This window comes from Miscanthus floridulus, chromosome 18 (genome assembly GCF_019320115.1).
Source record: "Miscanthus floridulus cultivar M001 chromosome 18, ASM1932011v1, whole genome shotgun sequence".
NCBI lineage: Eukaryota > Viridiplantae > Streptophyta > Magnoliopsida > Poales > Poaceae > Miscanthus > Miscanthus floridulus.
In genome coordinates, this window is record NC_089597.1 from 59,451,741 (window position 1) to 59,595,919 (window position 144,179).

The 144,179-nt window shown below is 44.4% G+C and overlaps 2 protein-coding genes, 1 non-coding gene and 3 pseudogenes across 5 annotated transcripts; 3 read left to right on the plus strand and 3 right to left on the minus strand.

The window, feature by feature from the left end:
• The first annotated feature begins 8,689 nt into the window (after positions 1–8,689).
• Positions 8,690–13,303, plus strand: LOC136522734 (uncharacterized). 3 transcript variants are annotated; one of them, XM_066516543.1, is made up of 6 exons: positions 8,690–9,400; positions 12,259–12,318; positions 12,411–12,494; positions 12,572–12,682; positions 12,776–13,021; positions 13,107–13,303. In XM_066516543.1, the coding sequence occupies exons 1-6, from the start codon at positions 9,245–9,247 to the stop codon at positions 13,125–13,127; spliced, it is 678 nt and encodes a 225-aa protein (XP_066372640.1). In that variant the 5' UTR covers positions 8,690–9,244; the 3' UTR covers positions 13,128–13,303. The 3 variants fall into 3 exon arrangements, with proteins under 3 accessions (XP_066372640.1, XP_066372639.1, XP_066372641.1); XM_066516542.1 differs by having other exon boundaries at positions 12,263–12,318; XM_066516544.1 differs by lacking the exon at positions 12,776–13,021 and having other exon boundaries at positions 12,263–12,318.
• A 1,989-nt stretch (positions 13,304–15,292) lies between these two features.
• LOC136522732 (very-long-chain 3-oxoacyl-CoA reductase 1-like) lies at positions 15,293–45,231 on the minus strand (annotated as a pseudogene).
• Positions 16,819–18,869, plus strand: LOC136521112 (2-methylpropanoate--CoA ligase CCL4-like; annotated as a pseudogene).
• Positions 45,232–47,688: 2,457 nt separating the features above from the next.
• LOC136523916 (uncharacterized) lies at positions 47,689–49,778 on the plus strand (annotated as a pseudogene).
• A 14,844-nt stretch (positions 49,779–64,622) lies between these two features.
• On the minus strand, positions 64,623–68,023 carry LOC136520975 (very-long-chain 3-oxoacyl-CoA reductase 1-like). The gene is made up of 4 exons (XM_066514691.1): positions 67,593–68,023; positions 67,241–67,529; positions 65,922–65,991; positions 64,623–65,286 (listed from the first exon to the last, which is right to left on the minus strand). Exons 1-4 carry the CDS (start codon positions 67,921–67,923, stop codon positions 64,933–64,935), a joined length of 1,044 nt encoding a protein of 347 aa, XP_066370788.1. The 5' UTR covers positions 67,924–68,023; the 3' UTR covers positions 64,623–64,932.
• Positions 68,024–92,832: 24,809 nt separating this feature from the next.
• LOC136524918 (small nucleolar RNA R71) lies at positions 92,833–92,939 on the minus strand. The gene has a single exon (XR_010776265.1). It is a non-coding gene; the product is annotated as a small nucleolar RNA R71 (small nucleolar RNA).
• Between the last annotated feature and the right edge of the window lie 51,240 nt (positions 92,940–144,179).

The following is a 144,179-nucleotide window of genomic DNA, read 5'->3' on the forward strand; positions in this document are numbered from 1 at the left end:
GGGTCCGCGCCGGCGACCAAATTTTTCCCCAGTGGGATCGCTCGGTCTAGGGTTCAGATGCATGCGACATGAACTTGAATTTATTCGGATTAGATAGCATCATCAGATCAGGAGTTGATGAATGATGACGACGTACCTTCAAGCAGCGATCCACGAGGGAGTGGCGAAGTTAGTCGAGGGTTTCAGCTCGATCTCCACCAGTCCACCTTGCCAAGCGCCAAATTGCCCGCTTCGCCTTGTGAGGAGGAATAAAAACGACAGAAAAAAAGTGGGTCATCCGGCTCCGCTTATATCCCTTCTATTTCGCTAATGGGCGGTGGAAAATCTGTCTGCGAACAATTCCAGAAAGTGGAGGGAAACAGTCCCGCCAATAAAGAAATAGTAATTCGGTCACACTGTTTGATAGTTAATTTGAGTTAGATGGGTTTCTTGGAGGGAAGATTTGGTGGAAATACTTTCGGTCATATTTTAGGAGGGAAGCTAAGATTCTTGTTTTAGGTGGAAATACATAGCATTTTTTACAAGAATAATGTAGGGATCAAATTAACTTGGCCTGTGAGAAAACATTGCAAGATCAATTTAAGGATGTCCAAAACATATTCTAAAATAATTTTAAGAAAAACGAATTATTCCAATTTTCAGCATAATAAACTGACATATCCTAAACTGATTTTCATTATTTTTATCTATCTGATTTCAGATCTGAATTGAAAAGATAGAATGGATATCCTATACGATCTATGTCTCTAGATAGAAGGTAAACGTGACTAATTATATTAATTTTGTAACATTAATAATGTATAAAGAAAAAAAATTTAATTAATTTCTATATAACAAAGAAAGCAATTTGACATTTCTAATTAAGTTAATATAACCAATGATAAATAATATCATTTTTGTTTAATATGTTGAGAGAGTTTATAGTATACTTATATTTTCATATCTTATTAGATATATATGCTCTTGCATTGCATCAGGACCATTCCAAGTCCTTGTTTAGATGCAGTCCAAATTGCAAAAAAACTAACTTTTGGAATTTGGAATCTAAACGGCCGATGGAAAAAATTTTGGCCTGCACGGTGCAAATTTGGCCTGGCCCAATCATTGCCTCGGGCTGCGTGCATCCCTAGTATAACCCTGACCACGGCCCCGTTCGCGCGTCCGTCTCCACTCCCTCTCCCCCGAGAAACCCTAGGCCGCTCTCGCCCCGCCGCCGCTCTCGGTCTCCCCCGCCGCTGCTCAGTCCAGCACCTGATCCAGCCCACCCCGTCCCCGCGCCCCTCACCCCACACATTCCCTCTCCCCTCGAACCCTAGGCCGCTCTCCATTTCCGCCGCCGCCGCTCTCCATTTTCGTCGCCGCCGCTCTCGGTCTCCCGCGCCGCCGCTCAGTCCTCCACCAGATCCAGCCCGCCTACGTCCAGATCCACCATCCCTTTGTCCAGATCGGGTGTCCTTGACCTCCTCGTCGGCGATGGACGGGTACCACGGCGGCTCGAATCAAGACGGCGACTTCAACGACGGCTCCTTGGACAACGCTTCCGGCTACGGAGACGGCTCCGAAACCAGGGACTTCCTGTCCCAGGTGCCGCCGTACGCTGGATCCGGGGCCCACACCGGCTTCCGCAACAACTCCGGTGACGTCTTCGGCTACGGCTTCGGCAGCAACGCGCCCTCCCTTAGCCACCTGGGGTTCAGCGAGCTGGACCTCAACGCCAGCCATTCGTGGCCGGGCTTGGCTCGTTACCAGGAGATCCTCCAGTCCCCGGCTAAAGACGGCGGCAGCGGCAGCGCTCACGGCCCCCTCCTGTGCGCGTGCCATCCCGCGCCGGCAGGGGTTCCCTCGGCCTCCGACCTCCTCGCCGCCACGTGCCTCCCCTAGGGCCTCATGGTGATGAGGTAGGCGGCTCAGCTGGCGGTTCCAGGAGGCTCGGTGTGCGTCGCAGCCTAGTCCAGCCCGCCGCTGCCGACGAGGACGTCCCTCCGACTAATGTCCCGGTACATAAAGTTTCTTTCTCCATGGGATTGCTGTGCTATGCTGTGCTTGTGGTCTAGTACAAATAGATTGATGTGCTATGTGCTGCTCACATGGTAGATTGCTGTGCTATGTGCTGCTCACATGGTAGATTGCTGTGCTATGCAGTGCTTGTGCTAGTACAAGTAGATTGCTGTGCTGTGCTTGTGCATGTTGTTTATGCGAGCTGTTTATGCATGCTTTGCATGCATTGCTGTCCTTGTATAGGCATATTGTTTACCTACGCCATGTCCTTGTTTAGGCATATTGTTTACCTATGCCATGTGTTGTTTTTTCTTTATGCATCATTTCATAGTACCCTTAGCAGGGCCCAGTGGAGTCCTCAAAACACCTGGACTTTCTGTCAGCTCTACGTTGACGAGATTGACAAGGGGAACTGCCCTAGGGGTCAGATGTCAAAGTGGGGTTGGAAAAATCTAACAGAGGGTTACTTCAAAGCGACAGAATTAGTTCATGACAACATCATCTTTGGGACTAGGGTCCGCCAGCTGAAGAAGGAATGGAATGACCTACAGAAGCTCTATCACAAGGAGACAGGCTTGGGGCGCAATGCAGATGGCTCCATCAGTGCTTCAGCTGAATGGTGGAAAACCAACGACAAGGTACAACCTAATTCTGTTTTTGTAATCATGTTTTTCTTACCTAATTCTGTGTTGTAATCATGTGTTCTAAACAAGTTCTTTTGTAATTCTTGTTTTGCAGGACAACAAGCTTAAGGGTACACTACCTGACTACATGGACCTTTTGGAGCGCATGTTCCTTGGCGTAGCAGTGACAGGGGAAACCGCTTATGCTCCTAGCCGCAGGAATGCGCCACTATATGTGAGCAGTGACGATGACGAAGACGTCCATACCCCTTAGAGCACTGGGAGCAAGAGAAGCTACAGCAGCCTCAGCACCCACAGCACTGCTACTAGTCCCAGCAAGAGGGGCAGGAGTCCAGTAGTGAGGATGAACGAAGGCATAAGGAACTTGACCGTCAGTCTGGACAACAGGACTGAAGCGCTGAAGGAGATTTGGCATGAGAGGAATCAAGCTGTAGAGAAGAAGAATGACAAAATGGACACCATTGACCAAGTGATACAGCTGGCTAAAGAGGCAGGGGCAACAGAGGAAAATGAGAGGCAGTGGATTGGTGTCCTCATGATCACCCAAAACGAAGCTGCTATGAGAATGTTTATCAAGTCAGAAGCAAAAGGAAGGATGGCCATCATTAAGCACTATGCCGGGGTCGTTAACTAGACCCTCTTAATAATGCATTTGTCATGTGTTTGTGTCATGACCCTCGTGTACTAAGTCTGTGATGCATGTTGGTTGAACTACGTCTGTCATTTGTATGTTGTGTTGTCGAACTTGTCGGCAGCAACTAAGTGATTTGTGATGTTCGCTTGTGATGTCTGAATTTAGCCATACTGTTTGTTTCTGGAGTTAGTGCTGTTGGATTTGAGGTACTGCTGCCCTGTGTATGTTGTTCCCTAGGAATTAGAACTGATTTGTGTTCATTTGTTTGTTTCATGTGTGCAGGGGGCTGCTCAACCTGTTGCTCCGGTCATTGATGAGGATGACGATGACGATGATGATGAACAGTGGGAGGACTTCTTCAGCTTATTCTTTGATGACATCGAAGAAGAAACTGCAATCGTATATGGTATGTCCCAGTATGCCATGCACATGCAAAAGTACTACAATAGGGCATACTATATGGTGCCAAAGATGACTGGGCTGGACTGGGTAGAACATAAACTAGCAAATGAAACTGCCTGTTACAACATGTTTAGAATCACCCCAGATGTTCTATAGACTGCACAAGGTATTGACTGATGAGTATGACCTCAAAGACACAAAAAAGTCCACCTCAACTGAGGCTTTAGGTATGTTCCTTTGGATGGTTGGTGCTCCACAATCATATAGGCAAGCTGATGATAGATTTAAGAGGTCATTAGCCACAGTCCACAACATGTTCTATAGAGTGCTGCCCTGTGTTGTTGCACTTGGGAATGATATCATTAAACCTGTGGACCCAGAATTTAGTACAATGCATCCTAGGGTGAGGAACCGACGGTTCTATCCTAAATTCTAGAGGTGCATAGGAGCTATAGATGGCAGCCACTTCCCTGTTTTGGTGCCACAAGATAAGTTTGTGCAGCACTTGTGTCGCAAGGGCATCACAACTCAGAATGTGATGGCTACTTGCGACTTTGACATGATTTTTACTTTTCTCCTTGCGGGATGGCCGGGGTCTGCCCATGACACAAGAGTGTTCGAGGATGCCATGACAACATTCAAGGATGACTTCCCTCATCCACCTGAAGGTAGACAACTAGGTGGTAGTACATTTGACATTTCTAATTGAAACATTTAACAATTACAGGTACTTGGTGGTGTAGGGATGTTTTACTTGGTGGATGCCGGCTACCCAAACCGTCTCGGGTACCTTGCTCCTTACAAGGGAACGAAGTACCATATTCAAGACTTTCAAAACGCTGGAGAACCTCGAGGTAAATAGGAGATATTCAATTATGCACACTCATCTCTTAGGAATGTGATTGAAAGGGCCTTTGGCGTTTTGAAGATGAAGTGGCGCATATTGTTGAGTATCCCTGCCTATCCTCCTCAAACACAAACGCAGATTATAGTTGCTTGTGTTGCTTTGCATAACTTCATAAGGTTGAGTAGGCAATTTGATGTGGACTTCCAGCACCTACATCATCATGTTAACTTTGTGCCGGCTGAAGCCTATCTTGATCAGCCAGAAACAGAGCCTGCCCCTAATAGCGCAGATCGTGAACAGATGAATGCCTTTCGTGACAGCATTGCGAACAGGCTGTTTAATAGATATTGATACATGTGTATGTTTGAGAACTTGTGAGTTGTAATTGTTTGATTGCGGCTTGGACTTGTAATAATGTTGCTTGAGGACTGTAATATTTGAGGACTATAATATTTGGGTACATGCATTGTAATATTTGAGGACTGTAAAATGATTTTCGGACTGTAATAATATTTGAATGTTGTAATAATTTTGGGTTTCCCCTACTGCATTGTGCCTGGGACAATGGAGGCCTTTGTGGCTGCATGTATGGATTTGCATGCGAGAGCATACAAGGAAGAGCAGGCAGCATGCAGCATGCATGGATTTGCATGCATGCGCATGCAAGGATGAGCCTGGCAGCAAGCATCCCTCCAAATACATTTAATAGTGCCACTTGTGTCTTTTAGTCCATTAATGATTTGGCAGGGCAAACAGTGCTATGAAAAGTTTTTCACCCCTTTGGATGTCAGATTTTGAACCATTTTGGATGAAAAAATTTGGGTTCAAAAAACTTGCAATCTAAACAAGGCCCAAATTCACTAGTACAGCGCAGGAAAGCGGCAGAGAGCGGTTTTTTACTCCCAGCTCGTAGTGTAAATAGAGAAGTGATTCTCGTCAGCTCCTCACCAGAATCCAGTTGCATGCACTACTACACATATAATTTGTAGTGACGGTTCCTGATGATTTGTAGGGCGCGGTTTTACCAACCGCCTCTACCAAAGGGTGGCTACAAATAGCCGATTTGTAGGGGTGGTTGGCTAGCCGTCAGGCGGCTCACTATTTGTAGGGGTGGCTGGATATTGAGCCCCCCATAAATCCGTTTCACGAAATTCACAAATCCGGGCTAAAAAATAGGATTTTTTTAATCTGGGGAGACCCCCACCGGTCAGCCACAAGTCGCGTATTTTTTTCACGTGAACATCGCATGCTTCACGGTCGTCGGGTTCGTACCAGCGACCTCAGGCTCGCGCATTTTCTCCTCTAACCACTCCACCCATCACTCATACGTGTCAATAACTAATTTTCTTTCCCCACATATTATGCTAAACCGAATTTAAATTAATTGTTTGAGACCCTAAATGAATTCAAATAAAAAAGTTATCAACTACAAAGTTTCATAACTTTTGGAGATCTACAACTTTCATTTTATTAGTTCCTCCGTCCGAGCTCGTTTACAGTATTTGAATTTCAAATTTGAGAAATTCAAACGTAGTTTTCCTTGACAAGATGATTTAAAAAAAAAGGTGTCAACTATAAAGTTTCATAACTTTTCGAGATCTACAACTTTTGTTTTTGTTGTTTGTCCATCCGAGGTCGTTTAAAAATTTCAAATTTCAAATTTTTGGAAATTCAAGCATAGTTTTCCTTGACGAGATTATCTCAAATCCAAAAGTTGTGAACTACAAAGTTTCATAACTTTTTAGGATCTGCAGCTTTCATTTTGGTAGTTTCTTCATCCGAGGTCGTTTGAAAAAATTGAAATTCAAATTTGAGAAATTCAAACGTAGTTTTTCTTGACGGATGAAGAAATAATCAAAATAAAAGTTGTAGATCTTGATAAGTTTTACAACTTTTATGTTTATGACCTTTTCATTTGAAATCATTTAATGTTTCAAAATGACATTTGAAGTTGCCATTTTTGAAATTCAAAATTCAAATAGGTAAAACTCAGTCACATGAAAAGATGGATAAAATAATAGCCGTAAGAACACAATAAATTGATAGAGCATCATTTTAGAAAGTTTTACAAAAAAAAATTATCAAATTTGAAGTTAGTACGAGGGAGAAAGACTAGTTACAAGTTTTAGTTAGAGATTAAAAAGAGAAATCAATGTTCTTCGACAATTTCAAAATTGAATTTCAAACAACATTTTGAAGTAGTAAATTATTTCAAATGAAAAGGTTGTAAGCAGCAAAGTTTCATAACTTTTCGAGATCTATAACTTTTATTTTGGTCATTTCTTCATCCGAGGTCATTTAAAAAATTGAATTTTAGTGCTTAATTTTTACTATTCGACGTCTATTTGTCGAGGCGGCGGCTTGATATAGAGCTATCCTTACAAATCAAGCCATTTGTAGAGGCAGCTGATAACACCAGCAGCCCTTACAAATGGATTTGTAGGTGCGGCTCATTGGGGCACTATTTGTAGGGGCGGCTCAATATAGAGCCGTCTCTAAAAAAAAGGGGGGGCGTTGCTACAAATGTTTTTTTGTAGTAGTGATGTTAAATGTTTGGCAGGGCTCTGCGGAAGTGGATAGTGAAGCTGGGGTTGGGAGTTGTGCGAAAGTGGCCCTAAGTGTTTGGTAGGGCTCCGCGAAAGCTATGGGGCCATTTGGTAGGGTTCAAGATTCTTGTAGAAACGTTTCAGATGTAGATTCACTGAAGAAACGTTTTACGCGGTGAATGAGAAACACATCATGAAACAGTTTGGCTATTAGACTGGATTCTATTTCCTAAGTAAATGTTTTCTTTAAAAAATCATATAAAATAGAAATATGCTCCACAAAATCTTGATTTTTATGGGCAAATAACAACCTAAACGCAAGCCATTTAAAAATTGTTGCAATAAAAAAGAATAAGGAAAAACAATCTCTAGCATATGGGGGAGAGTATAATCAGAAACAGTGAAACCAGCCTACTCCCATTTCTCTCCCGTAGGCAAAAAAAAATCACGAAACCGGTGGAACATTTCACATCTGGAGCGTTTGGGTTCGATTCTTCCGTTTCTTGCGAGAAACTGAATTGGTTCGGCTAGCCAAAGAGTGAAGCTGGGGTTAGGACACTAGTAGAGAAATGGGTTGTAGTCCCGGTTGGAAACTGGCTTTAGTCCCGGTTTCCCAACCGGGACTATGAATCCGAGACTAAAGGTCCTGGACTTTAGTCCCGGGTTATATAATCGGGACTAAAGGTTCATCCTCAGGACCTCTTTCTTCATGCATAAACTCTTTACCAATTCAGCTGCACACCACATGTGACAGGGTCCTGGACACTCTCCTTTTGAATTGACCTGTGGGGTACTTTTAGTCCCGGGTGGGAGACCTTTAATCCGGGTTGGTGACACCAACCGAGACTAAAAGGTCACCCTTTAGTCCCGGGTGGTATTACCAACCGGGACTAAAGGTTGAAGGACCTTTAGTCCGGGTTGGTAACACCAACCGGGATAAAAAGATGGCCTGCTGCGAAAGTGTGCCAGGACAGGGGCCTTTAGTCCCTGTTGGTAGCTCCAACCGGGATTAATTCTTCCTTTACTCCCGGGCGTAAAAAATACCGAGACTAAAGCCCAAAATCAAAGCGGATGAAAGATCATTTCTCTACTAGTGGGAGCTGCGCCAAAAGGGCCCTAAAAGTGTCCGTTCTCCTCACCCGTCACTACTAGGTTCAAAGGTGATTAATACATAAATCTATCTTTCTTACCTATGTGAAAATCAAATTAAACTTTTGTTTCACATGTTCGTTTATAATAAATTAAATACAATAATTCTTTCACAATGATGTAACTTTTAATGAATACATTTCTACTTATTATTAAAAATGACCTCACAATTGATCTAAGTGTGATAAATAATACATTGAACTATAAACTAAATTCGAGGACCAAGCAATATATTCAAATAATATTTTATTAAATAAAATCATAAAAATCAAATTGACACCGGCTCCCATGCAGAATGCCGAAATTTTTCAAAGTACCTATAGCCGCTTGCTCCTCACAACACCACAAACTCCTCTCGTCTCGCAGATTGAAAGTATTATAGCTTAGGGCTGCTCGGAACCCTAATCTATTCATCTCTTTTCCTCGCACTCCTCAGCTCATCCCGCCGCCTCCCCCTCAGGCCTTCACTTGTTCCCACAGATCTAGAAGGAAGATGCCAGCAACTCATTCCTCTATCGTTCCAATCCTCCCACCCTCGACACAGCGTGCCACTGCCCCCAACTTTGTTTAAATGATCCACGCCGGCAGCCAGCATCCGAAGAATCGGCGAAGGGACGTGCGGATCCGTACAAGTCACACGCGGAGCGCCGGGGGCTGGTGCTGCACGTCATCGAGGCCCGCGGCCTCCGGGAGCGGACAAATCGGCGGTGAGCTCTCAGGTACACCGCACGCACCATCATCCACCGCCCGGCGCCCACCACACGTTGCCTACTTCGATACAGTTGTCTCTGCCGCCAAGGGGGCTCGACGTGACCTGGATCCGGCGTGCCGCGGCCGGGGTCTGTAGACCGCGGTGGGGATGTGAACTGGGCCAGAGCATCTCGGCCTCCGTCTCCGATCGAGATGGGGAGGCACGGGTGGGCGGCTCCGTGTTTACGGTGCGGATGCGGCGGCTAGCCAGCGGAGGGAAGTGGCGCTGGCTGCCTGGCTCGGGCCTGGGCGGAGCGGATGCGGCGAGCGGGCGATGCAAGCTCAGGCCGGGGAGGTGCGGATGCAGCAGCAATTTCTCCGGCCAGGGAGGAGCAGATGTGGTGGCGGGGTACCTCCGATTCCTCGTCGACAGCAAAGCACATCTTCCAGATGCTCGAAGCCATCGTTGGACGCGTCATCGTCCTATGGCGTGAGTGATCGCTCTCCGCTTTTTTAATTTCTCTTCTATTATTGTCTTGATTGGTGGAAAAAGGTGCGGCCCTTATGTGATGCTAGTAAGTGCATGGCGGTGTTTCGTGTGCCTCTATTGAATCGGTGAAATTTGATTGGTTCGCGGCAAGGAAAAATACGCCTTCTCTACTCTTGTACTGATTTTGCATCTCATAAATCTCTAGACATTAGCAATGTCGATTCAGTGTCATATGATCATACCATATTGTATTACTGTTTTTGGTCTAAATGAAGAAACTCAAACTTGAGAGTTCAAAACCATTGGTTCTTCTGAACTGTACTGCACTCCATTCTGAGCTGTGGTTCCACTGTTTATGTAGTTTTTTTTTAAAAAAAAACTTTAGCAGTAGTAGTATTGCACTCACAACTGCAGACGCCCTCTTTGCCGAGTACTGGGGGCACTCGGCAAAGCCAGCCAAGCACTCGGCAAAGGCTTTGCCGAGCGCCGCACTCGGCAAAGGTCTCTCGGCAAAGATTTTATCGGCAAAAATTTCTTTGCCGAGTGCTAAAAATCGACACTCGACAAAGTCTTTGCCGAGTGCCAAGCCCGCACTCGGCAAAAAAATAACTGCCGTCAACATTTGACGCCGGCTTTGCCGAGTGCCTAGGGACTGGCACTCGGCAAAATTTGAATTTTTGCCGAGAGCTAGGGCTCAGCACTCGGCAAAGAAACCATTTTTTTAAAAAAAAAATCTTTTTAAAAATAGTCTTTGCCGAGTGGTACCATCTAGCACTCGGCAAAATTGATCTCTTTGTCGAGTGCCAGGCTGTGGCACTCGGCAAAACTGGGGAAGTGGCTGTTTTTGCAGCATTTTTTTCCAGCTTTGCCGAGTGCCACACCCCTGGCACTCGGCAAGACTTCTTTGCCCAGTGTTGGCACTCGACAAAGCTGGGAAATTTGTAATTTTTTTTTGTTTGTTGCTTTCCTTTGAAAGCAAACACGCAAAACTCATATATAATACATGAGACAGCACACAGGCATTTAGCATCACACAAAACGCATACATAATCCATCACATACATCCATAATACATCACAAGCACATCCAACATCCATCACAAGCACATCCTCCTGCATAATCCATCACACGCACATCCAATGCGCAAATCCATGACAACATCTAAGAAGTCTTCATCCAACACAAGTCCTAGATCAAGAAAAGTCAATGAAACATGAAGGGGCACCACCTACTGCCACTGATCCCAATGGGAGCCTGAAGGGGCACCTCCGTGCGGTTGTGGACCTGTCCAGCCGGGGTGTGTGTGCTGAGGCGAAGGAGTCGGGTTCGAACCCGACGACTGTTGCACAAAAGAGAATTGAATTCATTAGTATCTACACAAGCTAAAGGACTTGATCAACCATATATATATACTCACCGGAGTGCCTAGAGCCAGAGGAGTAGGAGGCACAACTGGAGCGACAGCGACTGGGGCACCACCACACCCGGGAGAGTGGTGCCGAGGCTCGACATGAATGAGAACATGTCCTACATCCTCTGCGCCTCATCCACTTCTGCTATTTCATTAGAGTAGAGTGCCAAGTAACAGATTGTAGTGACTAAAAATACAAATAGAGATCGTTGGCACTTGCAGAAAATACAAACTCTGACAAATGCTAATGACAGAAAATACAAGAAGCTAACATATGCTAGTGACCAAAAAATTCAAGAAGCTAACAGATTCTAGTGACTGAAAATACTGATCGATAGCACTTGAAAATAGTAAAATACAAAGAAGCTAACTGATGCTAGTGATGGAAAATACAAGAAGCTAACAGATGCTTGTGACCGAAAATTCATGTGTGATTAGAAGTGTTGTGCAGGTAAGAGATGTGATTAGAAGAGATGTCCTTGGGTCTAGTGTAGTAGAGTTTAAATTGTAGGTCATAGGGGATTGACAACTTCGGTGAACTTTACTGTAAAATGGTATTTGTAACTGCATATGAAAGGAATATGTAAACAATATGGGTCAAATTAAATTTGTGCCTTTGTACTGTCCCTCTACTGAACAACATATGGCTGTATATACTAAAAAAAGGTTTATCTAGATTGTACTGCACTGTTCCAGTGGGAACTTTTTACTGAGTTCCATGTCCTCTTTGTTCAAATACATTCCATGTTTAGCATCATGTCTTAAGATATGGTATTATCTAGAGTCAGAATCCTGCATACAAGTTTGAATGTGTTCAGCATACAAGGTTTACCTAAATTCGCACGAACCTCGCAAAAACTTGAGCTATATTTTTTTTTAAATTACTTCAGTTTGAATGTGTTCTAATTTGAGATGAGAGTATTATAAAAGCACTTATTATATTGTTTTAGACGTGGGATTATATCTAGCATGAATGAAATGCCTTTCACTTACGCTTTTTGAGCGGAAAGGTATGTGACTTGTTTCCAGTTGCATCACTTCTCCTCTTTCCACTAGCTTGTGTGTTCTTAAGAATATTTTAGAGCGCTCTCTGCTCTTCTTCTTGCCTTTGCCAATGTGCATTGATATGAGCCTGAGAGACGAGAAAATGAGAGAATCTATTACTGTAACTTGGGTGTTCTTTTGGCGAAGTAGGTTACTGCCATTCTGTAACTTAGGTGTCTTATACTAAAAGTTCTCTTGTTAGATTCCATTGCTTTTTTAGAACGAAAATTAAGCAATAGAGCAAGGAAAATAACACAATAATCAAATTTATCAATTTTTGCAATCCCTTCTGTTTAGGAAAAAAATTACAGTAGGAGCACCATGATCTGCTTTATGTTAGATGCATCCCATATCTAGTATTTGCTCTATTTTCTATGTTTTCATCTAATTGCTTAATTTTTAGATAGTTCACTGTGTTGCACCCAACCAGAATGATGGATTCCTTGAACACAGGGATGAATTGGTAAAGTCACTTTTTTGTGAATTTAATACTATTTTATTCACAAAGGATTTTTTTATATTAACTCATGCTACTGTCTTTTTTCTCTTTACTAGAATAAAAAAACATGTGAGTCTGAATATAGTGATGATGACAGTCTACTTTTATCCACCACAAGTAAAACAACAAAGAAACAAAAGGTATCTCTGAACCACACTTTGTTGTATTTATACAGGAATTTTTGTCTTAATACTTCATACTTCATTTTATGTGTAAGGGTCATCATGGAGGGCCTGGAGAGACTATGACCATTGCACACGAGGAGGTGGCTCATGGCAAGGTTACATGCAACAAGCGTCAAGCACCTAAACAACTTCCTGTAATGAAGGTAGATGAACATAATACACTTGTTCTAATTGCATGATCTTGATGTACAACTAAAGGTTGTTGGTCACTAAGAGATTATGTCAAATTAATGTAGGTTGGGTCCATGGTGCTACTAATGACTTCAAAATATCCTAATAAGCCTAATGTGGCCTATGCAACTCTCTTGAGCACTGATCCAGAAGCCATTGTTGGTGGAGTTAAGACAGGAAGTCAATTCTACAAAGTGCATATCGATCATGCTATAGCAAAAGATGAGCCATTAGTGAGGCCTAGGCCTGGGTGCAACAATATTGGTGATGCTCAAGCCAAAGGAGTCTCAATTGCTTGGCCTTCGATGTTTGTATGTTCAAACTAGATTTCTTAACTTACATCATTGTACATATGTGGCCTAATTTGTAATCTTACAACTTACATTTTCTTTGTAGGTTCAAATGATTAATGGTTGAATTCCTACATCGATTTGTACGAAGAATAATGGAAGAAGAAGCAATGGACTTTATGAATCCTAGCTAGTTCTTGATTTTTTCTTTCTAGTATGGACTATGTGTGTTTGCTCTCTAGAGCCATATCGTTATGTACAAATACTATGATTTAATCTGAACAAGCACTATGTTTGAAATCATCCTACTATATGTGGATCTTGTTATGATTATTGAAATTTGTGGTTTATGTGATTTTGCAATGTGTCATGTTTGTGTGATTCTATAATAATCCGTGTGTCACATATATAGACGAAACAAATATTTGTTTTCTAATTTGAATATGTTACAATAGATATAAACAAGTGTTACAAAACAATGTGTTCCTTTATTCCATACTGTGCTCTACCATAACGTGGAAGTGTTACTAGAACTAAAAAAAATGTTATAGCAGACAATCACTATAACACTAGGCAAATGTTCCCATAGATAAATAAATATGTTACAAACTATGTATTCCACCATAATGTTAAGTGTTACTAGAGAAAAAAAAGTGTTACAGCAAAAATCATTGTAACACTAGACAAATGTTCCTATAGACAAGTAGATGTGTTACAATAAACCAGTCTATAGTAACATGGCCAATTGGAACATACAAAAAAATATGTTACTAAGAGAGCTAGTAACACTTTTTCCAACCTACAGTAACAAGTAGATGTTAAGTGTTACTAGAGAAAAAAAAAGTGTTACAGCAAAAATCATTGTAACACTAGACAAATGTTCCTATAGACAAGTAGATGTGTTACAATAAACCAGTCTATAGTAACATGGCCAATTGGAACATACAAAAAAAAGTGTTTGTCGAAATAAATTAACTTACTATGAGAGAAGGCTACTACAAATGTGGTTTATTATCATTGTTGCCAGTAACATTATTACTACAGCTTGTATCAAAACTACTAGAAGTGATAAGCTGTCGTTGCTTTGAAATCAACAGCGGTAATTCGTTATCCCTGTCAGCTGCTTTATTACATACTATCGCCACTTCGAGACCGCACGTAGATCCACGAGACCGCCGTTGGTACTGAGAGAGAAGGCACCGGCCGTCCATATCGCGCTCAAGTGGCGAGATCAGTAGTGAGCTACGGATAACGTTGCCCGACATGCTAAGTAGTGCCGCCTCGTGGTTTTCTCTCTCGTCCCCGTCACAATTTAGGTAAGTCTTGCATTGACTTCATCCAGAAATAACTCATTTAAAACCTGAAATTATTTAACTTTGCTTTCTTCCTTATTTACACTAGTAGTACTTGAAGGTTCAAAGTTTCAGGTGGTAAGTTTCAAACGTTATTTATTTCTTTATAAAAGAAATTAAGGTTCCAAGTATCTAACACAAAAACTCTATATCAGCTGCAAGACATTGAAATCATTTTTTCTTAAAAATATGTTTGGTCTTGTATTTTTTTTCATCTGAAAATTATACAAGAAATCAAGCTGATTGATTCGTTAAAAAAACACCCTGAATGCTAGGACTTTCTTATGTTAAAACCTGGAAGAATCTATCCGACCACTGAATTTCAATATTTCATTTTTTTTCAACCATCTACCCTATAAATATATTGGCCTGATTGTATCTATAAATTGTGCTAACAAAATCAGTCGCTATGGGAGGTTCCAACACCCTCATTGCACCACCTTTATTAAAACTTACACCTAGATACACTTTATAGGGTCCAAATCATAAGTTGTTTTAGTTCCATCTGAAGTCTAACTTTTCTGGATCCAAGTTTATAAGAAAATATGCAAATATTTAAAAGCCAATTATTAACCGGTTTTGCTAGCAATGTACACTGAAATGACTGCAGATCGTCGATCTAGATGACCATTATCATAGATTATCTTATATGAGGTAATAGCAAAGATATATATATATACTTATTTTTTCTCTCTTGAGAAATAGGAAAGATAAGAAAAATATTAGGCAAGGTATCTATTAGCTAGACCTAACATACATCGCATGGATATAATTTCCATTCTTGATCTTATTAGATTTAGCTTTTCTGCAACATTGAAAACCTAATATGTAGATGCATGATAAACTTGCTTGTAAAACTTTTATCGTTTTGTTCACCTGAAATAACATATTTGCATAGTACAGTTTTCAGTACAAAGAGCTATGCAATTTGAAACGAATGGTTCAAAGAACCAACCCAGAGCAATTTTATGGCTTTAATTTGCGTGCCAGATGGTCATATCGCACATAACTTTATAGCTACGACATATACTCCAGTCATTCTAAATTATAAGACCTTTTAGCTTTTCTATATACTCCATGAAAGGATAGAGGACCTTCCCCCCGCGAAGTACCAGGCGGAGCATATATCCTTAATTTATGAGAAAAAAGCGCTTGTGCTGTTATTCTAAAGTCTCTGAAGATCATTGCGTTTCTTTGTTTCCGTAGGGTCAGAACTGTCAACGTGTGTGCCATCTTCGTACCTTGACCCGTCATGTGGTAGAACCAATCTTCCATATCATTCTCAGTCGTCCAATGGGATGGAAATAAGTTTTGACCGTTGCTCCAGGTTGCTACAAGATCCCAAACTTTTTGCAAGAAGGGACGTTCAATGAATAGATGTGTGACTTTCTCTAGGTTCCTTTCACATAGCGCGCAGAAGTAGTTGTTTTTTCAGCCACGTAGTTGGAGGCAAGTCATTGTCCAGAGCCTATTTTGTAGGAGTAGCCAAACCAAAACTTTGCATCGTGGAGGTGCCAAGACTCTCCATCCAAGTTTTGGGAAGTTCGAGGGGATCTGACCGCAAATTGAATGTTGTAGGCAGAGCTGGCCAAGTATTGTCCTGATCCTTCAAAGGTCCAGACTATTACATCTTTATAGGTATCTTCCAAGTTGATCCGGGCTGACTGTAGTGCGTTCCAAAGGCTCAAGTATTCTCTCAGTGATTGTAGGCAATGTCCCTAATCCAGACTTGTCCCTTGATGGCCTCTTTCACCGTTCAGTTCTTTCTTTTGCCCGTGCTTGTATAGGCAAGTGAATAGCCATGATGGGGCTTGGCCATGAAGCCAATTGGAGTTCCAAAATGATGCCTTGCAACCGTTGTAAACTGTTTGAGAGTAAAGAAAACATGTCAGAAATAAAAACTGCAATATTAATATTGGTAGGTGTCAGTTTTGGATTTGAAAGTTGAAACTCGAAAGTTCCATCATCTGAATGCACATTCAGAACCACCGGGTAGTTGACCTGACTCACAAAATAAAGACAAATGGTCGCGGGGCCGGTGGTCTCAAAGTTTAAAGTAGGTTAATAGAGCTGGAATCTATTGACCCAATGGGTACGATGGATCGATACACATATCATATAATAATATTTTTCTTTAATTTGTTAATCTTTTTTTTTGAATAAGCACAGTTGGTGATAATTTGTGATCATATCTATGCTTAGAAGTACACCGAAGAATAATATATTTTAAAAGTAAAAGTAGATAAAACTAAAGGAAATATTTGGCATGTTTTGAACATATTTGTACGCAGGACTATATTTTGAACCAAATGTTGTGTACACGTATGGCATGTTTGGCCAATTCATGAGCAACTACATTTGGTCAGTCTTTATATCCGTATCACAGTGTATTACATGATCTACCAGTTAACTAGATAATGAAAAAGGTACGGCGGCAGTAACAAGTATATAATATACGGGCGCAGGGGCAATATGATGCATTTTATTGTACAGTCAGAACTGTCAGCAGAAACATGGCACAATAGGAACGCATTGTATGCCTTAGGGCCACGGGGCCAAGTCAAAAGCCAGGGCCGGGTCGGCCCATTCTCATCCTCTAATGTTATATCTTTGTGCCTTTGTAGTCTGAAGTTGACAGTGAAAGATACTAGAGGACGATACTATTGTAACTGTAAGCATGGAAAGGGGAACATGTTCACCGTGGCCAACCTTGGAAACAAACCTCCGGGTTCTAGACAGGTGAAGATATCACCGCTCACGCAACGCAAGGCCAAGCCAAGCCGCCTCCGGGCACCCCATGGCATGGGCAATCTCGGCGCGAATCCGGCGAACTCATGCCCGCTCACGCTGCTGGGCTTCCTGGAGCGTGCGGCCACCGTCTTCGGCGACTGCCCCTCCGTTGTGTACCACGACATGGTCTTCACCTGGTCCCAGAGACACCGACGATGCCTCCGGCTCGCCTCTGCGCTTGTCTCCCTCGGCATCTCCCGCCGTCGAGATTCTCCTTGTTTATGCATGTTTTTGCTTCGGTGGAACGTGGAATTAACAAGGCCATGAATCGGACTGCATATATAGGTGTCCTTGCTGTTGCCGAACGTCCCGGCCATGTACGAGATGCACTTTGGCATGCCCATGAGTGGCGCCGTGCTCAACAACATCAACACCCGCCTGGACGCGCGCACAGTCGCCTTCCTGCTTTGCCATTCCGGCTCCAAGCTCGTCTTCATCGACCCGGCGTCTCTAATGCTCATTAGAGACGCGCTCCGGCTACTCCCGCCGGGGCACCCGATCCCGTGCGTGATCGCCATCGAGGATCCTCATGAGGAGTTCCCGGGTGCCCCTGCTGACACGTTAATGTACGAGAGGCTTCTCAACAAAGGCGACCCGGAGTTCGCGTGGGTGCACCCGGTGAGCAAGTGGGACCCGATTGTTCTGAATTACACCTCCGGCACGACGTCGTAGCCCAAGGGCGTGGTGCACTGCCACCGCGGGACCTTCTTGTTCACACTTGACTCACTCATTGAATGGGCGGTTCTGCCGAGGCCGACGTACCTATGGACGCTCCCCATGTTCCATGCCAACAGCTGGAGTTTCCCGTGGGGGATGGCTATGGTCCAACGTCTGCCTCCGCCGCGTCAACGCTGCCACCGTGTACGCCGCCATCGCGAGCCGTGGGGTCACCCACCTCTGTGGCGCGCCCGTCGTGCTTAACATGCTGGCCAACGCCCCCGAGGGCGTGCGACGGCCGCTCCCAGGAAAGGTGCGCATCCGCACGGCCGGCGCGCCACCACCGGCAGCAGTGATACAACGCACAAAGGCCATTGGCTTCGAGATCAGCCATGGGTACACGCTAACCGAGACCGTGGGCCTGCCGGTGTCCTGCACTTGGAAGGGTGAGTGGGACAGGTTCCCAGCGTCAGAGCGTGCACGACTGAAGGTGAGGCAAGGCGTGCGCACGTCGAGCATGGGCAAAGTTGACATCATCGACAGGGAAACCGACAGCAGTGTGCCCCGTGACGGCTCCACGATGGGAGAGATCGTGTTCCGCGGCGGTTGTGTCATGCTCGGCTATCACAATGACGACGAGGTGATGTGAGGACGGGTGGTTCTACACGGGGGACATCGGCGTGATGCATCCAGACGGTTACCTGGAGATTCGAGACCGTTCCAAGGACGTGATCATCAATGCTGGCGAGAACATCAGCAGCGTGGAGGTCGAGTCGGTGCTTTACAGTCATCCGGCGGTGAACGAGGCAGCCGTGGTGGCGTGACCAGACGAGTTAAGAGGCGAGACACCGTGCGCGTTCGTGAGCCTCAAGGATGATGCGGCGGGCACGGTGACCGTGGCCGACATCACCGTGTGGTGCCGGGAGCGCATGCCACAGTACATGGTGCCCCGAACGGTTGTCTTCCGAGCTGAGCTGCCCAAGACCTCCACCGGCAAGATCCAAAAGTACGTGCTTCGGAACCTCGCCATGGAGATGGGGCCGGCCCTCAAGGGCGACGGCCGATGCTAGCGGCAGGCCGTAGCAAATAGCAATAAGGTGTACTCTTTTTTTTTGCGAGTAAGCAATAAGGTGTACTCCCTCCCTCCCTTCTCAAGGATCACCTACATTTTATATTTATAGAAAATATCAGTAACATTTGTATCTCCAAATAAGTGTATTACAAAATTATTTTCAATGAACAATCTAATGATACTTATTACTCCCTCCGTTTCAAATTATAAATCGTTTTAATTTTTTTGGTTCATCCATTTTGCTATATATCTAAACATATTATTATATCTAGATGGATAGCAAAATGAATATACCATAAAAGTAAAAGCGACTTATAATTTGAAACAAAAGAAATATATACTATAAATGTTAGCAAATAGATGTACCAAAAAAAGTCAAAGCGACTTATATTTGATCAATGTTGTGTAGGTTTGACTCTTCGATGTGTGAGAAAGGCACTTACAAGGGGGTGGAGGGAGTAGTGGTTGCCGATTGCTGTCATCCTTGGCATGGGCATGTGTGTCTATTTTCTTGGTTGGCGACAGCATACTGTCTCCCTCACAGAGTGGCTCATTTGGTAGAGCTACAATTTTAACTAAAATAGTTCTGCTTATTTAGTGGAGCAGTTTTTTATTGGGTCCACTTCATACATAAACCCACCTGTCATTGGGTTCACCATTTTATTCCTCTATATCTCTCATCTCTCCTCATCTCTCTCATGGATCTCTCACGCCCGCATCTCTCTCATAGATCTCTTTCGCCATCCCCAATCCCTGCGCAACCACACCGGCACCGGCCCTCCTCCATCGGCACTAGATTCCTCCACCGGCGTCGGCCCCTCACCATATGGCGCTGTGGCGGAGTGCAAATTATGTTGTCACTAGGTGCAGCGCACGAGGAAGCCGGAGCTATGGGTGGTTCCTCCTCGGCTCCTCCAGAGTGTGAGTAAGACAGGGTCCACGAGAGCGAGATGGAGCCGGTTGAAGCTCAAACTTTTCAGCTCCTCCATGGCGTTTTAGCTCCAGTCGACGGGTGAGACCTTTTTTGGTGGAGCTATTGGTTGTGTTGCCGTTTGGTTGGTCACATGGTGAAGTGGCTCCTGGAGCGGTCAGATGTCGTATTTTGAAGAGTTAATAGATCTTAACTTTAACTAAATAAATACTCTGTCTTGACATCCTTCAACACTGTCTACGCTCCATCGCATGTACACTTACATGCCGATGTCGCCAAGTGCTAGCCGTCCACGCGGTCCATTCTCTGGCCCTCAGTCCCTTAGTCCATGCCTCTATGCTCGGCCTTCACTGCTCTGAGTCCATCGTCAACTCGCTTGACCTTCTCCATTGTTGTCAACCATCTCAACGTTCAACACCTGCACATCACAAGACAAGAGACATGTTTGCACACGCACCACTACTCACGCCCTGGTTACTAATCTCAACACTAAATCAAAGCTTGGTCATCTCTTGGCAATCGCTCATCATTAACACGCATAAGCACATATCCACTATGTGTTCGCACTAAGCAATGCATATCCCCTATTTGATCGGCGGGAGATAGTAAATAAAGAGTAAATAATAGTACGCATATTACTTACAGCGAGGTTTGAGCAGAGCGTTTGCTCGGAATGAAGCGCAAATGCCGCGTTGTTGAAGTTGTCGTGCGTCCCAGAGCTGGTGGAGGGTGCCCCTCCGACGAGCGCCCGAACGGGTGCCTCCTCGCGGAGGTGTAGTACGCCGAGCCGGTCGGCGAAGAAGTCCAGGCTTCCAAAATGGAAGGTCTGGGACGGCTCAAAGATGGGTGGAACCCACATACCAATAGGTGGGAGTGCGAAAAACTCCAGTGAGCCGAAGCGAATCGTATCGCCTGAGCCCGCCATGGTGAAGGTGGTGGAAAAGTGGGCCATCTGATGACCAAAAAGTGTTGAACATACAACATCTTCCCCACGGACGGCGCCAACTGTCGGTGTAGAAAGTGACCAACAAGTAAATATTTGCAGTTTTGCCATACGTTGTGATCAGAGGTGGCCTAGCACTCAATGACACAGGGTTTATACTGGTTCAGGCAACGTGCCCTACGTCCAGTTTGAGTCAGTCGGTGACTTTATTCCTGAGCCCAGGCGAGAAGGAGAAAGATGGGGTGTACGAGAGGTCCGGTCGGATGGACCGAGAGCGACAGAAGCTCCGCTATGAGCTAAGTGTTCAAACGTGTGCTTGAGGTCCGAACCTGGCAGTTCTGTGGTTGTGAGCTAGTGAACTAGATCAATCTAATGAATCTGGAAGCACTTGAATCGACCTGTCTGAACTGGCTTCCATTGAATGTTGGGAGAGAGCACATCCCCTTTTATAGATGAAGGAGATGGCCTTACAAGTGAGAGGGAGAGAGTACGTATGCTTCTAAGTCTTGTTACCCACGCTGGCGGGTACAGGATGATGGTAGGCGCCCACACTACTATTGGATGTCAGATGCACGTGGGAGGTTACGTCGTCTTGTTTGGGCAGGGTAGATGTCGGTACCTGCATATACTATGGATGCCCAGAGGCATGTGAGGAGTTTCACCATGTTCACTCGGTACGGTAAATCCCGATGCCCTCAACACTGTCGATGCGCAGAGGCATGTGGGGGGGCTTACCGTATGGGAGTTAATGGCGCCCACAATACTGTAGGCCAAATCTCGGCGCCTACAACATTGTTCGTGTCAGGGCGGTTGCAGAGTACTGTTCCTACAGGTGTACAGGGTATGGTCCCTGATATCATGGTTTGACTTGTGCGCCTTGCCTTGCTTTTCTCTGTTCGTTCTCTGGTCCTTTCCGAGCGGGCGTCCCCGATCTATTGGTCCCAGTCGGCTCATGTTTCGCCAGTCAGAGAATAGCAGTGAGCAGGGTCCTTGCATACCCCGGTCGGAGACATAGGGTCAGAGTCGGAGGTAGTGCTTTGCCAGGCCTTCCGGTCGGAGAGACCGTCCGGAGGCGGCTAGAGACCGAAGTAAGCGCTCTGGTCGGAGAGGTGGGCCGGAGTCGACAAACGGGTGTTGCTCCTCCTTGGCCAGACCTTCCGGTCGGTGATTGGATCGTCCTTCTGGCCTGTTGTTTAGACTCTGGGGCCGACCCATGAGTTGCGCGCTGTATGCTTGGGCCGAGCCTTTGTCGGGAAGCCAGTCCGCGAAGGACCCCAGGTTTATGAACCCGACCCCAGGTTTATGAACCCGACAAGACATGTTGCACACGCATCACTACTCACACCTTGGTTACTAATCTCAACACTAAATCAAGCTTGGTCATCTCTTGGCAATCGCTCATCATTCACACGCATAAGCACATATCCACCATGTGTTCGCACTAAGCAATGCATATCCCCTGTTTGATATCTGTTAGCTCGATGCTCTTCCAAGGATCCCTTTCTGCCTCCAAATCTAAGGTAAAGTTAGATAAAAGCCCAAGTGCCCGAAATGTTTTTCCTTGAAATAAAAAGATAGGTCGTCATGGAATGGAGCTAATAACCTTATCAAACTGGCTGTTAGAATGACATGCATATATCATATCGCGATCCACCAAACACGCTACAATAATATCCTCCGGGAAAGCGAATGCAAAGCCAATAAAGATTACACGTTCCAACCACATAGCCCAACGCTAGTAGGACGCAGTTTACAAAGGACAGTGGCCACTGGCCACTGGCCACGCACATTGCTAACTCTTCTCTCGAAAAGTCGTCCCAATCATCGGGGTGCTCGGTGCAGCCCGTGCCGACCTGAGCCGCTGGAAGAGTGCCCGCTGCCGGAGGTGCTCACGGAGGCGGAGCTAGTCGTGAATGCAGTCTGGCACGACGGCAGCGAGGCACCGCTGGACCCAGTGCCCGGCGTTGGGTACGCAGAGCGCGCCGTGCCCGATCCAGCGCACGGCCGCGTGCGCGTACGCGTCGGACGTTGGCACAAATGGCGAGAAGCGCTTGGCCTTGGCGACGCTCGACGCCATCTTGGTGTCCACGAACAGCGGGGCCGCAGCGTCCGTTATCAGTAGTGTTTGTCGAAATAAATTAACTTATAGAGTTATTCTAATTTAAATAATCTACGTTCATTGTATACACCATAAAATATATTATCATTTGTATTTGATTGGGACCATAAATATAATACTCTTCTTATATAGTACAGAATACAAATATTACATAGCCGGTTGTATGTGATTAGACAATTGCTGATTATAGACAATAAAGTCTTAACTTTAAAATATGTGCAGGCCTTATATTTAAGGGTGAGGGGTGGGGGGTGGGGGTGGGGGTGGGGGGGGGGGGGGGGGTTAACATCTATAGGAAATATGATAGATCATGGAGTACCAATGATATAAGGCCAAAGTATACTTCAGCGTAAATGATGTTTTAAATCCCTCATGGGAACCAACGCACAAGCTTAAAGACCAAAATATATTTCAAGAAGTAGAGATAGAATTACAATGGGAAAATAGAAAGATGCATTGAGAAGTGAGAAGATCAAGTATTTTTGACAAAATTTGAATGCTATAAAGATTTATTTTGGGAGGAGGAGTAAATACAATCAAATAGCTATACTATTTGTCTTTTTTCCTGTGGGACACAAAAATTGTGATTCTGTCCACAACACATTATTGAAGTCATCAATAATGCCTCTGGCGCACTGACCGAAATCCTTGCATTTCAGTAAATTGAAGCCCGGAGGTGAGTTGTAAAAGCTAGCAATTAAAACACATGTACTTCAGGAGTAAATAGATCTAAACAGGTGGAGCAAAACTTTTAGCCCATGTTTTGGGCAAATAGAGCAAAAGGGGAGGGCTAAAGTTTTGCCATTTGCCACCCAAGAGGCCCAAAACTGGGCTAAAATGCTTGGGGGCGCGAGCCGGACGCCCACTACCCCCGCACCCACCCACCCGCACTCAGTACGCTATCCATTCCACTGCCCCCCGTCGCTCTTGCTCTCTCCCTCCGTGCGAACCCTAGCACCGCCCACCACTCTCGTCCTCTCTCCCTCCGCACCAACCCTAACTCTGCCCTGCGCCGCCGCCTAGATCTAGCTCCTCCTCCCCGGCACCCAGATCTAGCTCCTCCTCACCGCCGTCCAGCTCCAGCTTCTCCTCCCCCCGTCCAGATCCAGATCTACGCGGCGCAGATGGACGGCTACAACGGCGATGGCTACGGCGACGGTGACCGCACTAGGGACTTTCTGTCGCAGCCAGATCCATATTCCCACGCCGGCGGCTTCGACATGTTCTTCGCCGCGGCATATCCGTTTTCGGGCTCGAGCAGCCTCAATGCTCATCGGAAGAGCATGGCGGCACTCGACCTCAACTCCCATGGCAAAGGGTGGCCCGAAATGGCAGGCTATGAGGGCCTCCTTCGCTCTGGCGCGTAAGATGGAGGCATCGGCGGCGGCATGGGTCCCCCTCCCATTCACGTCCATAGCGGCAGTCGAACCCTCGACTTACGCACGGCTTGCAGTGGCGGTGGAGGAGGCACCATGGCCGGTCGTGCCATGTCATCATCCTCTGGTGGTGGCCATGGTCCTCCCTTGCCTCCTGTGAACGTTGGCGTTCATGGCATGCATGGCTCTACCTCCGCCATGCCTGCCGGCTTGAGGAGCTACAGTGGACGTCGAGGAGCCGCGACGAGTGCTATTGCAGTAGACAACTTCAACATCAACCCCGAAAATGCTACTGAAGACACCGACATCGAAGAGATATTTCCAAATGCTTAAGACCTGGTACATTCTCAAACCTTGCAAAATATGCTTGGTGTTAGATTTTGCCATGTTCGTAATGTATCTACGTATTCTGTTTATCCATGGTTTAGGCTAGAACTGACAAGGCAAATTGGTCAGAACCACATAACAAAATATTGTGTAATTTGTGGGTTGACCAAATTGACAAGGGTAACTACATCAAAGGAAACATGTCAAAGAGAGGGTACAGGGAGATTATACTTCGGTATAATGTTGCAACCAATTTGGTGAATGATCAGAAGCAGATCGCTAACAGGATTAGGCAACTGAAGGGACTATGGCAATTCATAAGAAGACTGTAGAATGACACTATCTTAGGCTGTAGAGAGGATGGCACTATTGATGCAACAGATTAATGGTGGAATGACAACACCAAGGTACTTGCAAAACAGCTCGTTTCCTATCTGACCACAAGTTAGTTGATCACATACTCACTATGGTAAGCACATGTTTTGCAGGGCCACTCAGAATGGAAGAAATGCAAGTGGGGGTGGCCACAATACTTGGATCAAATGGACCAAATGTTCCATGGTGTAGTTGTTGATGGCTCAACCTCATTTGTCGCTGGAACTATGGATGAGGAAGTGGAGGATGCAACTGACGACCTTGAACAAGTACATACTCCAGTTAACATCAGTAGCCACAAGAGAGCAAGCACCACAAACACCACTGGCTCTAGTTCTCACAAGAAGAGCCCAACACTTAGGGCCATGAACAAGTACATGAGCGACAACGCTAACAATATGCCAGATTTACACATCACTGCTGGCCTCATCACTGCCGGATTTGTAAGAACCGACAGTGATGTACCTTCACTGCCGGTTATGAGCTTGAAAATGACACAATGATTGGTGCTGAGCTAAAACTAGCAGTGAAGGACCACATCATTGCCGGTTTTTGGCTTGAACCGACAGTGTTTTGGCGGGCACTCATCATTGCCGGTTTAAGCCAAGAGCCGATAGTGATTGGGCACTATCACTGTCAGTTCTAGCCAAGAACTGACGGTGATAAGCCTACAACACAAAAAGGCTACAGCCGTCCTCTCCTTCCTCCTCTCTTCCATCCCGAGAACAGTGGCGCGCGTTTGGACCCTTCCCTCTATTGTTGCGGCTGCTCTTCACCATGAAGCTAGTGCTTGGATTTTGAAGAATGGCTTGATCTTTTTGCTTTAAGGTTAGTAACAAACATCCACTCCTTTGATTTTGTTGCTTAATTAGCTTTGTTTTGATGGCTACATTGCTTGATTCTCATTCTAGTTCTTTCTCCATTCTAGAGAGCACTTTTCCAATTGGACATTTGTGCTAGGCTCAAATTGTGGTGAATCCATCATCCAAAAGGTTGGTGTCTATGAACACATTTAAATTCCTAGCTAATTAATGATTCCATGGTGGTCAAGATCATCATTGTTAGTATGTGATGCTATAATTAGTTCTTAGAAGTATAGTAGAATATTTGTTCTTTAATATTGTGCAATAATTGTTTTTTACTACGATTTTCAATTTACAGGGCCAGGGCTACCAATTTCAATTTTTCAATAATTAATGTACAATAATGTTTTCTAAAAATGGTACTTTCGAGCTACAATTGTCGTTCATGAAGCTCGATTTCTTATTAATTCTTTGTAATTACTGTCTCAGTATTTTTTTGTGTAGAGTTGGATTGAGAGTGGATGCATCTGTCACGAACGGACAAGCGGTACATGCATGGCGTTAGCCAATTTATCACTGATGCCAAAGCCCATGCTGGGAATGGGAACCCTATCTTCTACCCATGCAAAGATTGCAAGAATCATAGGAACTTTCGTCAAATTGAGTCTATATAATCACACTTGATTACCAGGGGGGTTCATGCCAAACTATATGATATGGACTATGCATGGCGAGGTTGGTGTGAATGTTCTGCAGGGAAACGATGAAGATGTGGACATGCCTGACATAGCCATCCACAATGCTGACGAGGAACCCGATGTCAACACGGAACCTATGGCCACAATTAATAATGTGTTTAGGAACACGCTAGCTGACAACACTGAAGATAACGATGGCATTTCTCAGCTGCTACGTAATGTAGAGACCGGATGTCTTAGTGAAAGACAGCTGAGAAAGCTAGAGAAAATGAGACAAGATGGCAAAACACCATTGTATAGGAATTGTCCAATGAGCAAACTAGAAGCCGACATCATGATGTTAGAGTTCAAATCGACAAACAGATTGAGCAATAAAGGCTTTGATCAGTTGTTAGGTATATTAAGGAAAATGCTCCTAGAAAAAAATGAGTTGCTAGAAAAGACATACTTGGTCAAGCAAATGATCTGCCCCATCGGCCTCGAGGTTGAAAAAATCCACATGTGTTCCAATGATTGCATATTGTACCATAGAGAAAAATACAAAGACTTGGACAAGTGCCCCAAGTGTGAAGCTCCATGGTACAAGGAAGGGCCATCAGATGAGGGTACCAAGACCAGAGAAGGTCCCGTAAAGGTCGTTTGGTATTTCCCTATAGCTCCCCAGGTGCATAGGCTGTTTGCATGTGCAAAGTCAGCCAAGCTGTTGCGCTGGCATGGCGAAGAGCGTAAGAAAGATACAATGATGAGGCACCCCACCGATGGGCATGACTGGAGGACTGTCAATACTATGTTCTATAAGGACATCGGTGGAGAGGTAAGGCACCTTTGGTTTGCTTGGAGCATAGATGGGATGAATCCTTTCGACCAGGTTAGAAGCAATCATAGCACCTGGCCAGTGACGCTCTGTATATACAACCTTACACCTTGGGTCTGTATGAAGTAGTCGTACATCCAGATGCCACTACTGATCCAAGGGCCAAGACAACCTGGGCATGACATCGATGTGTTTTTGGAACTAGTGATCGATGAACTAGTGGAGATGTTTGAAAAGGGTGTGCTGGATATTTGGGACGAGTACAAAAAGGAACATGTCACGATCAAGGGAGTACTTATCGCTACAATCACCGACCTGCCAGGTAGAGGTTCGTTGTCTGGAGAGAAGACAAAAGGCTATACTGGATGTGTCGAGTGCTTGGACGACACCGATGCGGTAAATCTGCCAAACAACTCAAAGATAGTTTATATGGGACACCGTAGGTTCCTAACTAAGGATCACCCTTACCGCAGGAACAGAAAAGATTTCAACGTTACTATTGAGAAACGCTTAGCTCCAAAATATCGAGACGGGCCTACGATACTTCGAGAACTCAACAAACTGGATGTTGTCCTTGGGAAGGGGACAATGCAGTAGCAGCGCCTGATGGGAGCGTTTGAAAGAAAAAATTAGTTTTCTAGAAACTACCTTACTAGCCATTTCTGAATGTACACCACTGTCTTGATCCCATACACATCACTAAAAACGTATGCGCTAACACTCTTAACACCTTGATGGACACCGGGGGGACATCGAAGGATTCACTAGCCACACGCCTGGACATGCAACACTTGGGAATCAGGAAGGAGCTGCATCCCGTGGAGCTAGAGAATGGCCAGTTCGAACTTCCGGTTGCATCATGGACATTGAAGAAGGAAGAAAAGCGTGCGCTTATTTCTTTCTTCAATGAACTCAAAGTCTCAACGGGCTACTGTGCGAACCCAAAGAGGCTAGTGAACATGAGAACTCAAGTTCAACTATGGCCCTATGAAGGCCCATGACTATCATGTCATTATGACTCAGCTTCTCCCTATTGCCCTGCATGGTATCCTCCCCCCAAAGGTCCGTGCCCCAATCATAAAGCTTTGCTCGTTCTTCAACGAGATCTCAAAAAAGGTCATTGATGTGTCCATGCTAGAGCAGCTGCAGCGGGACATAGCTGAAACTCTCGTTAGGCTTGAGATGCATTTCTCGCCGACTTCCTTTAATATCTCATTGCATCTGCTCATTCATCTTGTTGACCAAATTAGAGCCCTTGGCCCAATGTACCTACATCAGATGTTCTCTTTCGAAAGATTGATGAAAGTTTTCAGGAGGTATGTTAGGAACATATTCAGGCCAGAAGGGGGCATGGTTGAAGGATGGTCAACGGAGGAGGCCATTGAGTTCTGCACATATTATCTGGACATCAAAAGGGTCAGAGTTCTAGAATCTCGTCACGAGGGAAGACTACATGGCAAAGGAACGATCGGGGAGAAATCTGTTACAGTAGACGACACTGTTTCTTTCAGACAGGCATAGTTCGCTGTTCTCCAGCAAGCCGAGGGTGTGATGCTATACATTGATGAGCACATGTAATCGCTGCAAACTCTATATCCGAGTAGGTCACAGGCTTGGCTGGATAAAAAACATAAGGAGGAATTTGTCAGCTGGTTACGACAAATTGTCTTAGCCAAGGGAATTTGTCAGCTGGTTGCGACAAATTGTCTTAGCCGATGGTGTGATGCCATACATTGACGTCGCTTGCTTGGAATAAAGTTGGGTAATCAACTGGATGCTTTAGCCAAGGGACCTTTGAGTACATATCTTAAGTACCAAGGGTATGAGATCAATGGATTCACATTTTACACAAAAAACAAGATGGAAAGAGCACATACCAAAATTATGGTGTTCGTTTTGATGCTCACGATGAAAACGACAACGTGCAGGCGACATACTATGGTTTCATAGAGGAGATATGGGAGCTAGCCTACGGTCCATTGAAGGCAGCTCTTTTTCGCTGCCAGTGGGTACGGCTCGAGGAAATCAACACTGACAACGAAGGGTTCACTACCGTTGATCTCACTAAGACCGCATATAGAGACGACCCCTTCGTCCTTGCAAGAGATGTTATGTAGGTCTTCTATGCAAGGGACAACAAGACAAAAGGAAGGCTAAAAGTAGTCCTAGAAGAGAAAAGGAAAATTGTTGGCGTTGATGGAAGAGATGTTATGCAAGTCTTCTATGCAAGAGACAACAAGACAAAAGGAAGGCTAAAAGTAGTCCTAGAAGGGAAAAGAAAGATTATCGGTGTCGATGGAGTGACGGACGAAGAAGACTACAGGGGCTATCAGGAAATGCCTCCATTCAGAGCGAACGTACCCCTACCTATTCTTCAAGGGGGTGACAAACCTGCTTACGTACGAATTGATCACAATGAGGCCCTCACTGTTGATGCACCTAAAGATAGTTAGATTATTGTTAACTATATAATCATTATGCGGACGTTGTATCAGTAATTCACACTAAATATTTAATTTATATTTTGTGTGCATCTCTACAATTTAATTATTGACTATGTAATCAAATATTAAGATGATGTTCACAAACACTATTATTTGATAATTATAGATCATTAATTAATTATCATAGAATTAAATAATAAAGACAATTTTTTGTGTTATTTTAGAATATAAACTAACTGCAATATTTCTATTAATAAATAAATAAAGGAAAGCAAACTAAGCGAACTCCCTATCCTAGCTCAGCGGTTAAAGCCACGCACTCTGTACTCTGAGACCCGCGCTTGAATCCTAGATGGGCCAAACTTTTTTGATTTTGCATTTATTATTTAGTAGTGCATTACGACAGGATAAAAGAAAAAGAACAACTAATTCTAACGTAATCCCTATTCTAGAGTAGTGGTTAAGGCTCCAAACTAAGAAACCCGAGACCTGGGATCGAATCCTAAGCTCGGGATTTTTTTATATTTTTTATAAAAAGGCTACGAGACTGTGATTTTTTTATATTTTTTTACTAAAAGGTTGCAATGGTGGCAGGGCCCTTCACTGCCGGTTTTGGTTTTAAAACCGGCAGTGATAGCGCTGCGATGGCAGGCTCCAAACCTTTTTACTAAAAGGCTATGATGGCGGTAGGCACTTTACTTCCGGTTTTGGTTTTAAAACCGGCAGTGATAGCTTCTATCACAGTCGATTGCTCAAACCGACACAAAAGGCCTAATTCACTGTCATTTTTAAACTAAAACCGATAGTGATGTGTAGATGTTTCTCACATGCCAACAATACTCCTATGACCACAACAGTTGGAACACTGCTTTCACCTACCCGACAACTTTAGTTCAGAAATAAAAATGTACCACGACTGCTGGCCCCTAAAAAATGGCCCTCGGCCAGGAGCTAGCCTCTCATACATGTTTGTTTCAACCAGGCCTTATTAGCCATGATATAATGTTTTTCTCTCACAACAAACCACAGATATCGTTATGCATCGTAGTCCACCAAAATGGTGCACACATGAGGCCACCTTCATTGTCGGTTCTATTTAAAAACTGGCAGTGATGTCCATGCCCCCTATATAAAACAAACTGTTGGCCACATACATCCATCTCACCCACCCACGAACTCTCTCAGTCTTATTTCTCATGTTTCACTCTCACTTCTCAAGACATCCGCTCTCTGTCTATGTGATTTGGTCATAGCTACTGCATTTTTTCAATGGTATTGATATGTTGTCTTCTCCAATATTCTATCTATATTCATTTGATCTATATTTATATTCATTTTTCTTTGCATTCTACATTTATATATATTCTTATTCCTTGCATTTGATCTATATTTAATTATGTTGCCACATTTTACTTGAAAGAATTTTTTTGTGCATATATTTTATGTTCATTTTTTTTGCATTTTATCGATCAGGTGGTATGAACAACGGACCTCCCCCACCACAAGAACCAGGTTTCCACCCTGGCGATGAGTCATTCGCTCCTAATGTGGCCATTCCACGGTTCCCTGTTCCAGCTATTGTATGAAATATTTTCCAATATCTTTTGTTTTTTTATGATAACAAATAAGTGTAATTAGTTTAATATCATTGTTGCATGCATATATGTCGCAGACTATATCCCCAATAGATTGGCTGCGAACAACACTTAGCTGGTTCTTTATCTCCGACATCGTTGAGAACACGACATCTAATGCAAGTGGTCGGCTATGGACTTGCCAACTCAGTTTTTTCATCCCTATGAGAGGTTCAAATCATTGGAACCATATCCATGGGACGGGAATACAGAATTCGGACATGATAAGCGCCCAATTAAATGCCGTGCGCATCTGTTTAGAGGCACTTCGACGTATTTGCTATGATGTGCCTGATTTCTCGCACTTCAAGGCACTTGCTTTGAATGCTAGTGATATCCTCGTCCCGCAAGCAAGCGAATGGTTTGCGAGCTACAACCATGCGGATGTGGTAAAATGGTCACTTATACCTGAGTCGTGGTTATTTGTTGTTTATTATTATAATAACATTCTCTATTTTTTTCTTTTTCTCCGCATGCAGATTGCGCTACAGGACCTTACCTATGCTGCATGTGACTTATGGGCCGTTCTAGACCAAGCTACGGAGCAACTCGGGTACGATTGGGACTTCTGCAATGAAAACCTCGGCCAGCTCACTATAGAAGGACACCAGTACTGCATAAGGATTACTAACAGGGACAGTGGTCGTTCAGTAGGTTACATCTATGGCCGACCATTCTTTTGGTATTGTGAGGCACGAGAGAGTGCACTCATACGGGCATTGGACTTCATTGATACAAGCGGATACATAATCCGTGACATCAATGACCATATATGGCTACGGAGACATGTTAGTGTGCGTGGCCCGATCGATCCCGGCAGTGATTTCGATAGCAATATAATAAATAAAAAATTGATCAGAAAAACCTAAGATCCTGTGTGGGGTCTTAATTTGGGTGTACATGCTTGCCAAAAAAATTTCAAGCCATTTTGACATAGGCGGAGTATACATGCTTCACAGAGGTACATTTGCTTTTTCATCGAACCATGACTATACGCATAGGTTATCAAGGTTTCTGTGGTTCATAGGCATTCTGGTGTTGTATTAGTCTCAAAATTATTCTCAGGCTTGCACGTGCCACGTGTGAAGGAATCACCAAGTTTGGGATTTTTCGATGATGGTTTGCTACATTCTAAGGTTTAATTGAATTTCCGCACGACGACACCTATTAATTATAGGTTGAACTGAGTCTACCCACGAAAAGATCCGAAATGGTGCCAAACTTTTACATAGGCTCTAATGTGCCCTAGGGATAAGAATTTTGTGGAGGTGGATGAAAAAATCTATTGGGTCCAAGATGAAATTCACCCTCTTTTGTCTCATTTGGCACAGAGAAAAATATAATCAATAAAAAAATAATCAGAAAAACCTAAGATCCTGTGTGGGGTCTTAATTTGGGTGTACATGCTTGGCAAAAAATTTCAAGCCATTTTGACATAGGCGGAGTATACATGCTTCACAGAGGTACATTTGCCTTTTCATCGAACCATGACTATATATATAGGTTATCAAGGTTTCAGTGGTTCAAACGCATTCCGGTGTCGTATTGGTCTCAAACTTTTTTTAGGCTTACACGTGCCACGTGCGAAGGAAACACCTAGTTTGGGATTTTTCGGAGATGGTTTGCTACTTTATGAGGTTTAATTGAATTTTCGCACGACGACACCGATTAATTATAGGTTGAACTGAGTCTACCCACGAAAAGATCCGGAATGACGCCAAACTTTTACATAGGTTCTAATGTGCCCTAGGGATTAGAATTTTGTGGAGGTGGATGAAAAAAATTTATAGGGACCAAGATGAAATTCACCCTCTTTTGTCTCATTCAACACACAGAAAAATATAATAAATAAAAAAATGATTAGAAAAACCTAAAATCCTTTGTGAGATCTTAATTTAGGTGTACAAGCTTGCCAAAAAAAATTCAAGCCATTTCCACATAAGAATACATATGCTTCTATTTATTCAGTATATAATTTTTTTTTAATATATATAAACATCACTGTTGGTTTAAAAAAACCGGCAGTGATGAGAAGAAACCAGCAGTTATCCTGGTTATCACTGTCAGTTTATTTTGAAAACCGACAGTGATATATAAAAAATGAAAAAAAATTGTGCCAGCCCTTAGGTTTGAGCTCGGGTCACGGGCTGCAGAGTTCAGAGACTTAACCGCTGCGCTAGTATAGGATGTGTGCCAAGTTTTATTTATTTTTTCTTTTTGACCTTTAGACCGCTTAATAAATTATAAAATTAAACCAACAAATTTGAGCCGCCCAAGATTCGAACATGGGTATCGTGGACTAAGTTGTGGGGTCTTAACCGTTGAGCCAGTAGGAGGTATTCGAAAGAAGTAGAAAAGATAACTTACTTATGCTGTAACCGCTACACGGCAATCATTGCCGGTTTAAAGAATGGCCCGACAGTGATATTTATACATCACTGTCGATTTAGACTTATAACCGGCAGTGATGTACCCCCATCACTATTGGTTTATAATTAGGACCGGCAGTGATGAGGTCTGGTATAAAAGCCCGACGCGGGTTGAAATTATCCAAATTTCAACCTCGTGCCAGCCGTTCCCAGCCCTGCGCGCTGCCGTTCCAAGACCCACGCTCCTCTTCTTCGACGCCGACGCTCGTGCACCACCCCACGCCGGAGCACTCCCCACGCCGTCCACCGTCCCACGCTGGAGCACTGCCGAGGCCTTTAGGAGCGCGCAGACAGCTGCTTTCCCACCCCCATGGTGAGTGCGTGGCTCACTGCTAGCTAAGTATTTGATGAAATGCCCCACGGTTGTTGTCTTCCCAATAGCAGTCGATTCCTATTCGATTGAGTTACATGCTGTTACTCCTTGGTTTAGCTATCCTTGAATGTACATGCTATTACATAAACCAATTAGTTTTTCCCTGAAGAGATTATGCTACCTACTGATTTGTTGAGGACCTAGTAATCATGGCCCTAAACTGTTTAAGAACCATTGGTGTTATTTGCATGTTGTCACAACAAATTATTCCCTCGAGTCACAGCTAAGTGACCTTTTGCGCTGTGTGCAGTCTAAGTATTTAAACATTGATCATCAACACCTCTTGACATAGTTAGATTGAATATGTGACAATGATATGAGCATATCTGTCTCGAATAGTAGTTGCATAATGTTATAATATCTCTGTACTTTGTAATTATTGCAAGCAATGGAAACTAGCAGTCAAAGGTACACGTTAATGACTATGGACATCTTATTTGTGACAGTAGGGAGTGTTCTATTTGTGTAAGAGTTAGATAAGAATTTCTGCTCTTGCTTAAGAAATGATGGATTCTTGTCAAATCTCAAATGTGTACATGTATAATCGCTATAGGTAGAGTGTCAATCGATTTCGATGGAATGTATAGCATGCTTAAAAAAGGCATCTATAGATGTTTGTTCTAGGAAAAAAAGTTAAAAACAACTTTTAAAATTGGCTTGGCAGCAGCAGCAAGTATGATTACTAAACCACATTGATCTTTGAATAATAAATAATCCAATTATTGAGATAATTTTTTATCATGTCAAGGATAAAGAACATTATTAAATAGATTTAGTTTGCCCATATAACTTAAATAATAACTCTTGTTCAATGAGTTACCATTACCACTTACCACATGCCTAATTTACTTAAATGTATAGGCAACCATGACATGTTATGTAGTGCATGTTGGTCACATGCCTAGGATTTATCGAACCTGGGAAGATTGCTATGCTCAAATCAATCGCTACCCTAGTAATTTGCACAAAAAATACAACACAGAAGCTGAAGCTTTGAGGGCCTACTATAGTCATTCGGCCTACCTTTCAAACCATAGGCAACTGGCCTACTATGGTCCAATGAATGCAAACCATGACCATTCGCTGGCACTGGAGATCGAAGAGAAGCCACCCACCGGAGATGTGAAGATTAGGAGAATTGTTCATTGGTCTTGGAAATATGTCATGCTTTTATTTATGGCTATGGTCATCGCTTTTCTTATTTGGAAGTTGATGTAGGCTTAGTTTCGTAGAACAGTAGGTGGACTTTGTTGTATGTGGTCAATCAAACAATGAATTTGTTCTAGGTGAACATATGCTATTATTTGACTTTGTTGTATGTGGAATTTTTATTAGACTTTGCATTAAACATATTATATATATGTGAACATATGCTATTAGTAGTTGTCTGCGGCCAAAACTAACCACGATCATGTCACAGCCATGACTCATCGTCGCCTATTACCCCATAACCGAAGAACAGATCGGCAACAAGAAGCGGCTAATATCGCTGGGATGGGAGAGCCGCATGATCCGACAAACGGTGATGGTGTCAATCAGGTCGGTGAGAACGAGCAGCCATGGACTCCATCCGGCCTGCTCGATCTAGGCCAAAATGACCAAGATGGCCAGGTAACTTTGGTATTATGTGACTATGTAGCCACACATGCTAATCAATTGAGAGGATCATAGCTTACTTGGTGTCTCTAGCAGGAGCCTCCACCGTCCGAGGAGCCAGAGGGTTCGGGTAGCAGGAAGGCCAGATCCAAGCGAGGCATGTCAAAGATTCCTATTGGTAGGAATGCACACTGGTATATTACTGAGTTCGATGAATTCGGGGATCCACTCTCACTGCCTATAGCTTTGACCAAATACAAGACTATCCTCGGGTTACTTGTTAGGGACTTTGTCTCGATTAAGTACAGGAAGTGGATTGGGAAAGATGATGACTGGTGGAGGGTTCCCGAAAGCGAGAAGGATTACATATGGGATGTCAAGATCCTAGAGTATTTCACTTTCTCAGCAGAGTATGATAGGGAGTTAGTCAAGAAAAAACCAAAAGAAATCATGGGGACATGCTTCGAGAATTTCAAGGAGACATTGTATAAGAATTTTGTCCTCCAAAATAAAGAACCAGATTTCGATGGTGGACAGTTTAGCAAGCAGAAGGACTTCTGGTAGGATTTCAAGGAATATAGGTTATCCGATGAGTACTTAGAACTAAGCAGGAAGAATAAAGAGAATTCACAGAAAGCGATGAATCCTCATCATCTCGGCTCTCGTGGCTACGCCAAAAAGATGCCAGAATTTGAAGCAGAACTTCAAAAGATGGATCGCCTTGCTAAGGAAGGCGTTGAGGTTACGACCGCCGATTGGGAGCCCAGATCAGTATTATAATATATGGGGAGAAATGTACGGCACGCCGAGGATGGGAGTTTTAGCTCCTCAAATCAACCCATGAGTGAACTCATCCAAAGGATCTCCCAGGTAACTGAGGAGGTGAGGCAAGGGACTCGCACTTCTAATATGGAGAAAGACGTGCTCACCCAAGCACTCAGAACCAAGGAGCACCCTAGTCGCACTAGAGGAACCGGTGTTGTTCCTTGGAAACTAGCATTCCCCCAAGAATCTAACACTTACCGGAGCCGCTCGAGGGGTAGAGCGAAACAGGAGGCAGCGTATTTGAGGAGACTAAAAGAGATGAAAGACAGAATGGAAGCACGGATTGAGGCGACCGTTGAAGCATGAGTCGAGCAAATTTTGCTATCCAAGGGCTTAGTAGTACCACAAAACCCTACTCCTACTACCTTTAGCCCACAGTTTAGGGGTTGCAGTAGCTGCGGATTGACCCCGCTCTATGAAGAAGAGGCGAATGTGCCTCATCCGGTGGATGACATCACTGAACCCGTCAATGTTAGGTTGTACATCCATTAGGAATTGACAAAGGACAAGGTGGCACTCGGCCAGGCCTAGCTTGCGAGAGACGGGACAATTAATGGCCGCCCAATTCTACTAGGGTACGCTCGCGTCACCATTGATAGAAAACTTGATAAAAAATTTAACAAGATACCCATTGAGTACCCCGTAGCGGAAGACAGGCCAAAACTTGGTCAAAACAAGGGCTCTCAAGTGGCCTGGTGCAAGCGCTTCATTAAGCTTTACCATCAATTGTCCTCTGATGATGAGGACGACTGTGAGTCTTCGCCCACCCGTGATGATCACTCACCATCTCCTAGCAGAGATCACTCCCCTCCTCATCTAGAGCCATCACCCCCAAGAAGACAGAGGCCTCCTTCTATTCCTCCTTGTTCGACTCCATCTTCATCAGCCCTAAGAAAAGAGACTCCTCCTCCCCCTCCCCCTCCCCCTCCCCCTCCTCCATCTTCATCAGCGCCGGGAAAACAGAATTCTCGTCATCATCCTCCTCCTCCACCTCAGCCCAAAACAAGATCAAGGACATCCTCGCAGTCGTAGAAAAGGTCCTTGGATTCGGTTGCTAATACTCCCAAAGTGGACCAACAGAAAAGAAAAAGGTCATTCAGTAGCAGCGTTACCACCTTGATGAAAGAAAAATTTACAGCACACATCTCGATGGAAGATTATGTTAGTTTCTTCAATCTCTGTGCCTCACTGCCTTCGTATTTGTTGAAGTCCGAATTCGAAATGCAAACACAGAATAAATATGCTACAACAAGAGACGAAGAAATACACAATAAAGATTTAAGGAACATACAGAAGTACGTCGAAGACAACCCAGGATTAACCATGGAAGAGGTCGCGACCATCTATTATAATGTACAAGGGACGACAACACCGGCAATGAAGTATGAAAGGGGCAATCTTTTGGTTCCCGATGAGGAGTATAAAAATCTGACAACATATATGCGCCAGTTGCATGAATATTATATGGCTCAAACAACAGAGATGGACGACTTTGGTTTTGAGGTTATTATCCGTTCGCCACATGTTTTCCATTGTCCTGAAGAAGAGAAGTTCGATGACGAGTGGGAGTGCTTGTTTTAGCTATACCAGAAATGCTCTCTCGATGTTCAAATGTTGACGCTGTGGACTATGTAAGTACCCTACATGTACGATATTACAATTAACTACTCTCTCGAGACAAATTGTTAACTTTTGAGCACTTCCCATGATTTTATGTAGGTGTATAGCAAAATTTTGCATTCTAAAGAACAAATGGGATTACATAGGCTTCTTTGACCCCTTGCGAGTCAATGAGAGGACATGTCTAGGCCTCTATGGATGTGACGTGGAAGACCTAAAATAGAGATTGATTGTTGTTTTCGACAAATTCACGATGAAGAAGAAAACCCACATACTTCTAGCCTACAACTGCGAGTATGTGTTCTCAGCTTTTAATTTTATGCTTCTTTTTTCATTAAGATTATTCGATAATTAGGATTCTATGATTGTAGCAACTATTTCATCTTCATTTGTGTCAATCTTGTCAAAAATCTGATCGAGATGTGGGACTCGAAGAAAAAACCATTTTTATCATCTAGATGCACTGGTGGCAGTGCTGAATTAGTAAGCGATCCTAATAACATATTATTTTCTAATCACACATACCGCTTTCTAATGTTTCTCTCATTAATGTTTCTCAGGGTTCGAAGAAGACATATCGGTGGGACGCCGGTCCCATTCAAGGTTGTCGATATGGAGGGGAAGTACCTATCACAGCCGGCGGGAAACAATGAATGCGAGTTTTATGTAATGTGGGCAATGCTTCACTACATCGGCGGGAAATCGGAAGAAGCCGATAAGTTGGTGTGTATAATCCCCATTTCATTTATGTCTGTTAATAATTCAATAAAATGATTTAATGTTCCTCTTTGGATATCATCTTTTTTGAATGACAGCGCAAGAAATATAACCACCAAAGGCTGTTAGACATGGAGATCATCGCACTGCAATCGGAGCTCGCAAAATTCATCTTAGCCGAGGTATTGAAAAAAGATGGAGTATTTTCCATTGCACAATCCGTGAGGTACAAGGACCAGTATGGCCTAAAGCGGCTCGCCAGATTATTATAAGAAGTCTGAGAAGCATGTGTGAAGTCCAAGAACATTTCTTTTTTATTTGGAGGGATCGAGATGTGGATAAGAACATTTGAATGGTAATCATAACATTTGTAATGTTTAATATTGATGGACCTATCGTCTACGTAGCGTATATAAAGCGAAACCTGATTCCACAAAAAATATAAATTAAAATCAATTATAAAACAATAAAATGCGAATGGGCCATCACTGCAGGTTAGCAATGAACCGACAGTGTTGTCTTGCAAAACACTACCAGTTATCAACAAACCGACAGTGTTGTCTTACAAAACACTACCGGCTTAAGCCATGAACCGACAGTGTTGTCTTGTTCAACACTGCCGGCTTGAGCCATCAACCGATAGTGTTGTCTAGATCAACACTGCCGGCTTGAGCCATAAACCGACAGTGTAGGCTTGCTCAACACTATTGGCTTGAGCCAAGAACCGACACTCTTGAAGCAACCATCACTGTCGGTTGAGACTATAAACCGACAATGTTGTTCAACTAGACACTGTCGGGTGGAGCTAGAAACCGATACTATTTCCTACAGATTAGTGTTGGTTTAAAAAAACCGACAGTGATGTCAACCCCTCATCACTGTCGGTATGCCACTGTCGGTTGAAAATCCGACAGTGAAGGGGTTTTTTGAACCAACAGTGATGTCCAGATCTGGGGTAGTGTAAGATTCAAGCTGAGAGGAATGACATGTTCAAGCAACATTTGAGTGTGAAGCAATAGAGGGAGAATGCCAATAGTGAAAAGATTAGGCTAGTGCAGCAGTTGGCTAGAGAGTGCGGGGTATCTAAGACTGTCCCTGAGTGGTTTGCTGTACACAAGATCTACAATGAAGAAAATAGTATGGAGTTCTTCATTGAAATGTCTACAATAGAAGGAAGGTTAGCCTTCTTGAAGCACTATGCCAGGGTCAACAACCGGATCTAGATTCTATTATCTTAATTTCAGTCTATCAATTGAACTAAGTGTGTCATTTGAACTAAGTGTATCATTTGAACTATGTCTGTCATTGCACTAAGTGTGTCATTTGAACTATGTTTGTCATTTGAACTATGTCTGTTATGAATGTGCACTATGTTTGTTATGAATGTGATGACTTTGAATTATGATTGTGATGTGAACCTGTTTGCCATTTCAATTGTAATATTTTAACATGTAACTGAATTTGTGATGCATTTATGTGACAGGATGGTAATTCAGCAAGGGATGGGGACAATCCAGTTGAGTCAAGTGATGAGGAACTCTTCAGACTTCTTGTTGATGATGATGACAAAGGTTTCTTGGACGGTATGTTTTTGTTTACTGATCACTATGACAAATACTACAATAAGGCTAAGAGAAGGAAACCAATGGTAACTAGGTTGCAATGGGTAGAGAGAACTCTAGGAGATAGAAACAGATCCTACAACATGTTTAGAATGAGCCCAACTATGTTTGATCGACTTCATGATCTTTTGGTTGAGTCATATGGCCTCAAATCAAGCACAAAGAGTACTACGGTGGAGGCTTTAGTCTTGTTTTCTGTGGATGCTGGGAGCACCACAGTCAGTTAGGCAAGCTGAGGATAGATTTGAGAGATCACTAGGCACAGTTCACAACAACTTCGAGAAAGTTTTGCAATGTGTGGTTAAGCTAGCTGCAGACATAATTAAGCTAGTTGACCTAGAATTCAGAACAATTCATCATAGATTGAGAAATCCTAGGTTCCATCCCTTCTTCAACATTTGTATAGGAGCACTAGATGGCACTCACATACCATGTGTGGTGCCAAGTGATAAGGTGGTTCAGCACATATGTCGCAAGGGCATGATAACATAGAATGTGCTGGCAGTTTGTGACTTCGACATAAGGTTCACATTTGTTCTTGCTGGATGCCCTGGTTCTGTACATAACATGAGAGTGTTCACGGATGCTATGACCAAGTACGGCGGCATGTTTCCACATCCATCGACAGGTAAACAACTTCCAATGTTGCAATCACTGCTTCTAGTCCAACTAGTTCAAACTTACAAAAATGTTCTATTGTGTAGGAAAATTTTACTTGGTGGACTCTCGGTACCCAAACCGTTCGGGTTATCTTGCACCCTACAAGGAAACGAAGTACCATCTTCTGGAGTATCAAGAAGGCCCGGAGCTATAAGGTAAAAAAAGAGATCTTCAACTTCGCACATTCATCTCTTAGAAATGTCATCGAGAGGTTATTTAGAGTTCTGAAGATGAACTGGAGGATTTTGTTGCATATGCCAAGTTATGCACCTCATAAGCAAAGCCAAATAATCGTAGCATGCATGGCACTCCATAACTTCATTCGATCGAGTGGAATAGTGGATAGGGACTTTAATCGTTGTGATTGTGATGAGAAGTATATTCCATCTAAGGCATCGACCTCTCAAACACGTACTGGTCAGCCGCCGCCAAGGGATGAATCTGTGTACATAAATGGTTTTCATGACCAAATAGTCATTGGTTTGTTAAATAGATCATGAATATTTGAATTGTGTACTTGAATTGTAACGTGTGTGATTGATTTGTATGGTTGAGCACAATTGAATTGTGTACTTCAACTATTGAATAATTGTGCAATAAAGTATAATTTTTGATTGTTTGAAAATGAACGTGCAACACCGGCGTGCAGTAGCCCGGCGATTAGCATCACCGGCGTGCAGCAGCAAGAAGCCCACCATGCAGCATGCATTACTGTGCATGGATCACAATTAATGAACCAAATCAGTCATTAAATGAGGACAAATCAGTCTTTCATGGAAACAGTGCCATTTGCCATGGATCTAAACACCTCAAGCTAAAGTTTGAATAGCCAAAGTTTAGCGGCAAAAGATTAAGAGCAAATCTTTTGCCATGGCTAATGTGCCTGTTCGCTTAGTCGTATTTGGCTTATAAGCCATGTCTTATCAGCCAATGAATAGTATTTTTCTCTCACACCAAATCAGCCAACAGTACTTTCAACCATGGCTTATCAGTCAAATAAGCCCAAACAAACGGGGCGAATGCATTTAAACAACCTCTACCTATTTGCAACAGAAGCATTAAATTATTGACGTACTGTAAAGGCAACGTAGGAAGATATAGACTCTGTGGCTTGGATGTGTAACATTAACTTGAGCTATTGCTTGCAAGCAACTGTATTTAGGCTCCGTTTGGCAGAGCTCCCAGAGCTGATTCTCTGCTGAATCCAGCAGGAGCTCTGCCAAACAGTTTTTGAGAGAAATGATTCTCTGTTGATTCTGTAAAGTGATTCTCTGAAATGAACTAAGAGGCTGAGAGCTGAAAAAGGTAGATTCTCCTGATTCCATGAAATGATTCTCCATCATGATTTCAAGAGTTTATTCTAAAAAATTAAAGAGAATCACTTTCGGCCACAGAATCACTTCTCTCAGAGAATCAGCTTTCTTAGAGAATCAGAATCAGATGAAGCTCTACTAAACAAGCCCTTAAGGTTATCCTAAAAGATAAGGAAGAAAATAATTTTCTTTGCACATGTATAACAGATCATATAATGTTATGTTATAAAAATATGTTTTAATCTTAAAATAAAAAATATAATAGTATCAAATGTGTAGTACTAAAACATGACACTATTCTACAGTTATTTGTGTTAAATATTACCACTCTTTGTCCGAAATTATAGATTATTTTTGTCTTTTCTAGATACATAGCTTTTGCTATATGGTCATCTTATAATAGAAGTTATATATTTAGAAAAAGCAAACCAACCTATAATTAAAACGAAAGGAGTATATACTAATGAATATATAAAAATGCTTACTGTTCCGAGTTACCTGGCATTGGATATGAATCCCTTTGCTTCTGTACTCAACGTAGAGGCTCCTCGAGAATTGAGAAACATACCTGCTTTACTCCAAAGATTAGACACTTATCGTAAAGCTTATTATGAATACTTTGCATTTTGGATAATATTGACACAGCTCTGGCCAGCTCAAACACTATTTTGGAGTATATGATTCCAAGCGTGTTTTTTGAGAAAGGTGTAAACGTAAATTATTACCGTTTGGTGGACTCGGGAGGGAAGAGAACATGAATTGCAACCAATAAATAGGACTAATAAAATTCACCAAAGAAAAAACAAATATGCCAGTTAAATACGTAGTAAATCATTACCGTTTGGTGGCGGCAAAGATCGTGTAGAGCGGGAAGGATGGGATGGCCTCCGTTGACCCGGATCCGATGTTCACGATGGCGCCCCTCCGGCGGGCCACCATCCCGGGCAGCACCGCCGCCGTGACCTCGGTCAGCGCCCACAGGTTCACCCGTATCATCTTCACCCACGCGTCCACGTCGAATTCGTGCAGGTACACGGCGCACGGCTTCGCCACGACGGCGTTGTTGACCAGGAGCCCCACGTCAAGCCTGTCCACGACCTCGCGGAGCCGCCGCATCGCCTCTTCACCTGCCAAATGTTTAGCACACCATCATCAGCACAGAGATGCCCAGTCTAGTTGTTTTGTTACAACAGATTCGATCATCATCCGTATCGCGGTTTTTTCTTTCACCTTGAACCGTGGAGACGAAGGCGAGGTCGAACAGGACCGTCTTGGTCTGCACGCCAGCGTGAGTCTTGGTGATGGTGTCTGAGACGTCCCGGAGCTTGCCGGGGTCGCGGCCGACGAGGACGACATTGAGGCCCCGGCGCGCGAGCTCAAAGGCCATGGATCTGCCGATGCCTGATGTCGGGCCCGTGACCACGGCCCACGCGCCGTAGCGGCGGCGAAGGCCCGTCGGGGTCGGCGAGCGCAGGAAGTTGGGGAGGCCGAGGTAGGCCAGCAGGCGAAGTGTGACGGCGCCGAAGGTAGAGGGCGCCGAGAGCCGCCAACGAGTGGAACCATGGAAGTCGCTGCAGCTGCTGGATGTCACTAGCGTGGTGAACAACCATCTATATGAGACTCTGACTCTCTCCCTGTTGCACCTGCTCTCGCTCCCTCTTGTTTTGTGCGGTGTATTTTCTACAAGGCGGCAACACTGTTAGCATGCGCCTCTTTCCATGAATGTGGACGCACCATGCTGCTGAATTTCTATGAGCCTTACGGAACTTACCATAAAAAAACAATGAAATACTGCAACTTACCAGTTACCAAAGCTCTTATTTCATCGAGGCAGAGGAATTACACCCCAAAAGGAGATCCTGTTTCTTGCTATTCCAAACCTTGAAGGTCACACTCACACAAGCCATGCATATTATACACCATAAAAAAGAGGAATCAGTTCGTGAGGCAGCAATGTTTGGGACACAGTACAGTTCCGAGAATAGAAAAGCAAAGTTGACCATCCCGTGAAAAAAAAACAGAGCAGGAGAAGGTGGAATCCATAAACCTGCCAGAGTAATAGCAGTGCTACGAAGTACAAATCATAGTGCTATCTAACTTCCAAACTACAATAGCAACTGCAGAACAAGGCAGTGCAAAATCGCCGTAAATTCATCTTTGGGGGTGGGGGACAGAGGCTAAAGAGAAGGTGGTATCTATGGGATATATAAACCTGCAAGAGCAATCAACCTGTTCGCTTGCTCGTAAACGATCGTAAATTTCCAACCGGGAACAGTATTTTTCTCTTACACCAAACCAGCCAGCAGTAAATAATCCACGATACGATACGGCCTCCCGAACAGGCTGAATAGCAGTGCTCTACTGAACCTCCAAACTGCAATAACAGAAGCGGAATAAGGCAGTGTAAAATCAACTTATAGAACACGAGGTAGCAGACAAGGAAGCAACGGCTGACGAGCAAAGTAGGGGTGGCCATCATTCCAGGATAACACAGTTGAAACTATTCTCGGAAGATACAGAAACGATGCAAGAGTGACGCCACTGGACGAACTCGCTGCTTCTGCCTAAGCTTCGTTCCAATCAGCCAATAAAGCAGAGAAGAAGCGGACAGGGTCACGAGAACCCTAGGCCGAAAGCGGTGAAAAGCAAAGGAAAAAAAAGGCACAGAAAAGAATCCATCTGAGATCAACCGGAGGATGAGGGCACACCTGCCGGGGAATCTCGAACGGCAGAGGGAAGCGACGAACTGAAGAGTGCGGGGGAGCAGCGGCCAGGATGAGGACACTTGCTGGTCTTCCGTTCATTATTATTTTTTTAACACGTAGCCATCAACAGGATGGGGACGCAACGGGACGAATAGAAACAGTAGATCTTACATCCAATGGTGTAAAACATTTTGGCGACGTGGCCCAATAACCATATCTTTCGGCACACCCGAGCAGGTATCGCGAACACGGATGGTGTTCTGGAGGCCTGATGTCCAACTTTCTGTTCGAGCAGAAGACTGGATTGGGAAACTCGGAAGCAACTTGGTAGATAGCGTGCGGTGTGTTGTTGTCTTGGAATCACCTGAAGACGCGGAGAGTTACGACAGAAACAGAAACTCCCGTGATTACTCCCTGAAACCAACAACGCTCTCAATCTCGTTAATACCTCCATCAAGCAGTCATCAATCAGCATGAGCAGCAAAACCAAGCCTAGCCGCACCACATCATGTCGTGGAGCAAAGCGGCCCAAGACCGAGCCCGTCACGCTCACGGCTCGGCGATTAGCCTCTCTCAATTTTTCAATAGGAGCACATATAATCTACCTATTTAAATTGAGTTAACATATAGCATTTTATAATAGAATAAAACTATACTGCACCATATCATGAAATATGGACCTAGAATTTATTTGATTTAATGAAATAAAATCCACGTTAAATCCAACAGCCACCGCATCGCCTCCTCACCTGCTAAATGTTTTGCACACCATCGGTGCGTGAGAGCAGATAAGCAGGTGTTTTTGTAACAACATGTTCGATCATGCATATCGCGTTTGTTTCACCTTGAGCAGTAGAGACGAAGGAGAGGTCGAAGACGACCCTCTTGCTCTGCACGGCGTGAGTCTTGGTGATGGTGTCCGCGACCGAGAGGACCTGGAGCTGGTTGGGGTCGCAGACCACGATGACGATGTTCAGGCCCCGGCGCGCGAGCTCAAAGTCCATGGAACGGTCCATGCCAGATGTCGGGCCGGTGACCCCGGCCCACGCGCTGCTGGATTTCACTAGCCTGGACATCAACCTCCCCGGTACTCTGACTTCCATGTCGCACCTGCTCTCGATCTGTCCTGTTTTGTGCGGTGTATTTTCTACTCCCTCCGTTTTAATATTTATATCTTTGCCTATTGATTTTAAAAAAAACTATATAAATTCATGTTATAAGATTTATGGTTTTAGATTTGTTGAAATAAAACTTAGATTAAATACGATCTTAATCTTAGCCTAAACATGATCACTAACTCAAACTTATGCATCACCATGTTCGCTTGATCGTATTAGCTATGCTTATCAGTTATGATACAATATTTTTCTCTCACAACAAAATAGCATCAGCCGGATTATAAGCCACAAAAACGATCAAGCGAACAGGGTGAATGGATCTTAGTGACTAACCAGAGTCTGTAGATGCCATCGGAGTGCCTCCGTAGATGTAGAAGAGTTGATGTAGATAAAATAGATCTTAATCTTCACCAGATTGAGGCTTGATGCTCCTAGTTAGTGAAGAATGCGGTAGATCTTGCAATATCTGGACGGACGTGGGTAGACAGTCTTCCAGACCCTTCAACACCTACTAGATCGGTTTGGATGTTCCTCGATGGGAACGATGGAAAAAAACGTCGAGGTAACGCTTGGGGCGTCACTCCCCTTATTTATATGCACTGCGGACCTAGGGGCCGAACCCTAGAAAATCTAAAAGTTGTTGCCGATCATTTGTTGGATATATATGGCAGGTGAACCAGAAACTTAATAATTAATCAATCTCGGAATTAATCGTGGGATTAGCCGAGATCACATTCCAACAAGATTCACTATAAGAAATACTTCAATAATATATAGTTCATATGCTGTGAAACTATGAAGATTTTTTAAAAGGGGATATTGTGTTCTTGCCCCTACTTTAATGTCCAATTGTGATTTTATCCTTATTTTTGTCATCATTGTGATTTTACACCTGCTTTGTAAGTACTAAGGCTCAATTTATTCCTACTTTTAACTTTGTTAGTTGTTTTCAGAATACAAAAAATTAAAAAACAATAAAACCATTCACAATAAGACCAAAGGACAATAATACCCCTTATCCAATCATACCTTCCCCAATTCCCCATTCTCTCTACCGTATCCTCTCTACCTCTCCCGTTCTTCTCTGAAACCCTAGCGGGTGCGGTTGGGCGATGAGGGCACGAAAGCTGTTGGGCAAGTCGTAGCGCCGCGTGAGGAGGGCACAGGAGCAGCCTCGAGCGGGGCGTGCGCGGGCGGCCAGGGCGGGCCGCGTCGCGGGCGACCAGGGCGGGCCACGTCGCGGGCAACCAGGGGCGCCGTGCGTCACGGAGGGCCAAGCACCCCGTGCGGCGCGGGCGGCCAGGCGGTGCGGGAGCGGACAGGGCCTAGCGTGGTCGGGCGGTAGGCGCCCCGAGCGGGCAGGCCTCCAGGCACTATGCCACGCGAGGACAGGAGCAGCGACCCCAACGAGATGGATTTATGCGACGTTGGTGAAGAGACTAGGTAAGATTTGGAGCTCATGTGATTTGGTCTATAGGAAAATTAGTATCAATCTGTAGGAAGAATGAGTTTATGTTTGTAGAACGATTTAGCTAACTGTGTACTCGGTGATGTGATTTGTAGGCCAAATCACATGGATATGAGTTTTGTTGTTAGAGTTCTGTTATTTTTCAGTTTGCCTGATGGGGGACCAAAATCATGGCAACAGGATAGAACCTTGCCTACTTAAGTTGTTGACATGCATAGCTTTGACCTACTGCAGCTAGTTAATTTCATAGCTGAGCACTACATGTGGGGTTCGAAACAGTACATAAGTTTGTGGCGTGCATTGGATGAAATTTCTAGAGGACCTACTATTGTGATTAAAATTGATGAGCAGTTGCTTAAGTGGTTTTAACTCAATAAAGATAAGGGAAAGGTGTACATTAATGCCCAAATTAATGATTTTGTGGGTCCATTGCGATTTTCACCAACAAAACATAGGTGCCACCCTTCTGTAAGGAATAGAGTGCCCACCAATGAGACAAACACTGCTGAGAGAGCCACATCCACAAACAAAAAAGAGAGAGCCACCAAATCCAAAGCAAAAGGCGCACATCATGATGAGGGTGTAGGAGTTGATGAGGAGGGCATATATTCTAACACTGATTCACTTGTGGCAGCAAGTGATAGCAGCTATGATAGTGACTTGGCTGCATCCTCTGATTCTTGTGATGATTGCTCTGACCCTGAGTTTAATCCCGATGAACCAGTTGTTGTTGATGATGATGAATATGACCCTCCACCCTTCTCATATGATGTTGATAATCCATGTATTGATGTAAATGTGGTGTTCCCAGACGTGGATCAGTGCAAGTCTGCAGTTACACATCATGCCATCTTGAATGATCATGCTTTTGAGATTGTGAAAAAGGACAAGAGCCGATTTAGAGTCATATGCAAGAGAGCAAATCAGGGTTGCAAGTGGAAGTTTTTTTGCATCTACAAGTAAAAAGTACATTGGCTGCAAGGCCATTTCAAATTTTTTGTAACATTCAACATCAAGTAAGAAGTATTAGTGTGCAACAATTTACTAATAAAATGGTTCATTTCTTGCTGTTTTTTTTGCAGGTTAAGACTTGTGGTCCAAAGCATACTTGTGGTTCATTCAACAATTGTGGTGAAACAATGGCCTCCAATAAATGGGTAGCTGAAAGAGTTGTTGATTTACTATGGGAAGACCCTAAAATGAGACCAAAGGAGTTGCAAGATAGGCTCAAGAAGAAGTACTCGATAGAAGTTCCATACGATAGAGTTTTCGGAGGCAAGCTAAGGGCAATGGACATCATATATGGGAAGTGGAATGATAGTTATAACTTGCTACCAACTTATCAAGCTAAGCTTCTAAAAGTAGTACCTGGCAGCATCGTTGACATAGACACTGAAGAAGATGACAATGGTGATTTGTGTTTCAGTAGGTTCTTTGTTGCTCTTAAACCATGCATTGATGGGTTCTTGCAAGGATGTAGGCCTTACATTGCCATGGATGCCACACACTTGACTGGAAGGGGAAGGGGTTAGTTAGCAGCAGCTGTTGCAGTGGATGGTCAAAATTGCTTATTTCTAGTGGCTTATGGTGTGATTGAGACCGAGTCTAAGGAAAGTTGGACTTGGTTTGTGACAAACTTAAAGAAGGCTATTGGTACTCCTACAAGCTTGGTCATTAGTACAGATGCGGGCAAAGGACTTGAGGTGGCTGTACATGATGTGTACCCAGGAGTGGAACATAGAGAATGCATTAGGCACTTGTGGAAGAACATGAAGAAGAATGGGTATAGTGGTGAGCTTTATGGTAAGAATATGTGGGCAGCTGCCAAGAGCTTCACAAATGACAAGCTCAAGTACTTCATGCGAAACATAGAGGAGAAGGATCCTAGTGCACTATCCTGGTTGGATGACAACCATCCATTTGTGTGGAGTAGAAGCAAATTTGGGGAAGAATGCAAGGTAGATTACATCATCAACAACCTCTCTGAAAAGCTTTAATAGTTGGGTGTCCAAAACCAAGGATTTTCCAATTGTGGATATGCATGACAAGATAAGACAAATGACCATTGAGAAATTTGTTTTGAGAGCCAAGATTGCTAGTAAAATGTCAGGCACAATCATTCCAGTTGTGACCAATGCTCTAAATGCTAAATCCAAGAGTATCAAGGGCCATGAGGTATTGATATGTGGGGCTGGAATAGCTGAAGTAACTGTGAATAGATTCATGTACGTAATCAACTTAGGACAAAAACATATAGTTGTAGGGCTTGGCAAGTAACTGGACAGCCCTACACCCATGCTTTAGCTTTCATTTCTAAGATTAGTGGAGAGGTATGAATGGATGACTTTGTGCATGAATACTTCTCTGTTGATCGGTTAAAAAAGGCATATGCATGTTCTTTCAATCCAATGACATCCAAGGATAATTGGCCACATGTTGATTTGGGCTATAAAATCAAGAAGCCTAAATTGAGAAGGAAATTAGGAAGACCAAGAAATTCTAGGATCAAGTCCTATGATGAGGCAACCACCAGTAAGAAAAGGAGATCATGTTCTAAATGTAATGAACTAGGCCATATAGCAAAGCATTGCCATGGAGGTCCAACTGCTAGTCAAAAGAGGAATCGCTCATCTTCTCAAAATGAATCATCTTCACAAGAAATGTGAGTCATGCTCATTTGTATTTTTTTGCTTCTTTACTCATGCTTATTTAGTCAACTTGTTTACTGAACCATTTTTCTCCATTCATGTGAAGTGCAAGTGCAACTGCAAGTGCAAGGGGAAGGGGAAGGGGAAGGGTGAAAGGTCCTTGTGTGGTTTTGGTAATTGAGTGACAACCTAGGTGGACTAATTGTGTTTATATAAGATACACAGGTGATTAGTCCACAGATATATGTGTGTGAGCAACATATGCCATGAAGGCGAAAATGGCTTGGAGATGTTGTAAAGCTCACACATATGAGGATGAAAGAGCCCATTGCACATGAGACATGACATTGAGTCATGTGATCAAGGTGGCGAAGATCAAGACAAGACTTGGCTTGAAGGACTAGTTGCAAGCGTGAAGGGCAAGTTGGAGGCTTTGGAGCGATGGACCGCGTGGTGGTGAAGCTTAAGCAAGACTTGGCGCCGATGGATGAAGGCAACGGTGAAAAGCAAATGAAGTCAAGATCGATGAACCAATATGATCATGTGATGATATGAAGTGGATCATATCATTGTTGATTGTGTTGGTGCATGTGTTGCATCGACATTGGAGGAGATGGAATGGAATGCGCAAAGGCAAAGGTATAACCTAGGCCATTTCATTTCACCGGTCATAGGTGTGTAGAGAAGTTTATGACCGGGTTTAGGATAGATGGCCGTACTATCAAGAGGGGCAAACTTGTTTGCATATCGGTCATCTAGTGCCACTTGAGTGATCTAACTTTGTATCGTTGCTAGGATTGAGTGGCGTGGCAGGTTGAGTGGCTAATCCTTTGGAAAATGATTGTGAAAATGCTAACACACATACACATAGTGGTGTACACTTGGTGGTTTTGGCACATTTATAAAGGGGATGAAGTTGGAGTTGATGTCGATCAACTCGGTGATGGAACAGAGGTGGCAAGGGTTCGTAACTCCACTGGTGGAGTGTCCGTCCTTAGAGTGCAGACAGTCCAACAGTGCCATCGGTGCCCTATACAGAAAAGACAGGGTCTCATAGAGTGGACCGGACGCTGGTCACGTGGCGACCGGACACTGAGGTCCTGCATCAGGTCAGTGGCTGCAGAGAGCGTGCATGCATCAATCTTGGATCAGACGCTGGCGCTGGAAGTGACCAGACGCTGACAGGGTGCGTCTAGTCAGGCTAACGTATGGTGACGTAGGTAACACAGAAAAGTTGGAGAAGGACCGGACGCTGATGCTGTGTCCGATCGTGACCGACCGGACGCGTCCGGTTGCGACTGGTACCTTACTGGAAACGACCGGACGCTGGGGTTGCTGCGTCCGGTCATCACTTGACCGTTGAGATCAAGTGACTAAGGTTGAACGAAGGCGACATGTGGCGAGCATCCGTTGACCGAACACTGAGGTCCAGCGTCCGGTCGATATGATCGGCGTGCCCGGTCAACCCGAAAAACGTCCAGTGAAGGGGTAACGGCTAGTTTAGCCCGTGGAGCTATAAATAGAAGGTGGTCTTGGCCATGGCTGGTGCTGAGCACCTTAGGGGACTTTGTGTCCATGCTTGAGAGTGCTTGGGAGCCCTCCATCTCACATATGCTTGATAGTGATCATTCGATTGTGTGAGAGAGCGATTCTAGTGCGATTGCATCATGAGGTTGCATCGAGTGACACTAGGTGATTGAGTTGCAAGCCGGTGATGCTTGCTACTCTTGGAGTTTGCCACCTCCTAGACGGCTTGGTGGTGGTCTCCGTCGAAGCCCGCAAGAAGCTTGTGCGGTGCTCTAGAGAAGAGTTTTGTGAGGGGCATTGTGCTCGCCCCGCGGGAGCCGCGAAGAGCAACTCTAGTTGAGCGTGTGATTGAGCTACCCTCACTTTCGGGGGTAGGTTCTTGCGGTGCCCGACGTGCGGGCTTGGCGGGTGATGCCAATTAGCCGCCGAACCACCAAGTGAGCGGTTGACACAATGGGGACTAGCGTGTTGGCAAGCACGTGAACCTCGAGAGAAAATCACCATGTCAACCTTGTTCTTCCCATTGGTTTGGAATCCCTTTACATAAGCTTGCAATTACTTTTATATACATTGTGCTTGTATAGTTGCTCTTGTAATTAGTTTGTTTGTATAGCTCACTAGTTACCTTCTTGCTTGTGTAGCATAGAAGTAGCTCCCTTGCGTGGCTAATTTGGTTTGTGTAACCTTATTAGTCACATTGTTTAGTTTGTGTAGCTAAGTAATTGTGCTCCCTAATTTGGTATTAGTTGCCTTGTTATTGAGCATTGCTAGTAAGCTTAGATAGCTTTGTGCGTTTGCTTACTAGTTTGTATATGAGCTCCCTTGTTGCTTAAAGTACTAGTGGCATAGGTTTGTGTGACCTTGCTTCTAGAATTGGTAAGGCGAGCTCTAGCTAGCCCGGCACCTTTGTTGCTTAATTAGTATCTTTGGAAGGTGCTAGAGAACATAGATAGAGGGGTGTAGTCTTGGCTAGACCGATAGTTATAATTCCGCACTTATTTCGGTTAGCCGACACAATTAATTTTAGAAAGGTCTATTCACCCCCCCTCTAGTCTGCCATCTCGACCCTTACAAGTGGTATCAGAGTAGGTCTCTCATTTGTGGTCTTCACCGACCCGAGAGGATGATGTCTAAATGGCTAGATGTTTGTGAGACATATTTTTTATGGCACAAACTTTGCACTTTGGAAAAATCACATGCTTGATCATTTTCATGCAAAGGGACCTAAGTTTTGGTGGATTGTCACTAGTGGTCTCACTCATGTCTTGGACCATAGAAATCTCACCAAAGCTCAAAGAGTTCTCTATAAACTTGATGCACATACTTGTTGTTTTCTAATGGATGCATTGAGTTTTGATTTGATGAAACAAGTAAACTACATGGGAACCGCTCATGAGATATGGGAGTCCATCAAGGATACCTTCGGTGATTCCTCCACATGGGATGATGGCAAATTCAAGAAGGTGGATGAGCCCAAGAAGGAGGCGCATGAGTGTGTCGAGCATGATCACAATTTGGTGATTGTGAAAGATTGCTCCACCTCATGGTCAAGTGATGATGATGATAATCGATTTACTACAAGTTCACTTGACAATGTTGATGATGATGCCACAAGTGTTGTAAATGATGATGCTACCCCATGCACACTTGATGGTTATGATGATGGGTCATGCCCGGATGACATTGCTACTACAAGCTCTCCTACTTCACCACATTGCTTCATGTCACAAGGTGACACCAAGGTATCAAATGATAATGTGGTTGATCATGTTGATTCATATGATGAGCTTGTTAGTAGACTTGCTAGCATGATCATGTCTTTAGAAAATGAGAAAGCTAAAACATTGAAATTGGAAAACAAAAACTCATTTCTAAAGAACTCTTGTGAAGAACATAAGAAATTACTTGATGCTTTCAAATCTTCACATGATGAGCTAAAATTGAATCATGAGACACTACTTGCATCTCATGATGAATTATTAGAATAACATGCTTCTCTCATTAAAGTGTTAACAAAGAAACTTAAAAATAGTGAGAGCTCATCACATGGATCAATTGATCAATCACAAATTGTTGCTAACCCTTGTGATGTAGGCAAGAAGCATGTATCCACCTCTTGTGATGATTTATTAGAAATGCCATGTTCTTCGCATATAGATGCTTGTTCTACTTCTATGTCTTGTGAGACTAACCTTTTGAAGGAGAACAATGAGCTCAATGAACAAGTGAAGAAATTGAGCAACAAGTTAGAGAGGTGCTACAACTCTTAAGTCACCTTTGAGCATATGTTGAAGACTCAAAGAAACTTTGGTGACAAGAGTGGAGTAGGCTTCAAGACTAACAAAGTCAATCATCAAGAAAGCCGAAATGACATAAGTGGCATTGGCTTCAACAAGAGCAAGATCAAGGGCAAAAGATGGGGCAAGAGAAGATATGAAAGAGAGATGAAGAAGCAAGAACAAGAGAAGCTCTCTCATTTCATGTGCTTCATGTGCCATGAAGTGGGACATCTTGCAAATAGTTGCCCCAGTGAAGAAAAGCTCAAGTTGAAGAAAGAAGAAGAGAGGCTAAGACATGTGAAGTGCTTCAAGTGCCGCACTTGGGGTCATCTTACCTCAATGTGCCCAACCAAGCAATTGGTGAAGCAACAAGTGAAGCCCCAACCAAAATGACAAGTTGAGCAAGAGAAGACACCCCAAGAGCAAATCAAGATCAACCATGAAGATGGTGGTGATTTGATGATAAAGAAGAATAAAACAAGAAGGGGTGAAAAGGCAAGGCATCCAATGCAAACTCAAGATGCTAAGATGATGAGCAAGAATGAAGATGAGAAGAAAGATTATGCTCACATTAAGTGCTTCAAGTGTGGAAGTATGGGACACTTTGCCTCTAAGTGTCCTACCAAGCTTGAGAAGAAGACTCAAGCAATCCATGAGAGGCAAGGCAATGAGAAGCACCATATGAGCAAGGAAGAGAAGGCTCAATCAAAGAGAAAATGCTACTCATGTCGGGAAATGGGACACATGGCACATTCATGTCCCCTAGGTAAAACTTCAAAGCCTATTTCAATTGATAATGATTCTATGCTTAGGAAGGATGATAATGGTACCTCTATGGTTGCTATTGCAAAACATCCCGCTATTCATATTAAGGCTATGTCTAAGTATGTTGCTCCTAACTTGAGAGGACCCAAACTTGTTTGGGTACCATCAAAAAGTGGATGATTGTTTATAGGTACCATTGGCATGGGAGACTTGATTCAATTGATTTCATATTGATCATCATATGTTGAGTCAAGTTATGAAGCCTAGTGCATATCCAAACCCAATGCCATGATAATTGAGTGAAGTCCAAATGTGTTACATCATACAAGTGCTATAATTCAAGTTGTTGGTGATTCATTGGATATATTTGATGGCTTACAAATAATTAAGTTGAACCTTTCTAGTTGGATGATCATGAGCTAACCAAGGTATATCTCTTGTTGATCATTTCATTTGGGTGCATATGAGTTGATTGAATTGGATAAATATGCAATGTTGCTTGCTATAAGATGTTTGAATGGATAATTGCATAGTAATCAAGTTTGGATTGATTTGTGTTGGATAAATTCATGAGATGACATTTAGTAAGTGGATTGAATGAATTTATGTCTTGTGAAAGTATTCAAACAAGTTGGTTTCAAGTTTGATTCATACTTGATGAAGTATAGCTCTAGTGATTGAAATCTGTCCTATATTGAAAATCTGAGCTAGCTGTGATCTTAGCCATGTTTGAGTGATCAAACCTTATTGGATTGGCATCAAAACTGGTTTACATGCTCTAGACTTATGTTATGAGATGCTATAGAAATTTCATGAGAATTGGATAAGAGATGCCTCAGTTTTGGAGTAAAACTTGTCAGCTATAGTGCAGCAGTTTTCAGCATGTAGCAGTGGTGCAATAATTGAAATCTGGTAGCAATCTAGAAGTCAAATGAAGCTCAAAATTTTACAGCTGCTAGATAATTAAGTGAAGCACATCTCTACTAAATTTCATGGTATTTAGATTTGTACTTTGGGAGATATGCTTATTTCTTTGAAGGGTACAGAATCTGCCAGAAAAGTGACAAATGTTGGATTGATCTAGAGTCACTTTGATTAAAAGGTCCTCAAATTAAAAACATGTTTAAGAGTAATTGAGGTACCTAAGTTGGTTTTGAGATGATCTAAAAGCATGACAAGATATGAGTACAATGCTATTTGATTGTGGAGTGTACTTTGCACACTTTTGGTACTCAAAATGAAAATCAAGATCAAACTCGAGTTGAAGATGAAGTTTAAGTTCAAGTGATGATTGGAGATCATTTGGTAGAAAGAAAAGGACTTAAACAAGTAGAAAGAAAAGGACTTAAAGAAGGAATCAAGGTTACTCATCAAATTAAGTCCATCACTTGGATCAATCAATCAAGTTATCTCAAGTGAGTGTTAAGAATGGTTCTTGAAAAGAGGTCACTTCTCCCTAGTGTAGGGGTTTGCCGCCTATGTGTAGGTGAACCAATTGTGGTACTTGGAAGGCTAACATGGAAGTGGTGATTCAAGGAACATTTGAGATGCTTAGTTGAAGCAATCAAAAGGGTTGATCAAGAAAAGCAAGCAACACCCAAAAGAGAGCTAGTCATGGTATTTCAAGTAGTATTCTCAAATTGATGCTCTCACGCAAGTAAAGATGAAAAAAGGCAAGCCAACCACAACAAGAAAGTGCACTTGATCATAAGTGGTATTCATTTCATATGGGTGAAGAGTGAAATTCAAAATAGTATCTATTGGTCTTCACCAAGCTTATAATTGGACTTCACATTGCTATTGGAGTAATGAATTGGAATCTATGTGACTATCCTCTACTCCAACATAGCAAAGGTATCATTGTAATGTGCATGATCATTTCATCCCTTACTAAGTATGCGGTTAGTGCATATAGTACATGCTTCATAGGATCATGCATAACAAATGAAATGTTTAAGTTCATAACCTACCACTATTGCTTGAATGATAAATTGATCTAGTGGTTAGTATATGAATTTGTTCATGAGCTAAGTAAACCCAAGTACTTGATTTAATTTGGATTGCCAACAAGTGACAAGTACAATATTGGCAAGATAACCCTTGCAAGAGGTGTGAAGAAGCTTGTCATTGGTTCAAACCGGACTTGGAAGCTTAGGCAAATCAATTTAGTTCAAGTCAACCATAGAAGCTCATGATAGTGATAAGAGTACAAGCACAAGACAACAATGCAAATGGATATCTAGTTTATTTGTTTCAAATGGTATCTAGACTCAAGTATTTCATCAAGAATTCACAAGTGATGTCTAGATCAACTCACAAGTGATATCCTATAAGTGGTACTCGTAAAGATAGCAAAGGTTCAAGAAATGGTTTTTATTGATAAATCCAACAAGTGGTTCCATACTAGAAGAGTTTTTCAAGTGATATCACATCTACACATAATATCAATCATGCAAGACGATGGTTGCACAAGTGATCCTCAACTTTAAGTGATCATCAAATAAAGAATGCATCCCTCACCTACAAGAGCTCAAGTGTATCAAATGGATGACCCATGCTATCACATAGGGGGAGATGTCACACAAATTGATATCAAGATCAAAGATTCTATGTGTGGTATCTCAAGAAGCCCTACACAAGATACAAGTAGTACAAGTTACAAGTGGTATCTACAAGTGGTGTCATTCCAACAATCAAGTGATGTCCATAAAAAATGCAAGATTCAAGCCTGAACCATCTACCCCAAAATGCATACCTTTGCATCAATGAGAAGCACACCTTTTATGGAAATTGATGACAAAGGGGGAGAGATTGTACAAGATATGAAAGCTTTGAGATTAATATTGTACAAGGGGGAGAGATAAGATATGAAAGCTCAAAGAAGTAGAGGTAGGACATGGACATGGAGAAAGAGGGAGCAACATTGAAGAAAAGAGATGGATCAAAATTCTTGGACAAGAGAAGCACACAAATAGGAGGAGCAAGCTCATGAACTTTGATTGATTGCATTTGTTATATGCATATTCATGTGCTTGCTTGCATTGCATAAGTTATTAAATTCAATATGTATGCTTGTGTGATGTATGCTAGTTGTAGAATTTGATTGATGAAATGAAAACTAGCATGTATGATTGCATTTGATATGTACGCTTCAAAGGTTTACTCTATACACCTTAGCATCATTTAGTAGTAATTACTCTCCCACAATTTCAATCTATGCATATGTGCGAGCTTCAAAACAAACACTCTAGCACATATGTAGGGGGAGCTAATACTACCATTTCGGGTTTGTGGTACTTGTCCAAAATCATTTACACATGGTAAAATTGCTTGGGCAAGCAACATGAATCCAAAAGAGCATAATTTCCATATCTTTGTAGAGTTGTCATCAATTACCAAAAAGGGGGAGATTGAAAGGTCCTTGTATGGTTTTGGTAATTGAGTGACAACCTAGGTGGACTAATTGTGTTTATGTGAGATACACAGGCGATTAGTCCATAGGTACATGTGTGTGAGCAACATATGCCATGAAGGCGAAAATGGTTTAGAGATGTTGTAAAGCTCACACATATGAGGATGAAGGAGCTCATTGCACATGAGACATGACATTGAGTCATGCGATCAAGGTGGCGAAGATCAAGACAAGACTTGGCTTGAAGGACCGGTTGCAAGCGTGAAGGGCAAGTTGGAGGCTTTGGATCGATGGACCGCGTGGCGGTGAAGCTTAAGCAAGACTTGGCGCTGATGGACGAAGGCAATGGTGAAAAACAAGTGAAGTCAAGATCGATGAACCAATATGATCACGTGATGATATAAAGTGGATCATATCATTGTTGATTGTGTTGGTGCATGTGTTGCATCGACATTGGAGGAGATGGAATGGAATGCGCAAGGCAAAGGTATAACCTAGGGTATTTCATTTCACCGGTCATAGGTGTGTAGAAATGTTTATGACCGGGTCTAGGATAGATGGCCGTACTATCAAGAGGGGCAAACTTGTTTGCATATCAGTCATCTAGTGCCACTTGAGTGATCTAACTTTGCATCGTTGCTAGGATTGAGTGGCGTGGCAGGTTGAGTGGCTAATCCTTTGGAAAATGATTGTGAAAATGCTAACACACATACACATAGTGGTGTACACTTGGTGGTGTTGGCACATTTATAAAGGGGGTGAAGTTGGAGTTGATGTGGATCAACTCGGCGATGGAACAGAGGTGGCAAGGGTTTGTAACTCCACCGATGGAGTGTCCGTCCGTAGAGTGCGGACAGTCCGACGGTGCCATCGGTGCCCTATACAGAAAAGATAGGGTCTCATAGAGTGGACCGGACGCTGGTCATGTGGTGATCGGACGCTGAGGTCCTGTGTCCGGTCAGTGGCTGCAGAGAGCGTGCATGCGTCGGTCTTTGATCGGACGCTGGCGCTGGAAGTGACCGGACACTGGTGCTGGAAGTGACCGGACACTGACAGGGTGCGTCCGGTCAGGCTGACATACGGTGACGTAGGTAACATAGAAAAGTTGGAGAAGGACCGGACGCTGATGCTGCGTCCAATCGTGACCGACCGGACGCGTCCGGTCGCGACTGGTACCTTACTGGACACGACCGGACGCTGGGGTTGCTGCGTCCGGTCATCACTTGACCGTTGAGATCAAGTGACTGAGGTTGAACGAAGGCGGCACATGGCAAGCATCCATTGACCGGACACTGAGGTCCAGCGTCCGGTCGATATGATCAGCGCGTTCGGTCAACCTGAAAAACGTCCAGTGAAGGGGTAACGGCTAGTTTAGCCCATGGGGCTATAAATAGAAGGTGGTCTCAGCCATGGCTGGTGTTGAGCACCTCAGGGGACTTTATGTCCATGCTTGAGAGTGCTTGGGAGCCCTCCATTTCACATCTGCTTGATAGTGATCATTCGATTGTGTGAGAGAGTGATTCTAGTGCGATTGCATTATTAGGTTGCATCGAGTGGCACTAGGTGATCGAGTTGTAAGCCGGTGGTGCTTGTTACTCTTGGAGGTTGCCACCTCCTAGACGGCTTGGTGGTGGTCTCCGTCGAAGCCCACAAGAAGCTTGTGCGGTGCTCCGGAGAAGAGCTTTGTGAGGGGCATTGTGCCCGCCCCGCGGGAGCCGTGAAGAGCAACTCTAGTTTAGCGTGTCATTGAGCTACCCTCATTTTCGGGGTAGGTTCTTGCGGTGCCTGACGCGCGGGCTTGACGGGTGATGCCAATTAGCCGCCGAACCACCAAGTGAGCGGTCGACACAATGGGGACTAGCGTGTTGGCAAGCACGTGAACCTCAGGAGAAAATCACCGTGTCAACCTTATTCTTCCTGTTGGTTTGGAATCCCTTTACACAAGCTTGCAATTACTTTCATATACATTGTGCTTGTATAGTTGCTCTTATAATTAGTTTGTTTGTATAGCTCACTAGTTACCTTCTTGCTTATGTAGCATAGAAGTAGCTTTCTTGCGTGGCTAATTTGGTTTGTGTAACCTTATTAGTCACATTGCTTAGTTTGTGTAGCTAAGTAATTGCGCTCCCTAATTTGGTATCAGTTCCCTTGTTATTGAGCATTGCTAGTAAGCTTAGATAGCTTTGTGTTTTTGCTTACTAGTTTGTATAGGAGCTCCCTTATTGCTTAAAGTACTAGTGGCATAGGTTTGTGTGACTTTGCTTCTAGAATTGATAAGGCGAGCTCTAGCTAGTCTGGCACCTTTGTTGCTTAATTAGTATCTTTGGAAGGTGCTAGAGAACATAGATAGAGGGGTGTAGTCTTGGCTAGACCGATAGTTATAATTCCGCACTTGTTTCGGTTAGCCGACACAATTAATTTTAGAAAGGACCATTCACCCCCCTCTAGTCCGCCATCTCGACCCTACGAAGGGGAAGGGAAAAAGGAAGAGGAAGTGCAAGTGTAGGACCAGGAACAGAATGAATAGAAGGGGCTGAAATAGAAGGAAGAGGAAGAGGAAGAGGAAGAGGAAGAGGAGGAAGGTTGGGTGCATTGTTAGGTATAGATGCATGAATCTGATGTATGGCACTGAACATGTAATATCTCACTATTAGCTACCGCTTTTATTGGACTTGTATGTTGGATGAGGCTTGGTACTGTATGGATACTTTTGCTACACTTTCATTTGATGTGATATTATCTATCTATATTTGCATGCTATGTGGAATCATATATAACAAGTTGTGTAATGATGCTGCCAATTTTTTTTAAAAACAGGGATAAAATCACAATGTATTCAGATAAGTAGGGGTAATTTCGCAAGGGCAAACTTGTCCTTACTGAGCCCATTTGACACCGTTACCTGCTGTTTCTGGAGTAGAAGTAAACTTAAGCTTCGTTTTCAAAAAATAGGAGTAAAATCACAACGATGACAGAAACAAAGGTAAAATTACAATTGGACGTTAAAATAAGAACAACAACGCAATAGCCCCTTTTTAAAATGGTTGGTCAAAGATAGCAATATTTGATTTAGGATAAAGCTAATATGACGTGTAAAAAGGAACGTGTCTGCAGGCTGCGGTTGATGTGTATGTCGCTGGGCCAATCGAACTGCTTGCCCACAATCTCCTACTATTATGTAGACAATTCAGTTATTTATCATGTATTCATCATAATTTCTTAATACATATGAAACAAATCGTTATTTACTCGAAGAGAAATGCTCAGAAAATGAATATGTGATAGTCTTAAGAAACTTTACTCGTGCTGGCCCCGCGCCCTGCCCGGTCGCGCGCCGTGCCTTCCCGTGGTCGTGGCTGCGTTTTTTTTTCACGAAGGAAAAAGCGTCGGGATTATTTTTGTTAGAACCCTATTTCTTTGTTGGCGGCTGGGGTGGCTACCGGTCGGTAGGTAGCAGGTTGGGGTGGCTGGAGGGTGGTTACCAGCTGATTGTGACCGGCTAGTCGGCTAGAGCATGGCTGAGGTGACGGGGGCAGCGGCCGGCGACATGACCATGAGTGGTAGGTGTGATCTACTCCCTCCGTCCACGAAAAAAATGCAATTTTTATTTTCCGAGAAATCAATCAATTTGAGTTTTGACCAAAATTATATAAAAAATGCTAACATTCTTGATGTAAAATTAGTATCATTAGATTAGTCATAAAATATATTTCCATAATAAATTTATTTGAATACATAAATATCAATACTATTTGCTATAAACTTGGTCAAACTTGAGCTACTTTGACCATCACGAATCCTATAATTGCATTATTTTGTGGACGGATGGAGTACATGCGAAGAAAACCAACCTATTGCCAAGAAACCTTCACATGGGACCAATTTGTTATTTTTTGGGGGAGTGAGGTAATGCAACCTATTAGAGGAGGTCACCAAATGTGCCCCTACTTTTTTTAGCAACATGTAAAACTGATTGATCTACCAATTTATTTTTGTTAGGAACTATTGAAATGCTAGGTGTTTCACTCTTCACTCTAAGCGGCCAGCCGATTTTGCCGCCACACTCCTCGCGTCAGAGACGTCGTCAAGGTGGTGCAGCCCAGGATGCCTGCTCCACAAGGAGATGATGCTCTGCCTGACCAACCATACAAGCGCCACATATAGGATGTTGCTTGTTCACCTTTGGTCACTATAAGGGTTTGTTCGATTAATTCCCAATCCAAAGGAATTGGAGGAGATTGAAGAGGACTGAAGGGAATTTTAACTTATAGGAGATCTCAAATCCTCTCCTATCACCTTGGATTGGTGATCTACTAACCGAACAAGCTCTAAGGACATCGCTCCTACTCGTCAATGGATGGGTAGGCCAATCTAGGTCCAAACGGAGAGTTAATTACTGGTGCTTATGAATTATGATTGGTGTATCTTTTACTTCCTCTATTTTTTTTACATATCTTGCACTAGTAGAGAAAATGGGTTGTAGTCCCGGTTGGGAACTGGCTTTAGTCCCGGTTTCCCAACCGGGATTACGAATCCAGGACTAAAGGTCCTGACCTTTAGTCCCGGGTCATATAACCGGGACTAAAGGTCAATCCCCAGGAGAAAAATAAACGAAATTATACGGAGACCTCTCTTGCGATGTGTGAGATTCGAACCCAGGATCTCTTTTCTCGCGCATAAACTCCTTACCAATTCAACTGTACACCACATATGACAGGGTCCTGGACACTTTCCTTTTGAATTGACCTGTGGGGTACCTTTAGTCCCGGGTTGGAGACCTTTAATCCGGGTTGGTGACACCAACCGGGACTAAAATGTCACCCTTTAGTCCCGGTTGGTGTTACCAACCGGGACTAAAGGTTGAAGGACCTTTAGTCCGGGTTGGTAACACCAACCGGGACTAAAGGTGGCTTGCTGCGAAAGCGTGCCAGGACAGTGGCCTTTAGTCCCTGTTGGTAGCTCCAACCGGGACTAATTCTTCCTTTACTCCCGAACGCAAAAAATACTGAGACTAAAGCCCAAAATCAAAGTGGATGAAAGGTCATTTCTCTACTAGTGTTATTAGGATTGTTCTAAGACAAATACTTCTAACTTTGATCATTTAATTAAAAAAATCATATTGTTTTACAGCATAGGGGCTAAGGAGCAAGATAAAAGAAAACACAAACATAGTTTCCAAATGTTTTATGAGTCGCCCCGGCTCAAAGTACAGTATATCTCGTCAGAGTCAGACTCAGAGCTAAAACTCCCGTCCTGCCGCTCTTCTGGCAGACACACAGGCGCATGCAGGGCCAGCAGACCCCATCGGCCATCACAGCTTGGCAGCTTGCTATTGCCGCCCATGAATTTCCACCGTAGGCAATCATAGTCACGATTTCACGAATGATGCGATGCAGCATGTGGCCATCACAGTGCCGGGCTGCTGCCACGCTGCTGCCGACGGCGGTCCGGGCTTCCGGCAACTTTGTTCAAATTGCTTGAGGACACATGACGAGGGGATGAATTCATGTCAAAATTGCGCAGTGGATTCATTCTAGTTTTTGCCCCAGGAAAGGCACAGTAAAAGTCCTCTATTTTTGTTCATTGCTTCGGACCGTTGTGTTAATCCAATGAACCGTCGTTAAAAAAAAGAGATGACTAAAAAAATCCGTCACTTAAACACCCTGTTCGCTTGATCGTTTCTGTGGCTTATAAGCCGGCTGGTGCTGTTTTGTTGTGATAGAAAAACACTGTATCATGACTGATAAGCATGACTGATACGATTAAGCGAACATGATGAAAAAAGTTGGAATTTGGTCGCAACTGTCCGTGACGTTGTAGTTGTTACCAAAAAAATGATGTCTCGGAATAAAAATTCTCTTAAAATGGCGAGGGAAAGAAGACAACCTATATATCCGAAAGGGAGAGCTTCAATAATCCTTTTTGTTTTGAAAAGACCGTGGAGCAGAGCTCTCCAATGTATTCAACTTTTGCCCTGTTCGGCTGGCTGGAAAAACGGCTGATACTGATACTGATTTGTTGTGAGAGAAAAATACTGTTATTTCGCTGAAACGATACGGCTGATAAGTCAAACGAATAGGGCCATTATTTTGGAGATTCGCTTCCACGAGGAGTTGGACATAGGACCTGATGACTGCAACTCAGCTAGAGGCCCATTCGCGGGAGCTTCAATCCTTGTGTTGCTCAGTGGCGAAATTGTTTGAAACCAGATTAGTCTCAACCCTTTATGGTTATTTATTTGCAAATCACTTGCCTTATACGTAACAACATAGTAGTAATATGTAATCACATAACTCGGTGCAGATTTGACAACTTACATCCGACGTCACAAAACAATTATACACACGTACTTCTAATAATAATTATAAGTATGACCATCATGATCATTTGCATGATATTACAATATATATACTGGTATATTACTATATGATGACTGTTTTTTCTTTTAGGGAAACTATAATATGACTGTTGAACTGACAGCTGCAGAGAGCATGCATGCAGATAGGGCTGGCCCAGCTAGCTAGCCACTGATGTTTGGCCCAAGTGCAACAGATGCATTGGCGTTGGGTGGTGTTCCGGCCTGCTCGCCGCGTGGATGGGCGTTGTTGGCGATCACGGCTCGACGACCGCCGCCGCGGAGGACGGCCCTGTGCTGCAGGTGCAGGCGGACCCGGTACCAGTCGTGGACCCAGTCCGGCACGAAGCCGGTGAGGCACCACTGGAGCTTCTGGGCGGCGCCCGGAACACACAGCGGGCCGTTCCCGATCCACCGCGCCGCCGTGCTAGTGTACTCGTCCGCCGTCGCCACGAACCACGGGCGGAGCTTGGCCTTCACGGCGCTCGACAGCATGCGCGTGTGCACGTAGAACGGCACCTGCAACAAATACAGCCATATACGTGCATGCATGAATTCAGGGGCGGACACAGCGCGCGGGGGGGGGGGGGGGGGGGGGGGGGGGGGGGGGGCGCTCAAGGCCTCCTATCCATATCGCAGCAGTAGAACCCCTGTGAAGTCTTTATGAATTTTTAGGCAAAGTTATATAGTGTAGTTGAGCCCTTGTTTAGTTTCACCCCAACTTTCAAAAAGTTGCTACAGTACCTGTCACATCGAATGTTTGCGGCCCATGCATGGATCATTAAATGTAGACGAAAAGAAAAACTAATTGCACAGTTTGGTGGGAAATTGCGAGACGAACGTTTTGAGCCTAATTAGTCCATGTTTGAATACTATTTGCCAAATAAAAACAAACATGCTACAGTAACCCTCAAAATCCAAATTCCTACCACTAAACAAGGGCTGACTCAGATTTAAGATCGGACGGCAGTATTGTTGAGCGCAGAATTAGCCAACTACTTTAGCATCGGAGGTCGATAGTGTGACTGTGCTAGTGGGTGGCTCGTGTGAGTGTGTGCTAGTGTGTAGTCACCGGTCTCGCCAGCTCATGCTAGCTAGCTCAGCTGGAGGTTGAGACCGGCCAGGGCCAGTACGTAGTGTGGATCATTACGGACCTGGTATTGGACGTCGATTCCTTTGCTCTTGTACTCGACGTAAAGGCTTCTGGAGAGCTGAGCGACGTACCTAGATAGGATGAACGTACAACACACATTAAATAAATATTTTAAATATATAAACTTTTACTAGTATCATTTATAATTATTAGTTGTAGTTGTACCATGATCATCAGCATCGCGCTATCAAGTAGTTATTTTTAAGGTTCCTATTCCAACTAGCCATTAATGGATATGTTTATTTAACGTTGACGTGCATGCGCACGCATTGAAGGCACGAAAGATACACAAACAAATTATATTATTTTATTTTGTTCTGCTTTATATTATGTATACGTACGTCTTCAATTTCGCAATGTTTGATTGGTTTATTTACATGCATGCCTAGACAGCATAATATTATTTTATTTACAGAACTGGCTCAAATTTGTACGCATTTATTGGATATAGATAGATCAGGAGCAGAACTCGGGCCAGGGGTGCTCATCGGCGGTGTTCAAATTTCGGCAAAATTTCGCTGAAATTTCATGAATTTCAGTAGTGGCTGAAAAAAATCCAAAATTTTGTACTATACTAATACACGTGCTAGGTAACTCTGGACTCATATTTTATATTATTTATGTTACATATTCTTCTACTCAATAGATGTGTAGTCATAAATTATGCTAATATGTGTTTAGATCTAATTTTTTTTAGAAAAAAACATAATTCATGCATAAGTCTCTAAAACATTTTAGCAAAAATTTCAGCTGAATTTCACGAATTTCAGGGGTGGCCAAGTTTTTTATAGAAAAATTGAAAACTCTGCTCATCGGGTCATCTGACCCGATAAAGTTGTTATATTAGAATCAGTGAACACTCTTCCTATAGTTTTGACCTAGCCTTGGATAGATCCAAGTACTCTAAAGTTGTTAAAACAGAATATATCCGTCTAATAAGGTCATCTGATGTAAAAAAAATTCTTCACTTATATGTCGTTTTCTAGGTATCGGACCAAACAAGTATTATAAAAACCAATTAATAACGTGGAATTTATCAAAGGTTTTAAAACTGTATTTTATAATTTATATCTGAGAAAAGTAATGCCTTTTGTGAAATCATTTCAAAATAGAAGTATATATACTAGTACAAGTCTTCCAAAAAAGCCTAGTCACTTATATTGCTGGTTTCGTACGTGTACCGCTTGTCATGTATAGCTGTAAACGTACAATTAGTTGTTCAAACTTTGATGAGAACTCCGACGCTGCACGCTAGCTTGTTTTAGTAGCATGTAAAATCGTTAGAACGAAAGGAAGCATATATAATGTCACATCTCGTACTTTTTGGTGGAGCTGTAGACGGTGTACAGAGGGAAGGACGGGACGGCCACCGTGGAGCCCGAGCCAACGTTAACGATGGCACCCCTCCGGCGCGCCAGCATCCTCGGCAGCACCGCGGCCGTGACCTCGGTGAGCCCCCACAGGTTCACCCGTATCATCCGCACAAACCGCTCGATGTCCGCCTCGTGCAGGTACACCGCGCCAGGCGTGTTCACCGCCGCGTTGTTCACCAGCATCCCCACGTCCAGCCCCTCGATCGCCTCCCGCAGCCGCCGGATCGCCGCGTCGCCTGCCAGGCATGCAATTCAGACGCCGACGGTGTTGTGTGGATCTCATGCATGCATCGTCTCACCTTCAGGGGCGGCGACGAGGGAGAGGTCTAGAACCACCGTCTTTATCTTCACGGGGTGGAGGGACTTGATGGCGTCGGAGGTCTCCCTGAGGTTGTCGGCGTTGAGGTCGAGGAGGACGAGGTTGAGGCCCCGTCGCGCGAGCTCCATGGCCATGGACCGGCCGAGCCCGGAAGTCGGGCCAGTGACGATGGCCCATGAGCCGTAGCGGTGGAGGTCCTTCGGACGGTGCAGGCACAACACCAGGTAGGCGAGGGGGCGGCCGCAGATGGCGGCGATGTACAGCGCGCCAAGGCACGCTAGTGAGACGAACCAGACAGGCACGTCCTCCATTATCTCTGTTTCTGCTTGTGCTTCTGCTTCTTGCTAGCTCCTGCACTGCAGGGGTACCCAGCAGATGCCACTATATATGACTGTGTAGTGGTGCACTGTCGGCAAGAGGAAGCCATCCATATATAGCACATGCAATATGTGGGTGGCATTTGCACTGTCCGTTTATGTGCCCATATGGTCGACTGTAGCTCGTAGCTACCAGCTCTCCAACTAACTGATAGGGCTAAGCTATTAATTAATTCCTCATTCATACGGGCGGAGAGTACTCTGTTTAACTTTAGAGTAAAATGCATGGTTAGCCCATCAACTTGTCTACTTATATCAATTAGGTCCTCTAACTTTGAATTTTCATTTCTAAGTCCAAAACATTTTTAAGTGGTGCACAAATAGTCTATACTGGTTCGTTTTTGTGTTTATAACAGTCAACTGTATAACCTGGCCGATAACTCGGAGAAGAGGTCATGTGTAGAAAATTAAGCGCGTGTGAGCAGTGGACTGGTCGGTCTTTTTAGCAAAAAAAAAACGACTTGTTTCTTCCTTCGTATTCCCTATAGGGGAGGCCCTCCCTCTCTCCGTCCCCCATGTTCTTCTCACCTATAGGCAACTTGGCGGTGGTGGTGGAGGCAGATCCTTGGCAAGCGACTTCATGTCGTCTGCAGCCAGTGGCGGAGCTCGTCAATTTTCACACCTAGGGCCGCTATCCAAGGACTTATGCATACATGTGAATATTTTAAAAGCCATTTGCATTACTAGCTAATTCTTCTACCAGTTTTGATTGTGCATATACAGAATGCTAGTTTAATGACAGTGGTTGTATAACTGGTTAAGCATATAAGAAAAAAAACATTTCATGTCCTAGTCCTCTTTATTGTGTAATTCTACAACTCTCCAAAAATCCAGAAAAACACAATCATTAATTCATTCGTGGAATTGGCAAATGACAAGTGTCTTGAGGATCCCTGGATCCGAAAATCCAAGTTCCAACTTAAAATGGAGCATGGATTTGGGGTTTGGGATGAAGAATTTACTTGCTACTGTTGGAGTGCTGCCGGCCTGCCTCTTTAGTCTATGGTCTCTATTGCTGTGTGTTGATGTGCTAATTGCACCCTTCTCCAACCAGGAGCGTGATGGCCGTCCACCAGCCCTACTTTGATATGGCGCACAGCTGGCTGCCGAGACCCAACTCCGAAGAGTCCTGCTCGTTATCGGCCCGTGCCTTGCTCCGATTTGATGCGCCCCTTGCTGGTCTAGCCATACGATGGCCTAGGGTTCAAAGCAGGAAATAAATGAAAAGAAAGGCTGCGTCTACTGCACGAGAGTCGACGACTCACGCAAGCGTGACGGCGTGAGCCAGGTGAATAGGCGCTACTACCTTGGGCCTTTTGCCTTGCTGGACTGGTCGGCTAGGAGTCAGACTATATCAAAGCAATGTTGGGCCACCTCAGGGGAGTAACGGGAGCTCTTGGGCCACGGCCCTAGTTGCCCTAGGCCCATATCCGCCCCCGTCTGCAGCAGATTCGGGCAGATCATGTTCCCTTCCCTTGATCATGTGCGCTAAGTGCCACCACCGGTTTAAACTGGTGAGAGGTGGAATTTCGAAGAAACCCTAGAGCACACGGCAAGTTTTCTACTGTTACCCGACGCACATGGTTAATTTGATTTTGGTTTCGTCTTGTGGTTTTTGAATTGCTCAGCTTTGAATTTGGCTTTGATGTGTTCAAACCTGAATTTGGCTGAGCAATGGTGAAGGTTGCCCGTTCTTCTATTAGGAGGAGGCATACATGAAGCACTTAAAAAAGAAAAACATCATACATTTTGAAGGGAGTGGGTAGCTTTCATAGGGTGGGGTTTCGTTTTAGCTGTAACAAGAGAACCATACACTCTTACAATGATAACGAGGAGTATTGGTTGCCTTTTGTCTAATAACCCGCACATCAGAATAATTAAAATCACCCACTGAAGCATTCAAAGGTACTATGAGCGGGACATGAATTGGGTATCTAATTCAAACATAAATCCTAAGCCTCAAATAAAATTACCACTAGGAAAACCATAAACTAGCTAGTCTATGATGTGCACTTCAATTTTTTCTAGTGTGCTCTAACTTACCTTCATCCCAAAGTACTTTTACAACCAAGAGCCAATCCTATCGACTAGCCTATAGCTAATCTAAGAAAATAAAGGTCACACAATCAAATTATAAGCGGATGCAACGAACGCGGTAAGTAAAATGCTACGGATAGAAAGGTCAAACTCCTCGAGATGTGACGATATATGATGTTGCATTGGTTGCTAGCCCCAAGTGCATCTTGGAGCTCCATCGAGGTACACCCCTAGTCAGCATGTCTCTCCTAGTCACGTTGTTCAACCATCCGAAAGGCTAGTGCATAAGTCACGAATTCTCACCACCGACACCCAGCTCTTCCGGTCACCTTGACACCATATACACTATGGAGCTTCTCCACAAGAGGGAAGGGTCTCCTCGTCCCTTATACACTGATAGGACACCGCTCCACATGAAGAATAGAGGGGTCTCCACCTAGGTCACCATGCCTTCAACGTAAGGTCATGGAGACCCCACTCTGGTTGTCCAAGTTACAAGGGCACAATAGCTCAATCTCTGATAAACAAGGCCTAAACAAAGCACTAATTGTGCTTACTATTCCTTTGATTTGATGACTAATCTCACATACGAGGTTCTAGTGTATCTTCTAGTGTGGGAAATTCCTCTAGCTTCTATGGTCACCAACAACCTTGGAAACACAGGTTGGAGGGGAATTCATAGCCCAAGCATGCCTAGTAGTCATTGCTCCAACAGCCATATTTTTTGTGTGCACTAGATGATCCGCCAGAGTATGAAAAATAACACAGGTTCAATGGGTGGTAGTTTCTGAGCTCTGTAACCAAGTTACTAGACATCACCGGATGATATGTTGACCCATGAATTCTATGACCATGTTGCTAGACATCACTTGATGATCCTCCAGGTCACACATCTCATAGTCATAGCTTCGAAGTCCGTTTTCGATGATCTAGCAGTTGTTGAAAATATTGAGAAGTATTCTACAAGATTATCAAAAAATCCCTTCAAAATACTGCATCATATGATCACAAAACATGCCAGATCTTATGCTTGATCATCCACCAGTTCATCCTATGATAATCATACGATGAACTGATGAATTATCCTGTGAACATTAGTAAGGTGGCAGCTTGGTATTTTGGTCGTATCTTTGACTTGTTGGAAAGCTTGTGAAAATATCTACAACTTCAACCTAATATTGTTCTAGTTTGACCAATTATCACTACAAGAAAAAGGGGTATTAACGACAGGATATGTGGTTGTTAAAAGTCTAAAATGTGGCCATTAATAAGTATTAATGACCACTAAAGTGTGGCCATCCATATTTGTTAAAAGCTCTATTGTTAATATAATTGATGACCCCATAATATTTCCCGTCGTTAACTTTTCGATGACTAAATAATATGTCCACTTTGTCACTGTTGATTGGGAATTACATAAAAGAGTGATTGTTCTTAGGCTAATTGAGGTTTCTCATTCCAGTGTTAATATTGTTGAATGTATTATTGTTGTAGTTGAAGAGTATGGTCTAGTTAAAACCATTTTCTTTGTCACTCTAGACAATGCTTCTTCAAATACATCTGCCATGAACATTTTGACATCTATTTTTGCTGGTTACTTGGGTCCTGATCATGATCCTTTTGATCCTCAGACTCATAAATATAGTCTTGTGCATCAATGTTTTGCTTGCCATATCATTAATCTAATTGTGAAATCTGGCTTGAAGAGGTTGAAACATTTCATAGATGATTTTAGAACTATAATTAACTTCTTAAATTCCTCTAATCAATGCACTGCTTTGTTCAAGAACTATAGCATTGCTAAGGCTGTGCGCCCTTGTAAATTTTGTTTGGATATAGATGTTAGATGAAATGCAACATACCTTATGCTAAAGCACCTAATTCCATATAGGAGCATTTTCTCTGTGTTCATTAATTCTCATTATGTCTCACAACTGTTGTCAGAAAATCATTGGTATGTTGTTCAAAAGGTATTGTAGTCCCTAGAACTCTTCTATGACTCCACTGTTGTTCTATCTGGTGTTTATTATCCCACAAGTCCACTAATTCTGCACCACATTCTAGAGATTTCTTTCCATTTGCATTTTTGTGAAAATGATCAAAATCTAAGAAATGTTGTTGTTTCTAAGAAATCTAGATATTGTTTTCCATTTGCATGTTTGTTACTAGCATGATATACCTCTGTTATATTCATATGCATTCATTCTTAAACCTAGGGCTAAGATGAGAGGTTTTCTAATGTTTTGCAATTGCTTGGTGACTGTACTGGTTCTGATTACAAATGATACTTTGCTCTGGTGAAAACTGAATTGTATAAGTTGTTTAACAAATATGAAAAGAAGTTTGGTGCAGCTAGGTCTTAGAGGACTTCACAACCATTGTGGGGGTATTAACCCCTATACCCTTACGGCTAAGCTTGGGTTGGCCCGGATCGATGGGTCCGGTCCACCAAAAGACGACGTGCGGCCCAGCCAACCTGATCGGAGTCCCGCACAAGGAGTCAAGGCGGATTTGGCGATCAAGCAAGATCCTGGTCGGTTAGAATAGGAATCCTTATCCGGCCACATATGGCAATTGTAACTGGCTAGGATTAGTTTCCAGATCTGTAACCCTACCCCCCGGACTATATAAGGCGGGCAGGGGATCCCTCTAAAAAACATCTCTCATTGACATACAGCAATACAAATCAGACGCAGGACGTAGGTATTACGCCTTCTGGGCGGCCGAACCTGGATAAAACCTCGTGTCTGTCTTGCGTCACCGTCTTGTTTGTGGCTTGCTCATCTATCTGCCAACAATCTACTACCTTGGGCATACCCCTAGGTAGACTGCCGACCATATTTCGTCGATAGTGGCACGCCAGGTAGGGGGTGTGCGTACTGCTCTCCAAGCAAACAAGATGGTCATCGTCTCCGGCTCCATGGCTACGCCGAACGGCCTCACATTCACCGTCGGCCAGATCACCTGGACCACCGGCTCCGATGACTTCATCGCCATGACCATGGAGGAGGCGTGGATTCAGTCTGCGCTGACCACTGCTTCACCTGCATCGGCTACGGCTCCGACCATGACGGGTACGGCTCCGACCACGATGGATCTGGCTCCGACCACGCCTACATCATCTTCAGCCACGCCGACAACTCATCGTCCGCTTCCCCGCTACAAAGGGAAGCAGATCGACAACACCAACCTGCTCGACTCCATCGATCGGGTCGGCACCAAACTCGCTAAAACCCTAGCTCTAGTAAGTACGATTCAAAGTCAACCTAACAAGCAGGTAACCGCTCCCCACAACAGATCTACCCAACCAGCTCAGACCAATCATCCTACACGACTTGGTACAGATCTCGTGGTCATATCTACTCCTGAAGGGCGCTCTGCTCGTTGCTAGCCAGCCTCCGCGATGGGTCTCTGGCTCTCCTAGTACGAAGCCTCGACGGAGAACCACCAGGTCCAGCCCTACGGCCTGCGAAATGCTGCCTCCAGCTATGCGTATAACCTACAACACCGCTTGGATTTGTGTTTTATGCACCAACCTCGGCCAAAGCCGCGCAACTTCATCAACATGATCCGCACTAAAGATTATCAAGAAGGATCCGTCCACACAGTCCAAGAGGGCAACTCTAGCTCCTCGTCTGGCATCGCATCTAATGCATCTGTCCACACCGAGCTTCAGCATCACGAAGACGATGGCGCCAAGTACGATCTGGATCTACCAGACCACGCCCTGGGGTTCTCACAATTCCCGTCTTTCCCGCCAAGATGAGGGGATTTGATCCATGTTGTCAGTAATGACGAACCGCCAGTAGTTGGCGAAATAGAGCAAGAAAGGACTGCGCGCGAAGCATGCAATATTGACTGGTTTAATCATCGACAAATCAAAGCCGAAGTAGACCAGGAGGTGCGACGCATAAGGGTCCAGCCACGTGACCTCAACGATGCTTTCGACAAGGTGGGGGACAAACAGGTCTTCAGGACTCCAAGTGCCAATGTAGCCGTCGCCATGGCGACAATGCAACAGCTACCCAACACCCTAGAAACCCAAGCGGTTCGCGATGAAATACAAGCCTATCTGACGGCTGCCATGGCCCAGACCACAGAGATTGTAAATCAAGTCTGAGCTCCATCCGTTTTAGTTGAGTCAAGCCATAGCCGCCAGCTCCCAAGTCGCTCACAGCCACTCAACCCACATGGCTCGCGCAACAACGACCCATCAGACAACCATCAAGGTGGAAATGGTGGCCACGATGGTGGTCAGGATGACAACCACCGCCAGGAGGACAACCGTCGCGACGTCCGGGGCGATAATCGCCGAGACAACCGTGACAATCGCCGCAATAACCACGATCACAGGGCTAATCCAGATGGCAATCGAGATCGCCACGATGGCAATAATGATCTCCACCATTACCTCGGTGGACGCGATCTGCGCGCTCGCATCAACCAGAGAGCCGATGATCAAGCATCCTATGAAAGCTATCGCCGTATGGAGTATGACACTGCCCACGGTCCACTGGGTTTAAAGCAGTTTACTCCACACATTCACCAAGTCATATGGCCCAAGAATTTCAAGCTCGAGAAACTTCAGAAGTACGACGGCAAGGAAAACCCCGAATTATGGGTCATGCTCTACGAAACTACGTGCAGATCAGCCATGGCTGATGAGCATGTCATGTCTAACTACTTCCCAGTCGCTGTTGGCCATGCAGGTCACCAATGGCTAGTCAGCTTGCCGGCGAACTACTTTGATTCTTGGCAGGAGCTTAAACAAGCCTTCATCGACAATTTCATCGCTACTTGTGAACAACCGGGCAACAAGTACGATCTGCAACGGATCCGAGATCAGAAAGATGAGCCACTGCGTGAGTACGTCTGGCGTTTCTTGGAGATGCGTATCAAGGTCCCATCAATCTCCGACAACGAGGCGATCGAGGCTTTCATCACTGGCCTCCGCTTCCACGATGCCCTAAGAGACAAGCTCCTCCGAAAGAGACATAAATCGGTCACAGCGCTCCTAGCCACCGCTAAGAAATATGCAGATGCCGACGACGCTAAGAAGATAATTATTGAAGAAGCAGCAAGGGTTCCACGCTCCGACCACCCCCCACACCGCGACAACTACCGCGGCAACTGTGGTCGGAACGACAATTTTGACCGCTGTAACCAGCGCAACGACTCCCGCGACCACCGCGACCAACGTAATCAGCGGCATAGCCGCCGTGACGATTATAGGAGCAAGCGTGCTCGGGAAGACGACGGCAAGGTCAATACCATTAAAAAGGGTGGCGGACGTCGTAATTATGAAGACGACTACGCCAAAGCATTGAAAGCCCCCTGCCAGCTCCATCCTAAGTCAAACCATACCATGGAGAATTGCCGCGTTCTCAAGTCTATCTATACGCGTCAACAGGCTCCGGAAACATCCAACAAGCCTAACGACGCAGGGGAACAGCGCAACGAGGATAACAACGACGACGATGTAGACCCTCATCACAAGTACGTCAAGCCAACCGATCGCGTGCACACCATCATCGGAGGCAAAGTGTCCATCGAGACCAAGCGGGAACGCAAGCTGCTCGCCCATGCTTGCTTGAACGTGGCCAACGCCGACAACCTCCTTGCTGATCCGCGACTCCCTCTGTGGTCTCACCGCGAAATCTCTTTCAGCAGAAAGGACCAATGGGCTGCAATACCTAAGCCTGGATGTTTCCCCCTGGTCCTCGATCCTTGTATCAACAAGGTCCAGTTTGATAGAGTACTGATTGATGGCGGCAGCTCCATCGATATACTGTTCAAGAATAGTCTGCCCGCCCTGAAGATAGCTCAGGCGGATCTCAAGCCATACGAGGCATAGTTCTAGGGTGTTCTCCCCAGACAGAGCTCTACACCTCTCGGGCAGATCACGCTACCTATGCAGTTTGGGACCCCAGACCACTTCCGCACCGACTACGTCAACTTTGTGGTGGCTGACATCGACGGCACCTACCATGCTATTCTTGGTCGACCGTCGCTCACCAAGTTCATGGCCATACCTCATTACAGGTATCTGGTGCTCAAGATGCCTACCGAGAAAGGAGTTCTAACCCTCCAAGGCAACGTGTACGCAGCTTATACCTATGAGGACGATAGTTTCAAAATAGCAGAGGCTCATGACCTCTCTATTCGCATGGCTGAAACCATGCTCGACGCCAAGAAGACCTCGGTCGACCACCTAGAGATCCCAGAGCTCAAGGCTCTATGCAAGAACATCAAGTCCAAGGAGCACAAGGTGACCCAGCTGGTCGATGATGATCCCAGTAGAACGGCCCTTATCGGGGCCAACTTGGATCCCAAATAGGAAGACACGCTCGTCAGGTTCCTGAGGAGCAACATGGATGTGTTCGCATGGAAACCTGCTGACATGCCCGGTGTACCTCAGAATTTGATCGAGCACTCCTTGAATGTCAACGGCAAGGCCAAACCTATCAAGCAGAAGCTACGACGGTTCGCTCACGACAAAAAGGAGGCGACTAGGGTAGAAGTTACATGGCTTTTGGCAGCCGGATTTATCAAAGAAGTGTATCATCCGGAGTGGTTAGCCAACCCGGTTCTTGTACGCAAAAAGAATAATGAATGGAGAATGTGCGTTGATTACACTGATCTCAACAAACACTGCCCTAAGGACCCCTTCGGCTTACCTCGCATAGACAAGGTCGTAGATTCAACTGCTGGTTGCGAGCTCCTTTTCTTTCTCGATTGCTACTCTGGTTATCACCAGATCGCTCTCAAAAAGGATGACCAGATCAAGACGTCTTTTATCACGCCTTTCGGCGCCTACTGCTACATGACCATGTCATTCGGGCTTAAGAACGCCGGAGCTACGTACCAACGCGCTATACAAGCCTACCTCAAAGACAAGATAAAAGACGACCTCGTTGAGGCTTATGTTGATGATATAGTCGTCAAAACCAAGGAAGCACATACCCGTGTTGACAACCTAGAACGCACCTTTGCCGCCCTTAACACATTTTAGTGGAAATTAAACCCAAAGAAGTGCATCTTTGGTGTTCCCTCTGGCATACTACTTGGCAACATTGTCAGTCACGATGGCATATGCCATAACCCGGAGAAAGTCAAAGCTATCTTGGACATGAAGCTGCCCAAGAAGGTGAAGGATGTTCAGAAGCTCACCGGGTGCATGGCCGCCCTCAGCCGTTTCATATCAAGATTAGGCAAAAAAGGATTACCGTTCTTCAAACTACTCAAAGCATCCGAAAAATTTGAGTGGTCGGAGGAAGCAGACGCTGCCTTTACACAGCTGAAACAATACCTTACGTCACCTCTGGTCCTCACTACTCCAAGAGAAGATGAAACACTGCTGCTTTACATTGCGGCTACTAATTGAGTAGTCTCCATGGCCATGGTGGTCGAGCGAGATGAGCCTAGCCACATCTACAAGGTACAATGACCAATCTATTTCATTAGTGAGGTACTCAATGAGTCCAAGACTAGGTACCCGCAGATTCAGAAGTTGATCTACGCCATACTGATAACATCCCGAAAGTTGAAACACTACTTCGACGGATATCGTGTGGTGGTCATGACTGAGTACCCTCTGCGAGACATCATTAGCAACAAGGATGCGAACAGGCGCATCATCAAATGGGCAATGGAGCTATGCCCCTTTTCCTTAGAGTTTGCAAGCCGCACTACAATCAAGTCTCAGGCACTTGTTGATTTCATCGTCGAGTGGACAGACTTAAGCATGCCTGCCTCTACCGACACCGACGAGTATTGGACAATGTACTTCGACGGCTCTCTCAACATCAACGGTGCGGGAGCAGGAGTCCTTTTCATGTCACCATCCAAGGAGCAGCTCCATTACGTCCTCAGGATTTATTTCCCAGCATCTAATAACGCAGCCGAGTACGAAGCATGCCTACATGGTTTGCGCATTGCGGTTGAGCTTGGCGTTAAACGTCTCTACATCTACGGAGACTCTACTCTGGTCATCAACCAACTCAACAAGGACTGGGACACAACCAGCGAGAAGATGGACGCATACTGCAAATTGATCAGAAAGTTGGAAGGCAGGTTCTATGGCATCGAGTACATACACATGGTCCGGGACAAGAATCAAGCAGCAGATGCACTGTCAAAGTTAGGATCATCCCGAGCCAAAATCCCACATGGCATATTCATCCAAGACCTACTCACGCCTTCCCTCAAAGAGGAAGATTCCACGGTAGACAAGCCTCCAAACCAGCAATTGGTGGCTACGGTTCCGGCGTCGAGCACCATCGAGCCACCTCCGACCACTCATGAGCCCAACTGGAGAATACCTTTCATCAAGTACTTAACAGATGTCAGCGGTTATACTGATCGGACAAAAAACGAGCGCCTAATACATCGTAGTAAACAATATCTGCTTGTCGATGGCAAGTTATGGCGCAAAAATGCAAAGGAGGAAATCTTGATGAAGTGTATAACCCAGGAAGAAGGCGAACATCTCCTGGACCAAATCCACTCTGGCTCCTGTGGCAACCACGCGGCCTCAAGAACACTGGTTGGCAAGGCTTTTCGAGCAGGTTTCTATTGGCTGTCAGCAGTAGCCGACGCAGAAAAGCTAGTCCACCATTGTGAGGGTTGTTAGTTCTTCGCAAAGAGAATCCACGTACCAGCACATGAGATCCAGACAATACCAGCCTCCTAGCCCTTCGCATGTTGGGGATTGGATATGATCGGGCCCTTCAAGCCGACTCCTAGGAAATTTACATGCATTTTTGTGCTGATCGACAAATTTTCTATGTGGATAGAATACATGCCTTTGGTACAGGCATCCTCAGAGAAGGCTGTCATGTTCCTAGACCAGGTCATCCACCGTTTCGGCATACCCAACAGCATTATCACTGATCTGGGTACTCAGTTCACCGGGAACGCTTTTTGGGACTTCTGCGATGAAAGGAGCATAGTAGTAAAATACGTCTCGGTGGCCCACCCTAGAGCTAATGGACAAGTCGAGCGGGCAAATGGCATGATCTTGGATGCATTGAAGAAGAGGATGTACAGAGAAAATGACAAAGCTCCTGGAAGATAGCTCAAATAGTTACCAGCCGTGGTCTAGGGCCTCAGAACTCAGCCCAGTCGTAACACCGGCGTCTCACCGTACTTTATGGTTTACGGCGTTGAGGCAGTCCTTCTAGCAGATATAGCTTTCAGATCAGCACGGGTAGAGAACTTCGACGAAGAAAGGGTCAATGAAGTACGTGAACTAGAAGTGAACAGCGCAGAAGAGAAACGGCTCGATTCTTGCATATGTATGGCCAAATACCTTGCTGTTTTGCGTAGGTATTACAACAAGAACGTTAAAGAGTAGTTCTTCGTGGTCGGGGACCTGGTCCTAAAGTTGAAGATGAACCAGGCTAGTGTCCATAAACTCGCAACCCCATGGGAGGGTCCTTTCATGATCAAGGAGGTCACACGACCAACGTCTTACAGATTAGCTCACCTAGACGGTACTGACGTACCAAACTCGTGGCACATCGACAAGCTTAGACATTTCTATGATTAACTATTGAGATATGTACCCCTCTTATACTTTCGATTTACTTCAATAAAGCTATTATGATTTCTCCGACCACTCTAATGCGTCACTTCGAATTTTATGGTTATTCTAACTTAGCCAGTAAAAGCCGACTACCACTCCTTCTATGGTTTTTGGAGCAGGCCCTGTCTCCGGTTCCTCCCAACACGTGCATGGGATCCGCTCTCTACATTATGGGTGATCGGCAGGTCCCCCTTGGTTTGACTTGTCCGCGTCTACGTGTGCACAGGTCACAAACCTCACACTCCGACCACATGGCAAACTAGGGCCGCACAAACTTTTCAGGAAAATGTGTCAAGCAAAATGGTACAACTAAACAGAACATTAACATGTTCTCACTTAGTTACACCAGCATAAGTTTCAAGCTTAAAAACATTTTATACAAAGCAAACAAGCTTATAATGATATACAGTTACGTTATTACAAGCTTACCTGAAGAGGCCCAAGTTTACAATAACACAACTATTCCCCCCTTCTATAGCTCTAAGCCTATTACATTGGCTGGTTGGGGCGCGCGACACCTACTGCTCGCTGCTTCTGATACCCTACTTGGGTCTTGAGGACTCTTGTGCTGGTTGAGCTGAAGGGGATGGCCCCGCCGATGCCTGGCTGGTCAAGACCGTAGGCTTCGTCGGTTGACTCGCAACTGCTGGCGTTTCCAGCTGACTTGTCGATGGCGTTCCCTGTACAGGTGCTGTCCCACCTCCACACAGGTTAATGTCGCCAATTATCTTTGATGACAGGTCTAGCTGGGCCATCTGAAGCTCCTCCACCTTGTCTGGGTCTACCTCCTTCGGGTATCCAGCTTCCAGGCATTTGAGATCGATCAGGGGGTAGTGGGCACGCACCATGCTTAGCACATGGGCACCCATGTACTCACCCGCCTCCTTCACGAACTCTTGGAACCATCCCCATGCTTGTCTGCATCTCTTGACCAGTCTGAGCTGGGGCGTCCTTGGCTCTTCCTCTGTGAGCGTCGGGTCGATAAGGTCGAGGACGGGCACAATGCCAGTGGCCACTTCCTAGCACTGGTTCTTCCATGCGTCCTGATCCTCGGTGGCCTCGAGGCATCTTGCTTTCCAGCCATCATGCTCTTTGATCATGGCTTCTAGATGCCTCTTGGCATTGACTTTTAAAACTGAACACCACACAAGACATCAAATATAATGGCACGACAAGACAAGGCGGGCAACAGAATGAGAAAGGTGGTCTGGAATACTTACTTTTCAGTTCCTCCTTCATTTTGGTGGTGTGGTCCTGGAGTTGAGACTGGTTGCGTGCTAGTTTCTTGTTGTCCTCCTTCAGATGACCACACTCTGTGGTCACACGGCTATTCCCCTCTTGGAGGCGGGTTACTTCAGCTTCTAAGCCTGCATTACAGCTATCACTACCAACAACGCAACAATACGTGTTACACACCTGCTGCGATAAAGTGACAACTTACTTATTTTTTCCCGCTCTTTGTTATTAAGCTGGCCGACCAGGTTCTGGTTCTGTGCCTCTAGCTCTGCCCTCTCCTGGTCGGTGGCTTCAAGTTGGCGGTGCAAGTGTTTCACTTTGGCCACCAGTTCTTTATTATTCGCCGTGATTCCCTCAATCTGGTCGAAGCACCTCTTTCAGTACTTCGCGGTCTTCATCAAGTCCTGCATATAAACAATCTAAGTCAGACAGATCGACTACATAACAGGGTCAAGTGGTCAAGCCAAACATACCTGGACTTCTACCACCAGACGCTTTGCCGCCCGTTCGACTCTTAGGGTCTCTTCGACCTCTGGGATTTCTTCGTGCATAACCCACTCGTCGTTCCGCCAGCGCGACACATATACATGTTGTCGTTTATCTTGGGGACAGCCTAGGATTTCTTCTACTTCATCCTCTTCGGCCTCTTGTTTAGGGGGTGGCGTCGGTCTAGAGTCTACAGTCACCGCGACCACCATGGCTTTCCCACGAGCTGTAGCATCGGCTAGCGTGCTCTGTGCCAACCCCGGTTGCTGCTCCTTGGCTCGGACTGGTTCCTTTGGTGCCAAGGTACCTGCTTCAGCAGGGTTTGTGCTCAGAGCACTTGTACTCTGCTCGGCTGTCTTTTCGACCAGCTACTCGAGGACTGACGTCTGGTCGCCCGCCTACTGAGGCTCCGGTGAAATTTCTTCTTCAAGTCCCTCCACAACTGGCCGCTGGGCAGCTCTTTTCGCTAGTACCAGCGAAGCCATGCCGCATCCGGCTAGCTGGTCAGGATTTTTGGTGGACGCTGACCTGATACACAAGGGAAAAGTTCAGAAGACCATAATATTCAATACAAATTATAAGCTTACATCAAAGTCAAAGATACTTATAGCTTTGAAGCATGGAATGACATGGCAAAGGAGCGTCTCTTCGATCGCGCCTGCTCCACGTGCTCGGTGGGTTCCACTGGGTCTTTTCCGATGATCGGTACTGGCGCTGGGGTTTGATGCTCGGCACTTCCCTCGCTAGTCCTCTGTGTTGCAGTGGTCGGTGATGCGATCACTGCTGGCACAGAGGAGCCACCCTGCTCCATCGGCCCCATTTGTCTCCTCCTCTTTCGAGGGACGAGCCGAAAGATGTCCGCATCCTCTGCTTCGTCGTCTGAAAGGGGGAAGATGGCTTGGCACCGTTTGTTGGCAGGCGGCCGCTTGCGAGCAGCTCTGGTCGATGCATCCTCCACAACCTCGAGTGCCGCCTAGTGGACATCTTCGGTCCTGGCGCTAGTCTGGGTGGCTGGGCCGGCAACTTGCGGCCAATCTATAGCAGGGGGCGGAGACACAAACACTGCTGCCCGGTCACGACCATTACTCTGAGAAACATAAAGGGGACAACAGTCAATTTCTTGTTAAAACATGATTCTACAAGTACAAGGAAGTATCATTTACCTTTGGGGGAGGTCGGGCCAGCTTGAAGGCGTGCTCGATGTCGTTTAACCTGACATAATTGGGATCGGCCAGGTTGAATAGCTCCCCAATCCTGGCCTTGATTTCTATCTTGTCGAGCGCCTCTTTCCTGGTCCTTGTTGGATCTATGCTTCCCTGGTACTCGAAGCTAGGATGTACCCTCTTCTAGCAGGGCTAGATCCTTCGGCTGATGAAGTTCCCGACCACGCTTGGGCCATCTAGCCTTCCCCATGGGATCATCCCGAGCAGTTCTGCGATCTGCTCCAAGTTCTTAGGCTTCTCCGACCAGCTGTTCTTCTTCTCCGGAATCAGCCCCACGTCGCACAGGGTGATTGTGTTCGGCTCTTCATGGATGTAGAACCACTTCTTGTACCACTCGTCCAGTGAGGTGTTCCAGGGGCAGTGCAAGTATTGGGCTTTCATACCGTCACGCAGATTGAGGTAGATGCCTCCGGCTATCTTCGAGCCACTGCTCCCTTTCTTCCACAGACAGAACAGGTGGCAAAAGAGGTCGAAATGGGGGTGGAAGCCACCATAGGCCTCACAGAGATGGATGAAGGTGGAGACAAGAAGAATCGAGTTGGGATGCAGATTGCAAATCTCAATCTCGTAATACAAGCAGAGACTCTAAAGGAAAGGGTGCACTGGAACCCCAAAACCCCGCTTGAAGAAATCCTTGAAAACCACAATCTCACCTAGTTGTGGATTGGGGAAGCTTTCTCCTTTCGGTGCACGCCATCCCGCGAGTGCCTTGTTATGGAGCACTCCCATGGCGATGAGGTCTTCGATGGTCTGCTCATTGCTCCTTGACTTCCACCACTCCTTCGCCATGACTCCGCCTTTCTTCTGGGCGTCTCTCTTCGCCATTAGTCTGTCCTTACTAAGGGGGTGGATGCGGTGGCGAGGGGATTGGTGATGATTTTCGGAGGAATAGGGTTTGGCAAGAGGAAGAAGAAGGTTGCGGCGGCGAATGACAATGGGGATCAGTAAAAGTAACTTACCAGATCTATATTATAAATAACAAAGAGCTCCATCGTTTCGTTCGCTCGAGATTCTTGGGAGACGTGCGCATGCGCCATAGACAGTTGTTCACACAACCTCGAGATCTACGCCAATAAACGCTCCGCTTCGTTACTAGTGTACGCGCCTCTTCATTGATAGTGTAAGAGGGCCCACACTGACGCACCTCCATATAGGTGCCAAGCGACTGTTTGCCAGAAAAGAGCAAGAAGACAGAGTGACATACTATACCCATCTGCTTTTTTTGACCAGACGTATCAGACTGGACTTGACAGAGAAAGGAGATAAATAAATACACCAAATAATATTACAAGCGGCGTTCGTATTTTCACTGCATGTCTTGTGCTCAAGGATAGATCAGACCACTGCAATGCTCGGGGACTGCCCAGACCACTGCAATGCTCGAGGACTGCCCAGACCACTGCCATGCTCGTGGACTGCCCAGACCACTACCGTGCTCAGGGATTGCTCCGACCACTGCCGTGCTCGGGGACTGCTCCGACAACTTATGTGCTCGGGGACTGTCCCGACCACTGCTCGGAGAATGGTTCTCCTCGGCTACATGTGATTTGTACTCACATACAGTTGAGAGACTTTTATTTAGACCTTGCTACAAGGCTCATACCTCGCCTTCCAGCAAGCTCGGGGACTACGTCGGTACGATGCACCTACCGGCGCATCCCGTTTTTGTTTGAATGACAATTGGGTTCTCAACTTAACTAGGAATTCTTTTTAGACCCTGGCACCACGTGCTTGCGTCACCTACTACCAGGCTCGGGGACTAAGTGGGCACACTTCACCTTGCGGTGAATGTGTTTGTTTTTCGACCCCTACACCTCTGACGTTCAAGGACGCTATGCTTTAAGACGCGCTTACATTTCTTTTCAGAAATACAAGTGGGCACACTTCCCGGGACGGAAATCTTTTTCTTTCTTCTTAAGAGCACCATACATTCTTTGGACAACCTACTTCTCCGGCGACAACGGTGGTCGGAGATGTCAAGAACTCAAGCCTCACTGTTTGGAGAAGGTTAAAATGGCGTGTCGCATCATAATACATGGTGCTCGGGGACTAGCTGTGGGGGTATTAACCCCTATACCCTTACGGCTAAGCTTGGGCCAGCCCGGATCGATGGGTCCGGTCCACCAAAAGACGACGTGTGGCCCAGCCAACCTGATCGGAGTCCCGCATAAGAAGTCAAGGCGGATTTGGCGATCAAGCAAGATCCTGGTTGGTTAGAATAGGAATCCTTATCCGGCCACATATGGCAATTGTAACTGGCTAGGATTAGTTTCCAGATCTGTAACCCTGCCCCCCGGACTATATAAGGAGGGCAGGGGATCCCTCTAAAAAACATCTCTCATTGACATACAGCAATACAAATCAGACGCAGGACGTAGGTATTACGCCTTCTGGGCGGCCGAACCTGGATAAAACCTCGTGTCTGTCTTGCGTCACCGTCTTGTTTGTGGCTTGCGCATCTGTCTGCCGACAATCTACTACCTTGGGCATACCCCTAGGTAGACTACCGACCATATTTCGTCGACAACCATCAAGTCTCACGGGTAAGAAAAAACCAGCATGGGGGGATTTTCGAAGGTCGTGGAACAGGTGTTGTTGTCCCTTCCCCTGTCTCTGCCACTTCATTGTCTACATCTTTTGTTTCTGAGCTCTCGGTTTATCTAGATAGTGACAATATCACTTCTTTTGAGGATGGTTTTGACATCCTTCTTTGGTGGCGTGAGCACAAACTAACCTATCTAATTCTATCTATAATGGCTCGAGATATATGCTAGTTTCTGTTTCTACTATCTCTTCAAAGTCTTATTTTAATTTGATTGGCAGGATAATTGAAGAGCGGTGATGGTGCTTGTTACCTGAAACAGTGGAGATGTTAACCTACATCAATAACTGTGAGTTAGGAGAAGGAAGGGCACAACATAATGTTGAGAACCATGAACTTGAAGAATCATACAAGAACCTTTAGCTTCATGGAGATGAAGATGCCGCTGATGGTACTTAGTGGGAGGCTGAGAGTCAAGGACGCTAGGACTAGGACTCTGGGAGTGTTGGTGAGTTGCTGAGTTACCATGTTCGACTGGTGTGGAGTCGACTATGACTGAGATTAAGTGTGAGTCTTTGATTGAGTGTGTATGAGTCTAAGTTGAACTCTGGTTTGTAAGACTTAATTATGAGCTGGCTACACTATTTTTTTTCTTTTTAGGGTTTCTCATGAGGTGTGAGTTTTACCTAGAAATGTTTTTAATGAGGCAGCATTGCACTAAATAGCTCAATTATCATCTTTTGTTTTGTATGATATGTTGCCTGTTGTTGCTGCTTGGTTGGTTGTTTGCTTCAAGTGCTTGGTTGGTTCAAGTGCCTGTTGTTGCTGCTTGGTTGGTTGCTTGCTTCAAGTGCTTGGTTGGTTCAAGTGCACTGATCTGTGGTATTTGAATTGTTGATATGTTCATTGAATGTTTCATTTCATCTGGTAATACTTGAATTGTTGATCTTTGAATTGAGTTATTGGGAGGAGCATTTTGGGATGTTACACTGATGATGGGCTTCGGGCTGGCCTAGCCCGAAACAGTCCATAGTGTCGTGCTTAGGCCGCTGGTCAGACCGGTGGCCTTTAGCGGCATGGCATGCCGTGCCTGGCCCAGTCACTACGGGCCATGCCTAGCCTGGGTTCGTACCATACAGTGCTGGCCAAACTCAGATGGCATGGCACAGCACTGCTGAGCTGCGAAGGTCTCTGCACCTGCGTCTGAAGTGGACAATGTTTACTTCTCGAGAAACGTATAGTACAGGAGTGTACTCCAAAAGCCTGTGTATATATATACAATTATATTTATAATAACCTGACAGGAGTCGGAGAAACTGAAACGCGACGATGTTTGTTCTAAGAATAGGCGCGTTACCTGACTTTCGGTTATTATTCACAGATCATGCATGCTGTGCCTTCATATATATACTTCTCGTCCACCAGCTTGTGCCTTTCATCGCCTATTGGACAGAACTTGGGTATACACGGCAGCCGTGTCATTTTCGGCAGCTGTCACTACCTGAAAAAGTCACACAATCTGTGACCGTATACAAAAGTGATGGACCCTTGTAGCACCGTTGCAAGTACTAGGTGTTCCTTGTGTGGAATTCCTAGCTAGGATATTATGGCTTAAGCCTTTGTGGTTGACTATGGAAGATATCCTCACTGTCTCAATTAAGTACTAATATAAGTTGACTTAGCTTAATTACATCGCTTTGACTAGTCTAGTAGGTCTAGAGGCAGATGTGCAACCAGGAGCGGCCAAGGAGAAGGTGAAAGTGTCTGCAGGCTTGACGGCATGGATGGAGGCTCATTCTAAGAGCAGCTTTAGTTCCACTTACTGGCACCACTACAAAACAGAGATGACATTCTAAGAAGATCATCTCTGATAATCAACTATTTATAGGCAGTTGTCTTAGGATGTCCAACTCTATTAAGTAATTAACAATGGCAAACTTCTTATCATGTCTGTCTCTGAAAATGGCCATTAACAGAGACGGATATTATTCTAAGAGCACGTCTGTGAAATCGATTAACAGAGACGACACTCTTAAGAAGCCCGCCTCTAAAATAGTTGCATCAAAAAATATTTACGTATGAAGTCAGATGAAATCAAACTTTGTACCTAAGCTGTAGATCTCAACGTGATCTACAACTTTATAGTTGATAAGTTTTTTTTTATTTGAAACTATTTAGAGTCCTAAAATTTTGTTTTAAGTTCACGGATTAAAAATTTAACATTTTTATTTTTCAAACAACCTTAGATGTTGACATAGCATACACCGAAGTGGTAATTTCTCAATACAGTCTACAACTTTGTAGTTGAAATATTTCCGATTTGAAGTTGTTTAATGTCCTAAACATGTCTTTTGGGTTTTTAGATAAGCATTTTACTTGAAGTTGTTTAGAGTCTTAAATATTTGTTTTAATTTTTCATATTTTGAGATTAGTTTTTTTAAATTTTCAAATAGTCTCGAATGGAGACACGTCCTATATACCAAAGTTGTAGTATTTGACGAGATTTAAAACTTTGTAGTTGTAACTATTTTATTGAGTTTATTTAATAGCTAAAATATGCAATGCAAGATTATAAAATATTGATAAAAAAGATACCATTGTATATACTCACAAATGAGTGTGCAGCGTAATGGCAGGGAGGTGTTGTATGAGATGAAGTTCACATGTTTGAGTCTTAAGAAACACCTAACGTGGCTCTATTAATCAATTTACGGAGACAGGCCAACTGACCGTCTCTATAAATAGTCATTCATAGAGACCCTTGGGCCTCTGTAAATACTAGATAGTTCCTATACTAGTGAAGCATATTAACCTTCACTAATACTGGAGTTTGATTAACAAAAGGCATCCATGTAATGGTACTGTTCATGCTTTTGGTCTTGCTGCAATAGGCGGGCCAACTTGGAAAGCAAGGAGCAGTATGCTTGTTTTGAGAAAAAATTCTTGTTAAGCATCACGTAGAAATATTATGTCATGCATGTGCTTATATGCTGGTGAGATGTAAGGGAAGGTGCTGGAAAGGCATCATGATTATGCTCCATGCTCCCAACACTGTTGGCTTCGCAAGCGAGCACATCTACTATACTTGCTGTCTGTTTTGTCGGTCAAGCAAGTGGAGGACAGACGGACATGAAAGTCGAGTGAAGATGGATAGCAGCCATATCAAATGTCATCGATCTACTCTACCATCTTTAAGCATCTATGTGGCCTTCAACGGCAACTTGTAGTTCGCTTATCACTAGTACACAAAACTTTGTGGGGACGGGCGTTTTGGTTTTTTGGAGGAGGGCAAAGCAACCGCCTCCAATCAAAGGTCACGGTTAATGCACAGACCAAGGAGGCGGACGCTTTGCCCACCTCGGTTAATCCATACGAAAAAACAAAAAAAGAAAATACCGTGGACAGGTCCGCCGAGCCCATCCACGGGCCGCCTCCGCCGCTAGCTGGATCCGTAGCTCCATTGCCGCATCCGCAGCTCCGCCAGCACCCATCGCCAGATCCACGCCGCCAGCACACACCCCGCGCCAGCCCCCAACGTCGGATCTGCGCCGCCAGCACCCCACGCCGGCCACCATCGCCGGATACGCGCCGCCAGCACCCCGAGCCGGTCCCCATCGCTGGATCCGTGTTGGATCCGCCGCTGCCGCCGTCACGTTGGAGGAGATGGGTGCCGTTGCCAGGCGCCACGGCCGCCGCCGTTGGGCGTGCGTGGCCTCAGCCGATGGAGTGCGCGGTCCCTGTCTGCCGGCGCGCGTGGAACCTCGCTTGGGTGCGCGGTGCCCGCCACCGGGCCCTCTGCCTGGGGGGCGTGACCACCGCCGCTGGGAGAGAGTGAAGGGAGTGCTGGAGGGAGAGAGTGGAGGGAGGGAGAGAACGAGGGAGAGAGATGGTGCATCTGAGGGAAGGAGAGTGTGAGGGAGCGGAGAGGGAGAGAGATGGCTGCATCTGAGTGGGAGGGAGAGGGAGGGCGTCTGGATAAGTGAAAGCCAAACCCTAACTCTTTGTATATATATGATAAGCGTGATATCGGGCCGAGATATGGGCTGTCTCGGCCACTATTTTTGGTGCCAGGCAATATAGTGTGCCTGCCTCCGAAAATGTATTTACGGAGGCGGTTGCCTTAAGATGACCGCCTCCGAAAATAGACTATTTTTGGAGGCGGTTGTCTTAAGACGCCCGTCTCCGTAAATTGATTTTTTGAGGTGGGCAAAAGTGCCCGCCTCAGTAAATAAAAATGCCCGCCTCCGTTAATCGCAGGCATTAACCGAGGTGGTTGGATTTTATGACCGCCTTGGTTAATAAAAGGGTACATTCTTGCAAAATTATTTGTGTAGTAGTGACTTGATGCAAGTTCTATGAGTTAAATTGTGCTTGCATCATGTTTTTTAACTAGGTTAGTCGTCACTTGGAAACAAGTAGTTTTTGTTCTAGCTAGTTTGATTGTCATGTGTGATGCATCGTTTTTCTTCCATCTATCTCTGGTTACACAACTTCGTGTATTTCCGTTATTACAGTAATGCTCTCTACTTCTAAATTATAAGATGTTTTATGTTTTCTAGATATATTGCTTTTACTATGTATCTAGACATAGTGTGTATCTAAGTACATAACAAAAGCTATATATGTATTAAAAAGCCAAAACATTGGGAGTAATCAACTGTCTTCTCGTTCCAAAGAAATATTCATTGGCCAGTATTTTCTTTGTTTCTTTATCAAAAACATTGGCTACAACAAAGAAATCTACTGACTCGAACATTTCCACCTCAAATCTTTCCAGCCTTAACGCCACTCAGACTTCCTCTTAGATTGCCATTTATGGGCAGCCATTCAAAAGATCTGTTAAGAACTATGTTTCTAAAACATTTCTCATCATACTTTTTCTTCATTCTCAGTTTCCTGAACATCTACATAGTCCATTTGGTGATCATAAATGATATCTTTCGAAATGAAGTGTCCAAAACCTTTTTTTGTGACCCCTCTACAATGCATATAAAACCTATCATGCACACACTTCTTTAACACAAGTATCGTCAGCGAGTGTTCTAAAAAAAAGTATCACTACTACACTCAGACCTTTCACAACCACGTCGTAACCCCCATCGCAGTCCAATTTCGGCCTTGACAGTAAGCTATCGGCAGTGATAGTCATAGCCATCACCGTCGATATCTGAGACCGACTGGGGTGTACACTACACTGTCATATTGGCTTATCATTCATCCATGATAAGGTCCTTACTTCCATCACATTGGAGCTCGACCCGCCTATGTGGGTATGCACTAATACCGCCGCATGGCTTATAATCCATCCATGATTAGATTTCTTATTCCGTCGCATTGGAGCACGGACCACCTGTGTCGAGGCAAACATCACCGTAGCTTCAGCGTATGAACCGTCTGGTCATAGGGCATGGTCACCGTCATGTTGTGGAATGATCCGCCCGTGATGATCCTTTAGTCGGTGTCGGGTTACTAAACGATTCGGTGGTGATACACTTGTTGGCGGTCCTTAACTACCATATTCGACCACCAATTAATATCCAAAAATAGGAGAAATAAACAAACTTTTGACACATATGCTTTTACTATTAACATAGTTCCACTTGTATTGGAAGGATCACGTTTTGTAGGACATACTCTGAATACAAGTGCAAACATGACAAAAGACGCAACTCGAAAGGCATAAAGCAGAAATGCGCAAAGGAAATAAATGCAAAGCCCACCTACACTACCAAATCTAGGCCAAGCACCAGCGTAGGAGTGCCCCAGGCTCACTTCGACCATGCGAAGGCGGTGGCGAAGCGGGCCGGTCCAGGTGCGGCCGGACCCATGGTGTGGGCGCACCGCCCCCAGCACCGCCTGGCCCCACCTCGCTTTGGCGGTTCATTAATGCCATGCAGAGGTGGTTCAACATGGTTTCCTAATTTATCTTCTGCCAAACTGACCTCAAGCATGTATAAGTAGGGGTAGTGCTCACCATTCATACACACCTCATTTGGAGCCTCTACCTCACTACCACATCTTGTACTCTTTTACTTTTTAGTAGTATTTTGTGAGCAAGGCAAAGCTATCAAGGAGAGTTTGGCTCCTTGGAAGAAAGGATCTTTGCTATGAATACTATGAAGAGTTCTTCCAAAGTCTTGCTCTCATTTTATCATAGTAGTGCATATGAACTAGAATATAGTTTCCATATTATGATCCTGGCATATGAACTAGCATATAGTTTGTGTGTTATGATCTTAACATGTGCAACTTTATGCTTAATCATTTATATAACTTGTATGATTAGAAGTAGAGCTAAGTTGAGGTGGCGGTTCGTCGTTCCTTCGGGTTTGCCCATGTCCTATGCTTGTCGATTTATAGGGTCAGAGTACCGGGGGGATATGGGTAGTTTCTTTGTACACGGGCGTGGTGCTCGGGTGCACAGGAACCTTTGGATATGACGGTACTCCCCGGTTGAGGGGTAGGCGGTAGGTGGTGATAGCCCTGTTCGTCCCTTGTAACCCCCCATGTTTAGGTATTGTGTAGGAGTCTTAAAATCTCTCATGCTTGCTGACAGACTAGTGCTCGGAGATCTCCCCGTCCTTCTTTTACTTAGGTCTAGCTCTAACCATGTAATTTGTATGATTATCAACTGTTCTTTGCACGTCTATATTAGAATTGCATGCTCCACTTAGGAACATTCTTTTATTCTTTGTTTTCCTTTTATCCTTGAGGTTGGCCCAGATATGTGTCCACTATCCTTGAATTACCGATTTTACCCCTGTTATAAACATTGGTTCACTATGCAAGTATGTAATCTTGTTCATATCCATGCTAGGCTCTTAAACCTTGCCTTCCTTTAGGAAAATATAAATAACAATACCCTGAATACTTCTGGGTGAAATGCTACAACGATAGATCCGTGCGCTTGCGAATATTCTCTATAATCGTTAAGAACTATTGTGTTGGTGTTCCTTGGCGGCGTCACTAAGATTTATCCATATCTTAGTGATGGTGCTAAGAAATACCAACTAGCATTTCTGGTGCCACTTCTAGGGATGGATTCTATGTCCAAACTTGGTAGTGACGCTAAGAAATACCAACAAGCATTTTTGGTACCGTTGCAGGGAATGCATAGGTGAAAAGAATCTAGTAGGACATGATCATGATCACATGCATGTAATGGTAGCCATAGTTTATGTAGGCTAACTCTGCTTTTTTCTTCCTGTTGTGGATGAAAATAGGATAGTGTATGACTGGTTTCGTCTTGCCAGAAAACTACACCGATAATCCAGAGGTGCTCCTGAGGAAGAACCTGACTCCTACCGCTCCTTGCTCTCCTACTCCACTAACAGTTGGACCAGTCACCCCCGCACCATCCGTTACTACTGCTATGGCCAAGTCACTCTGCGCCTACTACACCCCCGCTGTTGCCAATGTGCCCGTTGGGCCCGCTGTCAACATGGGCACCAGAAACTTTGAGCTCCAGACTGGCCTAATCACGATGGTGCAGGTAAACCAGTTCTATGGTTTGTTGAGCGAGGATGCGAATGCACACCTCCAACACTTCCTTGAGCTGTGCGACACCATCATCATTAAAGACATCACACCAGCAAGCATCAGGCTCTGTCAATTTCCCTTCTCCCTCGGGGAAGGCGAAGCAGTGGTTCTACAAAGAAAAATAAGTTGTCAACACGTGAGATAAATGTTCTACGGCGTTCCTTGTCAAAATTTTCCCCATGGGCAAAACCAATGCCCTAAGGAGGAAAATTTCCAATTTCTAGTAGAATTCCATGGAATCTATCCCCGAGGCATGGGAGAGGCTGCAAGATTACATCTAGGTATGCCCGCACCACAGGATAGAGAATTGGCTCATGCTCTAGAAATTTTATGATAGGCTGACACCCATGTCAAAGGGGCACATTGATGCCGCTACTGGAGGAGCCTTTCTTTCCCTCACCATCGATGAAGCTATGGCTCTCATCGAGAAGATGGTGTCCAAATAAAGCTGGGGGAAGAAAGAAAACAACAAAAAGGCATGCATACCGTGAAGGAGGCGGATATGCTTGCTGCAAAAATGGATTTGCTACTGAAGAGACTTGATGAGTGTGCCACCGACAAAGAAGCTATGAAAGGCACCGTCAAGGCCATGGACTCGCAAATGACTTGCAAAGTTTGTAGAAATGTCAAACACTCGGGGAACAACTGCCCTGAGACCCGTGAAGAAGCATCCTACATAAAGAATGGGTTCTGACAATGTAACAATAATTAGTCACGCTTCCAAGGAGGTAACAATAATTACAATTCAAATTTCAATTCAAATCAACCCTCCTTGAAGGACATAGTGCTAGATCAAGCTAAAATCAATGAAAATATCACTAAAAGTTAATGTTTAACGATAAAATGCTAGAAAATATTAATTCAAAAAATAGAATGTCTATCTTCCACTGTTAAAAATCAATTGAGCTTTAATAAAATGATTGAAACATAGTTAGCTCAAATTGCTGCTGCTTTACTTGTTAATAATGAAGGGAAAATCTTGGGGCAACCTGAGAATTCTTTTGAAAAAGTTAATGCGGTCACAACGAGGGGTGGTAAGTCCACTCGTGATCCATCAAACCCTAACAATAAAACAGGAAAAGCACAAGGGCAACAAGAGGAAGGATCTTCTTCATCAACAAAAACACAAAAAAATCATGAAGAGGAGGAAACGACACCGCAAGACCTCGTCGACACTAGCTACTTGCCATTTCCCACTAGAAATAGAAAATAAGCCATGGACGAGCAATTTGCTCATTTTGTTGAGATGATAGAGAAGATACATGTGAGTGTCCCATTAATGGACGTCTTACATGTACCTTCTTATGCAAAGTACATCAAAGATATCATCAACAACAAATGACCCTTGCCATCCATGAAGGTCATCAAGTTGACGGAAGAGTGTAGCGCTGCTATACTCTTCTGTCTGCCTGAGAAAAAGAAAGACCCCCGGGTGCCCGACAATCATGTGCTCAAGATCATGCCTTGTGCGACCTAGGGGCGAGTGTTAGTGTGATTCCCAAGGTCATTTTGACAAGCTAAACTTCATGCATTTAGCGCCAACGATGCTCCAACTGGTGGACTCAACGGTCCGCTATCTGGTAGGGATTGCCGAAGATATCCCGGTGAAAATCCAGGGTTACTTCGTCCTAGTTGATTTCATGGTGCTGGACATGGAAACCACGAAGGAATCGCCCCTCATCCTTGGGCGACCTTTCCTCGGTACTGTGGGAGCACAAATTGATGTTGGAGCTAGAGAAATCTGCTTCAACATCAATGGCAAAGAAGAGAAGTTTGACTTTTGGCCCAGACAGGAGCAATGCTCCATGATATGAATCAAGTACGGGCCAAACCCACAAGGCATCAAAGAGGTTGAAATTCAGCCTCTACTGGTGGATAGCATAGTTAATAGAAATAAAGAAAACAAAAAGAGGTCGGAGCCAAAGAAGAACAGCCTAAAGCAAAAAGAAGAAGCCCCAAAGGTTGTTCCCACACCACCAAAGAAGAAAACAATGTGGAAACAAAAGAAAATGCTCCAGAGTCCACCTCCACACCACCCAAATCAAACAAAATGGCGTGGAAACCAAAGAAAGTATAGTCATCCACGTCCAGTTCTCCGAGCACGGATGTACCTTCATCAAGCAAGAAATGAAGGGAGAAGAGTTCTGCTCATTAGACTTTAAACCGTGAGCTGTTGCCGAAGGTAAATCGGTAGTTATCCCTTACAACTATAATTTTCTTAGAGTCCCTATATAATAAAACTATAGACTACATTATTATGCTAAAATAATAAAAAGTTTAAGTTCATCTTTTCTCACCATAAGAATAAATTCTTGGTTACCTTTCCATACTCTATACAAGTATGGTTCTTACGCGATCATACTTTATAGGCTTTTTAATTTAAGCATGGTGTTTAGGTTAATTAGCCTACCTTGATTAAATGTTTAATTCGATCATTGTACCAAAACTACCGAGTATAGATATGGGTAGAATAAACAAAGGTATAAACCTATAAAATAAATAAAAAAAATGGTTTACCTCAGAGTCATCACCAAGCCACGCATATGGCCTAGAGCTAGCTTGGGGGAGGACCCTGGCAGAGGTAACTTGTATCTTTTTCTTTCTTTGTATTTTTAAATTTTTGCATTTATTTTCTGCATTTATTTATTTATTAGCATTTAAAATATCTAAAAATTGAAAACACCAAAAAATGAAATATGATAAAACAACAAAAAAATATGAATTCCACTTTCATATGTGTTTTAAGAATGTTTAGTTTCTTCTAAATTGAAATGATGAATAGTTACTCTATCTATAATTTATCTGTGCCTAGGGTGTAACTTAGTATTCCCCAAGATTTAAGTTTGTTGGCTAAAAATGTCTCATCATAAAAACTTGAAAACTTATGGGATGCAAATGCATGTTCCTTTTCTAAGTTGTTGTGAGTTATGATATGGTACAAATAGAATTTGCTATGATTTTGTTCTAAGAAAGACTAGACATCCAGAATTTTTAATTTTAAAAATGCTAAAATTCAAAGTTCCTCAATGATTATGAATACCTTCCAAGGCTATACGACATGATACTCATACAAAACCTTAGTCATATGCTACTTGTTATTGCATTGAGATTTGTCAAATTGTTGCGACCCTTGTTGAGATTCTCGTCATGCACCCATGATCAAGATGTACACCCACAAATAAACTACTAACTCTTACACTGAAAGTTACGCAAAAACATGCTTATTTCGCCCACCAAATAATTAGTCCATTCGTTTATCATGAGTCTCTCTTTCTAAAGTTTCATATGCCAAAAAAGAATAGTATGGGCAATGCCAAAAGACATGAGAGAAAAAAATGCATGCCAAAGAGCATGAAGAAAAGAAAAGAAAAGAAAGAAATAAAGATAGCCCATACATTCAAATAAAAGGCATTCATCCAAAAAGAGAGAGATTCATGATTCAAAGGAGTATCAAAAATATTTTAGAATTAGGAATTTATAAAAATCCCACACACTTGCATGTCTTGATCAAAGTGTATGACTTATATCTCCTTGAGGTCCAGTTTTTGACTTAGCAAAATATGCGATGCAAGTATGCCTCAATTTCATACCTATCCAAAACTCCACCAAAAAGCCTTTAGAGGTAGGATGAAAAGAAGGCAAATATCAAATGCCTTGGTGAGGTTTCATATACTTTGAGCGATCGAGAGAATCATTTGAGGAACTTACATTTTCTTTGCAAAAACTCATATATAAAACCTCTGGATAGATAGTTGATCAAAGAATGAATGATTGGTGATTCTATTATAACCATTCTATCTTGCAACCACCAAAGAACTTGGAAAAGCTATACGCCCCATAGGGATTAAGTAAAAAGAGTGAATAAAAATGGCAACTTATTTGAATTGCGGAAGAATACTTTGTTATAGGCATGGCACTTGTGAAATATATTTGGCATAGTAGCAACTTCTGATAATCAACAACCAAGTACTTAGCTATTTGCTCAGGATGAGCAAATGTTAAGCTTGGGGGATTTGTTGGTGGTCCTTAATGACCATATTCGACCGCCAATTTGTGTCCAAAAACAGGAGAAATAAATGAACTTTTGACACATATGTTTTTACTATTAACATAGTTCCACTTGTATTGGAAGGATCACATTTTGTAGGACATATATATGAATACAAGTAGAAAACATGACAAAAGGCGCAACTCAAAAGGCGTAAAGCAGAAATGCGCAAAGGAAATAAATGCAAAAGCCCACTACACTACCAAATCTAGGCCAAGCACCAGCGTAGGAGTGGCCCATGCCCACTCAGGAACCTAGATGTGGCCGCACCCATGGTGCAGGCGCACCGCCCCCAGCACCGCCTGGCCCCACCTCGCTCTGGCGGTTCATTAATGCCTTGCAGAGGTGGTTCAGCATGGTTTCCTAATTTATCTCTTGCCAAACCGACCTCAAGCATGTATAAGTAGGGTGTAGTGCTCACCATTCATACACACCACATTTGGAGCCTCTACCTCACTACCACATCTTGTACTCTTTTACTTTTTAGTAGTATTTTGTGAGTAGGGCAAAGCTATCAAGGAGAGCTTGGCTCCTTGGAAGAAAGGATCTTTGGTATGAATACTATGAAGAGTTCTTCCAAAGTCTTGCTCTCATTTTATCATAGTAGTGCATATGAACTAGAATATAGTTTCCATATTATGATCTTTGCATATGAACTAGCATATAGTTTGTATGTTATGATGTTAACATGTGCAACTTTATGCTTAATCATTCATATAACTTGTATGATTAGAAGTAGAGCTAAGTTGAGGTGGCAGTTCATCATTCATTTGGGTTTGGCCAGGTCCTATGCTTGTCGATCCATTGGGTCGGAGTCCTAAAGGGATATGGGTAGTTTCTTTGTACACTGGCATGGTGCTCGAATGCAGAGGAACCTTTGGATATGACGGTACTCCTCGATTGAGGGGTATGTGGCAGGTGGTGATAACCCTGTCCGTCCCTTGTAATCCCCCACGTTCGGGTATTGTGTTGGAGTCTTAAAGTCTCTCGCGCTTGCTGGTAGACCAGTGCTCGAAGATCTCCCCGTCCATCTTATACTTAGGTCTAGCTCTAACTATATAATTTTTATGATTATCAATTGTTCTTTGCACAGCTATATTAGAACATGCCTGCTCCACTTAGGAACATTCTTTTATTCTTTGTTTTCCTTTTATCCTTGAGGTTCGCCCATATGTGTGTCCACTATCCTTGAATTACCGATTTTACCCCTGTTATAAACATTGGTTCACTATGCAAGTATGTAGTCTTGTTCATATCCATGCTAGGCTCTTACACCTTGCCTTCCTTTGAAATAATATAAATAACAATACCCTGAATACTTCTAGGTGAAATGCTACAATGATAGATCCGTGCGCTTACGGATATTCTCTGTAATTTTTAAGAACTATCATGTTGGTGTTCCATGGCGACGTCGCTAAGATTTATCCAAATCTTAGTGATGGTGCTAAGAAATACCAACTGGCATTTTTGGTTCCACTACTAGGGATGGATTCTATCTCTAAACTTGGTAGTGACGCTAAGAAACACTAACAACACTGTTGACCCCTATCGCATTAGATGAATAGCGACGGTGATGGCCGTCTGCTTCACCAATGGCGAGTGGTACGACGATGATGACAAAACAACCAATGTCCCTTACATCCGACTATGACAGAATTGCATCCGATTTTCATAATGTATTTACTAATTCAGCTGGGCCTTAATAACTTACTGAACACACACCATACAAATATAATTATTACACATCATTCATCATGTCCACAAGGAAGAGTACTTGTTATAATAACAATGCTCGACACTAACATAACAACTATGTCAACTACTGAATTAACACAAGCGGTACATATATAGCATAATAGAGGTTCTGCTCCCTACATACTTACATAACTAAAATGTGGTAGATGTGCTCCGCTCCTTTAGATTGGCACTCCTTGATCAGCTTGGCAGCCATTGTAGGAAAATCGTTGAAAAGCACTGACACTCCAAAACCTACACAATGCAAAGCTTTACTACTCTGAACAAAATTGGACTATATATATGGACTCAAAACAACTCCCTACTAGAACAAAGACATGTACTAACAATAATATACAGCATATGCACCTTTACTACTCCGCTAATGACTCCATGAACAAGAGAACATAAGGCAGATAGTGAGGTCCATTCAAATAAATACTCTAGGTACTTCTAGGATAGCGGACAACCCGGGCAGGGAGGACATGAACTTTTCTGTGGCTTATGTCATATGCCATTAGTGTTCTATCCTCCTCAATAAGGAAAATCAAATTCCATTTTATGTGAACTGCAATCACTCTGTAGTCTGTATTGGCAGCCTTAGAACCGAGTTGAATATTGTTCAATGCAAATAGCTACAGTGTGTTCACCATATGTTTCAATGTCCATTTACTAGTACCATAGTCTTCAAGGATCTAGATTGAAAGGTCAGACTTATTGAAAATATCAGCAATATAATACATAGATATAACTGACCCTAATCTCCATGGATGGACATTACAGGACCTGGTGGACTAAGAATTTTCCTCCATGTCTTTCCCTCCATATCAACAACAACTATCTGGGACACCTCCAGTATGTGCATAAAAACCTTAAGAAACACAGTTCCTAAAAATTTGCATACTAGAATATCCTCTCCCCATTCAGATTCTTTACACATCCATGCTCCCATTTTGAATGAGTAGATGCTGATAACTAACACCCCAGATGATCTTACCCACAGTTCTACCACATGGAAGTGCGAGGAGATTGTGGGATCGAACCCCAAGCGAGCTAAACCATAACAAAGGTTGCTATGCGGCAGTACCACTAATTTGCTAGTCACCAGATTGCAGACAACATAGCGAAGCCCAACACACCAGCAGAGGAAGAGGCCTCTACAACAATCTGAGATGACTAAATCCTGAATGGGGAAGGGCAAGATGGAAAAAGAGGGGTATTCACTGGTGAAGTTGGCAAATCGGCGTTTGCCTTTCTAGTTTCCATGCATGAATCCAACGACAAACTGGGGTAGCTTCTTACAGTACTTGAATTCAGAGATGAGGCTATACTAGGAGCAACACACCCACTTGTAGCTGCACAAGGTGCGGGCGGTGAGGTGGCAGAGGATAATTACCAAGACTTTGTCTGTGAGGATGTCTACTTCGTTCCTCTTGTTGGTGGCCTCCTCCTCCATCTTGACTAGGATCTGGTGGAGTGGGGCCGGTGATGGAAGTGGCGGCGCTATCACCGGAATCAGAGTAGGAGTGCCTACGGGGATGTGCTTGTGAGTTCCTTAATGATTAGATGGAAGCTTGATTTGTACTCAGATGAGATCAGAGGGGAATAAAAAGCTAAGAAACATGGATAATGGAAGTGAGAGAAAGCATTACCCTTGCCTTTGGATCTTGCGGCAGTGAGCTCGAGTGGCCATGGTGGTGATGAGTACTAGCCTGGTCACCTGTGGATCTGTGTGGGAGTGCTGGTGAGGCATACCGGTGTAGAGCACTAGCTTGTCGGCGGTGAGTGGCGGCTTGCACGCCAATGAGTAGGTGAGGAATAGCAGCACTTGAGGAGGAGACGGACATGGTGGCTAGGTAGGTAGCAGTTTTTGTAAGCTAACTACAAAGTAGAACTTGGGGGAACAAAAATGTTTGCCAAAATTTCTAAAAACAGGCGGGAGTCTTGCGCTGGCTTGCAAATTTTGACGATATCACCGATGAACGCTACTGACGGTGGTGATTGGGTCTTAAAGAAGATGGGACGTAGCAGCTATTGATGCATGTTGGAAAGGAACATAATATTATGAATATTATTTTTGCAGGTTACAACAAGAAGATGTTAGCACCTAACGGCAAATAGCGGCGGTGATACAATTTTTTCAACGACGCTTATATCCAATGGTGACAGAATTGAACAGTGTTGATACTAATTCAGCTGGGCCTCAATAGCTTACTAAACACACAGCGTACATTTTACAATAACATTGGATGCTAACATGACAAAGTTTGTCAGCTGATGTTGCATAATAAAGGTACTGATTGTAACAACTCGAGTTCACTACAACCTAGGCTTTCAATTTTAATCACTGACGAAGCTCCTAGATGAGCCCTATAGGCCTTTTGGATACAATAGAAAACGTGAAGACATTGCTTTTCTACCCAACAAGGCAACTTGCAACCTAAAAGAGTGAGGCATCTGCAATAGTCAAACATAGTCCTCGAAAGATGCACCACTTTGGCTGAGACTGTTAGAGGTCAGGTTATTGACCTTTGGGATAAAAGTAATTAACCTCAATGCCAAATTCCAAGTGCTTGGATTCATCCTTCAACCAATAGAGAATACCGGACAATCCGACATAATACGGGGCCATCCGCTAGTACCAAAACTACATGTAGAAAGTGGGGAATGAGCTGTCCTCCACTCAACCCTTGGCCCCACATGTCATATGCACAAAATGGAAAATGGGATCATTAGCTGAAGCAATTTCCAACCCAACCCATTCTCCCATTTCTCATCTTCCTCTCTCTCTCTAAAAGAGCAAGAACAAGGAAGAACTAGAGAGAGAAAATGGAGATTAGGGATGAAGGTGGAAGATGGAGTGAGGACATGCAATCCAAGATCATCACCTCATCAAGCTCAACTATCCTCATCTCATGGTCATGGTTAGCTCATGAGCTCTCATCTCAATTAGTTGAAAGTTTCTCTCAAACCCTAATCTCAAGCTTTCATGCATGTATGGATCATGGAGGGTGGTGACATTTCATTCATCCCAAAGGATGTTGATATTTCTCTTCGAGGATGGAAATCAAGGTGTGCTCAATCTCTTATCAAGGATCCTAGCGTCTCCTAATTCTTAATCTTGGAGTTAAGTTCCTTTACTCAATCTCAAGCTGTAATCTCAAGTGGTTCATGGGAAGAGATAGACCCCAAATCACTAGATGCACTAGTTAGCCAAGACCCAAAACCTATCTAGCTCTAGCCTTGCATATCCCTAGGGTCATCCTAGAAGTTTGGAGCACATGCATAGATGTCTACTACCTCAAATTAGGAATCCAACCAACCCAAAACCTAGAACATAGGTTCTGTCGTCCAACTCGCGGAGTGTCCATCAAGTTCAGCGGAGTGTCTGATAAACCTTCCCAATTTAGTAAACTTCCCTATAGAAACACCTATACCGTTGCTGAGCGAGAATAGTGAAGTGTCCAACAAGTCTTAGGAGTGTCTGTTGAATACTAAGGAATAGTCACCCAATGGCCTGAGAGTACCCAGTTCATACCAGAGCATCCTCCAGCTGATTAGACCATCTGACGTTGCCAAAAAATCCTAGAAATGACTAAGTCCTGAGTCTACCGGAGTACTCGTGACCTCCACAGAGTGTCCATCAACCTGAACATGGCCAACCCAAAGATAACCCACCTCGGCACCCAACATAGTGGAGTGTCCATCATACAGAACGGAGTGTCCGGCAGCCTACAGAGAGTGTGAGATTGTTTAGCAAGCTTAGCCAAGAAGTCACCAATACCAGTTTGTATCCTTTAGCAAGTAGCATAACAGAGGAACCATAGTTAGATACCTTTTCCCAAGTTCCAGTTGGTAATCTGTTTCCAATCTATTCCTAACCCTCCTCGCCATTCTGAGTGTCGGCGTGTCTCTTAGTTAGATACCTTTTCCCAAGTTCCAGTTGGTAATATGTTTCCAATCTATTCCTAACCCTCCTCGTCATTCTGAGTGTCGGCGTGTCTCTCCAATCGGATCTCTTGTGATCTTTTTAGGAATTGACTCGAGTAAGGAACGCCTATGAATCGTCATCGGCGACTTCGATGAGTCAGTATGGAAGCATAACCAGGCAGGCACCCCACTACTATATACCCTATTTTGGATACTTATCATGTTTCATTATGAGTTATGCAGCTCATGTAGTTTGGTTAATCAACTTAATGATTGTTGATGGTCACTAAATGCCTATTCTAGCCATCAACAATGCAAACAATTCAAGGAAAAATCAACATAGAGCATAGGGATTTGATTTATAACTAATGGAATTCCACTTGTACATGAGTTTTATTTGTATGCAGTAAAAATGTTGAAAATATACAAGTGGGACACACCTAGAGGCAATCCGCCATGAGGGGGCCCATAGGGGCCCACAGGTGGGGTTGGCCGATGACCCACCACGTTGGTCGACGGCCACCTGGCTTGTCCATGTCACCTATTGTCGGGCCCCCAATTCTAGGGTCCACTATGCATGTGTATTAGTCCCTGGATCAGTAGCTGATACGCACAACTCAACAAGATTGATATAAAAAACCTATACTTTCATTGCTAATGGGCAAAACATGTTACATGGTTTGGGTTTACATAGTTTGGGCCTCTAGCCTTATATCGTGTACCAGAGTTCTAAGATAGCAGTCCTATAACGACGTGGCTCCACTTCCTACAGGCAACTTGGAATGCGAATGTAACCCTAGACTTATCCTATAAGCGTAATCCTATATCGCAATGTAGTATTCCTAGCACAGCTCTCTCGTATGGCTTTGTTATCGAGTATACTCCTAGTGTCCTACCCTGGCATAGCCCTAGTAGTTCCATATCTGGACATAACCTCTTGTAGCTTAACTCCTAAAAATGTAGATGGAGGAGGTTGAGTACATAAAGTACTCAGCAAGCCCTAAACTTTGGGTGGAGGAGTGGTGGATAGGGAAGGCTATATGGTGGAGGTGGGTTATGGTGGTTGAAGTAGTTGAGGTGGATTGGTAAGGGTAAAATGGTATGGTATAGTAATTATTACTATAGTTTGGGCCCTAGCAGAGTATTACCATTCTCACCAGTTCCCGTTGCTCATTATGGTTATCAATTTAGTAAAATACATCTTAGCAGATAGTTGTGGAAGTCTAATCATAGTATCCCATCCTGGCATTTCCCATTCCAAGGACATGGCTATTTGAATAGATTTAGTTAACTCTACAGAGGTGTACGAATTTCCCCACATGATAGACACAGTCTGACACCATCGTCATGGCTTAGACATGCCCAACAAGATCCCATACCCACTTGGAAACTAACCTAGATATCTATATAATCTCTACCATAGCTTCCTAGGGGTTGAAAACACAAAACCGACAAGATACCAAATCATCACAAAAGAAAGACATGGCTCGAACACGGCCAAGAAATAGTGGCTCCAACGTGGCCTAAAAACCCAATGCTTAACGTGGAAGATCACATAGCATCCGCGCCAACCGGACATGGAAGATAAACTATCCCCCGTGCTGGCTCCTAATATTCTGTTGCCTACACCGGCCTCCTAGTAGAAACTATACTTCTATGTAATGGAGTATGAGATCAAGTCTACCCATATATACATGTGGCTGTACATAAAGACTCACTAGGCGAGAGGGACTATGAACCGGTCCTTATGTGACTGAGATGAGTATCTCCCATAGGAATCCTCTCCAGGCATTCCTGCTGAGGTAATTTATCCCACATAAATTACCCCCAACTCACCCCATGTCGGGGTTTAGTCAAGTTTTACCAGTTTTAAGTTCCATAGTTATTATCATCAAGTTTATCAAGGTAATGTCAATGAAATACGTCCAGTAGTCTACCGAGGTGTATGCCCACGGTAGTAGATGAATCTGTGGAGATGCGCGTGAGGGAGCCGGATGGTGACACAGAACATAACAGACAACGATTAGACAGGTTTGGGCCGTCAGCTTGACGTAATACCCTATATCCTATGTCTTAGTGAATTGTATTGCATATGATCAGATGAAAATGAGGGGAGTCCCTACCCGGCTTATATAGCTTGAGGGGTAGGGTTACAGATTGGTTGTTTCTATCCTGATCAGTTTTACAAGATAGGAAGTTACAAATATTACGGGATCTGGCATATCCGAGCAGGTTTCCTAGATCACCGAAGATCTTCACTCAATCTTGCGAGGCATGCCAACCTGTGTCATGCCTCGCATGACACAGTCTTGTGGGCTGGGCCTCCACTAGTGGCGTGGCCCATCCACAGTCTTGTGGCTGGACCATCCCTAGCAACTCGACCCATGTACTGCCCTGCTGGTATTAGGGGTTATACCCCCACACCTAGTCCCCGAGCACCTTGCATCCATTGGGAAACACCATCTTGAGCTTGTCTAAGCTGTTGAGCGTGCTTCCGAGCTACTGAACATGCTGTTCGAGCAGTTTGAACATGCATCCGAGCTGCCTAAGCATGCGTCCGAGCTATCTGAGCATGCGTCCAAGCTGTTCCTCTGGTTGCTAGAGCTGAGCACACTCAAAACCAGGGTTTGTCAGAAGGATGGAAGGAGCTCAAGTAAAAAAAATTTCAAAGTCTCCACCTTGGGTGAAGTGTGCCCACTTAGGTTCTAGGCGATGAAGTTGGTCGCATGGCATCCTTGACTTAGTTAGTACAAAAGAACTTAGCCATTTTGTAGAAGATTAGGTCAAAAAATAAGCACATTTACCATGAGGTGAAGTGTGCCCACTTAGTTCCCGAGCTTGGCAATAGGTGAAGTAGTCACATGATGCCAGGATCCAAAGTAGTGGTCTTTAGGTGCTGGCCTAGTCCCCAATATCACTAGAAACTAGTGTAAAAATAAATACAATCATCGCAAGATTTCGTGTACACACGTAGTCCCCAAGCCTGCTGGAAGATTATGAAGAAATCTTGTAGTAGGGTCAGAGAAAAAAAATCATGTCATAGCAATGCTCAGTATTGAATATCAACCCGCGTTTGACACAGTTTTACACCACAGCCCACCAGGCCCACTCAACGGCCCAACGATGTGCGGAAACATTGGAAGAAAATGTGGCACCATGGGCGTGGTTTCCCAAAAACCCTAGAAGGCAGAGGGTCAGGGGTCGAACCATTATAAGGCACCATAGCCCCAGTGCACATTCCCCACTTTCTCTCGGCCACTTCATCTTCTTTCTCATGCCCACACCGCTTCACCTAGCAATTGCTCCGCCATTAGAGCAACCACAAGAGCAGCCTCCTCTAGACGATGGATCTGCTAAATGGCGCCCAAAAGAAACCGCGGTGGTTTAGGAAGAGCATTACGTAAGCTCAATCACACCAAGGAATGGGTGGGGTCCGTCAGCAACGAGGTGGTGCTCAATCAATTGGTGGAGGATGGCCTGCTACCCAATAGGGTGATGGTGGGATAGCGTCTGGCTCACGGTGAGAGCTTTCCGACTCCTTGCAGCAATGGATTAGTAGTTTGTGAAGATTATTTCTATCATGGATTTGGCATTCTAATCCATCCATTTCTCCGTGGATTGATTGACTATTACAAGATTAGCCTTTGTAATCTGGGCCCGAATTCCATCCTTCATGTCTCTGTCTTCATCCATTTCTACGAGGCTTATCTTGGCATTCTTCCACATTTTGATCTCTTCCGCCACTTTTTCTATTTGAAAGCCCAGGGGGATCTAGATCTAGGATCGTAGGCGGCACATACTTGTAGCTTTAGGATGGGATGGTTGGCCAATACATCGCCACCCCATTGAACACAAATGTGAAGTATTGGCCACAGTGATGGTACTACATGCCACAGGAGGAACACTATTTGGCATGCGACATTGATCAGATTCTCATGAGCAATGCCAAGTGGTCGGAGAGACCTGGTGCCAATGGGATGGAGCAAGTGATAGAGATGTTGGGACTGATCGACCAGAGAAGGGTGGATGGGGTCATAGTGGCGACAAACTTCACTTTTTGGGGATGCCAGCCCAACAAGGAGAGAGCATATCCTAGATGTGAATTCTAGGGAGATACTGATGGACCCATGAGGTGCCCGAGCTGATTAATCGGGATGAAGTCATGCGGCGAATTGGGGTGTTGTTTAACCTCGTGGGGTGTCGTAAGATCAACGATCAGTAGAGGGCCTTCAGTGTAGGGGACCTCCCACCATGGGTAAGGGCCTTCTTTTTAGTTTTTCTTGATCCCTTACCTATTGCAATTACAATATACTCATTAGTTTTCCTAAAGATTCGTGGGCAGGATCGGTCGGTATACTTCTCAGCGATGCCATTAGCTGACTGGCCGAGGGGTGTTGATGCCTGGCCGAGCCATCCTTAGCGTTGATTTAGCCTAGAGGCTGGTGGGGATAGCTTGATCGACCTTGACGATGAAGATGAAGATGAGCGGATGCCGTATGTCTAGGAGAAGCTCCGAGGGAAGGGGCCGGCTGGCGAGGGAACTATCCTCGAAAAGAAGAAAAACAGTTGCATTGTCTCACCATGAAGAGAGGCCGGTAACCATTGGCACATCAACCTAGCCTCGAAGATGGTAGGTGGTGATGTCGAGCTCATCAGACGATGATGAACAAGTGGTGCATCCTTCATTGAGGGCCGTGATGCCCTCACCGTCTATGCCGACTAGGGCGGAGATGGAGGAGAGGTAGTAGACAAGGTGGGTGTGGGATTATGGCCCTCGGTATCCACAAGACAAGACATGGGCCGCACCATCAGAGGTGGCCTAGCCCACGAGATCAAGGCGTGCCTAGCCACCGATAGACAAGGGGGTGTATAGTACCAAATAGGATACTTTCCTTGTAAGCCTGCCCTCTAGAGTATATAAGGAGAGGCAGGGGTCCCCTAGTGGACAAATCGCTATATCTCAATGCAATACATCAGAACACAAGATGTAGCTATTACGTCATACTGACAGCCGAACCTGTCTAAATCTTGTATCTTGGTGCTTGTATTACCATCTCGCTCCTGATCTCGCTCACCTCTATGACAAATCTACCATCATGGGATACCCCTCGGTGGACTACCGAACATCTTTTGTCGATAGTTGGTGCACCAGGTAGGGGAGTGCACTTGATCCCATGGCGAGCCAAATGGGCCTCAAATCAACAGCGCTTTCTCATCATCAATCTTGTGGAGATCCATGTCGGTCCACGACGATGATTCATCGCTGGCTACACCAGCCACCGTGATAGCAGATATGATCTCGGAACCACCTCCGAGGTCTTCTTCACCAACAACTCACCGCCCGCTAGGTGCTCGCCGTCAATGTCGACCAGATAACACCATACGTCGCCGACCAGACTTTCTATCTAAAGCTAAGTCACGCTTTAATATTCTTCTAAATATTCTCCAATCTCCGTATATCGCCATAATATTTCTCCGAGCTGTTTTCTCCATGTTTGCTCTCCAAATGTTTTTTCAAACCCCTGAACAGTCATGTTGATGCTCGGATGCCTCCAGAGATGGCCCTATCTCTGGCTCCTCCCTACACGTGCACGAGCGTCTGCCCTCTACGTTATGGGTGGTCGGCAGTGGCTCCTTAGCGATGCCTGTTCCTCCTACACATGCACGGACTCCGAGCTCAACGTTATGGACTATGGGCTAGCTAGGGCTGGAGACTCAGCTACACACTAACTGGCCGGGCGGTTTATATTAAATATAAATACATCTTCGCTCCAACTGATCGTCGAGCTACATATGCTATTTTTTTCTCCAGAGTTCATATATTTTTACATCATGTACACCCATTCTACATATTTGTATTGCAGGATCATCGTCTAGGTGATCGGATCACCTGGTGCTCGGACTTCTCCACCGATGAACTAGTCAGACTGCTAGGTTCATCGACTTCATCGCCGACCAGTTGATCGGACTGTTCACCAGTCGCTTCTACTCAATGCTCACTTCGTCACCGACCAGTTGACCAGACTGTTCGTCGCTCGTGATTCATCGCCAGCTATGCTGGTTACTCCTCGGCACTCGGATTCTTCGTGCTCAAGGACTAAGTGGGCACACTTCACTACATGAACATCACCAGCGACACTAAAGACTCCTTGCTCTTCGATGCTCGGACATCACCAGTGACGCCGGGGACTCCTCGCTCCTCGGTGCTTGGACATCGCTAATGACGCCAGGGACTCCTCGCTCTTTGGTGCTCAGACAATGCCAGCGATGCCGAGGACTCCTTGGTGCTCGCACATCGCCAGCGACACCGAGGACTCCTCGATGATCGAACATCGCCAGCGACGTCGAGGACTCCTCGTTCTTCGGTGATCGGACATCACCAGCAATGCCAGGGACTCCTCGCTCCTTAGTGCTCGGACATCGCTAGTGGCGCTGGGGACTCCTCGCTCCTCAGTGCTCGGACATCACCAGCAACACCAGGGACTCCTCACTCTTCGATGCTCGGACATTGCCAGCTATGCTAGGGACTCCCTTGCTTCTCGGATCTTGCTACATCTCATCGGTGTGCTATCAAGCTGCTCCATGCTATACGGATCAGGGTGCTGATCTTGGGCAGCACGTCTAGGGTCTTGATACGCGCATGTCAGACGACGTCAGCAAGCTTTTAGACTTCTTTTTCTTTGACCATGCTATAAGATTTATTCTTCATCTTCTAGCAGGCTCGGGGACTAAGTGGGCACACTTCACCTTGCGGTGAATGTGCGCATTTCTCATCTTGAGGCTACGCCCGGGGACTGGCTGCCTGCTCAGCTGGTCTTCTACTTTTTGACCCTAGCACCACGTGACTATGTAACCTACTGTTAGGCTCGGGGACTAGCTGTGGGGGTATGGCCCCCAGTATCCACAAGACAAGACATGGGCCGCACCATTAGAGGTGGCTCAGCCCACGAGATCAAGGCGTGCACGGCGCTGCTCGGCGTGCACCGCATGCTATTGTATAGTGCCAAATAGGATACTTTCCTTGTAACCCTACCCCTCTAGAGTATATGAGGAGAGGCAGGGGTCCCCTAGTGGACATATTGCTACATCTCAATGCAATACATCAGAACACAGGATGTAGGTATTACGTCATACTGATGGCCGAACATGTCTAAATCTTGTGTCTTGGTGCTTGTATTACCATCTCGCTCACCTCTATGACAAATCTACCATCATGGGATACCCCTCGGTGGACTATTGAGCATCTTTTGTTGATAGGGGGCTATAGCAACAATGCTCGATAGCACATCGGACGGCTACTGCAGTCCCTAAGACCTCACGGACGACTCTAGTGGCGGTAGCGCTGGCGACCATCGCGGTCCCCGAGACCACGCGAGCAACTCTGGTGGTAGGGGTGGTGGCACTGGGTAGTTTGGCTTCTAGGTAGACCATTTTTAGGCAGGGACGTAGGTTCTAAGTTGTGTAGCGGGAGTCCCAGTTGTAAATGCTTTATTTATTTGTCGTATTCCTTCAGCACGGTGGTATGCTTGTTGATGAATTTTTCTTTTTTGTTGTACTGCAGAGTCGATTGATGTCTTGCAACCATCAGCTATTGATGACGAAAGGCACCCGAAGGAGCCAACAGCTCCCCATGCCAAGCAAGCATAGGCAAGGGTGGATTCAATCGCCCCCACTATGGAGCAACCGATGGTTGCAGAACCGACCGCTCCTAGTATGGAGGAGCCCTCAACAACTGGACCAACCTCACCTAGCGGCGGATTGCATGACAAGGGCGATCCTGGTGTAGAGGAGGCATGGGATGCTGCGGCGACATCAAGTGGCCTTGCTAGAGTAGGTACCGAGCCTGTGGGGATGCACTGAGGAGTGCAGCACAAAGTCCACCCGCAATTATTGAGCAAGCACTGTCTAAAGCAGCGTTAATGGCGGGAGAGGCGCTCGGATGCTCTGTCTAAGCACAACAGTAGCCAAGGAGGGCACCTTTGCTAGTGGCCACCATGGAGATCTAAGAGATAGTGCGGGAGCCCACCCTACCACCCTAGCTCCTCTGCACGGTCATTCAGCGTGGCGAAGAGTTTGAGATGCTGGAGGAGGTGGAGGCGAGCACAGAGACAAAAAAGCTGAGGGCTGATATGACATCAATGATGGGCTGTATTGAGGTAAGCCTAAAGGGATCTTCTTTGTCCTTTAAATAGCATAGTCTGTTAATCTGTTTGCTTGCTATAGAATGTGATGATGGTGTCTGAGCAGCGCCGGCAGCAGTTGGAGGAGATGGCTCTAGTATTGGAGGAGAACAAGAGTCTGCAAGCGTTGGAGAAAGACCTCTAGGCACGCCTGCTCCAAGAGCGCCACTGCAAGGAAGGCCTAGAGATGAAGGTTTTGGCATTGGAGAAGGAGCGCCAGCAAACGGAGGTGGAGAGCCAGTCGATGGCCGAGCAGCTGAGCCGTAGCACTGATTGGCAGAAAGGTAGGTCTCAGAATTTTGCTTTGGTGGTATTCAACATTGTGAGACATTTGACTATTATACATAGCCTTGGAGATGGAGCTTGGCCTTTCCTAGGAGGCCTTTAGCCAAATTCAGGTGATAAAGGAGAAGGTGGAGGAGAAGGTCGAGAAAATCACAGAAGATCTTTGTCGTGAGTGTTTTTTAGGCTATTTTGACTTGTGCGGCATTAACCGCATGCTTAGCATAAGACTATTTTGTTTGCAGAGTATCAACATCTAGCCCAGGCATAGTTCTAGGTGCTCGTGGAATAAGTGAAAGCCCATGATGAAAAGCTAGAGGCGATGACCGTGGGAATCCAGCCTGTGCTAGACTACGTCGGTCTTTAGCAACCTGAGAGAGCACGGCTGCCTAGAACAAGCAGTACCGGTTGGTCATGGATCATTGTCGAACAACATAGGTAGACTTTAAGGAGTTCACATGTAGCACTACCCATGGAGCCGTCATCCACACACTAATGTAGTTATGGTCGCACTACCCTTTAGTGGATCTCCGACGGGTGGCGATCAGGTACGCGTAGGGCACAAATGCAGAGAAGATCGCCAGGCTAGAAGATGATGCGGAAGAGCCGGTGAAGAGGTTGGCTAAAGATGTCGAGCTATTCGGTGAAGGGGGGAGCAGTGCTCCTTAGAGTAGAAAACACTCATGTTGAATTATTGTACAAAAGTGCTTAGCAACTTTTGGTGAACACTTGGTGTTTTGGTATATTTGTGTTTATATTTGATATAAACCATCCGATCAGAAGTGTATAGCTGAGTTCCTAGCCCTAGCTAGCCTATTGACCATAATGCGAGGCATAGGGGCCATGTGCGTGTGGGAAGAACAGGGCATCACTTGGGAACCGTTGCTGACCACCCATGACGCAGAGGGCGGATGCTCATGCACATGCAGGGAGAAGTTAGAGACAGGGTCATCTCTGGAGGCGTCCAAGCATCAACGCATCTATTTGGGCATTTGCCTTAGGCGTAGTTGGCATGTCATCTTTAAGATGTTGTACACGTAAATAGAATCGCTTAGGAAAAATCACAAAGATAACAATATGGAGAAACATTAGAACAAAAACTTTATTGAATACTCAAATATGAGCGGTACATATCTTTGAAAGGAGACCCTTCAAGGGTAGAACCGCCTAAGAAGATTGATGTGCCAAGAATTTGGGACATCTCTTTCATCCATGTCGCATAGCCTGTAGGAACTTGGTCGGGTGACTGCCTTAATGATGAAGGGGCCTTCCCACGGTGAAGATAGCATGTGCATCCCATCGGTCTTCTACTTCTTACAGAGCACTAGGTCTTCGACCATGAAGAACTGATCGTTGATGTTGTGCTTGTAGTATCTTCGCATGCTATCAAGGTACTTCGCTATCTGAACACACAAAACTAGACGCTCCTCCTCTAGGCTATCCAACTCAACGAGCCGGGCTTGGTTAGAGTTTTCTTCATTGTAGTTCTCCACTCTGGGTGCTCAGAAAGAGACGTCAGCTGGTAAAACAGCCTTGGAGCCAAAAACCATGAAGTATGGGGAGACACTAGTGTTGCGATTGGGCTGGGTCCTTAGTCCCCAGACCACAGCTAGCAATTCCTTGAGCCACTTGCCAGGGTGCTTCTGCTCGTTCGTGTAGAGCATTTTCTTCAACACATCGAGAATCATGCCATTGGCGTGCTCAACTTGGCCATTAGCCCTAGGGTGCCCGATCAAGATGTACTTAACTGAGATGCATCTTTTGTCGTAGAAGTCCCAAAAATCGACACAAGTGAATGTGGACCCCAAGTCAGTGATGATGCTGTTCAGAAGGCCAAACCGATGAATGATGTCATCAAGCAGCTCGGCTACCTTCTTCGTTGTAGCTTGGACCAGGGGTTTGTATTCGATCCACTTGGAGAATTTGTCAATACAGACATAGACCCAGTGAAAATCTCATGGCGCGGGCTTGAAGGGTCCAATCATATCTAGTCCCCAGCTTGCAAAGGGCCAAGACATAGGAATCGTTTGCAAGGCCTAGGCTAGGACGTGGATTTGCGTAGCAAAAAATTGACAATCTTGTACCGACAAATGAATGCCTCGACATTGGCAATTGCTGAAGGCCAATAGAAGCCAGCTCAGAAGGCTTTACCGACCAGCGTTCTAGTGGCTATGTGATTCACAAGTGCCAGTGTGGATCTCCTTGAGTATCTTCTCGCCCTCTTCCACGGAGACACACTTCTAGAATAGCTCTCCTTTGGCATTCTTGCGATACAACTTTCCTTCAACTAGGACATAATGCTTGCTACGGTGGGTGAGGCATTCTCTCTGTGTGTTGTTAGCCGAGACATATGCAGTGGTGAGGTATTTGATGAAAGGTTCCCTCCAATCACTACTCGGGCCAGGGATCGCTGTGACTAACGGCTCGGCAGGTGGCTTTTCTCCAACGCCTTCTTGCCCCTGCTTGATGGATGGTGTCATGAGGTCCTGGATGAACACTCTGGCAAAAAACTTTGGCCTAGGTAGACCCTAACTTTGATAGCTCATCGGCTACTTGGTTGTCAGCCCAGACCACATGGTGGTACTCGATACCATAGAACTTGTCTTCTAACTTTTATCATGGTGCAGTAAGCATCCATCTTCTTGTTGGTGCAATTCCAATCCTTGTTGAGCTGATGGATCACAAGGGCAGAGTCATCGTACACCTGGAGGCTTTTAACACCAAGCTCGATAGCTATACAGAGACCATGGAGTGCCACCTTGTATTTAGCGGTATTATTGGATGCTCGGAAGTTTAGGTGGAGAACATAGCGAAGATTATCCCCCAATGGTGACATGAAAAATACGCTTGCCCCAACTTTGTTGAGGTTGAGAGACCTATCAAAGTACATGGTCCAATGCTTGGGGTGGTCGACCAGGACAGGAGTCTACATATCCGTCCACTCGGCGATGAAGTTGGCGAGCGCCTGCGACTTGATCATGTGGCAAGGCCTAAAGTCAATGGTATAGGTGCCAAGCTCAACCGCTCATTTAATGATGTGGCCGTTGGCTTCCTTATTGCGGAGGATGTTGCCGAGTGGGTACTCCATAACTACCGCTATGTGGTAGGCATCAAAGTAGTGATGAAGCTTCCAAAATGTGATCAGGATGATGTACAACAGCTTCTAGACCTAGGGGTAGTGAGTCTTAGACTCATTTAGGACCTCACTGATGAAGTAGACTGGGTGCTAGACTTTATATGTGTGTCCAGCCTCTTCTCATTCAATAATGATGGCGGTGCTGACTACTCGATTGGTCGTTGCGATGTAGATTAGCAGGGTCTCATCCTTTTGTGGGGCGGTCATGATCGGAGGTGTGTAGAGGAACCGCTTGAGCTTAGTGAATACCTTGTCAACATCCTCTGACCAGATAAATTTCTCTTCAGCCTTGAGTAGCTTCAAGAAGGGGAGTCCCTTTTCACCTAGATGGGATATGAAACAACTTAAAGACACCATGCACCCTGTTACTTCTGGACATCCTTGATGATGGGATCCGAGATGAGTGGAAAACAACGTAGGTATGGGATATCCGACCACTAGTCGGCCCTAGAGAATATGATCAGGTGCTCCAACTAGTCAAGGTATTTGGGATCAGAGATGGGGCCATCTATCGATAGAATATCATCAGCAGTCCTCCGAGGGGTATCCCATGAAGGTAGATTAATTGGCAGAGGAGCGTGGGATCAAGAACAAGAAGGTAATAGAGACGAATTGGACAGGTTCAGGCCGTTAGTATGACATAATACCCTACTCCTATGGTATGTTGGTTTGTATTATCTATCGTCTGATATTGCGTGTGTTTGGAGGGGGTCCCTGCCCGCCTTATATAGTTCGAGGAGCAGGGTTACAATTGGTTAGATGCAGGAGACAACCCGAAAGTAATAACTGATTACAAGAATCTAGGGATCATACATATCCTAACAGATCTTGCAGTATCTTCTGGATGTCCTCCAAATGTTGAGGCGCCGAGTAGAGCCGTGCCTCGCAAGGCTTTGTCTTGTGGGCTGGGCCACCCCTGGGGGCGTAGCCCATGTGGTCTGCCATGGGTATCTAGGGTCACCTCCCCTACAGCTAGTCCCCGAGCGCCTTGTACCCATTGTGCAACGCCGTCTTGAGTTTGTCTGATCAGGTGCATACAAAGCTGAGCAGCACGGACTCATGGTCAGACCACCATGATGTGTTGCCGAGCAGTCGTGAGCAGTTGCTGAACAACATACACTAACGCCGAGCAGTGCGACCCGTTACTGAGCAGCATAAGCCAAGCACGTCTTTCCATGAGGGTGTAAGGAGCTCGTAGTGGACGAAGTGTGCCCACTTAGAGTCCGACCACGAGTGAAGGAGATATTCTTCTTTAGCTTCAAGCGGTATGGAGTCTTCCAGATCAAACAAACACATTCACCATGAGGTGAAGTGTGCCCACTTAGTCTCCAAGCTTGATAGTTGATGATGTAGTCATGTGGTGCCAGGGTCAGAAAGTAGAAAACCAGCTGAGCAGGCAGCCAGTCCCCGAGCATAGCCTCGAAATGAGAAAAGCGCACATTCACCGCAAGGTTACCACTTAGTCCCCGAGCCTGATAGTAGGTGATGCAGTTATGTGGTGCTAGGGTCAGAAACAAGAAGAAAAGCAGAAGACTAGCCGAGCAGGCGACCAGTCCCAGAGCCATATGCGGAGATATCAAAAAAATCCAAACTTGTAGAAAAAACCGAAACATCAGCTGTACAGTAACTGTTCGGCGAAGAAGTCGGCGATTATTTGGTGAGCAACAACAAATTACAGAGATAAATCAGTAGCATGGGCTTGAGACTGCGTGAAGGCCCAAGTAATGACCCATTAAGCCATGTCAGAGACTTCATAGATGTGCAAATTGTGAGAACGGTTTCCCAAAAACCCTCAAATGCGAAAGGTTGGGGAAAGTGTTTTTATAACAGTGCCACCGCACCCCATGCTCCCACCTTTGCCACTTCTTCCTCCAAAGCTTTTGCATTTCTAGATTTGCATCCATAGTAGCCTCCGCCGCCAAACCCTAATCAAATCTGAGGGATGGTGCTGAAGAAGGGAACCACCAAATCAAAGAAGACAAGCCCGAAGAAAGTGGGAATCGAAGCCCAGTGTGATGAAGAGTGGGTGCCGTCGCATATGGGAGAAGTGGAGCTGAATAGATTGGTGGAAGCCAGTGTTCTTCCTGACCATGCCACCACCGAAAGGCGGCCGACCCTCGATGAGCCCTTCCCAACACCTCATACTGACGAAGTGGTGGTATTCAGAGATTACTTCTGGCGTGGGTTGTGATTTCCTGTTCACCCATTCCTTAGGGATTTGATGGAGCTTTGGGTGGTCAGTTTGTGCAATCTCCACCCAAATACCATTTTACACATCTCTATCTTCATCCATTTCTGTGAAGCATACCTTGGAATCCTCCCCCACTTCAACCTCTTTCGCTACCTGTTCTGGCTAAAGAAGAGAGGCGACGGTGGTTCCAAGGTGGTCGGTGGAGTGTACCTTTAGCTGCACGATGGCATGGCGGGGGAGTACCTTACTGTGCCGGTCAACACATCACTGAAAAACTAGAACACCTGGTGGTTTTACATGAGGCAGAGCTATCCAGCCATCTGCTGTGATACGAATCACATTCTGAAAAACTAGAGGAGCTGGTCAGAGATGCCAAGAAGCGCTGATATGGAACAAGTAAAAGAGCTCCTTAGCATAATTCAGGGTGTGAAGACCAACAGCGCACTGGTAGCATTGAGCTTCATAGCTCGCCGCGTTCAACCCTACAAGGAGAGAGCCCACCCCTCCTTTGAATTCAAGGGTGAAACCGACGGTCCCCGGGAGAGGCCGGAGATGCTGTCGAGAGATGTTGTGGAGGAGCAGGCTATAGAGCTATTCGCTCTGTTTGCCTCATTCAAGATGTCAGGGTATTCAAAACCCTTTAACTGCAAGAATCTACCACCTTAGATAAACATCTCAGGTTTACATTTGTACTGCTTTTTATCTTTTGTTGTTTCTGACCACCTAAACTAATTCACCTATGCGAAGATCCATTCGCAGGAGAGGGTGGTCTACTTCTCGAGCATGCCAAGTGAATGGCCAAAAGGGGTAGACACCCGGCCACCACCACAACCCACAGAAGAGGCGGTAAGCATCTCGTCAGAGAGTCCGTCCCTAGTTTCGGAGAAAATCCAAGGGAAGAGGGCAGCGGAAGACGAACCAGCTTGGAAGAAAAGAAATACGGCGGGTGCCGCATCCCTCAAACCAGGTGGCATCTCGCTTGGCGATGATCAAACCACTTGACTGCGGAGGACCGTGGTGTTCGACTGGTCTAATGATGACATAATTTTGGTTGCTGGTCTACCAAGCACAAAGGAGCCCCCGCACAGTGCTGGCATGGAAGATCGATCTAGGGGAGACAAAAAAATCACCCAGCAGTGAATGAGGGAGATCCCTGCATAGCAGGTGATGGAAGTTTCGGTAGTGCAAACGGCCAGAGTCCCCGAGCAACAAGGGGAGGTGAACCCGGAGCGGCGTGCGGAGAGGAACCTGAAGCATCAAATAGAATAGAGGTCTACTGCGGAGGAGCAGGAACCTTCCTCCTAGAACACTAGAGTTGAAAACACAGCTATGCCTAGGGGTTCGGGCAGGCACCATCGATTCAAGAAATTGAACCGACCGACCAAACCATAAGCATATTTGTCTTTGAGTACCACTATGGTTTCTTAAATTCCTTAGCTACTGACGAGCTGATCTGATGTAGTGCAACACCGAGACCTAAACCTATGGTGGGGGCAATGCCAGGTGCTACTGTCCTAGAGTCCCTAAGCACCCGGTAGCTGGAGAAAAGGTCAACCGCCACTGTCGGTGGTCTTGGCAGTGGCAAACCATTAGCGCAAACAACAGACACCTCAGCGATGATGCCTGAGGCGACGACAGGAATCGTTGGGCCTTCAGGAGTGGAAGCTACAGTTGCCAGCGATGCGCTAGAGCCCAAGGAAGCAAATCCGATGATGGTCGAGGAGCAAAATCTACCACCTGAAGCGTTGCCATGGATGGTCGGACCCGCTGTCCATCCTTAGAGCCCCCGATAGTGCCTCAAACCACGACAGAAGAGGACGAGGTGGAGGAGATCGAACGCACCGAACCTCAACTGTAGTTTGTCCAGATTATCCACAAACATGGCGACGAGGTGGTGGTTATCGAGGAGGAAAACACCACTAGGGAGATGAAGAGATTGAAAACCACCGTCGTCGGAGTAATGAAGCAAATCGAGGTGAGTATTGCAGCTGAAATGCTCGTACATGTTATTGGAGATCAAAGTTCATCATTAGCATTGTACATCTATAGGGGATAACCTGGACTACCGATCATTGGCACCAACTGATAAAGAGGATGGAGCCCCTCACCGAGGAGAACAAGAAACTTAGGGAGGCAATGAACCTCTTAGAGAAGAACATTTAGAGAGCCCGGCACAAGCAAGACCTTGCAGAGTCCAACTTGCGGGACCTGGAACATCAGAGGGGAGTCCTGTCCAAAAAGTTGGCAGCTACATTCAAGTAGTTGTAGAAAAAATCTGAGCAGCTGGCCACTATGTTCGAGCAACTGAAGAATGTCTCCGAGCAGTTGGACAAGAAATGTGAATAGCTCAAAAGTGTATCCGAGCAGAAATCCAGTATGCTATATTGGTGAATGTACTTTGTAATTGTTGAACAGCCATAATTTTGGTGATAACTGTTTTGCTTGCAGAGCAAGATGAGGAGCTCGGCCAGCTGCGCCAGACCATCGAGCAAATCCAACAGGAGAAGCGAAAGAGTCAGAGCGAGCAGACAAACTGGCCGAGGAGCTAAAAGGTGAATACCTCCTGGTCGGAGTTACTGTTGAAGTAGTTTTCTGGTATGACAGAACATTGTAACGTTTGTAGGCTATCGTCAAAAAGCCAAGGCGCAGTTCATCGTGCTAGTGTAGGAGGCCAAGACTCAAAAGGAGAACTTCGACGCTGTAGTTGCTGCAATTAAGCCAATGCTTGATTTCATCAACCTAGAGATGGCTACTCAGCCCGACGGTAGGCGGCAACATTCGGACTCCGTCATCTAGAGGTGCAAGGCAGCGTGGGAGAACTTCAAGAGCTTCAACCACGACGCCATCGTGACCATCTCTACTCATGTCCTTGTGGTGGATTGGTTTCATTACCCAACCCTTGACTTTCAGTCGATAGGGGGTGGTTTCATCGAAGAACTAAGCGATGTAGAGACCCAACAGCTAGAGGATGAGGTGGAGGATGCAGCGAAGAATCTAGCTGGTGATATAGACCCGTTTGGTGAGACTGACAGCAATGACGGAGCACAATGATCTACTTGGCGGACATCATCTGTAATTTCTGCATAGTGTAGTTAGAATGCGTGAAAGCATAAAAACACTTACAAATATGATAAATGTTTTTAGGTGCATGTGTATGCAGTTTGCATGTATTTTAGCAAAAAATCTTCGTAGTTTGAACCATAACGCAATTATACGTAGTAGCGTCCAAGTAGTTGTTTTGCTACTGACCCCATGGCATCGGCTAGCCCATAGTCCATAACATCGAGCGCGGAGCCCGTGCACATGTAGGAAGAACAAGCATAACCAAGGAACCACAGCCGACCACCCATAACGCAGAGCGTGGAGCCTGTGGCACGCGTAGGGAGAGATTGGAAACTGGGTCTTCTCCATGGAGAGGAGAGCAAAATGTGGGCTGCTTAGCGGTTCTTGATGTAACAGAACCAACCAATTATACAAGATTAAGTAAGGAAATCTTCCGCCAAAGCAGATAATTTAGCAAACTTAAGCCCATATAACCCGGTAGTCCATGAAACCATGAAGGATTTCAAACCAATTGACATACAAACCAAGATCATACAAGTTTAGCAATTACTGTCACATGTTACATAAAGTTCGCAATGATAGTTGGATACATCAGAGTTTAGAACATAAAGTTATTACAACCCAAGTTCAAACCGAAATAGCGGAAGCAAATAGTTTTAAAGCCACACACACAATTTTGGTTCAGATACAGTGCCAGTAGGTAGTCATCTCTAACAAAAGCATTAGATGAGAGATACGGAGTGACCATTGCCCTTGGTCCTAGTTGTTGCCCATCGCCGGGTACAGGCAGTTAATGTAATAGCCATAGTACATTTGACCATCTACAACAACAACGGGAACAACGCCCTGAGTACGAGAAGGTACTCAGCTAGACTTACCCGTCTTAAACCAAAATAAAGCGTCACCAAGGATTATGCAAGGCTTTCTTTAGTGGGCTAGCTGACTCATTTGTGAAAAGCATAAACTATCATGAAGAAACCATTTTAAGTACTTTGCATCATCTTTATTATGACCTATCCATCTAGGTAAGCAACTATACTATAGCAATCACTTGATTAACCAATAACATCCAGTTACCAACTTAGATTTAGCATATCCCATACCATCCAGATAACCATCAGTGTTCCATCATAATTACTATGATGCTGTAGCTCGAGTCAAGTGCTCACTATCCAGGAGCGATGACGATTCGAATCGATTCCTAACCAGCTGGTGATTTATTCCTCACACAAACCACACTCACCGATCAAGTGAGCTACAGATCACTAATGACACTTTCCAAGTAGCCGTGGGATAACAGTCATGGACCGCACTACCTAGAGACCACCCGATAGCCAGGACGCACCTTGGGCTCACTCTTTGCGTCCCCGTCATACCCCCTTCAGCACCAGTCTGCCAATCCGAGTTTATCCCAGCTCGAATAGTGTCACTAGCTTCATGGTCGAAAGGTACTTTATTCGGCCAGCTAAATGTGAGGCATACGTTCAACATGACAAGAGGGATGAGCAACGATTGGTCCTTAATCGACACAGACAAAAAACTAATAGCACCCCAGAACCCTGTCTGGTTGCCCCTAACTTTTCTGTCCGGTCTCCAATTATTCATCACACATGGTTAATTCCAGGATATCATTCTTTCCATAGCTAAATTCTTCCAGTAACCACCTATAAATGTAGGTGACCAGACATCACCGATCGCTACCGGTCTAAGCAAGGCTAAGCAGTTATTCGATCCCGACCTAACAGGGTAAAAGGTAATAAAGTAGGCAAGGATAGTAATAAATGCATCAATGGTTTCAATCAACTCCTACAACTTAATGCAACAATATATAAACTCATATATAGAAAGAATTGCTTTTATAAAGTAGGAGGCTTAGAATGCTCCAGGGATTGCCTCGTTCGAACGAACTAGGTTGATGATCCACGCACTCGGGCAAGTCCTCTCCTTGCTCCTCTTCCTATGGCACCTCCTGTGCCTGGATTTCTTGTGGATCTATTCCGATCTGCTCTTCCTAAACTGCTACTAGCAACTCCTCCTACGATCCTGTATGATGCAGATGTATAAGTGCCCATGACGTGTGTGGGGAGACATCGGAGACCAGGTTTTCTTTGAAGAAAACAGAAAAGGATGTATGCTGATCGCTGATCGACTAAATATCTTGAAGATTTGGAGCAAAAGGTTTAGCATTTTGGAGAAACATTTTGTGACGGTTCGGAGAGAACGTATTCGCCGAATGGGAGAAAACGTGTTTGGCGAATTGGAGAATGCATGTTTGGCGAATTGGAGAATACATTCGGCGAATTAGAGATTACATGTTCAGCAAATTGGAGAATACGTGTTCGATGAATTGGAGATTACATGTTCGGTGAATTAGAGAATACGTTCGGCGAATTGGAGAATACGTTCGGCGAATTGGAGATTATGTGTTCGGCGAATTAGAGATTACGTGTTCGGTGAATTGGAGATTACATGTTTGACGAATTGGAGAATACGTTCAGCGAATTGGAGATTTGGAGAAACATGGTCAGCGATAACTTTGGTGGAGCTTGTCATGAAGTGGCGTAAAAACCCGGTGATTGTAAGTGGAGATTTAAACCATAGTGGAGAAAAAATGGAGAAAAATTACGGAAATCAAAACTTTATTCATCATAAAGTGGAGATTACATATCTGAGGCGTTTCAAGGATAGAAACATATGAGGTGCTCGACATGCCAGGAGTTAGGAACATCGATTCCATCTAAGTCACATAGGCGATAAGACCCTAGTCGGGTAATGTCTTTGACGACGTAAGGTCCTTCCCAGGGGGAGGAGAGTTTGTGCAACCCTTCAGTTTTTTGCTTTCTACGAAGGACAACGTCGCCGAAGGCAAATGAATGACCTTTGATGTTGTGGTTGTAGTACCTTCGCAAGCCTTCTAGATACTTGGCTATGCGGACACAAGTGATTAGGCGTTCCTCCTCAGCCCTATTGACGTCCTCTGTCTGAACAACTGCGGCTTGTTCTTCATCAAAATTTTCCACCCTAGGTGCTTGGAAGCCAATATCTACTAGAAGTATGGCTTCTAAGCCGTAGACCAAGAAGTATGGAGATACGCCAGTGCTACGACTAGCTTGAGTATGCAATTCCCAGACTACAACTGGTAGCTCTTTGAGCCATCTGCCTGGATGTCTATTGTCTATCACAGAACCGACCAATTTATAAGAGCACAAGTACAAAAACAATCGCTAAAACAATCAAATTCTCGAACTTGAGCCCATATAAACCCGGTAGTCAAGTAAAATCTCGAAGGATTTCAAACCAACTTGCATACAACTAAGATCACAGTAATTCAACATAACATATCGTACGTTACAACATTTCACAGATGTTCGCAAATAGGTTACATTATCACAGAGTCATCGTTATTACAAAATAGGTCTTGTAATCATGCGGAAGCAAATAGTTTAACTCACACACCCGAGTTCAAATACACATACTGGTTTGCTGATCACAGACCGCAAAAGCATTCAGATAAGAGAACAGAGATCATGCCCATGATCTAGTCTTCATCACCTGCTGGGTGGAGACAATACTTACAGAATCCCTGATATAGAAGGTCATCTGCAATAAGAGGGAATAAACCCTGAGTACGGGAATGTACTCAGCTAGACTTACCCGTTGAAAACCAAATAAATGACACCAAGGATTATGCATAGCTTAATGTAGTGGAGCTGGCTGACACTTTCTTTTTGCAGAAAGGCATAAGTAGTATGATCAACTCTTATCCTGACTAGCAATGACTTTTTAGCCATTAACCTGTCATCTATATTAGCACCTATACTAAGCAATCATTTTATTAGGGTGCAAACATTAATAACCATATCAGGTATTCATTGTGGCAACCTTATCATCATCATCCATTTAACCATATCGTTAAATTAATTGACTCTACGTTGCCGCTGCTCAGTCAAGTTCTCACTATCCAGGAGAGATGGCGATTCGAATCGATTCCTATCCAGCTAGAGGGGTATTCCTAAACACAAACCCTGCTTCCCCCGTAAGGGTCGCAACAAGTCACCTTTGGTACGATTCAGGAGTCGCGAGTCCGAACAGATCGACATTCTTAGAGAGCCACTCTGCCAAGGTTGTTCGGGACTCTAACCCACCTTGGACTTATGCCAATGGCTCTCCGCACATCCTTACTACCTCCAGAATGCACGCCACTGCTCACGTCCCCGGCCTGAGTCGAGCTACTAGGCTTTGTGGTCGGAATGACTTATCCAGCCAGCTAAGTGTTAGGCTGCGTTCAACATGACATGAGGACGTACAATGTATCGGTCCTTAAACGACTCAGATGGAGTCACTATGTTCAAACCTACACAAGACCCCGTCCGGTCTTAATTCATTATTCACATGGTTCTTTTCCACGATAGCAAATATAGCCAACCGTGATCCACCTCATCCTAAAGCTCGCAGGTGACAGAAAATCACCTGACTTCTACCGCACTAAGCATGGCTAAGCATTTAACCCGTCCTGAACTTAAATAGGATTCCAGTGCGATATCTGGCTAAGGAAGAATATATAATGCAGCAATTGGTTCCAACCAATTCCTATACGTAATGCATCATCAACAATAAAAGATACTCAATGTATTTGTAAAAGCATGGGAGGCTTAATATGCTCCGGAGCTTGCCTTTCAGGAACGAGGAAGGCTGGTGGTCAGGGCACTCGGGCAACTCCTCCACGGCGGCTGCTTCGTCGGCTTCCTGCACCTCGGGTTCCTCCTCCTGGTTGGCTCCCTCGAACTCCAGCAACGTCACTCCCTCTGGCACACCTATTGCATGAATGCTCAAGATAAATATCATGGATGCACATGAACGAATGTCAGGGATGCTCGGGGAATGCGCATGTTCGCTGTAGTTCGCATATTCCAATTTAAGCCCTATTCAAATCACTTTACTTACCAAGTTTATACAACCTAATGTATAATTGCTCATCTTCAGTTAATGACCTAGCATCTACACCTAAGCATATTCTCAAGTTAGGTTAACCCCTAACAATCAACGGAAACATTGCATCAAGCATACACTCAAGCATTTGTATTTCAGCAAAATGAAGACTATGCAGTGGTGCAGTAAACTAGCCATAACTGGATATTTATAAATCCAAATGACTTGCAACAAGACAATCTGGAAAGCTTATGAAATTTTCTACAATTCATTTTCAGACCTCAAAGCATGATTCAACACTTTACCAAGTCGAATTCATAAATCAACAGAACTCTGTCCTCACAAGGCAGAGAGTAAGCAAAAACTGGAACCTAACTTTAAACAGCTGTAGTTTCTAAACTACTAGGCCAAATGCCCTCAAATTTTGACAGGACCTAGATACATAAAGTATCTACAACTCTTGTATTCATCTCATTCACAGAAAACCAAAATATCCTGGGGAACTTTCTAAAGTCCCCAGATCTGTCCAGAGGGACATAATACAAATGAATAATTAATAACTTAAGATATAAACATATAAATGGACAAAACTAAATCTACTCATATGTCACCCATATCACAAGGACACCAGAAAGTAGGGTGTTCATCACTAAAACATTTCCTCTAATACCTTTCTTAATTTATTTAATTAATTAGAGGAAATAGTAAACATATATGAAAACTACACCATTAAATCTACAAAAATTACAGTAGACACTACATGCCCTAAGTAGACTACCATAAAAATTTCACACCATTTTAGTAAGTATAACAGCCTACAAAAAATTGGTAAGGCAGAATGGCTTAAAATGGCATAATTAGGAAACCTTAGTGAAAAGTGTCAAGCAATAGAATTCATATTTTTCCTGGCATCCATAAGGTACCAAGATACTACCTACCAAGTTTCATGGCCATAGGATTCATAGATAATTTACAAAAATTCACACAAGTATCCACCAATGATAAAAGGAAAATCTATAACTCAAAAACTACATATGCAATGTCTCTCAAATTTTAACCAGAGCTTCTACTAAGCAATACTAGCTTACCCACAAAATTTCACAATTTTTGGATCACAGAAACTCAAGTTATGATTTAAACAAGTTTGCATGCATTCAAAAACACTTTTCAAGGTCCTATTTAATTCATCCAAAATTTCTACATAAAGTGCTCAATACATATTTTTCTTAAATACTAGACCTAACTGTGAGTCTAACAAAATTGGAAGTACTCAATTTGGATCTACCAATTTGGAGTTATAAAATTTACAAAACAGCACTAAAAACTAGAATTTTTGAACTATCTTCTCAAACTCAGTCACTGACGTGGGGGACCCGGTTGTCAGCCGGACCCACTGGTCAGCGAGACAAAACAGAGGAGGCAACATTTGATGGCGCGGCGGTGGTCTTGCTCGTCGACGGCGAGGACTCCTATGACACCACGGCTACCTACATGACCTACGTGAGGAGAGGAACCGATTGGTGCTACTAGCTAGAGCTACGACCTAGCGGAGGGAGCTTGTTGCCAGTGATGGCGGCACGACAAAGCTCCGGCGCGAGCTGCTAGTGATGGCAAGCCACGACTGGCTCAACTGAGCACGGCATGAGCTACAGGAGGTCACCACGGTGCTATCCCAGCAAAGAGACGAGGCGGGGAGGGTTCCTAGCTACCCCGACCATGGCGGCCTCAACTCCAACGAGGGCACGCTCATGGCGGCGGTGGCTGGAATGGTGAATGTGCTCTTACCAACGCTCAAACAGCTCGGCTAAGTGGTGGAGAAGGTCAAGAGGAACACTGCGGAGCTACGGTGAAGATGGAGTTTGTGTTTTTGCGGTGGTTTGCAAGCTAGGCGACGGCGAAGCAGGAGCGGCAATGGTGGAGCGGCTGCTTGCTGGCTGCGCTTGCTATGGCGAGCAGAGAAATGAAAAATGGGATGGCGAGCAGGTCAGGTAGGTGCGCGGGGGTGTGCACATCATGGCCGGCCGTGCCAGGACGCCCGCGGCGCGTGGCAGCGCGCTTAGGCGACCAGCGACGGGTGGCGCCACACGGCCGTTGTTCTCTGAAACCGATCGCCACTGTAGCACGTCTGAAACGGCAATTCAGTTATCCAATGGCGACTGACAGACGAAGTTTGACGATGATTAGCTTCTAATCCGTTGGTTATCAGCGAAATTAGTCAAGATACAAATTATAGCCCTAAGTACCAGCTACACTTTATGTTAAATGACCAAGACCTAATTCTCAATGGATCAAGAGTTGTATCAAGCCAAAGTTGGCTCGATGAAACTGGAATTGTATTAAGGACTTAGAAATAGCAGTGTAGGTCCCACCGGTCAGCGATAGCAGTGTTGAGGGCTAGTTCAAAAAAATTCCAGATTCAAGTGTGATTTGTGATTTTTGTATCTTCAGTTTGGTAGCTCCTAAATTTGTGAAATAAATTTTGTAGTGTTCCTTAGGAAGTGTAGTATTTAGGAAAAATATGTTTTTAACATTTACAGTAGAAAGTTTTGGAGATTTAAATAGGGATTTGAAATGTGCTTTTGAATGCATTCAAATTTGTTTATTTTATATCTAGAGTTGCTGTGCTTCAAAAATTATGAAATTTTTGTGGTAAGCTATTCTTGTCATACATGAGCTCTGGTAAAAATTTGAGGGCCAGTGCATTTGTAGATTTATAGTTATAGATTTTTCTTTTATGAATAGTTAATCCTAGCATGAATTTTTATAAATTATTTGTGAGTCCAAAATTCATGAAATTTGTTGGAGGTAATCCTAGTACCATATGGATGCTAATAAAAATAGGAAATCTGTTGCTTGACACTTTTCAATAAGGTTTTCCATTTATGCTATTTCAAGCCTTGCTGCCTTATCATTTTTGTATAGGATGTTCTACTTAGCAAAATGACATGAAAGTTTTATAGTAGTCCTTTGATAGCATTAGTAAGGCACTGTAAATTTTTGAGAGTTTATGAAGTATATCTGATATATGTTTATTATTTAACCTAGATATCTAAATAAAAAAATAAAGGCAATCAAATAAATAGTTTGGGCTTCATCATTATATTATCTTAAATGTATTTGGTATGCTTAAACTGTTGGTAGATTCTATGTTGTCAAATTTTGAATGATTACATGAAGTAGGAGTATTATTACTTTATGTTGCATATTAAATAGTTTCTGGACTGATTCTAGAGTTTGATGAGTTGCATGTTGAAAATGATGTGTACTGTAAAGATGGTTATAACAAAGTTGTAGAGAACTTGATAAGCTTTCCAGAAAGTCTAGGATCACTGTTTTTGGATTAGTAGAACTCCAGTTATGAGTGAAACAAGTAGCTACTGTTTGTGGCATAGGCGATGCATTGTAGAAGTAGTTAAGTAATAATCGAGAAGAGATATGCACCTACTCAATAAACATGATGCACTTGTTAACATATATGCATTCGTAATACTTATGCCATACTCATGCATCTAGGATCGGAGGAAGAGATCACGTTGCTGGAATTCGAAGAAGCAGAGGAAGGGAACCAATAGGAGGATCCGCAAGCCGCAGCTCCCGAAGGCATGGAGCAGAACCCTAAAGAGCTTCCGGAGTGTCCTGACCACCGCCCTTCTTCCTTTCTACAAGGCAAGCCCTGGAGCATTATAAGTCTCCCAGTAATTTACAAATGTTTACTTACGTATTTATGGTTGATGCATTAGGTTATAAGAGTTGAATGAAACCACTTGATGCATGTACATTCCTTGTCTAGATATTACACCTTTAACCGGTATAGGTCCAGGATCGAATAAAGGCTTAGCCATGCTTAGACCGGTAGAAGTCGGGTGATGACCTATCACCTACGAGATATAGGTGGATACCGGAGCACGGTTGGCTATATCTGCCATCATGGAACAGAACCATGAGGTAAAAGTAAATCAAGACCGGATGGGAGGTCATTAGAGAAGCAACAAGACATGGAGGTCTTGGGTGTGGATCTATCCCTGTCTTTGTCGATTAAGGACTGTACCATTGTTGGAACTTCTGACAAGATTGAACGCATGCCTCTCACTTAGCTGGCCGGATAACTCGTTCCGACCACGAAGCCGAGTAATTCAACTCAGGCTGAGAATCATTCTGTTGTGCGCTCCTTCCGAGGAATGATCAGACTGAGCCCAAGGGTAGGCTTGGCCTGAGCATCCTGGCATCTGGTGTTCCAGATTGTGTAGCACAGTATAGACCCATGAAATGTGTACCGGAGTTGTACCAAAGGTGACCTAAGGCTATCGTGGCTGGTAGACCTAGGTTTGTGTTAGGAATAAATTCCCAGCTGGTTGAAATCGATTCGAATCGCCGTCTCTCCCGGATAGTGAGAAACTTGACTAGCTCCAACATCGTAGTAACTGTGTTATAGAACATGATGGTTCGGATGAAAATGGAATTACAATACCTGCTATGGTTACTATTGTATGCTTCTAAATGATATACCACATGTTTGGCACAGGATAGTTGCTAATCTAGAAATAGATAGTTATAGTTAACTTGATAAAGAAATTGTAACTATACCATGACTCATTTGCTTTTACACAAAAATGTTGTCGAGTTACGTCCACTTATACAGCCTTGCATAATCCTTGGAGTCATTTTATTTCTGGTTCATGACGGGTAAGTCTAGCTGAGTACCTTCTCGTACTCAGGGTTTATTTTCCCATTGTTGCAGATGGCACTGTGTATCATGGGTATTGCAAGAGTTGCTTCTATCCCACCATGGATGAGGAGTAAGCCTTGGGTAGGCTTCTTTAGTAATTCCTATCTTTGCTTTTGTGGACCGTGATCTGGCTTGGCACTGTATCAAACTATGTTGGAAACTTTATCTTCGAACTTATTTGCTTTCGCTTTATTTATCAAACTCGGTTTGTAATAACTTTTATTCGTACTCTGATGATGAAAAGTATCTATGAACTTTATGTAATATGTGGCATGTATGTTGAATCCTGTACGATCTTGGTTGTTGTAAATCATTTATCGAGACCCGTCGCGGTACTCGACGGACTACCGGGTTTATATGGGTTCAAGTATGACAGTGCGACCGCTTGCGGATTGCCATTGTACTTGTATTCCTATAAATTGGTCGGTTCTGCGACAGCTGGCATCAGAGCAAGATTCAACGTTAATTGTCACAAGTGTATTTAAAACAAAAGTTTTTGTTTTCCAAAAACCCTTCTCTAGCAACTATTAGTTATATAATAGGTATTTGAAATCTAAAGTGTGCCAATGATCATTTTCCTTATGCCCAAATTAAGGACTATTAGGTGGCTATTTAAGTACTAACATGGGGGTTTTTACTTCGTCGTCCATACGGCGTGCTATAGTATGGATGCCATTCACTTGAGTGGTAATGTATGGATCAAATGCCTCTATGCCAAGGTAAGATGAGTGTATGACCGCAAGATGTGAGCGTGCGGTCGGGAAGAGTTAGCGTTGGTACGGCTATGTATGCATGCTTGCATGTGTATATGGTACGTATTTAATTATGGGTTTAAAATTATTGTCGGGTAGATTGATATGGAAGTATATGTATGGGTATACATATATGAAAGTATTTACAATTACATTCTGCATATTTCATTATGGGTTTAGGGCTGAAATGAAATTTTATGCAGGTACACTAACAACGAAACGTGTAGCTCGATTAGTTACGCTATTTATGAGAGAACGTATGTATGCCACCGTGTCTACCGTTAGAAACAAATTTTTCATAAGTTTGTGAGGACGTACGGCATGAGCATGCATCATGTTAAATTACCATTCCCATAATTACATTGTTCCTCCCCTTATAAAATTCTTACTCGGTTATGTAACTCTTATCCACTATGGCATTGTCTCACCAAAGGGTACATGTTAATGGTGCAGATGGCACGCACCAAGCAGACTACTCGCAAGTCCATCGGAGGCAGAGCTCCTAGCCGTCAGCTTGCTCCATGTACCCGTCAATGTCACACGTTCCTTGGAGAGTTTGGGATGCCTACACTCTTGTGGAGAGTGCTCAGCTTTGTAGGCTATCCTGATGGAATGGAACCCCGCTACTTCTGGGCGAATGAGCGGTTGGGAGAAGGTCTCTTAGTTACTGTGGAGGCCGTTGTTCGTCCCCGAGGTGACGATTCTGAGTGGACAGGCTGGTGTTATGAGTCAACTGGTAGGACTACTGAAGAAGCAGCTGCCAGGGCAGCCTTTGGGATCCTGAGAGATATCATGGATCGTTTTCCTTAGGAGCTGGCAACTGCTTTGGTTGGAGTTTTTCCGAGGGGCAACCCCTCCACTGACTCATGGCAGCAGGCAAGAGGAAGACCCTTGGAGATTGGTGCAGCAGAAGGGAAGAACAGTGATAACCCTGCCATGAGCGCCATGTTCACAATGATGAGAGTGTTAGATGGAGTTGAAGGTAGCCTTAGACGTGTGTCTGGTACTCTTGGTCATGCCCATGAGGATCGACGTCAGCTTCAGAGGGAGCACGACGCCAAGATTGAGGGGCTCACTGAAGAGATGACTCGGTTAACTCACCAGCGAAATGCAGCTTGGTCTAGGGAAGATGTCCTAAGAGCTCGATAGTTTGAGCTGGGATAGCAGCTGGCCAATGCGGAAGAATACAATGATAATCTGCATGAAGAGGTTCATCTACTGAACAATCAGCTCCACCCTTATGTCCCACCTAGAGCCACAGAAATGGATCTAGAAGGGTACGAGGAAGAAGAAGAAGTGGAGCCTGAAGAAGAAGTAGAACCTGAGGAAGGAGATGATCCTACGTCTGACCTCGATAGTGATCATGATGAGGATTAGATCGCTTAGCACTTAGTGGAAGGACTAATGTATCACCTTTATTCATGTAATGGACATGTAGTTTGAATTTTGCATTAGTAACCAGACTATCATGTAATGTTGATTAATCGCACGTTTGGATGAACATCAGTGCAATTCCAGTCCTTTGTCGGTAATCACGATTTAAATTTGCATACGTCATGAGCACAATAAGTGGTCGAATTGGTGATGTCATGTTGCGAGAATGAATTGTTATGCCTATGTTTTTATTGAGCTTTTGAGAATTTTCTCTAGTAATTTCAGTTTGGCATGAGTACCTAATTCATCTGCAATCTCTTGACATCAACCAATAATCGCTTATTGTTGCAAATTCGCAGATGTCGCGCACCCATGCTGGAGCTGGTGGCAGCCAGGATGGCAACCATGATGACTTGCCACCTCCACCGCCACCGTCTGCTTAGGAGTTCTTTACCCAGTTCCTAGGTAGCCAGAGGACAATGGAAGAAGCTTTGTGCCTTATCGCGCAAAACACTGCTCGTAGCCAACCACGTCAACCAGGGCCCGAGCCAAATCAGCACAGTACATTCAAGGAGTTTCTAGACACGAAGCCTCTGATCTTCAAGGTGGCTGAGGAACCACTACAGGTCGATGAGTGGCTGAATACCATTGAGCAAAAATTCCGTCTGTTGAGGGTCACGAAGCACCTAAAAGCTGAATATGCTTCTCATCAGCTACAAGGACCAGCAGGAATCTGGTGGACGCACTTCCTATCATCGCTGCCTGCTAATGCGCGAGTGACCTAGGAACAGTTTAAGCTGGCTTTTAGGGGACACCATATTCCCCCGGGCCTGATGCGCATGAAAGCAGCCAAATTTATGAGGCTCACTCAAGGAACAAAGTCACTCACAGAGTATATGCATGCATTCAACAACTTGTCAAGATATGCTCCAAGTTTTGTGGATATCGAGGAGAAAAAGATAGAGAGTTTCAAGCGAGGTTTGGGTACCAAACTGATGAAGACTATGGCAAATTCTCAATGTGCCACGTACATTGAGTTTATTAGTGATGCCTTGACCCAAGAAAACCACAACAACATGCATGTAGTTGCTAAGGGTCGCAAAAGGACATATGAGGCCGGTGCATCTGGGTCCTTCCAGTCGAAAGCACCTATCACAGCTAGGCCACAATTCTGTCCACCTACACCCAAGTTTAGGCCTCCACCACCGAAAGCTCAGAATAATAGGCCACAGAAACCATTCCGTAAGGCGTTCACTATTGCCTTACCAAAAGGAAATGGCAATCAGGACAGCTCCACCGGATTCAGAAGTAATCAACCATGTTTCAACTGCAACCAACTGGGTCATTGGTCCAAGGAATGCCCCCACCCCAAGAGGAATGGCAACCCAAATTAGAACAATCAGAGGTAGGCGAATGCCAGGGCATGTCAGAGACAAGTGCATTATACCGCTGTGGAGGAAGTGCTCGCCGAAGAAGTTGTCACGGCTGGTATGTTTCTCGTCAACAAGCATCCCGCTGTTGTTTTATTTGATTCGGGAGCTTCTCATTCATTTATGAGTCAAGCATTTGCATCTAGACATGATCAAGAAATAATTGAAGTAAGCAAAGGGGGTTTTAACATAAGTTCAGCAGGGGGAACTGTTGCTACCAAAAAGATAGTCAAAAATGTACTCATCTCGATACAAGGGAGGGAGTACACAATAGATTTGATAATATTGCCGGGGTTGTCGATAAGTGTAATCTTAGGCATGAATTGGATGAAGTATCATGGTGCTCTTATTGACACTAGCACTCACACTATTATGTTGAGAGAACCCACGGGAGGGAATGCTTTTCTAGTCCCACTCTCCCGTGATTTCGAACCCCAACATTTAGCCCGTGCTATCCAAACCACCACAATATGTGATATCCCTGTGGTTTGTGAGTTTCCAGATGTTTTCCCAGAAGAATTACCAGGTCTACCACCAGATAGGGACGTAGAATTTAAGATTGAGTTAGTGCTAGGTACCGCACCCATATCCAAAAGGCCATATAGAATGCCACCCAATGAGTTAGCGGAACTTAAGGTTCAATTACAAGATCTATTGGACAAAGGTCTTATCCAACCTAACTCATCTCTGTGGGGATGCCTAGCCTTGTTTGTGAAAAAGAAGGATAAGTCACTGAGAATGTGTGTAGATTACAGACCACTCAATGCGGTGACCATCAAGAACAAATACCCGTTGCCCCGCATAGACATCTTGTTCGATCAGCTAGCGAAGGCAAAGGTATTCTCCAAAATTGACTTGAGATCAAGTTACCATCAGATAAAGATCAGACCGAAGGATATACCTAAAACTGCTTTCTCTACTAGGTACAGCTTATACAAGTATTTGGTTATGTCTTTCAGACTAACAAATGCTACAGCCTATTTCATGTACCTAATGAACTCGGTATTCATGCCTGAACTTGATAAGTTTGTGGTCATGTTTATCGATGACATATTGATTTATTCAGAAAATGAGTTAGATCATGAAGAGCATTTGAGGATTGTCCTATCCAGACTGAGGGAGCATATGCTATATGCCAAGTTTAGTAAATGTGAATTTTGGATGAGCAAAGTACCTTTCTTAGGTCACATTTTATCAAGAGATGGAATCTCAGTAGACCCATCCAAAGTATAAGAGGTCATGGATTGGAAAAGCCCCAACTTCGGTTCATGAAGTTCGGAGTTTTCTAGGGTTGGCAGGATACTATCATTGGTTTATTCCAGATTTCTCAAAGATAGCTAAGCCTATGACCAGACTACTTCAGAAAGATGAGAAGTACCAATGGACACCAGAATGTGAAGCAGCTTTTCACACCCTTAGAACTTTGCTGACTACAGCACCTGTGTTAGCACAACCAGACATTAAAAAGCCGTTTGATGTATTTTGTGATGCATCAGGAATAGGTTTGGGATGTGTACTTATGCAAGAAGGGAGAGTAATTGCATATGCCTCTCGGCAATTGAGAAAACATGAAGTCAACTACCCTACACATGATTTGGAACTTGCAGCCGTTGTTCATGCATTAAAGATATGGAGACATTACTTGTTGGGCAATGTATGTCATATCTATACTGACCACAAAAGTCTCAAGTATATCTTTACCTAGCCAGAACTGAACATGAGACAACGAAGATGGTTAGAATTGATTAAGGACTATAATTTAGAAGTGCATTACCATCCGGGTAAAGCAAATGTAGTAGCCGATGCACTTAGTCGGAAGTCCCATTGCAACACTATGGAAGCATTGTTGGAAGATGGATTCAACTTGTTACATCCTGCTATACTACACAATATCACAATCAGTTGTTCACTGGAGAGCAAAATCATAGAGCTACAGCAGACAGATGTAGGAATAAGTCACATCAAGAGAAAAATGCAAGAGCAAGAAACCAAACATTTTAGATTGGACGAAAGAGGTGTATTATGGTTTGAGGACCGACTAGTGGTACCAAAAGACCGTGAGCTAAGGAATCAAATTTTAGAAGAAGCTCACTCATCCAAATTGTCTATCCATCTGGGTAGTAGTAAAATGTATCAAGATTTAAGAAACCATTTTTGGTGGACTAAGATGAAGAAAGAGATCGCAGCCTATGTTGCTAGGTGTGATAACTACAGTAGAGTAAAAGCTGTCCATATGAAAACTGCTGGATTACTTCAGCCATTACCGATTCCAGGATGGAAATGGGAGGAAATCAGCATGGACTTTGTCATAGGCCTTCCAACGACGCCACAAGGTCATGATTCAATATGGGTTATTGTTGATCGTCTCACCAAGTCGGCACATTTTGTACCAGTTCACACAACATATCACGTGGGGAAATACTCTGAGTTATATGTTTCCCAGATCGTGAGACTATATGGAGTACCTAGGACTATAATCTCAGATCAAGGACCACAGTTCATAGCTCGTTTCTAGGAGCACTTACACCAGGCTTTGGGAACCAAGCTAATCAGAAGTTTAGCTTATCATCCACAAACTTCAGGACAGACAGAGCGAGTGAACCAAATCCTAGAAGATTTACTTAGAGCTTGTGTTATATCTTCAAAAGGTTCATGGGAGAAATGGTTACCTTTAGCTAAATTCTCCTATAACAACAGTTATCAAGCGAGTATCAAAATGGCTCCATTTGAAGCCTTGTATGGCAGAAAGTGCAGAACTCTATTGAATTGGATTGAGCCTGGTGAAAGGAGATACTTTGGTATTGATTTTGTCAATGAAGCCGAAGAGCAAGTACGTATCATCCAACAACACATGAAGGTAGCTCAATCAAGATAGAAGAGTTATGCCGACAGAAGAAGAAGACCACTAACTTTTGAAGTGGGTGACTATGTATACTTGAGAGTATCACCCATGAAAGGTGTGAAAAGATTTGGGATAAAAAAGAAGCTTTCACCAAGATATGTAGGGCCATACAAAATTTTGGAACAAAAAGGGAAGGTTGCGTATAAGTTACAACTTCCACCAGAGATGAGTGCAATCTTTGATGTGTTCCATGTTTCTTAGCTAAAGAAATGTCTTCGAGTACCGGAAGAAGCTATTGCACCCACCAATGTGCAGCTTCAATCAGATTTGACCTATGAAGAAAAGCCAATTCGAGTATTAGAAGAGATGGAGAGAGTGACAAGGAGTAAGATTATTAAGTTCTATAAGGTGGTGTGGAACAATCATAGTGAATAAGATGCTACGTGGGAAAGAGAAGATTATCTACGAGAAGTTTATCCCGCCTTTTTCCAAGAATGGTAGGTCTTGCAAATCTCGGGACGAGATTTTTATAAGGGGGAGGGGTTGTAACACCTCGGGTGTTAGCCTTGCATAACTTGACTTGCATAACATGAGCATGATCATCACACATTCATAAACAAGCATTTACAATTGAAACATTTGATTGAAACATCTGCAACATTTGCTTGTTATCGCATGTTTCATTATCATATGCAACCTTTCTCGTTATTTCATGTCTCCATGTGTATCTACAAATGATCATGAATGAAAACATATACTTGGTAGAAGTGAGTCACAAAAACATGTAACCACACTTGGGTTAGCAATTAGAACATTGTTCATGAAAGTCACTTTTCTTAATCAAGCCTTTAAGGCATGTTTCCTGTGATTGCCCTAACTAGCTCTATGAGTGACTACTACATAAAATGATGGAATGACCTTGCAATTTGCTTAAACATGCTTAGGATATCATTATGAACAACTTTGGTATTTAGGGCTACGGCTAATTTGGTCATTTAGTCATGGTTTGAGTATGTATCATAATTTCAAAGTGACATGTTTGACTAAAGTTGAACTAGGTGCTAGAGACCTTGCATGGAGGAGCTCACTAAAGCAATGTTGTAGTGTTTGACATAAGGAACAACTTTGATTTTTGGGTCTTTGACTGATTCAGCTCCTAACATGTGTGAATTTGGATTTCAAAAATTAGTGAAATCAATAATTTCAACACTTAGCAAATTTTGCTAAGTCATGAACACTGACAGCCTGACAAGCCAACCTTGAGCATGATTTTTCTCTGTTTCTATTGCGAATTAGAACAAGTGCCTTGAACAAGAAGTGTAGCTGGTACATAGGTCTACAAATTCGGTTTAGGATGTTTGCACAACGGAGCCACGGATTTTCAGTAAAATCGTTTGCGAAACTCGTCGTCAGGCTCGGCATGTCGCGACTGAATGAACTGAATCAAGCCATCAGTGGCCGACCGGTTTAGGCCGTGGTCACCGCGTGGCGTGGAGCGTGGCCGCGCATCGCCGGCGCTCTGCCCAGCGCGGCCAAGGTAGGCCGAAGCGCGCCTTCATCACGCCAACACCCGCCCGCAATGCCCAATGCCCTCAGTTCGTTTTCCCTGCTCCTCCTTTGTTGTCTCGCAGCACCAGCAGCAGCCGTCGAGCCCTCGTAGCTCCGTCGTCGCCATAACCGTGCTCAAGCTCGCGCCTAGCCACTCCATCACCACCATAGCACTCCATCGCCACCCCAGCTACCTACTACCTCCTCCCATGCCCGCTGACAGCGCTTGGTAAGCCACCACAATGCATGCGAGCTCGCCAGAGTTCCACCGTGAGCCCCGTCTCTGTGGCCACATCGCCACCGTCCACCCCAGGCCGCGTTAGGGCGCTAGATAGCTCCGCCGCAGCTCGGTGATGCTCAGCGAAGCATTCGTTCGAGCCACGTAGCCCCCATCGGCGTACCACCATTGTCCAACTCCGCCGTGCTGCCATGAGCGCCGCCGCCGTGCGTAGCCCCGACGAGAGGTCCCACTGAGTGGCTCAGTAGATTCGCTAGGTCACATAGATCACGTAGTGAAGGTGTCACTGCCGGCGAAGCTCACCGTCGATGAACCGTAGCCGCGTAGTGCCAAGCAGCGCCGCTGCTCTATTTTGTCTCGATGACACGTGGGTCCAACTGACGTGTAGGTCCCACCGGTTAGCGACAGCAGTGTTGAGGGCTAGTTCAAAAAAATTCCAGATTCAAGTGTGATTTGTGATTTTTGTATCTTCAGTTTGGTAGCTCCTAAATTTGTAAAATAAATTTTGTAGTGTTCCTAAGGAAGTGTAGTATTTAGGAAAAATATGTTTTTAACATTTACAGTAGAAAGTTTTGGAGATTTAAATAGGGATTTGAAATGTGCTTTTGAATGCATTCAAATTTGTTTATTTTATATCTAGAGTTCCTGTGCTTCAAAAATTATGAAATTTTTGTGGTAAGCTATTCTTGTCATATATGAGCTCTGGTAAAATTTGAGGGCCAGTGCATGTGTAGATTTATAGTTATAGATTTTTCTTTTATGAATAGTTAATCCTAGCATGAATTTTTATAAATTATTTGTGAGTCCAAAATTCATGAAATTTGTTGGAGGTAATCCTAGTACCATATGGATGCTAAGAAAAATAGGAAATCTATTGCTTGACACTTTTCAATAGGGTTTTCCATTTATGCTATTTCAAGCCTTGCTGCCTTATCATTTTTGTATAGGATGTTCTACTTAGCAAAATGACATGAAGTTTTTATAGTAGTCCTTTGATAGCATTAGTAAGGCATTGTAAATTTTTGAGAATTTATGAAGTATATCTGATATATGTTTATTATTTAACCTAGATATCTAAATAAAATAATAAAGGCAATTAAATAAATAGTTTGGGCTTCATCATTATATTATCTTAAATGTATTTGGTATGCTTAAACTATTGGTAGATTCTATGTTGTCAAATTTTGAATGATTACATGAAGTAGGAGTATTATTACTTTATGTTGCATATTAAATAGTTTCCGGACTGATTCTAGAGTTTGATGAGTTGCATGTTGAAAATGATGTGTACTGTAAAGATGGTTGATAACAAAGTTGTAGAGAATTTGATAAGCTTTCTAGAAAGTCTAGGATCACTATTTTTGGATTAGTAGAACTCCAGTTAAGAGTGAAACAAGTAGCTACTGTTTGTGGCATAGGCGATGCATTGTAGAAGTAGTTAAGTAATAATCGAGAAGAGATATGCACCTACTCAATAAACATGATGCACTTGTTAACATATATGCATTCGTAATACTTATGCCATACTCATGCATCTAGGATCGGAGGAAGAGATCACGTTGCTGGAATTCGAAGAAGCAGAGGAAGGGAACCAGCAGGAGGATCCGCAAGCCGCAGCTCCCGAAGGCCTGGAGCAGAACCCTGAAGAGCTTCCAGAGTGTCCTGACCACCGCCCTACTTCCTTTTTGCGAGGCAAGCCCCGGAGCATTATAAGTCTCCTAGTAATTTACAAATGTTTACTTACGTATTTATGGTTGATGCATTAGGTTATAAGAGTTGAATGAAACTACTTGATGCATGTACATTCCTTGTCTAGATATTACACCTTTAACCGGTATAGGTCCAGGATCGAATAAAGGCTTAGCCATGCTTAGACCGGTAGAAGTCGGGTGATGACCTATCACCTATGAGATATAGGTGGATACCGGAGCACGGTTGGCTATATCTGCGATCATGGAACAGAACCATGAGGTAAAAGTAAATCAAGACCGGACTAGAGGTCGATAGAGAAGCAACAAGACATGGAGGTCTTGGGTGTGGATCTATCCCCGTCTGTGTCGATCAAGGACCGTATGATATGAACCCGCTAGGGTTTATGGACGATCTTTCGATGAGAGGCATGAGATCACTCGATTTGGTGGATGGAGATGACGTTCACGGCCTGACTACAGCCTTCCAAGACCGTGCCTTAGCAACCGATACACCACCTCCAAAGGCCGTCACGATCTTGTGGAGCGCGACAATCAGCCACTAGGGCTCCCGTCCTGCAAGCAATTGAAGAACTAGCAAGAACAAGGAAACAAGCACTGAATTTGCAAGATGGAATTGAAAGCCTCAAATTGAATCTTATTTTGAGTGGGGTTCCGAAGACAAGGAGACGGGCGGCTAGATCAGCACGCGCGCCTACAAGCAAGTAGCAAAGGCTAAACTTGATCTAAACAAAACCCAAGTGTTCCTAGTGGCGGCTAGGGGGTATATGACATGTGGAGGACGACCACAAGAGAGTTTGGGTCGTGCTCCAACCCTAGGACGCGTCCCTACTGGACTCTAAACGATACAAGCCCATTGGGCTAACTTAAGGTGGCGCAGCACCCTGGACAGAATAGACCTCTTGGTGATTTTTGGGCTGTTGACGCCGTTTATGAGCAGGTATGAGTATGAGGTCAGATCCGTATGAAAGTAGACTTTATTAGCTTTCCAACAAGTCTAGAATCACCCCAATCCGACTCCGTATGTAACCGTGGCGACCGTCGCAAGTTGGAGGTGTGCTGCAGTCCGAATCCAGCCTACGCGAGTCCTTTTCCCTTTCGGTCTTCTCCTTGATTCCTAATCAAAACAAGAGTGCACGTGTCTCCAAGATCTAAACAGGATGGACAAGAGCTCAAGAAGGAACTCACTTGATGATTAAGTGTTCGAGCACGAGCACGGGTAATAGGACCAGCAGGTGTCGGCGTGGACGGCGTGGATGTATGATCGGTGTTGATGTCCTCATCATCCTCCCTTTCTTGAATTTGAGTCGTCCTCGACTCAAGCTCATCTTCCTCACCCAAATAAGGCTTCAAATCTGCAATGTTAAATGTGGGACTAACCCCAAAATCTGCAGGAAGATCAAGCTTATATGCATTCTCATTTATTCGTTGCATCACTTTAAAAGGACCATCCGCTCTAGGCATCAATTTAGATTTTCTTAATTCAGGAAACCTATCCTTTCGCAAATGCAACCAAACCAAATCTCCAGGTTCAAGAATCAATTCCCTTCTACCTTTATCTCCAGCAAATTTGTACTTAGCATTCATGCGCTCTATGTTTTCTTTAGTGGTTTCATGTAGTTTTAGCATCAATTCAGAAACAATTGTATTTGGCACACCATGCAAGCGAACAACTTCTCGAAAGAACAAATCAGCAATATTTGTAGCATCATCAGTTTTATGACATGGTATGAAATGTGCCATTTTAGAGAATCGATCCACAACCACAAAAACACTATCTCGCCCTTTCCTAGTCCGTGGCAATCCCAACACAAAATCCATAGAAATATCCTCCCAAGGAGCACTAGGAACAGGAAGAGGCATATACAAACCGTGTGGATTCAACCAGGACTTAGCCTTTTGACATGTTGTGCAGCGAGCAACAAATCTCTCCACGTCTCGTCGCATCTTTGGCCAAAAGAAATGACCAGCAAGAATGTCCTCCGTCTTCTTCGCTCCAAAATGCCCCATCAAGCCACCTCCATGCGCTTCCTGCAGCAACAACAAACGAACGGAGCTAGCTGGAATGCATAGCTTGTTAGCTCTAAACACAAACCCATCATTGAGGATGAATTTGTTCCACGTTTTCCCATCTTTACAATGCAGCAGCACTTCTTTAAAATCAGCATCATGAGCATATCGGTCTTTAATTGTTTCTAACCCAAAGATCTTGTAATCAAGTTGATTCAGCAAAGTATATCTCCTAGACAATGCATCTGCAATGATATTATCCTTCCCTTTCTTGTGTTTGATAACATAAGGAAAAGATTCAATAAATTCAACCCATTTTGCATGTCTACGATTCAGTTTTCCTTGACTACGAATATGCTTCAAAGATTCATGATCAGAATGTATAACAAATTCTTTGGGCCACAAATAATGCTGCCATGTTTCTAATGTCCGCACTAGAGCATATAATTCCTTATCATATGTAGAATAATTAAGAATAGGCCCGCTCAATTTCTCACTAAAGTATGCAACAGGTTTTCCTTCTTGTAACAAAACACCACCCAATCCAATTCCACTCGCATCACATTCAAGCTCGAAAGTCTTAGTAAAATCAGGGAGTTGGAGTAGAGGTGCATGTGTTAACTTATCTTTCAGCACATGGAAGGCGTGCTCTTGTGCTTTGCCCCAAGAAAAGGGCACTCCCTTCTTTGTAAGCTCATTCAATGGTGCAGCAATGGTGCTGAAGTCCTTCACAAAACGGCGATAGAAACCAGCAAGTCCTAGGAAACTCCGCACTTGTGTGACCATCGTGGGTACAGGCCATCCTTGTATAGCTTCCACCTTGGCTTTATCAACCTCAATTCCCTGTGGAGTGACAACATAGCCAAGAAACGATACTCGATCGGTGCAGAAAGTGCACTTCTCAAGGTTACCAAACAAACATGCATCACGTAGAGCATTGAAAACAGCACGTAAGTGATCAAGGTGTTCATCCATGGATTTGCTATAAATCAGTATATCATCAAAGTAGACGACAACAAATTTCCCAATGAAAGCACGCAAAACCTCATTCATTAATCTCATGAAAGTACTAGGTGCATTAGTTAACCCAAAAAGGCATGACTAACCACTCATATAGACCGAACTTGGTTTTGAAAGTAGTTTTCCATTTATCTCCCAATTTCATACGAATCTGGTGGTACCCACTACGCAAATCAACCTTTGAAAACACAACAGCACCACTCAATTCATCAAGCATATCATCTAGTCGTGGAATAGGGTGTCGATATCGAATGGTGATATTATTAATAGCCCTACAATCAACACACATGCGCCATGTTCCATCTTTCTTAGGCACTAAAATCACTGGAACAGCACAAGGACTAAGAGACTCACGCACATAACCTTTGTCTAGTAGTTCTTGCACTTGTCGCTAAATTTCCTTCGTTTCCTCCGGATTGGTCCTGTATGGCGCACGGTTTGGCAAAGATGCTCCAGGGATAAGATCAATTTGGTGCTCAATCCCTCGTATTGGTGGCAGCCCCGCTGGTATCTCAATGGGGAACACATCAGAATACTCCTGCAAAATGTTAGCAACAGCAGGGGCAAAGAACGTTGCATATCCTCAAATGAAATGAAAGCATCCTTGCATACCAAAGCATAAGCAACAGAGGTGGATGCATTGAACTCATTAATATCAGATTTTGTAGCAAGCATACAACGTCCTTTCAATTTTATCTCATCTTTGTCATCAACAATAGATTTGTCACTCTCGCTCTTTGCTTTTGTAGCCTTAGTAACATCAGATTTCATAATAGCTTCAGGAGACATAGGATGCAACACAATTTTTCGATCATGGTATAGAAACAAATATTGATTTGATCTACCATGATGCATCGAATCTCTATCAAATTGCCATGGTCTACCTAGCAGAATATTGCAAGCTTGCATAGGCACAACATCACATTCAACAATATCTTTGTATGATCCGATGGCAAAATCGATTCGCACCAGTCTCGTTACCTTTGCCTTACCACTGTTGTTCAGCCATTGGATGTAGTAGGGATGGGGGTGTGGTTTGGTGGTGAGGGCGAGCTTCTGTACCATGTCGCTACTTGCCAAGTTGTTGCAGCTACCTCCATCAATGATCATGCGGCACGAACGCTCCTTGATGACACACTTTGTTTGGAATAAAGTGTGTCGCTGATTTTGCTCCGCCTTCTCCATTTGTGCACTAAGCACTCGCTGTACAATCAAGCTCTCATAGTGCTCCGCGTCACCTGCATTAATGTGTTCTTCTATGTGTTCCTCACTACCTGCATAGTCAGCCGCAAGCAATGCAAGTGTATCTTCATCAAAATCACTAGCGGATGAACACTCACCATCATCTTTGACAATCATAACACGCTTGTTTGGGCAGTCACGCATCATATGGCCATATCCCTTGCACCGATGACATTGTATGTTGCTTGTTCTACCTGTCGATGCCACGGATGAAGTACTCACAGCCGGCTTTTGCGCTGTCTTCGCTACTGAATTGGTGGGGGCAGCTCGAGTCTTATCACTAGATGATGGTGTAGGAGTACGTGTAGATGGAGTTGTAGACGTGCGCGGCTGCCATGAACTAGCTTTCCCTGTAGAAACATTAGTCCTTGCGCTAGCACGTCGTCCCTACACTTCCCGTTCAGCTTTACAAGCAAGATGAAACAGTTTGGTTACGTTATTGTATTCTTTGTAAGCGAGGATATCCTGAATTTCCCGATTTAACCCACCTAAAAATCTAGCCATAGCAGGTTCCTCATCCTCCTCTAATTTACAACGCAACATACCCGTTTGTAATTCCTGATAGTATTCTTCTACACTTTTAGAACCTTGTCTCAATTGCTGCAACTTATTTATCATATCACGGGCATAGTAAGATGGGACAAATCTAGCTCTCATGGCTCGTTTTAGCGCATCCCAAGTTTTAGGTATGTTATTAGGATTTTTCTTGCCATATTCAATCCACCAAACAGAAGCAAAATCTGTGAACTCACTAGTAGCAGCCCTAACACGTGTGTTCTCAGGAAATTCATGGCATGCAAACTTTTGATCAACAGCAATCTCCCAAGTAATGTATGCATCAGGGTCATATTTACCATCAAAAGGAGGTATTTTAAATTTAATCTTACTGAAAGCATCATCATTATTGTGTACCTCGCATCGGCGGTGGCCACCCATACCTCTACGGTTGTGACGTAGGCGACGTCGATCACGAGTGTCTCGATCATCATGTTCAGTATCACCTGTGTATTCTTCATCATAACTACCATCCTCTCGATCTTCCTCCTTCTTTTCTTCTTTATGCTAGTCTTTATCATTGTTGTGGAGGTCATCAAAACGCCTCAGCAGAGCAGCAAGGCTTTTGTCCACACTAGCAATGGACTGCTCCAAACCTGCAA

What these genes read in the sequence shown, in the direction of transcription:
- LOC136522734 (XM_066516542.1), top strand. Translation starts at nt 9,229, where the DNA reads ATGCGGCGAGCGGGCGATGCAAGCTCAGGCCGGGGAGGTGCGGATGCA. An exon ending in ACGCGTCATCGTCCTATGGC is followed by an intron (nt 9,401 to 12,262) that starts GTGAGTGATCGC and finishes ATTTTTAGATAG; the next exon opens with TTCACTGTGTTGCACCCAAC. An exon ending in AAACAACAAAGAAACAAAAG is followed by an intron (nt 12,495 to 12,571) that starts GTATCTCTGAAC and finishes TTTATGTGTAAG; the next exon opens with GGTCATCATGGAGGGCCTGG.
- LOC136520975 (XM_066514691.1), bottom strand. Translation starts at nt 67,923, where the DNA reads ATGGAGGACGTGCCTGTCTGGTTCGTCTCACTAGCGTGCCTTGGCGCG. An exon ending in GTCTACAGCTCCACCAAAAA is followed by an intron (nt 65,992 to 67,240) that starts GTACGAGATGTG and finishes CATCCTATCTAG; the next exon opens with GTACGTCGCTCAGCTCTCCA. An exon ending in GAATCGACGTCCAATACCAG is followed by an intron (nt 65,287 to 65,921) that starts GTCCGTAATGAT and finishes TATTTGTTGCAG; the next exon opens with GTGCCGTTCTACGTGCACAC.